The 121,896-nt window shown below is 42.4% G+C and overlaps 3 protein-coding genes and 1 long non-coding RNA gene across 4 annotated transcripts; 2 read left to right on the top strand and 2 right to left on the bottom strand.

The window, feature by feature from the left end:
- Window positions 1–278: 278 nt before the first annotated feature.
- Window positions 279–31,635, bottom strand: VTA1 (vesicle trafficking 1). The gene is made up of 8 exons (XM_083608740.1): window positions 30,479–31,635; window positions 22,879–22,973; window positions 20,403–20,530; window positions 19,665–19,740; window positions 10,399–10,504; window positions 8,842–9,009; window positions 7,239–7,319; window positions 279–1,389 (listed from the first exon to the last, which is right to left on the bottom strand). The coding sequence occupies exons 1-8, from the start codon at window positions 30,585–30,587 to the stop codon at window positions 1,244–1,246; spliced, it is 909 nt and encodes a 302-aa protein (XP_083464866.1). The 5' UTR covers window positions 30,588–31,635; the 3' UTR covers window positions 279–1,243.
- Window positions 31,636–37,174: 5,539 nt separating this feature from the next.
- GJE1 (gap junction protein epsilon 1) lies at window positions 37,175–42,408 on the bottom strand. Its single transcript, XM_083605761.1, has 3 exons — window positions 42,318–42,408; window positions 39,625–39,807; window positions 37,175–37,718 (listed from the first exon to the last, which is right to left on the bottom strand). The coding sequence occupies exons 1-3, from the start codon at window positions 42,354–42,356 to the stop codon at window positions 37,323–37,325; spliced, it is 618 nt and encodes a 205-aa protein (XP_083461887.1). The 5' UTR covers window positions 42,357–42,408; the 3' UTR covers window positions 37,175–37,322.
- A 4,506-nt stretch (window positions 42,409–46,914) lies between these two features.
- On the top strand, window positions 46,915–62,931 carry NMBR (neuromedin B receptor). The gene is made up of 3 exons (XM_083604143.1): window positions 46,915–47,792; window positions 57,905–58,253; window positions 60,065–62,931. The coding sequence occupies exons 1-3, from the start codon at window positions 47,344–47,346 to the stop codon at window positions 60,455–60,457; spliced, it is 1,191 nt and encodes a 396-aa protein (XP_083460269.1). The 5' UTR covers window positions 46,915–47,343; the 3' UTR covers window positions 60,458–62,931.
- A 2,827-nt stretch (window positions 62,932–65,758) lies between these two features.
- LOC310758220 lies at window positions 65,759–71,293 on the top strand. The gene is made up of 2 exons (XR_014545650.1): window positions 65,759–65,879; window positions 71,088–71,293. It is a non-coding gene; the product is annotated as an uncharacterized lncRNA (long non-coding RNA).
- The last annotated feature ends 50,603 nt before the right edge of the window (window positions 71,294–121,896 follow it).

The raw sequence follows: 121,896 nt of genomic DNA, 5'->3' as shown, positions 1-121,896 counted from the left end.
CAGTGGTGACAGGCCTACTGTCTCTTGGGAAGATGCAGCCACTGATCAAGTAGGTCGCCTTTTGTGTGATTTCCCAACTTGCCTGCCCAATGTCCCACCTGGCAACTAAAGAAAGCTTTGGGCCATCCAATCCTATTCACGCTGATCTGTGGCTATGTGTACCTGATTCATCCAAGGCCCTCCGAGTACACCTGATCTGAATCGGGCCTCAGCTGAATCCGATGCACCCCCTATCCCATTATGTAGAAAATACGCAGAACTAAAACTAAGACTAGCAATTTAGTGCATTTGATACTAAAAGGCTTTTATTCCTTATTAAACAAGCATAGACCTGTTAACATTATATGAGTAATTCAACACCACATGTAAAGGGTGCAAGATGCTTTAATGGAGTCTACAATCTACTATTAGTTGAAAACTTAAATTTATGTAGCAATTTCCCCATCTGGCTACAGATGCAAATAAAAATACCCCCAAACCCAAATAACAGCAAATCCAGATACTTCGTTATAGCAATGGCCTCTTTCTAAGATTCAGAACACAAATAGTCTCAAAGTTCAGGATGCAGCCGGCTTTTGGACTTCAGACACATCTTTCCTTTGATTCCTTTTATCTTCATACATGAAATAAACTGTACAAAGGGGAAAGAAACCAGAAACAAAGTATAGCATAGAGCTTTGATGAGTGCTGGAATCACACAGCATTAAGATGCTTTTGCCTCAAGTATCTTTAAAGCTCCCTACACCTTTCTAGTCCTCAAAAAAGCCTCCTTCTGCCTCTTTTTGGCATATCACAATCTTATGGTATAATGCTCCAAAATCATCACCTGAACTTTAAAACCCTTCTGCATTTCCAAATTATTTTATTTTATACTTCAGACAAATTCCAAACGCACTAACTCCCCCTTTTCATTTTAAAATAAATAAAAATTAAATGTTTTTTTTTTTAGTAGCTCAAATGTTGGGGCATTCTGCAACATTGGACAAGAAATGCCTAGAATTTGGCATCTCGTGCTCAAACCACTGTCCCCAGATGGTTCTTGTTTCTCTGCCAATAAATGAAGACAGGCTGTAGTTCCAGACTAGACTACAGAAAGATCTGATAACAGAGACACAGATTTTGTTTTCTTGTCACAGAAATCAAAAGCTTTTGTGCAACCGTGTTTCCCCGACAGGCTGAAGGTAGGAGTAATGGACTGTTCAAGTTTTCGAAGCGCAAGTCATGAATCCGGCGGACAAAGGCATCATTCTCTGCCTGTAGTCAGTAACTTGAGGGCTTTCTGTAGATTTTGCACAGCAGTGCTCACATCTTCATATTGCAAAGCACTGCCAGCATATTTGCAATATTTCTGGGCCTTGGCAAAGTCTTCGGGACTCAAACGAATTTCCCCTGTGAAAATCAAGAGAGAGGATTAAGAATCAAGGCCACTACATTATGCACATATTTACTTAACCACTTGAAATGCTTTGGAAATATCAATGGTGAATGCTAAAGTTGTCTGATACCCTTTATGAGTAAGCCAATACTTTGAGAGAGATTTGCCCTTTATCTGAAGCCACTAAGGAAAGCTTTTAAAAACACCACTCAGTTAAGGGTAATCATGTTACAATGTGCACAAAAACAAGGACAATGTCTCATGCGTTAACCTTACATTTCCTTCCCTCCCGCTCCAGCCTGGAACACAACTAAGGCCATTCATGCCGCCTTGGTGTAATTTGTCTAGGTACAGGAACATCCCCTGTTACAAGATACACCCATTCCTTGATGCAAGATATGCACACCATCACATTTCTGTCCTCTGGTTAAACAGTGTCAAATATGTACTTAATGCAGCAGCAATTTAATATAGAATGATATACTTCTGCCTATTTGTATTAAAAGAAAATGTCAGGAGGTGCTCACATGTAATAAAATGATACAAGTTCTCCAGACTTAGAGCAAACTTGTGAAAGTTTGTTACTGTTAATGTCTCAACAAAGTACGATACAAAGCAGAAGGTAAGAGGAAGGGTGGAATAAATCCTCTGGCCTGTTTTGTCAGAGTGGTATTTAGCCATTTTTAAAAAAATCTGCTTCATTTTGTTTGCGTCATTGTTAAGTAAGTGGCCTTGGGCTGATGCTTGCCTGAATAAAGATGGCAATATTAAGTGGTGAGTGGCAAAGAAACAAGCCTACATAAATAAGCTAAAGTAAGAAACAGCAGATTCCTGACTTTGGATCACAAATCCCCTATTAGCTGAGCTACTACAACAACACAAAATGTTCACAAATCTGCCAACAGAATGCCAACAAATGCTGCCATGTCTGAGGCTGCATTAACAGGAACAAAGGCAAACAAACCAAAGGAGTTTGAGTAGGCGGAGGGAAAAATCTGTTTATCTTTTATGATGTTCTGCGGTCAGGGAGACCAAGAGGGTATGGTGAAGTATATTCTGCATACTGATTTACAGAACAATCTTAAGGTGGTGGTAGATTTGAAGGTAGAGAAATTGCCACTTCTGAAGCTCGGCCAACTCATGCCAAAAGACGTGTGTGGATTTTCTGTCGTTTGTTTTCCCCATTCAGCCTTTTAAAATTCCTCCCTTCAATGTTAATGGGAGGGAAAATAACTATGTGTGTCCCAGGACTACAGTACTTTTGGGGAACAAGGAAGCTTTGGACTGGTGGACCAAGGCCTCCCAAGATGCAGCCCAGGAGAAATGCTCCATTTTGGGCCCTCTGTCTATGCAGCACCACCACAGACAGAGACAACACTTCCCGCTAAACCGGGGAGGCCACCATCAATGGACCTCCCCCTCTCCACTGGAAAACAGCTTCCAGCAGCCCCTTCAGCTGTTGCTCCTGGAAGTTTAAGATTTATTCCTTACACTAACCCACTAGAGTTTTATTTGATTTGTAGCTTGCCCCATTCCAAAGGCTTAAGATGAGTAATAGCATGTTAAAACACCTTTACAAATCCTGAATTTCAGCAGTTATATTGCCCTAGTCGTAGCCACCAGCTGAAAGAGTATCTCACACAGCTTTTGGAAGATCCTCATATTTGAGCTTTGGTAAGTCTCCAAGGGAAAGAATATTCTACTCATATTGAAGAACGCCCCCTGAGAGGATGACTCAGCACCTCTCTGTATGCCCTTAGTTCAAAACTGGCACATATTTTGAAAATTTAAGGCAGCAATCCCAGTCAATCTTAATAGGTAATGACAGAACATAAAGAACCAGAAGCAGTATGTTCTAGCTGCAAGTCTCCAGTATTATGTACACATGTGTTTTTATTGTATTGTGTTTAATTTATGATTGCTATTTGCCTTGGAGGATCTGTGTTGCGCTCAAAGGCAGGTCAAAATGTTTTATAAAAAATAAATAGTATTTTGTATGTACACACTTCACCCAGGAATCTGCTTCAAATGTGGTAGAATATTTTATACATACAGTTTACAATTTAAAGCTATGCCCACCACCAAACTAATCATGCCAACAAACTGACCGGTTAAATATATGTCAATTCACCATCTTTTGTTTGACCACAAACAAATATTGGTAAATATTTCAAAAATCCACGATGCATATGGTGCTCGAAGAATTGGCCTGTTGTCTACTTAGGCCAGCCGCCTTTAAAAACTGGTGTTTCTTATTTCAATAATTGCTGAATTGTGCTAAACATCACAATCTTAGGCATGTTTACTCAGATACAAGTCCAATGAGTCCACCTGAGGTTTAGGGGGCATTCCTAATCCTGAATACTGCCTGGTGGGACCGAACAGAGTGGTGGAACAATGGCTGAGGTGGGGAAGAGTAGGCATGCCAGCCTGGAGTTGGTGCAGTGATTAGGCCCAATGCTGATGACAGCAGGAAACGCTCAGGATCCAATGGATCCCTGGCTGGCTCCCTATGCTTGGTGTACTCTGTTTCGGGGCTTGTTGCTGGTTGCTGCCAGCAGGGATCCCACAGGTGGCACTTTTTTTCTGCCCCAGCGTTCTGCTGGCAGAAGGGAAAGATGTGTGCCAATGAAGTGACACTGGTGTCACCCTGTAGATGGTGGCTGGTAGATGCCAGCAGGGCTGGGAGGAGATATACCTCTGTTTAATTCAAACTCACTCATCACTCCCTTGACTGGGTGGGTGGGTGGGTTGGGTTGCTCTGGTACTCAGTAGTTAAGTGTGTTTGGGATTGCAGACTTGCTCGTGAAGTTTGTTCAGAGCAGCCTTTCTCAACCTTGGGTCCCTAGATGTTGTTGGACTACAACTCTCATCATTGCTAGCCAGCATGGTCGGTGGTCAGGGATGATGGGAGTTGTAGTTCAAGAACATCTGGGGACCCAAGGTTGAGAAAAGCTTGTTTGAAGTGTTGTCTAGGATTCAATTTTAGAACAGCTGTTCAGCGGAGGCATCAACCCTGCCTGGTCAAACGTGTTGCTTTGAGAAAGAGCACCCCATTAAACTGACACATGCATGTTGAATTAGGGTTTTTGAAAACCCTAAACAAACATTAGCCCCACCCTTGAACTAATTTGGGACAGGATCCAGGGTGGAACAGGATTTCCCCAGGTCATTCTAGGGTGGGTTAGCCAAATTCAGAATCCACACATTAAGGCCATAGGGCAAATGCATGGACTATAAACTAGCCATTCTACCAGAGCATTAAATGTTACACTAATTATTGTGTAAAATACTCAATCACTGTCAAATAGACCAAGTTCAATGCTGAATACACAGGACTTATATTACTTTCCTAATTTAAAATACTAACACAGTTCCAACCGTGACGTGCACAAACTGATGACTGTTCAAGTTCACATTTAACATTTAGTCAATAGTGACCTCTCCTCCTTTTGAAAAACACAGCAAGAACAAATTACCCCAAAGACCATCTTGAGGACATTTTGTTTTTTCATATTATGATGCCAAAAGCAACTTGAAAATCATTCTTTTAGAAAACAGCCAAGGCATCAGTCCAGTATTCAACTGATTTTCTGGAACAAAGCCTAAATTAACCAATCTAATCTTATTTTTACAGTACCTACTCTATTACATGTTCTGTTGGCAACAGGCCTTATTTATTATTATTGAGGCCCACTTCAGATACCATTATAGCAACATTTCAGGAAAGGGTTTATAATATTTGTAAATGAAAGGGAGAGAAAACTGGAGTTATTAAAAAAACCCCAAACATTTAGAAAGTTAGCTTACATGCTAGCTGCTTTTAAATCTGCATCATTTGAAAGGACTAAATTCTGAAATACCAAAAATATTGACACATGGGTGAAGCTGTGCTTTATGCAGCCTGAAAGAAGCCAGACTCTCTTCAAATCCAAGGATAATATTGGTATAGTAGTTATATTCATTACATGAAATGTGACAGTGCAGAGTTAACTTCCACCAAATATGAATCTTTCAGCTAGGCAGTTAAGGACCTGATATGGAAACTGAAAATGCATTTAGATCAGGGATAAAGAAATTAGGCTAACAAGGAAGGAAAGCTTTTTAAAATGAAAACTGGTGTCTGACAAAACTTGTATCTGTTTAAAAACTGGCTTCACACTTGCTCCTCTGAGATTACAGAATTTGCTTGAAAAGCATACTTTTATTCCAAAACAGTAGTTACGTTTATCTGTGGCTGCAAACAGAGTCATGTGGTACCTTAATTATTTTTTAAAAAATTGCTGGGACATAAGCTTTTGAAGCTACAACCCACGTCATCTGATCCATTAAGAGAATTCCGTGCATCGTCTCAAGTGCTAGATGCACAAATCCAGATCAATACCTGCTATCCAATGCCCTTTTGCAAATCCAGTTCCTGATTTTCCAGGTACACATGTTTGTATAGTCCATATACATCCATGCCTGTGACCTTCACTCCAGCTCCATCACCCTCAAATGACCCCGCCCTTCCTTTGCTGCCTCTTCTGCTTGGAACTCCATCCCAGGACACTTTTGAGTGTTCTTTCAAATCCCATCTGTTCAGCGATGCCGTTAGCACAACCCCCTAAATACTCTACTGTAACCAAGCCTAAGTACATGTAACTGAAATAAAGCATTCTTTTCCTGCTTTCCCCTGTCTTTACTTTCCTCCCTTTCTGTTCCTCTGTATCAAATTATAGCCTGTAAACTTTATGGGCAGGGACATGCCTTTTGTGCTGTGTAAAGGCACTGTGAGCATTGATGGTACAATAGCAAGAATTACTGCATTATCACATTGAATAAGAACACACAAGGGTATATTGCTGAAGGTGCTTTGCACAAGGAGAAATAAAAACTACTTCCTATTGGTGAATGGGAGATTATGGAGTGGGTTTCAGATTGTAGAACTCAGCACGTAACAGTATATGTATATGGAATTAAAGTGCAAGGGGTTGCATGCCAATTATAAAAATGAATGCAGCAGTTCTTGTATAGCTAGACAACCCTAGGCCCCCAAATCACATCTGTCTGCCAATGCATTATTTTATCAGCACATTATTGCTGGGCAGCTTTACGCCACACCCACAGAATGGCTGTTCTTGGAGAAAGGTTAGTAGAGAAACTCTGCGGCACAGAATTTCACCAGCCCTAGTTTCCTAGTCAAACAAAAATAATGACAACACAGTATCAACAGTCTGATTCTGGTTAATAACTTGGCAAATTAAACATTTAATATGATCTAGCAGGCAGACAATGCAAAGTTGATAGGCCGATTCTTATGCCTGTACAATAGGGCAGGCTTTAACCTATACTTAACAGTGGTTAAAGGAAGAATTTTAGCCTCAGCCAATTTTTCAGAGCTGGCGCCCTTCATCCTCTCCTCATTTTTATAGTTTACAGGACACAGAGGCTTGTTCTGAGAAAGTATTTGAAAACATACTCCTCAGTTAGCTGTAAAATTACCGAATATCCAAGGTCTACAGTGGTGGGGGTGGTTATATTTCTAAAAAAAATTGCTTTCACATATTATTATTCCTGCAAGGCCACTTTCACAACACATTACCTCTCAGGCACAAGCTGGAATGTCTAGTCCAAAGAGTATTTTCAGTTATGTGGGCAAGACTTTTGCTACTCTGCAAATGTAACTTGAATTCCCGATTCAAGATTATAATGATGGTCATAATCTTAAATACTCTTACTTGTGAGTAGATTTCACTGGACTCAGCAAGACTTGCTTTCAAGTAAATAGATGTGCTTCTAGCTTTAGGTATGAAACTCTGTTTTAATGCAGGCTGCACCCAATCCTTTTTGAATTATGCAGATCACGGGGGGTGGGGCTTACCTGTAGGTTGGACATTATAAAGCGAAGGATCTACTATGGGAATATTCTGAGGTGTGGGTTGAATTGTACTGCTTGTTACACCTGTGAGTAACAAAAAAGGGATTTGTATATTTATATCAACATTTGCAAATCATTCGTCTTCCTATTTGACTTCACAGATTCTCTGTGAGGATATTATGTTCCAGACCATTTTGGAATAATAGCCCCATGTAGATATCTTAATACCAGCCTTCTAGGATTCATAAAAATAACACATGGTAGGTGCACATGACATTCTGTGGTGAACAAGTTTATAGAACTAAGTACAAGCGACCATCTGAGCAGCCTTCCTTTGGCTCCATAAGGGTCAGAAATACCTGGTCTGAGACCACTTTACTGTGTTGAAAGAAAATTGGAAAGAAATTAAGAGATCCTCTTTGTTAAAACCTAAGTGAATGTTTTAAAAAGCCACAACAACCTTCTTACCTACTCACAATGCTAATAGTGTGAGCCCAAGCATATTTACTCAGAAGAAATCCCACTTCTCAGCTGTGCTTACTCCTAAGTAAGTGTGTGTTAGTGTTTATATATGGGCATTTCAAATTTTCCATCCCTAAATTTGTTTAAACATACAAAGTCAAGATGATGTTATTTTATTTTTTCAGACGTACCAGTGTTTAATTTAACCTTGCTTTTGGCTACTGCAAACCTTCCGATTACATTTCCCCCAAGAAAATCCACATCTCTGTTGCCAAACCTTTCCTTTCATATGTATAAAAGAAAAAGAAAAAATAGGACCTGTAGGCCAAGATGCAAAGAGTTACTTTCTTTAAGCATGGCTAAGGTCTTGGGTGTGGCCAGTAGGATTTGTGAGTTTTTCCTCTATGAACAGGAAAACCTCTTGTCCTATCACAATCCATTTCTTAAAAGTCTACTGAGTTGCAGCTTTCTGTGCAGCATGAGCAGCTGCTGTTCAAAAAATACAATGTGTGCAGAAATAGTTGTAGAGGTCTTTGGATCCAAACCATGCAATTTAAGTGTCAGTATACCACACACCAAATACATACAAACTTTTTGCCTCTGATTGTTCGTGTGGTTACCTTTGCTTAATTGATAACCTAATTTTATTTTATGGCAGAGGATTAATAGGCAAGCGAGAAAATTATTATAGCCCAGTAACATAAAGTTGAACTGGGAAAAAAATATTGTGAAAACATCTATAACTAATATGGTGTCATATATTATTTTATATAATATCATTGCTCTTTTAATTTTATACTGGTCAACTTCACTTAAGCTTTAAATTACAGCCGTACCTTGGAAGTCGAAAGGAATCCATTCCGGAAGTCCATTCAACTTCCAAAATGTTCAAAAACCAAAGCATGGCTTTTGATTGGCTGCAGGATGGTCCTGCAGCCAATTGGAAGCTGCGGAAGCCCCATTGGATGTTCGGCTTCCAAGGCAATGTTCGCAAACTGGAACAGTCACTTCCTGGTTTGTGACGTTCAGGAGCCAAAATGTTCGGGAACTAAGCTGTTCGACTTCCAAGGTACGACTGTATTACACATTTGACGAAATCTAACAAATGAGACTAATGGGTCTGAACATATGTAAAGAACATTACCTGTGCTATGAGGCACTTCAGCGGGAGTGTTAGCTGGAGCATGCGCACCGGGTGGGATTTGTATGCCCGTGTAGTTGCTTGTGGGCACATCACTTGATTCAAACGCAGAAGGTGAGTGAGATCCTGGGTTCAACGGAGCAGGGGATCCAACCTCTTCATTTTCATCATCTTGTAGGTAAAGAACAGAGGCATGTTGATTTTCCCCACCCCATTAAACAGCAGTGAAATTACTTGCAAATTTATACGTATTTCATACCACTGCCTGCAAATAAATGTATTCTAGCCTAACCTACTTTACAAGATCACTGGGAAGATAGACAAAAGAACCGCCCTGGAAGATTATATGCTCCATTACATGTAGAAGAGTGTGAAGGCAAGGTTTAGACTAACAGATGACTTGAGGTACAGAGGATCAACATTCATCATCTGCACCAAAAACTCTCTCTAACACTGCACTATGAAAGACTAATATCACTATGATTATTTTAATTGAACATATATCCCCAGGGAATAAGATGCTATGCTAGGGCATAGTGAAGTGCTTCAGTAAGCCCCAGAACAAAACCAGATATAGAATGCCATGTCACAGTGCAAATATTTACAATATGGTTTTCAAGAATTACAGGGAGAATAACACTTTTAGAAAACATGGAATTTTGTCAAGATACAGAAAGTTAGTTTCATTCTGTTTCAAGACTGACTTTTTCCACTTGCAGAAGAGAGAAAAAAGTGAGCAAGCAGAAAGGAATGGGGGAAGTCCTCCAGTACACTTAAACAATGCTGCTTTTCTTTCCCAAATGCACAAAGCAAGAATTATGAGACGTTCTTTGGGTATTTTGGAGTACAAATACATTTCCATACGAACTTTGGCACTAAAGAGACCCTAAACCTTCTGGGTTATGTGACACGTAAAATGGAACTACTGTATATCAATAGCCTTTAAGTATGATTTTACCAGTTGTTATCCTACAGATAAAGTAAAAATAGAACATTAAACACAACAGCAAAAAAAGAAAACAGGTAATCTAGAGTATTTTAAATATCAATGCTATTTTTTTTAAAAAGGAGTAAACATTCAGACACAGGTCTATGGTCAAAAATGTTTTCCAAGACAGCAAAGACAACCGTCTAATAATTCTAACAGAATATTTTTAATGCTATTAAAATTAAATGTGCAAAACACTCAGCAGTTTTCTCTCAAGCCAAGAAAATCAATGAAACCAGCCAAGATAATGTAGCTAGGGCCAACTAGAGTCTAAACAGATGCAATCATTAACAAGAGAGGAAAGGATGGCAACCGTCCTCTTCTGCATTGCCCAGCATATGCAATAAAAGAAAACGAAGTGGAAGATTAATACTTCTCAGTCATATTAGCACCTTTGCATCTACTGACCTAAACACTGGAAAGTGGGACTGACTGACATTACATTGAATAATTATGCAGAATTACTGCTTATACATCTTCCTGCATCATTTAAATGTAAATGATTTTACATTTGATTTTAAAGATAAATCAAAACTATAAGCAATATTCAATATCACAAAATAGTTACTCACATTCCCCTTCCATTCCAGTAGGTCCAGATTGTGGTGTTTCTCCATTCTTCAGACAGTTATGAATATATGCTGCCTTCCACCTGGCATATTTTCTGTGCTGAACATTCTACAAAATAAAGCAAGACATTTATTATTAAATTATTTGATTTCTTAGTATGGGGAAGCTTGGGGCTGCACAATAATACAAGGAAAAGAAAGTTTTAAACTAAATATTTAGAGTTATACTACTTTGTTAGAACCCACCGGTACAAATCCTTCTGATAGACCACCTTATTCATGCTTTCCACAGAAATGGATTTTTATTTCTTTAATTAATTTAAGGCATTTTATATTCCAACTTTCCGGCAAAAGTGTTAAAGGAAACATAAAAAGGAACAGTTGTTCTTACCATAAATGGTACTTGTTCAAAGATTACCAGGAGTCTCCAAGCGGGTAGTGCTTGGAGCTCGGAGACAGGAAACGCCCACATTCAACAGAAAACCTTCTACAGGTTCCTCATTTGAGAATAATAGTTCCTGTTTTCAGATGGAGACTGTGGCTACTGTGCCTGAAGCAAGGCCCTTGCACAGGAAGCAGATATTCTCATAGAGCTGGGCTACAATGGAGGGGTGGGGGCAGACTGGAGCAAGGGACCACAGCCATGTTGTCAGCAACAGGGCCACTGCTGTTTACCAAGAAAGCCCCTCCACAGGTGCCTTGGGAAGTTTCCTCCTCAGGGTCGTTTGCAGATAAAAATGGCGGCCACGGCAGAGGCAGAAGATTCCAGTGACTGGGAACTGACTGTGGCTACTGAGTATGGCCCACACCCTTGCTAGGCCTTTAGTTTAATAGGTGGTGCTTTGGATTGTGAAGCTGGCAAGGTGTTGCTCACTGTGAGGGCTGTAGGCATTAAAAAAGCCATTTTTGTCCGCCAGGAGTGGGGAGAGAAAAGACGGGGAGGGCAAAAATGGTTTGTTTGTTTGTTTGACAACTGTTAAACAATGAAAGAGAATATAACAGGGGAGGACAGAGAGAGCAAATAATCAGGAAAATATTCTCTTAGGATAAAGAGGTAACTAGCAGGAGGTGCTCCAAACTGATACAGGAAACATACTGAGCCTAAATAGGAGGGGAGGTGTTCCCTGTCTCTGAGCTGCAAGGGAACCAGCATTACTTGCCTGGACACCTCTGCCATCCATGAGATAACCAATTCTATGTAATATGAACATAACATCACAAAACAGCAAACACCCGAATGCAAAAATACAGAAATACAATACAGCAAGGAGCTTCAGAAAATCATTTCTCCCCTTCCTTCTTGTAAGACATTAAAAACTGATTGAGTGTTGAACACTGGACAGACTAACTGTCAGGGATGCTGTAGATGCCTCCTGCACTGCAGATTCTGTATTGAGCAGTTGGATCCCATTATCTCAATGTTTCCTATTTAGACTCACAGTCAAAGGCTCAATCCAGTATAACTTAGAAATGGCTGCCAATGGGATTTCTCTATACCTAGTGTTTCCTGGATAGTGTATTTTTCCTACATTTCAAAACAAATGTCAAAGCACATTTTATAAAACCAGAAACTTTATAACTTTGGTCTTTGTTGATTGCTTCTTGATGTTTCTAATCTGTTGTTGTTTAATCGTTTAGTCGTGTCCGACTCTTCGTGACCCCATGGACCAGAGCATGCCAGGCACTCCTGTCTGCCACTGTCTCCCGCAGTTTGGTCAGACTCATGTTTGTAGTTTCAAGAACACTGTCCAACCATCTCGTCCTCTGTCGTCCCCTTCTCCTTGTGCCCTCCATCTTTCCCAACATCAGGGTCTTTTCCAAGGAGTCTTCTCTTCTCATGAGGTGGCCAAAGTACTGGAGCCTCAGCTTCACGATATGTCCTTCCAGTGAGCACCCAGGGCTGACTTCCTTAAGAATGGATGCGTTGGATCTTCTTGCAGTCCACGGGACTCTCAAGAGTCTCCTCCAGCACCATAATTCAAAAGCATCAATTCTTCGGCGATCAGCCTTCTTTATGGTCCAGCTCTCACTTCCATACAACACTACTGGGAAAACCATGGCTTTAACTATACGGACCTTTGTTGGCAAGGTGATGTCTCTGCTTTTTAAGATGCTGTCTAGGTTTGCCATCGCCTTTCTCCCAAGGAGCAGGCGTCTTTTAATTTCATGACTGCTGTCACCATCTGCAGTGATCATGGAGCCCAAGAAAGTAAAATCTCTTACTGCCTCCATTTCTTCCCCTTCTATTTGCCAGGAGGTGATGGGCCCAGTGGCCATGATCTTCGTTTTTTTTATGTTGAGCTTCAGACCATATTTTGCGCTCTCCTCTTTCACCCTCATTAAAAGGTTCTTTAATTCCTCCTCACTTTCTGCCATCAAGGTTGTATCATCTGCATATCTGAGGTTGTTGATATTTCTTCCGGCAATCTTAATTCCGGCTTGGGATTCATCCAGCGCAGCCTTTCGCATGATGAATTCTGCATATAAGTTAAATAAGCAGGGAGACAATATACAGCCTTGCCGTACTCCTTTCCCAATTTTGAACCAATCAGTTGTTCCATATCCAGTTCTAACTGTAGCTTCTTGTCCCACATAGAGATTTCTCAGGAGACAGATGAGGTGATCAGGCACTCCCATTTCTTTAAGAACTTGCCATAGTTTGCTGTGGTCGACACAGTCAAAGGCTTTTGCATAGTCAATGAAGCAAAAGTAGATGTCTTTCTGGAACTCTCTAGCTTTCTCCATAATCCAGCACAAGTTTGCAATTTGGTCTCTGGTTCCTCTGCCTCTTCTAAATCCAGCTTGCACTTCTGGGAGTTCTCGGTCCATATACTGCTTGAGCCTTCCTTGTAGAATTTTAAGCATAACCTTGCTAGCGTGTGAGATGAGTGCAATTGTGCGGTAGTTGGAGCATTCTTTGGCACTGCCCTTCTTTGGGATTGGGGTGTAGACTGATCTTCTCCAATCCTCTGGCCACTGCTGAGTTTTCCAAACTTGCTGGCATATTGAGTGTAGCACCTTAACAGCACCATCTTTTAAAATTTTAAGTAGTTCAGCTGGAATACCATCACTTCCACTAGCCTTGTTATTTGCAGTGCTTTCTAAGGCCCATTTGACTTCACTCTCCAGGATGTCTGGCTCAAGGTCAGCAACCACACTACCTGGGGTGTACGAGCCATCCATATCTTTCTGTGTATTCTTGCCACCTCTTCTTGATGTCTTCTGCTTCTGTTAGGTCCTTACCACTTTTGTCCTTTATTATGGTAATCTTTGTACGAAATGTCCCTTTCATATCTCCAATTTTCTTGAACAGATCTCTGGTTCTTCCCATTCTGTTGTTTTCCTCTATTTCTTTGCATTGCTCGTTTAAGAAGGCCTTCTTGTCTCTCCTTGCTATTTTTTGGAAATCTGCATTCAATTTCCTGTATCTTTCACTATCTCCCTCGCATTTTGCTTGCCTTCTCTCCTCCGCTATTTGTAAGGCCTTGTTGGACAGCCACTTTGCTTTCTTGCATTTCCTTTTCATTGGGATGGTTTTCGTTGCTGCCTCCTGTATAATGTTGCGAGCCTCCATCCATAATTCTTCAGGCACTCTGTCCACCAAATCTAAATCCTTAAACCTGTTCCTCACTTCCACTGTGTATTCATAAGGGATTTGACTTAGATTGTATCTTACCGGCCCAGTGGTTTTTCCTACTTTCTTCAGTTTAAGTTTGAATTTTGCTATAAGAAGCTGATGATCTGAGCCACAGTCCGCTCCAGGTCTTGTTTTTGCTGACTGTATAGAGCTTCTCCATCTTTGGCTACAGAGAATATAATCAATCTGATTTCGATGCTGCCCATCTGGTGATGTCCATGTGTAGAGTCGTCTCTTGTGTTGTTGGAAAAGAGTGTTTGTGATGACCAGCTTGTTCTCTTGGCAGAACTCTATTAGCCTTTGCCCTGCTTCGTTTTGAACTCCAAGGCCAAACTTGCCAGTTGTTCCTTTTATCTCTTGACTCCCTACTTTAGCATTCCAATCCCCTATAATGAAAAGAACATCCTTCTTTGGTGTCACTTCTATAAGGTGTTGTAAGTCTTCATAGAATTGGTCAATTTCAGTTTCTTCAGCACCAGTGGTTGGTGCATAAACTTGGATTACTGTGATGTTAAAAGGTCTGCCTTGGATTCGTATTGAGATCATTCTATCATTTTTGAGATACAGCTTTTGCCACTCTTTTGTTGACTATGAGGGCCACTCCATTTCTTTTACGGGATTCTTGCCCACAGTAGTAGATATGATGGTCATCCGAACTGAATTCGCCCATTCCCGTCCATTTTAGTTCACTGATGCCCAGGATGTCAATATTTATTCTTGCCATCTCATTTTTGACCACATCCAACTTACCAAGGTTCATGGTTCTTACATTCCAGGTTCCTATGCAATATTTTTCTTTACAGCATTGGACTTTCCTTTCGCTTCCAGGCATATCCACAACTGAGCGTCCTTTCGGCTTTGGCCCAGCCGCTTCATCAGCTCTGGATCTGCTTGTACTTGTCCTCCGCTCTTCCTCAGTAGCATGTTGGACGCCTTCCGACCTGAGGGGCTCATCTTCCAGCGTCATAACTTTTATATGCCTTTTGTCTTTGTCCATGAAGTTTTCTTGGCAGGGATACTGGAGTGGCTTGCCGGTTCCTGCTTCAGGTGGATCACGTTTGGTCAAAACTCTCCACTATGACCTGTCAATCTTGGGTGGCCCTGCACAGCATAGCTCATAGCTTCTCCGAGTTATTCAAGCCCCTTCGCCATGGCAAGGCAGTGATCCATGAAGGGGTGTAGCATGGGCCTATTCTATAGAGACATTTTCTGTGGCTAGAAGAGCAATTTACCGCATAAAATACTTCCTTATATAAAAATTATAAAACGAGTTTTAGTGTTAAAGTCCATGGAGGGTGCTTAATAACTTGTACAGGAGAGGGTTGCTAGAATTTAAGTGCTAGGATCTGGATGTGAAGAGACAATGTTTCTGGTATGTTTTCTGAAGAAATAACTTTGGTATTAATGCCTGCCAAAAGAGATTGCATGTTTTAGAAGAAACCTATAGACTCCTGAGCCTACAGATTTGTTCTAAAACATGCAATCTGCAAGTGACAGCATAATACAAGCCATGAAAAGACGAAATAGACTGGTCCATCTTGTATTTATATCCCATGATGCTTCAACAACTAGATAACTTACTGCTTGTCTGTCTATACTGATTTCACTAAAAATGATCGCAGCCTTGGTGATCAAAGACATCTGATTGTGGTGCTTGATGTACAATAGTTCTTTCATTTATGCTGCAGTCACCAAGTGTTGAGCACGTATGTACAAACAAAGTCCTTGGTGCCTTCCACATAAACATCTGGAACATCCTTCGGGTTTTTACTTGTCAGTGCAATTGTTGCTTTTAGCAATATTGTTGCACTTATTGGCTTGGAGCCAGAGAAGAACTGGCAGAAGGTGGCCGGGGGGGGGGGGAGATCTAAAGTGCTGGGAAAGAAACTAGCTAGAATTGTGAGTTGCTAAAAGTGTGACTGGGGGGAAAAATGCATAGACACCAATTTCAGGGCTTCATTCTTTATCAAGACAATATGTTCTTCAGCCTCCCAAATCTTCAGTCCAAATGAGAAACAGCCTACAGGACTTGTTTGAAAATCGTAACTTCACATGTTTTTATTTAAAGAGGCTCCCACTTAGGGAAGGTGCCTTTGCCCCATTTTCAATTATCGTCTCCTCCTTTTGCATCACAGCCCACCCCATTCAGGAACTGTTTCTTGACTCCTAAGAGAGGCTTTTTGGGGTGCAGGCTGCCAGCACGAGAAAAAACACCTTTTTCTATACCCCTTACACTGGTTCCTCTCTAGGTCTAAGTCTCTTAAATAACAGCATACTTGTGAAGTACTTTTTCTTAAATGACTGCCATAGGTTGGTTGGCTTGTTTCACACTCTGACTCAACACTTGGGAAGCTGAAATAGGTATTGCTTTGATAAAGCACGATAGAATGAGCTCCTGAGATGGGCTTTCCTGCATCCCCGCCCCCCATTAATACCTTCAGCAACTACTAATTTCTTCTGGCTATATAGTTGTTTTTTAGTTCAGCACTTTAGGGCTTGCAACATACTGCTAGCTATCCAATAATCAACAATGGACATAAGGAAAACATTTCTGAACCTTCCCTCTCTTTTCTCTTTGCTCTCACTGTTCTGTAGCACTTAATACCGAAGCTTATTAGTTTTCTCTAATTTCTACTCTCCATGAGCTGGTTCTTTCCAAAATACGTCTTAACAGGAAACAGTCACAATAACAGGAATGCAGTCTAGTTCTTACGGATGCTGGGTTATTTGCTCCTTGGAACATTTGTAGCTGCTGAGGAGGGAAGGTCATGACTTTGAATCTCAATGGGAATCATCCCTCTAACCTCAGGGAGGCACTGAATGAAGAGACTAGTTTACGGATACATATTTTCTGAATGTGCAAAATAACGTTACGATTTAGCTATTTTACAAGCATGTACTATAAATTATCTGCAATAGGCAGTATTCTACCACCAAAACATTTTCTAGCGGGAAATTATTACAATGTACTTATGCTAACCATTTTGATTTCTTACCTTGGTTTTTGTAAAGATATGTTAGGATTTTCATTAAAAAAAAGGCTCTTCAATCTCAGAGCTGCAGGCCTTTTTCATAAATTACAGCAAGTTCATGTATCCTGCTTCTGGGATGTGAATTACTTTAACATGGGTTTAACTAATTTTATAGTCATTCCAGAACCCCTTTGACAAGCTTTGAAATTCGCCTACTCCAACTTTATGAATTTTATACTTCTGTACAAGGCTTTCAACATTTCTGACATATTTTTCCATCCGGGCCTCTTAATTTTGACCATTTTGCACAATTCCTTCAAATTTATTTTCCGAAGGACATGCCAGAAAATGGAACATCTTGTTTAGAATTTATCTGTTCCAGCATGCCTCGGACTAAACCTCCTGGTGAACATGTGTAAGCAAGAGAAATTAACTAGGGAGCTGGCACACATTTTTATTTTAAAGTAGTCTTCATGATGGTTTCCATTTTCCCCTTTTATTAGGCATACTTAACTCTAATCCTGTTCAGCCAAAATAAAGAGTCTTTGTTTAAATAAGAAATCTGCCTTGAGAAGTTGCTCAAATTATATTTACCCCAGTTATTTAAAACCAGGGATGGGTCGCTTAATAGGCACAAGTTGCATGCAAGCCTCCAAACCCTCCTTTACAATCACTGAGATCTTCCAGCAAAAGTGTGGCTAAAAAAAATTATTTTGTTTTGTTTAAAAAAAACATGCCTAGAGCATGATCTGACACATCTGCCATTCTTAACATACAATCTACTTAGCTGCCATGTTTTTCCTGGATCTCTAGGCCCTTTCATCAACTAAATCTACCACTTTGCACAAGGCAGTAACAGCCTTTTACCTTAAGTACCCAAGGCTTATTGTACAATATATGATATCTGGATCTTCATCACCTTTTTAAGAGTTAGTGTCTCAAATGGGATCTTCTAGCGACTAGTCCTAATGGTGACCAATGGTTATGAAATGATCCTATTTCTGATATAAGTAAGAGGCTTACAGGCTTAACGGCAGTGAATGGCTATGGCATATTATTTTTAAAAACACTCATTACATTTCTCCTAAAATATTTAAAGCTTTACGGGTCTAATTCTTCTGAAGACAAGCAGTTTTTAATGGGGGAACAGAAGTAGATGGCAGTAAAAAGAAGTATCTTAGTTTCTCTTCCCAATACTCCCCCAACTATTCCCTGGGGCAACCAATAGTGGAGCCATACTGTTGAAGACACTACTGCACTTTGGCCCTTTCTTTTCTTATGCAAATTTCATTTCTTGTCAATAATGCTAGTCCAGGTTAGATATAAGGCCCTCTAGTCCCAGCGCAAGATCCCACTGTTTGTTCCCAGTTCCTGAATCACAAGTGTATTTTACGTCTGTATTGTTCCTTGCAGAGGACTAATGAGATATATTTCTCAGTGATCCAATAACTATTAAGAAGTGCATTCCACTCCATTACAATTCATTTTCACATATAAGTAGTGTAAGATCAACTACAGGACAATCAAAACGCCCGTACAATTTTAATGTTTATTTGGAAGGCCTTCCTCCTTGAGATACACGTCCTCCTTGCTTTGACTAGACATCAGCTGAAGTAATTTCTGTTTACCTAAGTTTTTACAAATGAAGTCAGATGGGTTAAACCAATCTGAAGCTGTTAGGTATTATGCGTGTTTTTACTGCTCTGATCATATGGATATATTCTAGTTCCATTTGGTTATTTATGTTTATTTATTAGATGTATCTTGCTGTTCTATTCTTTATACATTGCCCTGGGCTCTGCAAGATGGAAGGAAAATTCACAAATGCAATAGATAAACAAACAATACAGAATACAAGACCATTTCCTAAATACCCTGCCCCCGCCCCTGTTGTCTTGAGTCCTTCAGGGCTAAAACAACACCTAAATAAATATAAAATTATACCTGGTTAGAGAAATGAGGGTCTTTGCCTTAAAATCAAAGCTAGTATGAATTGAGATCTTGGTTTAGTTGATCATAGTTATATTTTTCAAAGATAACTGGATTCTCAGCCACCTACTTAAGATCTTTATATACCAAATGAGAAGTGTGTAGAATGCTGGTTTTCTTCTTTCCCTCACTTTAAACCATCTGAATGCCGCTAACTCTGAATGCTAAACTCTGCTGCTTTTCAGTTCTATTCAATGCTACTGTAAAAACTGCAATTAGCAGCTGCTATTCTGTGAAGAAAATAGTAAACTGGGATCCTAAGAACTGTGCAAGTTCTGTGCAGCCAAGTGGACTTCATGGCTTCTGTTTCTCAAATTGCTGCTCCCAAAGTCATATAGCAAACTTGTGTGTAACTCAGAAAACTTCCAAAGGCATTTTGTAATCCAAAGATCTGCTTTTCAAAGTCAAAAATCCTACTGGCATTCCTGAACCTGAGGAAAATAATTATGGATCCTGGACTATATTCTAACACAGAAAAGCAACAATACAGAAAAAACTACCTTGTGACTATGTGCAACAGAAGCAAATGGAACAAGTTAGTCACAGCTAACTGAAGTCCTATTGCTCTGAATGAGATTTAGTCATGACTAAGTTTAGCTGGACTAGAAACAAAAATCTGTTTCTCTATTTCACGCAATTAATGACATATACTGCTTAACCGTGTAACTTACCTCATCTGTTAGTTCTCCAAACACAGTCAGGACATCTATTAGAAGACTTGCGGTATAAAAAGACTTGATCATATTTCTGGGGGGGAAACAATTTGAGTTTCTCAGTAAGATTAAAAACAAAACAAAAATGAATCTTTTTTAGATATTTGCATGTGAAAGAAGGCATTACTTTACCACAGAGGACAACAGATGGCCACCCCACTCCCCAATGCTTACAACCTCTTTCTGCAACCTTGATCATTCAGACCAACAGATCTTCTGCATCTTATAAATAAATGAGCATACGCTGGTCAATTGTTTTATATTTAGCTGCAAGGTTACTTTGCTTGCCACTGTGGGTTAAACCACAGAGCCTAGGACTTGTCGATCAGAAGGTCGGCGGTCCAAATCCCCTGCGACGGGGTGAGCTCCCGTTGTTCGGTCCCTGCTCCTGCCAACCTAGCAGTTTGAAAGCACGTCAAAGTGCAAGTAGATAAATAGGTACTGCTCCGGCGGGAAGGTAAACGGCGTTTCCGTGCGCTGCTCTGGTTCGCCAGAAGCGGCTTAGTCATGCTGGCCACATGACCCGGAAGCTGTATGCCGGCTCCCTCGGCCAATAAAGCGAGATGAGCGCCACAACCCCAGAGTTGTCCACGACTGGACCTAATGGTCAGGGGTCACTTTTTACTACTTTACTTCAATTTTATATTTATTTCAATTAGGTGTTACCGTATACATTGCCTCTTTCCCCCCACTTACTTGTGAAATTGCCCAGCTCGGTCTTCATTATCTGCATAAAGAAACATTTTCAGTGCATAATTCTCCACATGGGCACAGCCAACTATTTCCTGAGTAATAGCTTCATTATCACCCAACTGCTTCTTTGTCTGAGAAAATTTAAAGACATATTTGGTTATTTACTAGGCCAGAGAAATGAAACTGCAAGGGCATATTCTAGATTCTTAATTCTCAAAGGTATAGCCTGAAGCCACCAACACAGCTGCAAGCACTCTCGGATTCAATCATGCTACTGTATGTCTTCAATGAGAAAATAAGACTAACTCTGTTCTCTAAACACCTTTCCTGTCAATACAAGTTAGCCATATGTTTGCATGTTCTCTCTGCTTCCCTGTGCTGTGGAGGGTGCCAATATAGAGATTTCCTATTAGTCCTTGATTTAGCATCCAGTAAATTGGTAAATTGGCTATGCCACCTCAGAGAGGTGCATATCTGGATGCTCTTCCATACAGGAAAATCCCTCCACAAAGAAAGGAAGGTGTTAAGAGAAGAGTTCTAGCCTAGATGATTCCTTGACATGCTAGTTTTCTGTTTATAGAAAACTATTCTTTTTTCCTTGGGAAAGCTTTCTACTATTTGATCCTTGACCTACATACAACACACACACGGGTCTCTTAGCTCAGTGAGAACCATTAAACTTGTTGCCCTTTTCTCACTTATTGTTATTATAGCTGAGCCCCATGCCATATCTATCTATCTATCTATCTATCTATCTATCTATCTATTTATTTAAATTCATATACCACCCTTCATCTGAAGATCTCAGGGCAGTTCACAAGATAAAAATACAAGATAAAAGCACAAAAAGTTACAATAACCCCTCATCCCCCATTTGATCTGGCTATATTTCTGCCACTATCTGAACAAATTACTCCTGACACGGGGAGGCCACCAAGAAGAGACTTCTGATACTTGCTGCAACTCTTTTAAGAGTTGCTAACCATGTAGAACAACATTATCAAGTGTTATTGGCAGAAACTTAGTGGTGACGTGTAACACACACTCATTCCAAATTTCTTATGTGGGAGAGCTCCTCACAGCATTAAGCAAATATTTTTATTTGTGCAATCTATTCGGTGGGGGGCATGTGGAGTGTTGGGGAATATATTTTTAGCAACTGAATATACATTGCAAACTAAGGAATGAAGCACATGCTACAAAGGAAGCAATGCTTGTAAAGGATAGGCACCATGCAGTCAGCAAGTACCAGTCATCACCATTCATCCCCACTCTGGGTTTTTTTTAATGCGTAATGTTTTTAAACTTTATCCATAACCATTAATACTAGGAACCTTAAAAAAAAAGGAAGCAAAACATATTCAGGATTTTCAAACAACAACATACTGTGCCACAGAGTCAGACTGTGGCTAAGCTGCCACAGTTCAGATTTCTAAAAGTTCTACGACACTTTTGCCTCCCTAACCCACACTTAATAAAACTTTGTATAAAGAGTCAACACTATATAACTCATAACCTGTGTCACAGGCAGGGAAGGTCAATAGGACTCAATAGTTGCCTCCTGTAATTCAGATTGCAACATTTAATATGAATAAAGAGCTAATGTAATGAGAGTCCCTGATTCAACCTAACCGCTCTAGTGACCTGAAGATTTACGGTAATGCTTAGTCAAGCAGTGCATTGCGATTCAAAGACCTCATTTCAAAGATGTTACAGAGTACAAGAAGCTTCAGGTTTCCTAATAAAATCAGCAAAGTAAATAACACTGTTACAGTTACAACAGGTGGATTTAGGGCTCCTGAATAGACTTACTGTTGGCATTTAAAGAAACCTTAGTTTCGTCTTACAAAACAAAAACCAAGGATATTAGACTACCCTTATATTTCCTGAGCTGCCAAGAGTGTACAGAAAACATTGGGAGGGCAGTCTATTTTGCAAGTAGTACAGAAACAAAATTTAGAGGCCAGACATCTATAAACTGGCAGCACACAGTGGGCAGTTTAGATCACATTCTGTTTCTTTGAATTAAGGATTGGGAACATGTCATGGCCTCATGTACTTCATATTCATCCCTTGCCTCTTCCCTTGTTTATCAAGGATGGAATGGAGGCAGCACACACTCCCACAGCCCTATACTAACCAGAGTTACTCTGAATCAAGTCTCACTGGTTTCAATGAGACTTTCTTGTAATATTGAAGCATCAATACTCTAAACGATGGTTTGTAGGATAATCGAAACTGAGCCAGAATGTAACAATACAGGAACTATGTGAGATATCTAGCAGTCAAATTTAAACCTTACTACAGTAAATAATACTATCAACATACAATGCTATATTAGGCCTTATTAGTTGTGCACTGCATTTGTTAAGTGTGTTCTTGTGCAACATTCACTAGCATTATGGTCAATTTATTCTCTGTGAAATCTTCTTTATATACAAGTGCCAAAAATTAACATTACAGCAACAAAACTACTTACAGCTTCAAGTTGATCCATGAGCTTGCATAAAAATTTGCGACACTCTGGGTTTTTACTATCAATCTTCATACCTGTCTGCATAGCATACAAACGGCCTGTAAAAAATAAAGCTTAATGAATGTCACTAATAAATACAGTGGTACCTCGGGTTACATACAATCCAGGTTACACACACTTTGGGTAACAGACTCCACTAACCCAGAAATATTACCTCTGGTTAAGAACTTTGCTTCAGGATGAGAACAGAAATCGCGTGGTGGCGGTGCGGCAGCAGTGGGAGGCCCCATTAGCTAAAGTGGTGCTTCAGGTTAAGAACAGTTTCAGGTTAAGAAGAGACCTCCAGAACGAATTAAGTTCTTAACCAGAGGTACCACTGTACTATCTCCTGTACCTCAGTGAGATTTAAAAGCAAAATAGGGACCTGAATCCAAACAACTGTGCAACTAGTTTTGCTTCCCCATGGGCTTTCAGCATATATTTCTCAACACAAAAGCTCTTCTCAACCCATCCGTTGTGTGTCATTTCGCATGACAAACTTCTGAAGCTAGAAGGAGCTTCCAAAACAGTTTGTGTGACAGCCTGCTGTTTGCTCAAGGGAACAAATAAAAACCCCAGTGGAAAAGCCCGAATCCTAGAGCATATCTAATGAAGCTATTTGTATCCCAGCCATGTTCTCAGTAGATGTTCCAAATTTATGGAATGCCCTACTTCTGGAAGGTTAGCTGAAACATCCTGAGTAGGACAAAGTGAAAAAAGAAATGGAGGGGGTGAGCAAGTGAAGCAGACAAAAAGAGGGCAGGCAGCACTGTGCAGTATATTGAGCTGCCTAGCTTTCTCAAAGAGTATTTCTCACCCTCTCTTCTCAATTCAGAGCACTCCAAAGTGGCCAAAGCAGGTGACTGAAGTATGATCCATACCTCACATGGTACTACTATCTGTAGTGCTACCACCACTCATCTTTGTTCCGCTGCTGCTGAAGAAACTCTTCAAGATAGTGGCAAATGACTGGAGTGAGACAGGTTCCGCTGGCATGATTTTGAACAAGAAATGAAATTATGCTCAGGGATGATGTAAAGAAATGAAATTATGCCCAGGGATGATGAATATACGCAGTGCCTCAGAAAATATAAGCTGAAACCACGGGTGTTTCAGCTTTAAAATACTTTACAAAACCTACTTTGTATTTACGAAGTAAAATCAGGAAGACTGATTTCAAACCAGCATGTTTTCTAAAAAATATGTTTTGGCAATTTAAAGACAAACTCTTGCATTCAGCCACGTTTCCTAGGAGCAATAATAATAATAAATAATAAAATACCATAGAAAAAGGAGCTGCTCTGGACTCCAACGTATAAAAATTAGCCTGAGTAGAACACAGTACTAATACAATGGATCTAAAACGTAACATTAAATTTTAAACCATTTTAAGAAATCAGTTTTTATTTCTAGCTAAGTTATCCGTTAACCACTCTTCAGCTGTAGTTCTCAAAGCAGTTTAGAGAAGTCACAAACTCATAAAAAGATATAATAAATCACAGAGAGAACAGTCATACCTCGGGTTACAGCTGCTTCAGGTTGCGGACCACCGAAACCCGGAAATACCGGAAGGGGTTACAGAAGCGCCGAATCGCAACCCGCGCGTGCACAGACGCGGGTTGTGAATGTGCATCCCGCACGGATCACATTTGCAACCCGAGGGTCTACTGTAGTTTAAAATTCCAGCATTAGACAATAAAGCCTTAGTAAATATGATTGTCACCTGGCACTCGAAAGAAAATAAAGATGGCACCAGGTAAGTGAATTCCTAAGGTATGCCATAAATTGAAAAGGCCTTGTCTCTCATCACTGCCTTATTTCAGCTGCTGGGGTGGGGTTTGGACTTAGAGCAGCATCTTTGATGTGATCTTGAAGTCAAGACGGGTTCATTTGAGAGCAGGCGAGGGTTACCCTTAAGGTACTTGTTCCCAAGCCATTCCTTTTAAACTTTCCAAAACAATAGCATTTTAAGTAATGGTTACAAAACATGATTTTATTTTTTGTTTTGGAAAAAAAAAACCCCCAACAATTAAGAAGTGCTTGCATACAAAACAAAGTATTGTACAAAATCGAAACACTGAAAATTGAAAAAAGCTTTAAAATACACATGCTTATTACTTAGGAAATAATAATAATAATAATCTTATAGTCAGCATATACTGTGCTTGCTTGCTCTCAGACCATTCTTGGCTTCATTTAATGTTAAAACAAAGGTTACAGAATGTTTGTCAATCTAGCCATTCCACTGTGTTTCACTTGACTGTGTTCCAATATTGCGAGAGACATGAACACTTGGCAGGCACATGTTCAAAAGCAAACAATATATATCTCAATTTGCTACTCAAGCACTGAAGTGGCAAGATTAAACATCTTAACTAGTATGCTCTGCATTAGTGACCAGCGGGTTAAAAAGAAATGTTATACAACAAACATTGTCAAACCCTTGTTTTGTCATGGCAATATTTTTTAATGAATTTATTAACATTAGTACGTGTTAGCCACAGATTCACTTTGACAACTATTTGCAGCTTCCAAAACATACCCTTCATTGAAATCCTCATATTGGGAGTGCTTTGGAACAAGTGGCATAGCAGTCATGATCCTAGCAAGCAATCTAGGTTTGGCCAATGTCATAAAATTTGATTTTTAAGAACTAAGATCTCAAGATCTATCTGCTGCTTTAGTAATGTGCTGATACTGCCTACGTGTGGAAAGCTGTTCCAACTGCTGCTAAAGAGTTTACACACACTGAACACTAGAAGAAAGTCTGAGAGAAATCACAACAATCTGGATAGATTTTATCTTTTAACAGTTGGCTGACAAGTTCTTAAAACAGTTTATTTCCCAAATGAGCAAACATTATTCTAGAGAATAAACATAAGTAATGAATAATGAAACAAATCTGATGCACACTTGTTCCTGGAGCATTTTCTGCCCTGCCGGGTTGGTGGTGCAGAGAAACATTTTCACAACTCACTGTAACTTAAAACCTGAAGTCATCAACTTATCAACTCCACACTGACTTTTAGGGTGAACTACATTGCACAAAAAAATTGCCAAAAATGACAGCGCCTCCTGATGATCTCCCTTCTGGATGTCCCTCTCCAAAACATCTAATACAAGTTATGCAGTAACTTCAGACCATTGCAATGCCTCTTTCTACATTCACGCTCTACATCACTGGAGTCAGTTCCAGAGGCTAGGAAACAAAACGTGATGCCTTCAAGACACAGGGTACACTGAAACTCACAGGGGGTTTCATTTGTTTCTCCCGGATCCGTCCCCCTACATTCTTGAGGGATGGAGATCCAAGTGACGCCCAAACAATGAGCACCCCCACCCAATATGTGAACACAAGCCCTTTCTGCACACAATGGGTTTTCTCTATATCCTGTTACTTTATCTAATTAAGCGCTAAACAACAGTTTTTTAATCTTCCTGGCAATTAATTCAAGGGCTGAAGTTCACCATCACTTATTCTGGGTGACCTGCACATCTCTATAAATATATACTGAAAGAATGTCAAGCAGATGTGGCACAAAGAGATCAAATTGTCCTTTCACAGGCAGTGCAAGAAAGGTGGCACAATGATCTCTGAGAGAAACTGGAATTCACTTCATGTCCCACCATTCTATGACTGTAGGTACCAGTCTGCCAATGTCTGCCTTGGCCCCAATTAATTATATTCCTTTGAGGGACAGGGTAGTGTTTGAAACTGCATCAAATAACTTGCATATGCAGTTTGCGAGCTATGAACTATGAACATGCTGTTCTCTGAATACAGCAGCCTGTTTTACAACACATTTGAAAAAAACAAGTTATATGTGCTACTATAAATGAAGTTTTGCAAGTCTTCTATTCTAATTGATAAGGCGGACAGAATTTAACTATACTTCAAAAAGCAACCATCTTCAGCTCTCCATCATACCTACAACTTCTATTCTCCATGCTGAACCCAAGAGAATGCACAAGGCAAACCACAACTACTGACAGTAATGACTCATGATCTGAAAAATGATACACAGTCACTTGAAAAATCAGGTCTGCTCTTGCAGCACTTACATTAAGCTACGGGTGTCCAAACTTTTTTCAAAGACAGCCAGATTTGATGAAGTGAGCACATGTAAGGGCCGACCAAGGTTGCTGACTTTTTTTAGGATTGAAGTTGTTGAGGGGCCAGATTAAACTGACTGACGGGCCAGATTAGGCCCCCGAGATGGACTCTGGACATGCCTGCATTAAGACAAGTGCTTTACTTTTCCACAGAAAAAAAACACCAGCTTAATAAGTTCATTAGCAACAATGAATGGATGCTAAATACAAATATAATGTAAGGCAAGCTTGGCAGTGTCAGGGAGTACAGCTATGTTTACTAAATAAAAGTAAAATAAGCATCCTAAGCTAGATCACTATCTAGGACATTATAACATTTCCAAAGCCAAAATGTACATTTTCCTGGGCAAATTGCTCTGACTGAAGATTTTCCAGAAAACACTTATCACAAAGCTACAATTTCCATAGTTCCCTGTGAAGAGGGACTGATCATTAAACCATTCTGAGAATTGCAACTCTGGGAGGAAATAGGGGTCTCCTAGCAACTCTCTGCACCCTTAACAAAACTACAGTGCTATCAAAATGCTTTAAGTGTACAGTGTGAATGTGGCCACAGAATAATGGAGTCTAAACTGGCAGTAGCTAAGCAGGAAAAAGATCTTTGGGTTGCTGCTCAATGAAAATGTTGATTCGGTGGGTGGCAGCTATGAAAAAGGCAAAGCTTGGCTATAATTGCCCCCTCCCAGCAACCACCACTCAGACTGCATGGTTCTCCAGTTCAGTCCCACTTGTCTAGCAGCAAAAACTTGCACAACTGGTTTCAGGGTAAAGGCACTCTTTTCTCTATTTGCTCATCTTCTGATAGCCACTTCACTAGTTCTGAACAGCAGTAATTAATCACATGAATTGTGACCTGAGTATAAAACAATGGAAATATATTGTTATCAATTCAGTAGCTCTAAAAATCAATCTGCACAGCACTTAATCAAGTCACAGGGATATAATGAATTACTATGAAAATTGTATTTTTACATTTCCACCTTCTGTGACCAGCTCATTTTTCTTCTATCATGTAGTGTTCTGAACAAAATTTGCTTTAGAAAAATTTCCTAGCACAGTGAACTCTCATATAATCTATTAAAAAGTGGAAAGTATATAACATTGAACACAATGAGTACCATAGCACAATACCACCTCCTTTCCCATACAGCCCTAACCATTATAGCTACTGCAACCCCATACCTACTTAAGTGAGTAATCCTTGTCAAATCCTTGTCAAAATCCTTCAAAGGAGACACATAAAGAATTCCACTATAAATATAATTTGAAGAACAGTGTAACTATAGTTAAGTATGCAATGGAACCAAGTTATACAGTTCTGGAGCAGCTACTCAAAACAAAGTATACGTCTATCAACATAACAAAGAAGTGGAAATATGAAGAATGTGCTGATCTTAGAAAATGTACTGAAATTATGGGCAGGGATAGAGATGTAGTTTCCAGAAAATTTGAAGTAATGAAAAGAAGAACTCATTTTTTTCCAGGCAAAGTCCCCCCTCCCTAGTAAAAGAAAATGCATATGCAATACTTGCTTTCTCCTTGAACCAAAGCTTACTTTACTATTTTAAGACCATGAAATGTATTATAACAATGTAAGATTGTACTGGTGCGTATACTCAATTTTGGGGAAAAATAACATATATGCTAACAGATACACCCTTTAGAGAAGGAGCTGCTAAACTCTAAGGCACTCAAACTTATTTTTCCAGTTGAGCAAATGGGGTGGGTGGGAGGGGATTGAAGTTGAAAATAGAATCAACCAACTATCAAAAAACAAAGGAAATTTTTAGTATCTTGGCTCTGAGATAGTATGCAGATTATGGTATTATCAAACAAAGCCTCAGAAACTCACATCTTCAAAGTAAAAGCCCAGAAAGTAAACTTTTGTGCAAAGGCTGAGATCTAAAGGACATCCCAGTGTCCTGGGTTCATCAAGTGTAGTTTGGGGGTGCCTCTGGCTCCAGTACTGTCACTGGAGGTATAGGTGGCTCCAGCTCCAGCTGTGGCTGTTCCTGGGCAAGGAAAGGCTGGCCACAGTTATTCACACCCTAGATAACTTCCTGGTTCTTGTACTCATATAGCCCATGCACTCCACATGGGGCTACCCATGAAGCCATGTCTGGAAACTGCTGCAGAATGCAGTGGCAAGGACACAAAAGAGGAACCACTGGCTAGATGCACATTAAAGCAGTTTTTAAAAGATCTAGAATGGTTGCCAGTTTGCTTCTGGCCCCAATTTGAGATGCTTGTTTTATTATTATTATTATTATTATTATTATTATTATTATTATTATTATTATTTATTACATTTGCTAGTTGCTTTATACAAAATCTCAAAGTGACTTAAGATAAAATATACACAAAAACAATTAAAACCCAGAAAATTTTAAAACAGTGTACCACTCAAAAAATCTACTATTCTTATCTAATGACACAATAAAAAGGAGAAGTCCTTTTTGAGCACTACCACAAAGGCACAGCTTAGTTACGAAAGGCCTGAGTGAATAAAGCTCCTGCAGCCAATCGGAAGCTGCACCTTGGTTTTCAAACAGCTGGACAACCAAGGTACGACTGTACTCACAATGAGAAGCACACAACCACTTTGCGTTTTAACACTTGTATGGCATTTTAACACTTGTATGGCGCTTTAAGAGTGTTCAAAGTGTGTGTGTCCCCAATGACATCTGCATCAGCCCTGAAAGGGAGGGGAGGAAGAAAGACAACTGTTGATTCCCACCCAGGACCGGATTTAGGTTTGATGAGGCCCTAAACTACTGAAGGTAAAGGGGCCCTTTATATGCCCAGCTATCCTTTGTCAACAACAAATTGTTGATGGCTTTTTTTTGAGTTGAATACATGTTATATGGTAATTTATGGACCTAACAGGTATTTAAAGCCATTTGCACATAACAAAATATGTATTTTATCAAAGTAATTGTTGAACTGAAATACAGAAGTATATTAATAGTAAAATAATTAAGCTCTAACTTAAAATGACTTTTGATTCAGAACAAACTTAATAATGCAAACACATTGGCATTTGGCAATAACAAAAGTTTCTTCAGAAACACAAATTACAAAGCCTCATCATCTTGTCTCTAGAAACTTGCTATAACATGAAATAATTTGGGGGGCCCCCCAAGAGAGTGGGGCCCTAAGCTATAGCTTGTTTAGCTTATACTGTATGTAAATACGGCACTGCATCTGGGACACTGGAGGCTTGTCTGGATCTGTGAATTGTGGGTGGACCTTGAACCCCCCCCCCGCCACCCACCCTGTGGCAGCAGGTCGCCCATGAGCACGCGCTTTTGGACGGCAGGATGGGCGGGGTGGCTGCCACGTGACAAGGCGGAGGCGAGGGGTGTGACTCCCCTCAAGGCCCCTCCCGCAGAGGCTGCGAGGTTCGAAGTGGGCGGGGCCCCACAGGGCCGTTCGAGGCCCCTCCACTTACAATAATAGGCCACCACAGGCTCCCGCTTGTCGAGCTCCTGCGCGGTTCTCAGGAAGTGCTGGATGGGCTTGAACTGCGGGGGGAGCGGCGGGAGGCCCGAGGCCGCCATAGCGCTGTGGACTCAACCCAAAGCAGGTAGCTCGATAGCGAAAACCACCAGCGCCGCCGCCGCCGTTACTACTAATCAACCTTTGTAAAGCCCAGTCAGTTCCGCTTCCGGCGCGGCGACACAAGCAGCGGGCCCGGCCCCGCTTCGCGCATGCGGACTGGGGCGGAACAACGCGAGATCCGCGGCGTGGCTGCAGCGACATCTCGCGAGCGGGCGAGTTGGAGCAAAGCAAAGCGGCTGCAGGAGGAGCTTCTGCAGAAACTTCCGGTTCCCCTTTGGCGCTTGACGGGAGTCACCATTTGCGGGGTCGAGAGACGGAAGAAGGAGCGTGAAAGTCTAAAGAGGCACTTGCGCTGCTTTTTTGTTGCAGCGCTTTGAATGATTACGTTCAATGCCATCAGAAGAGAAAGTGCGGCGGAAGAGGGACGGCTTAAATTCTCTCGCTGACATATTTTTTATACCTGATTGTTTTAATGACACGATATAGGGGTAACTGCCAGGTTCTCCTTCGCGTTCTCGTCTTGGGAAACACCCTATCCTGAAATGTTATGGGAGAGGCTCCAGGGCACGTTAAAGTTCGTGACAGGCTGACAGAAAGTAACAGGCGCAGCATTTTCCCTATCCTTGAGATATAGCAGTGGGGAAAACTGTAACTATGAAAGTAATATATCTCTTAATGCCCAGATGTCTTCTCAGCAGTTTACTTGCTGAAATACTGCCTGAAATTTCTGCTAAAGGCACGACTGAATCCCAACACTGCGACTGTAAATGGCTAAGCCCATCCCAACAAGCACATTTGCTTGATGTGCACGCACACACTATGCCTTTAAAGCACATTTGAAAAAAACATTATTTCCCTCAAAGATGTGCACATGAAGCACCAGGGTGTGGGTGTGTTACTGCCCCCCTCTCAGGATCATCTGCCTTCAAGATGTCTTTCTTTGCCTGCATTTATGCTTTATGTATTTTGTACATAAATGTTTCCAAAATACCATAAGTCTCTGAATATGCGCTCATCTAAAGGAAACTTTATCCAATAAACGCTCCCCTTTAACTATTTGCATAAGTGGGGAACTTGGTGGGTCAGATCTGGTGAAGGGCCATAACCCAGTGGCAGAGTGTCTGCCTTGCAAGCAAAATTTTGGTCCCAGGTTCAATCTTCAGGTAGGGTTGGGAGAGACCCCTGCCTGAAATCCCGGAGAGCCACTGCCAGTCGGTGTGTAGACAATACTGATCTAGATGAACCAAGAGTTTGACCCTGTATAAGACAGCTTCTGTTGTTCCTAATTTTGCTGGCCTTTTAAAGCCATGTGAGCTAATGGGCACCCCTCCATCCTACCCATCAGTTGTTTGGGTTGCTAACTGATGCACATGGGAGAAATAGTGCTAATGCTCACTCTGGGCTCTGCCATGAGCCAGGACACCAGGGGCCTTTACAAGGCTGCACTGCCTGCCTCCCAGGAAGAACATCAAGGCATGGGATAGACCATGGGTAGGCAAACTAAGGCCCGGGGGCCGGATCCAGCCCAATCGCCTTCTGAATCCGGCCTGTGGACAATCCGGGAATCAGCATGTTTTTACATGAATAGAATGTGTCCTTTTATTTAAAGCACATCTCTGGGTTATTTGTGGAGCATAGGAATTTGTTCTCCCCCCCCCTTCAAAATATAGTCTGGCCCCCCACAAGGTCTGAGGGACAGTGAACTGGCCCCCTCCTGAAAAGTTTGCAGACTCCTGGGATAGACCAAGTTGGCTAGTAAAGAAGCAGCTGCTGCAATGCCTGTTTTCCTCTTTCTTCTTCCCTTCTTCTTTTTCCTTTTGTACCATATTAGAGTGGGAGCCTGGGGGTGGGGACTGTCTTATCTTTTTAAAGATGTACAGCACTCAGCAAATGTTGGACACTTTATTACAAATGTTAGATAATAATAAGTGTAAAGGGGTGAAGGTGACAGGTGGGAGGGTAACCATGAGAAATGCCACCCAAGAGTGGAGCACGTTGTCAGAGGTGACCATCTTTTTCTGATGGACTGGCAGAAATTCAGCTGGTGTAGTTATTCTATGCAGGAATGATAAACTTTTTACCTACTGAAAACCTGTCCATCATACACCTTTTTCTGGCAGAAGCTCTGCCAGGAGAAAAATTGCAGCAGTACAAAGCAAAAAAGAAAAAAGAAAGAAAAGCTGCTTTTAAGCACTTCTTACATTTTCTTTTCACACCATTAAACTCCTGTGGCTTTTGGTTGTTTGGTTTTGCAAGATAGGGGCAGGGCTACTGTGCCTCTGTGAAAGCACACATGCTGCTCTTCATGCAACTTGTTCAACCATTGTGCAGAAATTAGGATGGATTTTGACATTCTCATACTTCACATTCTTATTTTCACTGGAATATGCAGTACAGGAATAGATTTCATTTAATATATTCACTCACATCATACTGTTATGCATAAAAAGTTTTATTGTACCTGAGATCATACATTAAATTGAAATAAAGTAGCTTTTGTGTATACGTACAAACATGGATGGATAGATGATACAATAATACACACATAGCAATTGAACAAAATACATCAAACCTTTTAAAGTAGGATTGTCAGATAATCCAGAAACAACAGCTGTCCAGTTCCTGTCACTTTAATAAGAGTGCAATCTGGAGAAATTCATACCCCTGTTCATGTCTTCAGATCAAGCTGGTTTTAAAAGAGTTGACAAACCATCCCTGTGGTGCAGCAATAAAACTGCTGCCACATTTGCAAACCTAAGCAGAGCCCAGTATGCTTTCAAATTGGGTGGGGGAACCACATGTTGAGACTCCTGCATCGATGGGGGTTGGACTAGAGGATCCACAGGATTTCTTCCAGCTCTACATTTTTATTATTCTAAGCCTAATTTTCTTAACATGGTACTTGCATAAAATGTGACTCCTATCCATGTAGAAACACAAAATATTCAACTATAGTAGAAACTGAATTAGAACATAGGATCACAAATGCTATGTTTTTATCTATACAGGAAAGATCACTAGATATCAATCTTGCACTCCTTTGGTACCAACTAAAAACAGTGGAGCTGATTTTGTAATTGTGGATTAAAGGGTTACCCTTACAGATTATTCAGATGTCAGATAGGAGCCAGTACGGGGCAGCAGCTTGAAGCTCGTGTTCAAATCCCCACTTGTCTCTGAAGTTCATTGCATGACTTTGGGCATATCATAATCTTTCTCATAATCTAACCTATAGAGTTTCAGAAAAGTGCCACTCTGAGCCCTTTGTATAAATAATGTTTCAGCTACTGATAATAACTTCTGGGAATTTCCCCTGAGTTTTGCAAAATAAGCTAACTTTCAAATCCCTTTCTTTTAAAGTCCCTTTCTTATCTTTTATTTTAAATTCTAAGTTATGTACATAGATTGTAAAGAGGACATGGACCCCATACGCCAGTGATAGCCAAACTTGGCCCTCCAGCTGTTTTGAGACTACAACTTCCATCATCCCTAGCTAACAGGACCAGTGGTCAGCGATGATGGGAATTGTAGTCCCAAAACAGCTGGCGGGCCAAGTTTGACCAACACTGCCCTACACCATGTGTGTGGGATTTGGAGATGCTACCAAGTCCAGCTTTCTCTGTTACCTTCCTTCCAACCACTGCCTATCTTGCTTGCTTATGCAAACCAATGACTACCTTTAATACTCCCTTTTTAAATTGTTTGTCTGTTGGCTTATAGAAAGACAACATGGTAGTGCAGATACTGGGAAGATGACTGCATATTGTTCATAGCTCCTGTGTGCATGCAGTTTATTCTATGAACACTGCATTAAAAAAACCTGAAATCAGAAGCAGAGCTGCACATGGAGAAGCTTAGAATTGATAACTGAACAAGCAGAAGATACAACAGGGGCTGGAAGACAGAAAGAAGGCGTGAGAGTTACATCTCATGCTGAAGATGCACTTAGAGCAAGCATGCAAGTGCCTCATTCAAGGAAGGTTGTGCATTTGGCTTAAAGCTATGGATGTATTCTTAAGTTGAACACTGACTGCCAGATGATGCACAACTGACCTGGTTGTATCCAGGTTGTGCATGGGTACAACTGAGCGTGGCAATTTTTTGGTTTGTCCTCAGATTTCTTCCATGCTTTGCTGTCTATTTGTAGGAAAGGGGGGTGGGGCGGGGGCGGAACAAATTACATTGTATATCATGGTTATTTTTTTATTCTGCAATGTAACATATTTCAGCCATGGTCCCTCTTTAATTCAAGGTGACTTGAAGGCTGAACTTCACTTATTCTGTAAATTCCATATTAGATGGCAAATCTTACAAGTGCTGTCTGTGATGCGCCCTCCAGTTTGTGGCAATAATTGCACTTAGTATAAATGTATTGGAATACCATACACAGGACACAATGAGTTTCGGAGATGCTTTTTCTGACCACACAGAAAGGCCCTAAATTTAACATTTGGCCCATAAAAGAATCATTTTGAGATTATTTACTTTGCAGGTTATTAAAAAAATTCCTTCATTACTGCTGAACTGTATTCAGGTAAGGCTCAAAGGCTTTTGCTTGAGAATTCTGTGGCTCTCAGTATTGTAAGTAGCAAACCCTCTCTGCGAACACTTCAAAAACTCTTGATGACAGTAATAAATCAAGAAACAGAATGGAAAGTTAGCATGTCCAGTGAATTGCCCAAGGTCACATGTCAGGAAAATGGCAGAGGTGCTTAACCTTATTTGAAACTAGAACAATTGGCATGACAGTATTACATTGCTCTGTCCATCAGGCTGATAACCTATGCTGATATAAAACACAAACGGGTACTATGTCATTATTTCTGCTTATCTAAAACTACAGGAAATACTGCATAAGGTCTCTTTCTCCCCACCATAGATAATATTCTGTGCATAAAATATCTCTGGCAAGTTACTATACAAGCAAGGAATATAAAACATTTGGAGTGGACAACATTTATCAGAGTCTTATATTAAAGTTAAGCAAGTGTTAAGGCATGGAAAATTGAATAAGGTTAGTGATCTGTCTCAGAATTGTGGTTTTAAAGGCACATTACAAGTGGTAAATAGCGCAGATAAGTTTACTTTGTACAGAAACAACACATAATTAAAACTATTATTATACAGTGAAGTCTCAATATTCATCACTGATGGTTAGAGAACACAAAATGCTTCTGGTTTGTTTATTGTTCTGTCTTTATGAGTATTAATTGTTAGTTCGTTTGACTTGGGGGTTAACAAAAAAAGTTTTTGACTGCTCCCCTCGGTTACCATGATGCCAAAAATTTTCATGACCCCCTCCCTGGCCTGTACTAATTAGTTTTCTTTTTACTGACTGTTCGCCTATCCTCTGGGATACTGTGTTAAAGTTTTAGGGCTCCCAAAGCCTCACAATTTCCCACTAAAAATATTTTAATTTAGTTTTTTGCTGACCAATTCCACAGGTGCTCTGCTTTGATACTTTATTGTCAGAAGCCTTTTGTGACCCTTTCCCCAGACCCCCAAAATATCTCCTAAAAAATTGGCCACATCCACTTTTGCACTTTGGTCACTCTCTTTTTTGCATGCAGTCCCCAGAAGACTGACCATGGGTCACTGTGGCCACCCCAGCTTAAATGATTACATACAAAATATGGGATTTCCCCTTAATTGTAGAAAACACAGGATGGTAGCGAATATAGATTTCATATATTTTAAATAGATTTCCCCCCTCACTAATTTGCCTTAATCCATATAAAAGAATGTGTTCTACTTTGCCTTTCCAGAATCAGTCAAGTTAGAGACGTCTCATTTTCACTGTGTGATCCAAAGCCACAGACTGCCAACCCTTTCAGGGCACATTTAGATTTTTGAGTGAGTGTCAATCACACCCCTCCCTCTGGCCACTTCCAGTCAAATGAATCTAAACCTTTAAAAGCACTTAGAGCTGAAAGGGGAAGTGGGAAAGAGTGTCACTCTTCCAACTTCCTCCTTCAGCTCTATGATTTTTCAAGGGGGGGAAAGGGTAACCCTCCTCACCACCGCATGACCAAGAGGGCATATGGAGGGGGTGCAGTTCAGAGGCTTCATGGTCGCCAGGGGGAGACCTCAAGGGTACCATTACATCCACATGCATCCATGTCCGAAACATCCACACTCACAATATTATACCTGTTTACTTAGGAGCAAATCCTACTGAGTTCCATGACACTTAGTTCCAGATAAGCATTCTTAGGATTGCAGACTTAGACAAGGGAGTAAGCTCAGCAGGGTTTATTTCTGGGTTAAGGTGCTGTATACTCTTGCATGCTCTCTCTCTCTCTCTCTCTCTCTCTGTGTGTGTGTGTGTGTGTGTGTGTGATATATACACCATATTTTCCGTGTTTAAGACTAGGTTTCCCCCCTGAAAAATAATGTCCAAAATTTGGGGGCATCTTATACACGGGAGCCATCTCCCCCCATTTTCTTAAATCGGAGTCCCCAAAAATAGTCCCCTATGTCTTATACATAAGGGCATCTTATACATGGGGGCGTCTTATAGATGGAAAAATACGGTATATAAAATTTATGAGTAAAAAAAAGTCATAACGAAGAATTCCCTGTAGAAGTTTGCTGATACTTAAATACATATTTTTAAAATGCAACTTGACTTTGTTATTTAAAGAAAGTTAATTTTGCTTCAGATGGATAACTCTGCTCTTTGTACAAAAAATGTTATGATAAACAAATAGAAATAATTCATTATAACACTGAAGTTACTGACTATTCAAGAAGCCCAACCTTCTACACAAGATCTCAAAAATCTCTGCAATACACAACATAATAGTAATCACAGTAAATGTGTACATAGCAATAAGGAAGATAGTCTTTTCAAAGTGTTCTGGTACCATGCATCTGGTAATATTAAACTTTTTATCAAGGGCTCCTGCATCACATCTGTAGAGTGGATTCACTTGGAAACCAAAGAGCTGACTCTGAAGCCAAAAGGCCACAACTTCAAGGATGATCCTTAACAGAACAGAAAGAATATAAAAAACGGTGTAGGCAGGTCTTTGGAGGATATCTTCCTGAGCGATGCTTTTACATGCAGCATAAAGGTGGAAAATGGCTCCAGGTACCAGTACGGTCACTAGCTGTAAAGCCCAGAATACCTAAAGTGTAGCAGAAACTTGGCTGTCAAATCATTTATCACTATATTGTGCTACCTGATAACAGACATCAACCAGAATGTCTTGTGAATGCTTTTGTTTATCAGAGGACATAAATAATCTTAAAATACTACTTTAAAAATAGTATTCATATGAAAAATCACTGTTATCCTTTGCTCCAAAGCTTAGCTTCACAGTTCATTAACTTTTTCCTTTCAGCTGGTTCATTAGTATCTGCTGTTTATCAATTTAATGATAAAACCAAAAGGAAATTGTTAGTTTTCTGACTTTCTACCTTTGGAAACTCCCTTCCACGTGTTGCAGAAGATTCTGTGTCATGTTCCGGGACAGATATTTAATTCAGGCATGGACAGCTGGCAATACTTTTTGAATCATATCTTTGCCTATGGAATGAAGCGTGTACCAGATAACACACCCTATGGTCTCCAAGGACCTCACGTTGCTGGGAACATTGGTAGTGGTTGATAGGTCACCACCACACCTTCTCATTAAAGAGTCACTGTTAAGCTTCCTAAAAACTAAGGGCACAACCCTATATTCATGATAAAGCAACTGAGAGGCTACAGAATATGGCAGATGTTCTGGCATAGTGGTGGATTGCTCTGTGAGTCAGTTTTAATGCAGTATATTTTAGCACTTGCATGATTGATTTTGTTCATATAAATACTTCATTGTTGCTTTCATATACCAGTTTATTCAATTAATTTACTTTTCCATGCTTGGCTTTGCCTCCATTTCAGTGACCTTCATTTGAGGCAGAGTGAATGCCTCAAAACAGGCATAGGCAAACTCGGCCCTCCAGATGTACCACTGGTCCTGTTAGCTAGGGATGATGGGAGTTGTAGTCCCAAAACATCTGGAGGGCTGAGTTTGCCTATGCCTGCCTCAAAGTTTCAATTCCTGGCATGTCCAGGAAGGGCTGGGGAAGATTCGCTGCCTGAAACACTGGAAGGTCTCTGCCAGTCAATGTCAACAATACTGAGCTAGGTAGACCAATTTTCTGATTTAGTATAAGGCAGCTCCTATGTCCCTTAGCTTCTTTTGTGTTGTTTTCTTGATTGTAAGCTCTTTGGAGCATGGATTTGTCTTCCGATTTTGGAAAGTGGAGAGCACATAGATGGTATTGTACTAACAACAAGTGCTTGTCCAGCTTTGGGAAGGAGGCAGGAGGACTCTAGGACCCCGTCAGAGCCTGCAGTTCTCCTTCCTGGAGCCAGGGAAGTGCTGATCAGCCTCCTTGAGAAGGCGTCCTTTTCGGCTGTGTGTCCAGTGCTCCTGCACTTGTACTGCCCTAAATCTGCCTCTAACAGAGCATATGTAAACATCTGAGCTAAGATGCAGAGAACAGTGCAAGGAAAGGGTCAGTTTCAGCAGACATAACAGGTGTGTACCCCCGCTCATTCCCATTCTTCCTACTCAGGAGCATTCAGAAAATGCAATGAAAGTTGAGAATTTCAGGACGGACAAACAATGGAATTTGCTACTCCCAGATGCACTGATGGCCACAAAGTTGGACAGATTTAAAAGAGATGTAAGACAAATGTGTAGGTGGTAAGGCCATCAGTGGCTCCAATGCTGAAGGCAATATGCCTCTGAATACCAGTTGCTGGTGATCACAAATGGGAAACTGCTCTTGCATTCATGTTCTGCTTGTGGGCATTCTGATTGGCCATTCTGAGAACAGGAAGTTGGACTGCATAGGCCTTTATGCTGGTCTAGCATGTCACCACTTAAGCTCTCAATTGCCTGCCTGCAGTCTGAAGTAGCACTGCTCAAAATGCTACTATCTCGGCCTACAACTTCATTCGGTGCCCTTAAATCTTTCAGGGACATTTTGACTACTGTCATAGGCTACACCCTACCTTTTACAAGAGAAAAGAAGACTTACCGGTGGGGTTATAGGTCTGAATTGGTTGTAACAGAATAGATTAATGTCCCTCTTGTCTGGCTCACAGCTGAAGTGTAAGGCTTCATTGCCGTAGACAGCAAAACCCAAAACACCAAGGAAAAACATTCGGACTGAGCCAAAGAAGAGTGTGTGGAATTGACCGACCACTGTTGGAGGCCTAAGCTGTAAAGAATCACATGGAGGTTAAGTAGGAAAGAACGGGGAGCAGGAGGAATCAAAAGCATTAGCAGTATTCAAGATGTATCTTAATAATGTATATCTATATAATATATTTTGTTCAGAATTGCAGACACTTTCTGCACACCCTTCACCAAACATTAATCTGAAAGCTGTGTTGTACTGGATAACTGAGTCAGTGAGTAAACACACTGTCAGTTTCATTGACTCAAGTCAATCTAAGGCCAGCATTGATTTGAAGGGGGCATTTCCACATAAGAGGTGAGGTCTGAAGAGCCCCTCTTACAGTAAATGTCAACTGATTTTCTCTTCCAATCACAGTCCCTCTCTGACTGCATCAGCTGCCTATTGGGAGGCATTTTTTGGACCCTGGCCAACACATGTACCGCCATGCTATAGAAGGCTCCTTTCACAGAGATTTCATCTAAGGGATTATTTTATAAAGCTTCCCCTCCCCCTCCAGTAACCTGTGACTCATCACTCCGGGGACAACACCTATGTACTCCAGATCCATCAATTTCTAATTCCAGTATGCAACTTCAGAAACTGGCAACCTTCATACATCTAGCTGTTCCACACATACAGACCAGCCATACAGGTTCCCATACAGTGTTTCACATACAGTTCTGATCACAAATACAATGGTATCATTAAAATCAACTCTTATTTAGTCTTAAAAGTAATGTCAGCTTATATGCAGCATTTGTAAGACGTGCTGCAGAGCAAGAGGAAAATGCTAGTAATAAAACATGCTTTCTCTGAAGAAAAATGCCATTTTGTATGCTGGGGATGTTGCTTTGAACCACTGTAGTTCATAAATTGTTTGCGACCAACCCTGAAAACCTGTCCTCGTAATGAGATTATTATTCTTTCTCTAGCACTTCTTATCTCATCCATACTTACACATCCTTCATAGAAGTTCTTGATGTAATTTAAAGACATGTCTTGTAAGATGTTCTCCTAGTGCAATTGTGGTATAATCCCTACGCCTCATTGCCAATTTGCTGTCCTCAGGCTCATTCTGATGCTATTACTCTCTCCTGACCTTTCCTATGAAAAACTCTTGTCACTGCACAATTATAATTTTTTTTTATCTCTGGGGCCCCAATTAACCTTACACTTTCAGGGAGGGAGAAGAAAAGGCCCAAACAAAGGCTGTGTACATGTGGCCTGCCCAATAATCCCCACTGAACGTTGTCAGCAAAAACCTTCACCCAAACCCCATAAACTAGCAGCCGGCGACACAATAGGATGGAGAGCGTGCAACTGGCCACGGAATCCCCTTGTTGTGCTAGAAACACATGACCCTCCTGGCTTGGCTCCTAGGGCCTGTCCAGATGCCTGCTTTGCCCACCGTTAATGTAACATAGCAGAAACAGCAGGAGCTGGTGCAGTGCCCTGAGAAAGAGATAGCCCGGGAGAGTCATTATTTAATTTTCAAGCAGACTTTATTTTGGGCTGGTGCCACCCGCACTGTTCCTGAAAGCACCCCATGTGCACTGGCAAATGCTGGCTGAGCAGACAGACTCATTTGGAAGAGCTCCAGAAGACAGAAGAAAAAAGCCTCCAGAAACTACATTTGCCTTGCAACACATTCTGGGCAAAATTAAGTTTGAGGATGAAAACGTCTCAGCTAGTATTGGTGGTAGTAGTAGTAGTATTGAATTGTTATTATTAATATTAAATGTATTAGCTTCCTCCCCTCCCACCCCATTACAGGCAACTTACCATATGAAAGATTAGTAATGTGGGAGGCCATGAGGATTGTAGTTTGAAACGAATTTCAAGCAACAGGGAAAGCAATTCCCCCAGCCCTCTGTGACTTGCCAGGATTCCTTTTCAAACATCTCCACCTCCCAGGTGGCATCATGTTCTGTAAACCTCAACATGGTTCTTGAGATCTATGACCATCTCCCCTCATTACCAAACCGAATACACCACTGTAGATAACTTGTATGCTGCTTTGATAGGACAGCTTTCCTGAAAGCTGGTGGGAAGGCCAAACAGGCAGAGGGCCTTCTTGGTGGAACGCCCTCCCATCAGATGTCAAGGAAATAAACCACTATCTGACTTTTAGAAGACATCTGAAGGCAGGCCTGTTTAGGGAAGTTTTTAAAGTTTGATGTTGTGTTGCTTTATTATTATTATTATTATTATTATTATTATTATTATTATGTTGGGAGCTGCCAGGAGTGGCTGGGGAAACCCAGCCAGATGGGCAGGGTATAAACAAACAAACAAACAAATAAATAATAAACGTCGCCTTAGCTCCCTTACCTACATTGACCCTGCTCGGATCTTGGTCTTCCCTCCCTCCATCGAGGCCTCAGCTCACACAGGACCTCACAGCAAACTCTCCTGAGCCCTCTTTGCTCTCTGTCGGGCGGAGGCCGCCCAGTCCAGCTTCCCTGCCCGGGCTACTTCCCTTTCCCCTTCCGCCCCTGGAAGCGAAACCTCGGAAGCAGGTTGGACAAGAGGAGACGCGAGATACGCACCAGCCGCAGCCCCGGCGTGGCATTGTTGGGGGGCCCCATCCAGGCGCCTGCCTGCTGCTCCGCGGCGACCGTCCGGGGAGGCGCGTCGCGATCATCCTGGAGGGGAAATGCGCTCCTGCCCGAGCAGAGAGCTCCAGGGGCGGCTATCCCCCGCCCAGAGGACGCTCGCCCAAAGGGAGCGAGCCGGAGAGGGAGGAGGGAGATCCAGCCTGGCAGCAGTCCAGGCCGGAGGATCCCGTCGCCCAGCGCGTGGCTTCGGCTCTCCCGGGACGCTCATAGTTGCGCAGCCGGACTCAGACGAGTCAAGAAGGAAGCGCGCGTCTCTCACGACACTTTTATCAACAGCCAGGACCATGTAGTTTCTCTTAAAAAGCAGCTCCCCAATTCCAGATGGGCACGAAAGGGGGGAGGGTCAAAGCGCCCAAAGGGATCTGTTGGGACAGCCTTCGCCAGCCGGGCTCCCTCCAGATATAGACGAACTAGAAATCCCAGCAAGCCTGTGAGCCATGCAGGCTGAGGAGGGGGTTCTAGTTCAGCAACGTCTGGAAGGAAGGCAGCGGGTGTGCGAGCGCCGAGGGAAGAACAAAGGAGGGCTTCCTACGACCCAGGGCTCCTTGGGGACCCATTAAGTTAGGTGTTAAAATCCAGCAACGATTATAGGTTCGAAATGGATAGGCGCAGGTTCGAAGTCTTTTAACTCTTCCAGTCACTCTGATTATGATAAGTCAATGATCACGGGATGGAATGAAGACGCGTTAGTTGAGGGTGGGTGTGTAGCTTTTCTCTAAGGAGAGCAGCATCCCTGGGCAAGGGGAGTTTGCTCAAAGGAGGAGGAAGGATGGGGGACCCTGCGGGACCCTGGCGAGAGGCATCCTGAGGCCTGAGGCAAGCTCCCGCCTCTCGGTTCCCCAACAGTAAAGGAAGAATTTGCGTGAGCTGCGTCGCAGGCAGCAGCGCTCTTCGAAGAGAGTGCCAGCCGATTAATGCACCACTTCAATTCAATAATTTATTGGCTTAAAACCAAAGGTCAGCGCAAAACCAGGGAAAGGCCAACAAGTAGCAATAAAAAAAAGCAGCAAAGGAGAAAACAGAAGTATCTGCCTATCTAGCTATCTATCTATATCTATATCTATATCTATCTATCTATCTATCATCATCATCTATCTATCTACCATCTATCTATCTGTAGCTATCACCTATCTATCTATCTGTCTATCTTTCGCCATGGGGTTCCAGGATGGCTTTCTTATTGTATAATAATATACAAGATGCAGACGCTTCCATAGTTGGTAAGGTGTGATTTTGTGCGTGACGCTCGGCCCCCCCCCCCGTTCAGTGTAGGATTAACCCCCTACGACATCTTCCTTTTCACTGCAATACGACATTGCCCCCACCCGACTGGATTGGCTTCCTTGTGGCCTCATATCCCCAGTGGCCTCAGTAACCTCAGGTGTGGTGCTTGGCTCACTTACCTCACTCTCCTGAGTTCCTATAGTGAGATATCGAGATACCTCCGCTGCAGCTTCATCTCTGCCTCCCTCGCCCCCCGTCCCGTTGCCAGGGATCCTGCTCCTTCGACAGTAAAAAAGTAGAAGAGGAAGGGAGGGAGGGAGGGAGGGAGGAAGGAAAAGAAAGAAAGAAAGAAAGAAAGAAAGAAAGAAAGAAAGAAAGAAAGAAAGAAAGACGGCCTCGGAGCATGCACAGTCTCCTCTCCACACAATCCAAATTCTGGGAGAAGAAGTCCCGAAGTCCTGGTGATTTAAACCCTGGAAACAACACACTGTGATGGAAAAGGTGGGGACTTCGCGGCCCTCCAGGTGTTCGGACTCTGACTCGCATCTCCCCTGCCCATTGGCCAGGCAGGCTGTAGCCTAACAACATCTGGAGGGCCACGGGGCCCGGCGTTTGCTTTAACCTTAACTACACGAGAGGTGGGGCAAGTCGTGTGCTGCACTGCAGCGAGAGCGAGGCCCGCGTCTCTCAGGGAATCGGCGTCTCTCAATCTCCTTTGCCTCGCGCGACTGTGTGGTGTTCAAATGGCTCCTTGCGGCTCCTTGGAGGTGGAAAAGTATCGGGTGCCCATACACGCAATGCAGCAATAATGGCGACGGCAACGAGAGACCCCTCCAAATCGTGCTTAGGAGGATGTGGGTTGAGGTTGGACTGAAACCTCCGTCCTCCTGACCAGGGATGCCCTTTGGAAGGGAATTTTCCTTTGGCCTTTCTTTGGCTTAAAAATAACACTGCACGGGGATGTGGCATCGCTGGGATGGGTGAATATTATAAAACGAACGAAAAGTGCGATTTTTGGCAGCCGCCTGGGTACACCTAGTAAGCAGAAGTGAGTAATCAAAACGGGGGTGTAATTAAAGTCATTTCCTTGGCTTGGGGGTTCTGTCCGCTCTTCTTCCCTCCCTGTTATTCTGCTCTCTCGCCATTTCGACAACTCCGGCGCCAGAACGGGACAAAACGGCAAGTCCTTTGCTGGAGCTTTTGGACAGCGCTACGACCTGACCAAGCAACCCTAAGGGATGTTAACTCAGAAGTAAGTCCCATTGAGTCCAATGTGTCTAACTCCCAGGTAAGACACACCACTTCAGCGGCCCAGTTCTTTATGTTGGAAACAATGTCTTATCTCCATCACCCGAAACACACAAAAACACACAGGGTGACAGTTATTGATCGTTTGAATGTGTGGAAATCAAATCCGTGTGTATTTCATAATGACAAATCTGTTCCTGTCTGCAGAGAACGAGGGGGGGGGGGAGAGAGAAGACGCTTTAACACATGCGGCGCAATCCTAAAACCATTCATTCATCTGGGAGCAAGGCCCCATTGAACTTAATGGGATATACTTCGGGACAGGAATGTATAGGATTGCGCAGATGTACAGTATGTTTACGAAACGTGATGAAACGTGATGAACTGTGTCCAGAGTGCCTACACGTTGGTCAGCAGGCCCAGTTGGGGGGACCTCGGGGGGACCCTCCAGCAGCTGAGCTCCCCAAGGAGCGCTGCCGAGCCCCTGCCTGCGACCACTATGGCAATAACTCAGAATGTTAACTCAGAAGTAAGTCCCATTGAGTCCAATGTGTCTAACTCCCAGGTAAGACACACCACTTCAGCGGCCCAGTTCTTTATGTTGGAAACAATGTCTTATCTCCATCACCCGAAACACACAAAAACACACAGGGTGACAGTTATTGATCGTTTGAATGTGTGGAAATCAAATCCGTGTGTATTTCATAATGACAAATCTGTTCCTGTCTGCAGAGAACGAGGGGGGGGGGGGAGAGAGAAGACGCTTTAACACATGCGGCGCAATCCTAAAGCCATTCATTCATCTGGGAGCAAGGCCCCATTGAACTTAATGGGATATACTTCGGGACAGGAATGTATAGGATTGCGCAGATGTACAGTATGTTTACGAAACGTGATGACCTCCCCCTTGTGCTGCTTGTGGTCGCACAGCATTAGTCCTGCAGCTGGCAAGACCAAAAACTTTGCTCACACACACCGCGCAAAGACTGGAAAGAATCCTGTCCAGGAACGCTAAGGAAAACCGCAAGATCTCGGTTTGTAGTGTCATGCAGATGGCTCGCAGCTTGAACCTAGCCATGGCCATGTTTTCTCCAAATTGGGGGGGGGGGGCTTTACTTCTAAAAGCATATTCAGGAGTGCAGCCGAGATGGCCCCCGGGGTTCCCTTCCAATTCTATGGTTCTATGATGTCCCTGTACAGTGGTACCTCAGGTTAAGTACCTAATTCGTTCCGGAGGTCCGTACTTAACCTGAAACTGTTCTTAACCTGAAGCACCAATTTAGCTAATGGGACCTCCTGCTGCTGCCGCGCCGCTGGAGCACGATTTCTGTTCTCATCCTGAAGCCAAGTTCTTAACCTGAAGCACTATTTCTGGGTTAGCGGAGTATGTAACCTGAAGCGTATGTAACTTGAGGTACCACTGTAGTTTAAAGCTAAGACGGGGAGAGGCTCCGGAGTAATTTTCAGCACCAAGAGACGGACAGCTCCATTTCCTTGGCCGCCCCCGGACATTTGAACCTTCAGGCTGAAAAGCGCCTCCCTCCGCCCGGCGCTCTCTGTCACCCCGGCACTCTTGTGTCTGCCAGTTTGGGGTCTCAAGGAACATTCCTACAGAGCTTTGCAGCCCAGTCCTATGCAGGCTGACTCAGAAGTCAATTCCAAGGCAGTATGCATAGGATCGGAGCCTGGAAGCGCCATGCTGTCCACGTCTGCTGAGTTCACTAGGGCTTACTCCCAGGAAAGTGAGCCTAGAAGGGCTGTAGCCTTAGACGTGCCGTTACACCCGAGCCCATAAACTCGACCAGGCAAGTCCAGCAGCTTGGAAAACCTTTTGGGGCCGCAGCCTCCTGTGGTCACTTCCCCCGCCCCTGTCGCGGGGAAAGCCTCTGTCCTTAACTTGGGTGCTACGCAAAGGAGGAGAGCCGCCCCCTCCATTCAGCGCCAAGAGACCAAGTTGGTAGCTTTTCTCTAACTGTTCGCTCCTCCTTGCGGAGGCGGACCCTCGCGCGTATAAAGGGCTGGTGTTGCGCGGAAAGCAGGGAAAATAGACCCCGGCTTCTGCCGGGCAGGAGCTGTCCAACCTCAGCTGCTCCACGCTCTGGAGAGAGGAGCAGAGCCGTCCAGGCTTTCCTAGAAAGAGGAGCCGCCAGCATCGCCCAGCAGAATCGCGCGACTCTTTTCGCCTGCTTCACCTCGCAAAAGACCCAACAGGCTGGATACCGATTTCTTGACTCAGATCCTACCTAAACAGCACTTACTTGAACAGAAAGCCTTTGGGACTCCGGAGGGACTTCCTTCTGCAGAAGCATCCCAGGAAAGCTTGCCCCGACGGTCGTCTGGGTTGTCCAAAACCTGGGCTCTCCTTTGGAAGAAGAGACAGGTTTGCCTTTGAGCGCATCGTCCTGTGCCTGTCCGTCTGGGGGTGCGGGAAGGCGCAGAAGTCTGGGCACCCGGAGAGAGCCCCGTTCCTTCGACGGGCGAGGCTATGTCGTTCAGCTGGACGGGGCTGGGCAGCAGCGCGTCCGCCTGGGGCAACCTGACAGCGGAGGGCAACGGCAGCGGCGAGGCGGACCCGGCTCTGGGCCAGGCGCCAGAGCTGCTGCCCTCGTCGCATCAAGCCCGGGCGCTCTTCACCATCCGCTGCGTGGTGCCCTCGCTGTACCTGCTGATCATGGCGGTGGGCTTGCTGGGCAACGCCACCCTGCTGAAGATCTTCGTGGGCAGGAGCGCCGTGCGCAGCGTGCCCAACATCTTCATCTCCAGCTTGGCCGCCGGCGACCTGCTGCTGCTGCTCACCTGCGTGCCCGTCGACGCCTCGCGCTTCTTCCTCGAGGACTGGCTCTTCGGCGAGGTGGGCTGCAAGCTGCTGCCAGCCATCCAGCTCACCTCGGTGGGCGTCTCCGTCTTCACGCTCACTGCCCTCAGCGCCGACAGGTAAGACGAGGCGAGGGGCAGGCGGGAGAGGAGACTCCCGGGGAGAGAGAGAGAGAGCGAGAGGGAGAGAGAGAGAGAGAGGCAGACAGACTGTCCGTCATAGAACTGGAGAGTTGGAAGGGACCACGAAAGACATCGAGTCCAACTCCCTGCAATGCTGGAATTTATTTTGACAGAACCGTACAGAGAGACACTGAGAGGAAGAAAGTCACTGCCAGCCACAAAAGACTGAAGGGGGGAAAAGGAAGAGAGAGATTCTTTCAAATTTACCTGGGCTACTCCTGCAGAGGGCTGGACTAGAAGATCCTTTGGGTCCCTTCCAACTCCACAGTTCTATGAATCTCCCTTTGTCCTGTTGGGCGTATCGTGTCTTTCATAGTTCCACGAGAGCCAGTCCAATGGGTGAATAATTTTCCTGTCTCTGGTAAAGGAAAACGCTTTCTTAGGGGAATTTCTGTCCCTTGTTAAAGGCACGGATGCTCTGCTGAGATGGCCATCGGAGCAGGACTTCAGACTTAGTCTGTTGGCTCAGATGTAAGGTTACCCACCAAGAAGGGCTGGATTAGAGTTCTGCCTCCCTAAAAACTCAGCGCACTGGATCATGTCTTGACTGCAAGGGGAATGGGTCCCATCACATGTGTAGGAGGTGAACCTGGCCCTGTGCAGCAGGTGTGCTCTCCAGAATTCCCATCCATCACTGGTCCCACTGCCTGAGGCTGATGGGCATTCAAAACCCACAGCATCAGAAAGGCACCCTGCTGGCTGTCCATGGTCTGCAGTGTCCTTCTCTGGACCACTAATCAACCACAGACGATGGAAATGAACCACTGCTCCTGTGTGGCTGTGCTTATGTTGTAGCAATCCCGTTCTTAATTTTTTCTTTGGAGATGAAGCATCACTTAACACACACACACACACACACACACACACACGTTTCCATATCACACATAAATAATACGTGGAAATTGCTGAGACAAAGGATGGGGCTTGCTCACTCACCTGGCATTAAAGAGGGCTTATTATATTTCATTCTTCATTTATATGCCACCTTTTCCTCCAATGTTCTCAAGGTGGTGTACATGGTTCTTCCTTCCCCCTTTTCTCCTTACAACAACCCTGCAAGGTAGGTTAGGCTTAGAGATAGTGACTAGCTTGAGGTCACCCAGTGAGCTTCATGGCTGAGTGGGGATTCGAATCCCGATCTTCCAGGTCACAGTCCAACACCCTAAACATTGCACCACACTGACTCTTGACAACTGCATGGAGAAACATGGCCATCAGTCACAATATCTAAATGGAGCTTCCCTTGTTAGAGGAAGTGTACTTTTGAATCTCAGGTGTTACAGGGGAGAAACAGGAGCCAATGGTTGCCTTCGTGCCCTGCTTGTGAGCATCCCAGAGGCATCTGACTGGACGCAGGTGTAAACAGACTGCAGGACACAAAGAACTTAGGGAGGATCTTACCCTTCTTTCAAATCTGGAGTGCTGCGTTCAATTATGGGTGCCACCTTTTAAGAAGGACATTGACAAATTGGAGTGCATCCAAAGGACTGTGAGAGGTCCAGAACCAAGTCCTTTGAGGAGCACTTTAAAGAGCTGGGAATGTTTATCCTGAAGGGGAGCTGTCTTCAAATAGTTTGAAGGCTGTCATGCATGAGATGGAACAGATTTATCCTGTCATTCAAAAGGGCAGAACTGAAATCCATCGTTAGAAATCACAGGAAATAAGATATAGGCTCAGCACCGAGGAGAAATGTCCTAATGGTACAAGCTGTTTGGGAGGGGAACAGGCTGCCTTGGGAGGTGGTGGGCTTACCTGCACTGGAGGCATTTAAGCAAAGGCTGGGTGGCCACCTGTCAGGGATGCTGCAGGTGCATCTTGCTCTGTCAATCCATCACTAAATATTGGGCTAGCTGACCCCCAGGCTCCCTCCCAATGTTATGATTCTATTAAATATTTGGCTCTTCAATGTACTGGGAATGGAATCTTCCACTCTTGATCTGAACTAGACACAGTGTGAGCCGAAATTAATGACCAGAAATGAGTTCTGTGCGGTACTCAAAGGACTGGGATATAAACCATCCTTCCCCATTTATATAAAAAGCGAACCAGGTTGTTAATAATGATTAGTGTTCAGGACTTTATGCAACTGCTTAAATGCAAAGAAGAATCTCACTCCCTATGAGGTTGGCAGAATTAAGAATATACATAGACTCAAGGGAGAGTGGCGAAGATCAGCAGTGACCAAGCAAGCATTTTGCTACATGTACATCAAGTAGGGTTCATCAACAATGCTGGCACCAACTTGCTTTCTTATTGAAGCCGAACAAACTGTAGCTTAGGTAGCAAAAGAGGTTGCAGCATATATTTGAAGTCAGTGTGGGGCCACTTCCTTTGAAAGAAAAAAGTATTTTCCAAAGTAGCAAACCATAGAACTGAACTTTGAAAGGCAAAATAAAATAACATCATGCACAATATATGCCACATACACCACATTGTGAGTTAGTGGTTCTCCTTCAAAAAAGAGAGAGATGTCTTTTATAAATTGCCATTATCACAGAAACCAAGTGTTACTATACCAAAATGACTCCTGCCTTGTAGGAGGCCGAATGCCCTGCACACCCATGTTTACAAAAGCTATGAATGGAAACCAAGAAGAGTCAAATCTTCTTGTTCCCCTGGATGCTCTATTTTTGACAGCCACATGCTCTCTTCTGGGTAAGTGAAGTATCACCATATTCATAGTATATGCCAACATGGAAAAAGGAACCAGCCCTTTTATTTTGGGGGAGCTGTCTCCCGCCCTTGGTTTTCTGTCACCCTTAAACTGATCCTAAGGGTAAGCTGAGCTGGCAGTTTTCAAGAGGATGGAGATGCAGCCTTCAATTCCTTTATCATAGTCATTTATAAAGACATTTAACAGCAACAGGTCCAGGACAGAAATGTGCTGCACTCTACTTGTCAGGTTTTTTTCCAGGATGATGAGGAACTATACACAAGCACTCTTTGGGCTTGGTCAGCCAGCCAGCTACAAATCCACCTAACAATTGCCTTATCCAGTCCACATTTTACCAGCTTCTCTGCAATAATATCATGGGGGACTTTGTCAAAAGCCTAACTGAAATCAAGATACCCTATGTCTACAGCATTCCCCTGATCCACTCTTAAAAAAAAGAAAGAAATGAGATTCATCTGACATGACTTGTTTTTGAGAAACCCATGCTAAGTCATAGTAATCACAGCATCCTTTTCTAAGTGCTCACAGACCTCAAGGACCTTTCCTGGTATTGACGTCAAGCTGATGATACCTAAAACCTCTGGATCAGAGTTTCCCAACTGGGGGCCATATGGCTCCCTGCCCCCCCCAGATATTTCAAGGGGGGCACAGGTGAAAAATGCATAAATGGGGGCCACAGCATGAAGCTAGGGGGTCACAGAGGGAAGTGAGAAGCGAAGAGGGGAAATCATACATATATATTTAAATTCTGATTGGCTGGCTATCTGCTTGGCCAATCACAAGTGAGTAAGGGAGCGGCCCACCAGGGCCTAGAGCTCCTTTTTGCCACGTGGGTTTTCTTGGAGCAGTCCTGGCAGGAGAAGGCAATTGTTGAGGCTCCCATTTTGACCAATGTGATCCAGCCTGTGATCCAGAACCCCCAGGTCAAGTAAGTGCGGTGGTGGAGTGGCAATCGGTAGGGCTGGGTGAGCCGGAGCTGCTTGTTGCTGCCACCAGTGCTGGGCCCGGTGGGCCTGACTCTGCAAGGCACAGGGTGCAATCCACCCCAGCATCTAGTGGATCAGGGCCTTTGGATGTTGCTGAGGGGTGCAGGGCCCATTGGCAGCATCAGCCCAGCTCTGCAGGGTGCAGGGTGATATCCACCCCAGCGCCTAGCCAAGCGGGGTCGTCTGGTGCTGCTGACTTGGATCTTGTAAATAACTAAGTGTCTACTCAGAAGAATGTTGCACTGAGTTCAGTGGGTCTTACTCCCAGGTAAGGGTGCGGAGGGCTATAGTATTTTATCTAGGCAGCCAAGACTCCTCTAGATGACAAGATCTTTTTGCACCAGGGCAGTGAGGACCACTTGCTTTTTAAAATTCTCCCATATATACAGAACTCCCTTTTAGACTGTATCTGTCTAGACATTTTAGACTGTAGTCTGTCTAGACTGTATCTGTGCGCCTTTTAGACTGTATCTGTAGATTTCCCCCTCTGGGTCAAATAACTGAGGTGAAATAAGCATTGTTTACTTTTTATGATACATGAAAGATGGATTTCACTCAGGAAGTTCTGGACTCTCCTTCCCTGGAGGTTTCTAAGCAGCCTACCTTTCTACCAGTGGGGGGCATGGACATAGCCAGGATTTTTGTTAGGGTGGCAGGCTTTTGTTAGGGGGGGGGGCAGAACCTCAGATTTGTATTGATCTGTATTGATTTTTTTTTCTTATTTGGGGGACATCTGCCCTCCTGCCCCCTCTTGGCTATGCCCATGGGGGGCCATAAGAAGGAGACAAGGTCGGAAGGAGGGAAAGATTGGGAAACACTGCTTTGGATGGGCTCTCAAAAGTTTTGTGTATTATCCTTATCACAATTCTTCTTACTAAGATTTCTTACCTGTTCTTCACTCTAAGGATCCAATGTAGGTCAGAACAAAAAAATAATATGAAGATATGGAACTGTGGTGCCCTTAACATCAATGGTGTTGAAGTGGAACAGTAGTTCCCCACTACTACTTTCTGGGCTTTTACCTCCAGAAAGGACTGAAGCCTCCACAACACACTGCACCTCCTAGTTGTAGTACTGCCAGGCAGCCCAGAAGGCTCTCATGGTTGATGATCCTGCAAGATGCCAAGCGGTCCAGCTTCTCTGTATACAGCATAATGCTGTGGTCCTCCCAGAGGTATTTTGTTGCTGTGCAATACCCAGCAAGGTTGAAGAACGTAAGATGAATCCTGCTGGATCAAGCCAATAGCACACCTAGTCCACCTTCTTCTCATACTGGCCAGCTTTATGCCTATATAAGTACACAAGCACAACCTGATTAAAGAGCACTCTCCCCTCTCCCTGCTCCCAGAAACTGCTTTTCATATTTAACTAGCCATCTGCCATGGATGCTTTAGCTGAGTTTCCGGCATTGCAGGGGGTTGGACTAGATGATCTTTGGGATTCCTTCCAACTCTACAGTTCTTTGATTCTATGAACTGTCACATGGGGAGTGGAATAAAGTCAGGGGTATTTTTTTATTTCCATACTAGGCCCAGTTTCTCCTTTCTCCTTAGTTCACAGTGCTCAATACAGTATCTCATACTTTCCTTTCTTGGACACTTTTTTTTTTTTTGTAAAATGGAGAACCAATGTCAATCCAAACAAGGTTTTAACAGGTGGCAAGATTCTAGGATTTTGTCTAACTCTACAGAATCATTTTGTCAATAGGTGTTTGAAATTGTCAGTCAGCTGGACAGGCATTTTTGCTGAGTGGCATTCACATTATGTTCCAAACAAAATGAGATCCAAAATACATTTTGTTTTGTTTTGTTAACTTTCATTTATATATAGACCTAATTATTCTTTACATGGTCCTTTCCCACTTCCTTATTAATTAATTAGTCCTGGACTTTTTCTGTGTTGCAAGCCTTTTGGGAAAACATTCTTACACTCTTGTTTCCATGCTATTTAGAATTCATAGCCATGACTCATCAAAAATGTGCCTCCATCTGAATGCCAATTTCACTGAGAAATGGAAAGGCACGAAGTTCCACACAAAAAATGAATACTGATTGAACCTAACCACTTCTCTAGCCATTTCACATGAAGCCTTTCAGATTATCTATGAACATATAAATCGTTTATTTGTGCTGGTAGCAGGGTTGCATTACTTCCCTGCAATTTCCCTGTTCTTCAAAAGTGTCCTGTCGGAAAATGTATTTGTTTGTAAAAATGGGTATACTTAGAAATTAACCTCCAGAGTTTATAGAACTACTCTAAGTAAAGTATCCTGAAAACTGACCATCCGTTTTCCCTTCTGGAGATCATTAGTAAGGGATTTGTTTAATGGAGCCACACACTTACCTATCAAAACTCCCCCATATAACTAAAACGGCAACACTCACAAACAAGAGGGAGGTCTATCAGCAGGCTTGGGGGAATCCTGAGGTCTGCAGAAGTACAAAAACAAAAACATGTTGGGGAAAAGTTGGAGGAAGCCCCCAAACAGGTTACTAAAGACTGAGCATGCTCAGTGGGTATGGAATGTTCACTGCCTGCTGCGGGTAGGACAGAAACATTGGGTGTGGGAGGGACTTGAATGGAACCTCTTGCATGGCCTGCTGGAATCTCAAATGCAATTCTGTTGCAGTTTCCACTTGTTAAGATACTCGACATACTAAACATATTATGTGGCATTATCTCTTTCTCTGTGAATGAGTATTGCACTTTCTGAGTGAGCAGAAAGAAGAAAAGGAAATGAAAAGGAGACAGCAAGCATCTTTCAATAAGGATAGGTAATAGTTCATCTCCACTGAAGAACAGAGATATTTTGCACATTTCATTTATTCTGGCACTCTATGTATCCAGGCTACGGCTCTGAAATCTCCCCACAAATTTGCTTTGGCAAGCCTGTTTACTATTGCAGCCCTAGCCGTCAGCATTCTGCAATATCACAGGGAGACTTTATCTCATTCCTCCTTTTAAATTCTTGTACCTGCCACAGACCCTTTCAATGCCCAGAGAGGAAACATGTCGCATAGTCCCATGGCATCAATAATATTACAAGGTTAGAAAACCAGCCTTTCCACCATGACTGGCCTCACCTTTCAGCTATTTGTGCTTGCAAGCAACTGATATGCGGAGCTGACCTTCTTTGCTAGTAATTATGTCTCTAGGAGATAGGCATTGATCTTGCTTATCTGAGCATGTCTGCTTCAAGACGCTTGATTCGTCTCTATGCAATTGGAAGAGCCCGTGCACACAGCCAACTATATCAAACTTTTTAATGGCATTCGGAGATGCATCCACAGTGGGGAACACTGATATGCTGAAATATTTTCACTTCCTGGTCTGCAATGTACCGTGTCTGCTTCAGGGCACTGTAAGGAACTTGTTTAGCTTCCTGGCTTTGAAGTAGCCATGCCAGTCATGCGAAGGGACAGTAACATATTGTGGCTGCTATGCAGGGGGTGCTTCCAGGGGCTGTGTGGGGTGGCTGATGAGCCCTTCGTCTTTTGCCACTCACCCTGCAGATTACATGGTCATCTCCAGAACACAGCAGACCTTTTCTGTGACCTGTTTGCAGCAGTGCAAAGAAAACTGCCTGATTGGGCTTCCTAGAGCAAGCACAGGCTTTTCTGTAGGGGCTTCCTTTCAGTTTTCAATCTGCGTGGGGGATTCCTTTCTTTGGTGACAAGATTCTCTGCAGGACTGAAAGGCTCATGGTTATGTCATTTATATTTTTAGCTGGTGCGGGAGCCCTTACAAGTTAAAGACACCCTCCCCTTTCCCACAGACTTGACCCAGCTTGCTACACCCCCCACCTATTTGGGCGAGGGCAGAAAGCATACATTCCAGGGCTAAAACTGAATAACTACCTGTTTAATTTGGCCTTTAGATATAATGAATAGGGCTGTGCACAGACCCCTGATGCACCCTGTGGCCCCCATCTGTGGCCCCTGGATCAGGCCATTTTGCCTTTCACCGCACTGGGAGCCACCCATCCCAGATCTGTCCCTGAAGCAATTAGGGGGCAAGGTTAATGGAGTTTAAAGGGTTTTTATAAATGCTATTTTAGTATACAATTAAAATAGGATATGGAAAAGGTCTGGAGGGGTTACACCAGCATTCTGAGGGATCAGATACTCTATAGAGAGGGTGGGAAGGAGAGGTCTGGCAGGAAAGGCACCCACCCCCCATTTCTGCACAAAGATGCATCCATCCAGTAGGCTTCTCTTTCTTCTGGTTTCTCTGTATTCTTTTCGTTTATGCCTGCTTCTCCTCCCTGCTTGATGCCCTGCCACATGACAGCACTGGATGGCTATGGGCTTGTTGGTTTGTAGTGGGGGAGGGAGAGAAATAAGGAAGAATGGGACTGAACAAAGCCGGCAACCGTGGACCCTTGAATTCTACTCCAAGCCCTGAAAGAGCATGCACATTTTATGGGGAGCGAAACACTGCCTCAACCAGCCTTGAACATGGCACAGTTCCCTCCAAATAAGCCCAATTTGTCTCAGGTTTAAGGCCTTGGTTGAATTAGGGCTGAACACAGCCCTAATAACTGAAGACGTAAGAGTAATAACTGAAGACATAAGAGCATCTTATGTACAGATTCCGCAGTGCTCAAACATTCACCACAGATCAAACACTCCAGTCCCTTTGTGTAATAAAATGGCATTTGTGCCTGTGGCATGCATATTGTCACCCTGCCTTAGAACCAGCACGATAGCCAGAAATTTAAGTCTCCCCTGCTATTCCTAAGTGGTGCTCTTGGATAAGCAGGAGCATTTTGTACATCCCTCAGTGTTTAGGACGATTATTTGCATTTGATAGTTTCCTCGCTAGCCCGTAATATACTCCAAGGAAGGGTTTCAGCACCAAACAAGTTAACCCCCATGGTCTTCTGTTCATGAACATTAAATAGGAACACTGCTAACATAAGCTTTGGTCTGTAAGCTGTACATGCATACAACTCTTGACAGAGTTCTTATTTGCCCTTGTATGGCACCAGAGCATCTCTCTTGTGAGCATGTGAGATTTTGGAGCCTGCGTTTTTTCCTCTCTCCCACAGCGCTCTGCAAAGGGCTGTCTAGATTTACATGGGGATTTAGACTTACTAAGGGGATTTCCTAATCTAATCAACATGCTTATCGGTTAACACAATGGTTAATAAAAGGAACAAATCTCCAGCTCCAAATTCCTGGACATCATTAATCATATCTGTTAACACTGGGCTGGGAAAGTGTTTAAAAGTGTATTTGTTTTTGTTTAAAAAGAAATAAAAAATGTGAGGAAGAAAAAGAAAAGAAATTTTGAAGGCATTTGCTGCTTGAGGGCTGAAGACAAATAGTTTTCATTACACTTGCCAGACTGGGGTAGAAATAATTGCAGAGGGCGGGGGAGCTTGTCTCTGTTATGTGAAGCTGAAATGCATGTCCTTAGGGACCAATTTACGGATCAACTGGGGTTAGTCCTCCACGTAATGAATTTTCATGAAGGGTTGTGATGGCATTATTTCAACATCCTGAAGTGAGTCAAATGCCAACTGTACTATTGGCGTTAGCTGTGCTAAAGGGAAATTAGTTTTAATGTTTGTATTTAATTTAAAAAGGATTAATTTATAAAATAAAATGGATAAGCAGGCGATCAGGGCTACTTGAACGTTGTGTTCCATGATGTCGACGTCTTCTCCCCCACTCCCAAATGTGGTAAGGCTGTCAGAAGATACTCAGTGGTGAAGAGGTAGCACTCTGCACATGTTCATAGTTTCCAGGGGAAGGGTTGTAGCTCAGTGGTAGAGCCCCTGCTTTGCATGCAGAAGGTCCCTCGTTCAGTCCTTGGCCTCTCCAGGTTCTACTGGGAGAGATCCCCACCTGAGAACTGCTGCCAGTTAGTGCAGACAATGCTGAACTGGTGGACCAATGGTCTGAGTGTAAGGCGGCTTCCATTGTCCTACTATATTATTACTTCACAAAGGCATAGACATTGGTAATTTTGGTAGCTTGACACCCTGTCTGAGGCTGAAATTTGGAACCCCCAAATGAGTTTTCTTAATGATGGATCTTCTCAATCTTGTGCCCCTTTGACTTGGTACCCTGTGTGGGGGAACCACCCGCATCCCCCTTACATCCAGTCAATTAGACCCTTCTATACATTGTTAAATGTGGTGACTACATGTCTTTTCTGTAGCCAGTCACTTGTTCATTTGTTGCATTCTTCCCTGTGTCTTTCTCTGCTTCCAATTCCGCCCGCTTCCTGCAATACAGAAGCAGATGGGTAATGTCTCGTCAGGTCTCTTGAATGGACATACGAGGCTCCTATTTGTTAACTGCAGGAAGCCATCTCCTTTCAATAAAAGCTGCATTCTTTGAAAAAGAATTGACTCTAATTTTCCCTCATATGCTTTTAGGTACAAAGCAATTGTCAATCCAATGGATATTCAAGCACCCAACGCAGTCCTGTGGACCTGTATCAAAGCTATTGCCATCTGGATAATATCCATTCTGCTAGCAGTTCCTGAAGCAGTATTCTCTGAAGTAGCAAACATCAATGACGCGGATAACGTCAGTTTCAAAGAATGCATACGGTATCCCTTGAAGGATGATTTGCACCCAAGGATCCATTCAGTGATGATACTTTTGGTATACCTCCTTATCCCACTCACCATCATTAGTGTTTACTATTACCATATTGCAAGGACTTTAATTAAGAGTGCACATAATCTACCTGGAGAAAACAGTGCACAATCTAAAAGACAGGTAAGTGGCCCATATGTAAGCTAGAATCCCTTATGGTCATGCAAGCCAGGCCACTTATTATTTCAAAGTACTAAGTGGTTACTAAGGTATTCCTACTTATATTGTTGCTCATATATTACCCCTGAGAGCCAACTCCCTCTCCACCACCAACTTGGCTTGAGAAATACTGTACCACATTGACTGTCTGCTGAATGCCAATGAAAGAAGGATGAAAATATTTGCTCAAGGCAGAATTCCTGCCGGACTTTGTAATTTAGACTAGTCTGAACCTGTAGTGGATTTTCACAGGTTCCTGCAGCTTCCATTGCAGGATTTGCCTGGGTATAACATGATTCCCCTAGTGCCTAGGCCCTGCACAGCAATGAAATAATATTCTGTGTCAACATCAAGAGGCCTCTGCAAAGGTCTAGGGGGGCTCCTAGATGTCAGGGGCCCCCTGGATTCCAGTTATATTCTGGTTTGGAGCCCATTACTGATTCTGTTTCAGATTTCTCTGCTGTACTTTTCCCTACCCCAGCTAATAAGATACACAATAGTTGTTGCTTTTTACAAGTCTGAATTACATGTTTTATGAGAGGAGTAGATATTGGTTTAGTAATGGTGATTGGTTTCATGAAAATGAAAATGAAAACAGATGGAGTAGGCAATTTATACAGCCCTAAGGGAAGCATTGGAAATAGATCACAAACCAGTGGACTGTAGATAATTTGCACACAGCTATTATAGGCTACTGCTTTGAGCACTCTTCATTAGAAGTAAAGTCCACCCAAATCAATGTGTCTTGTACCAAGAGGAACTGCTGTGGAATAATGTATTTGGACAAATACAATTTGCATGAAATTTTTATAAAATTCTCATATTTGTGAACAAAGTTAATATAAGACTATATTTATTAGTAGAATGTGCTGCACTATTCCACAATAAAAAAATTGCAGGACTTCACTTTTTTGGACCCATTTAGGCCAATGGAAAACTATCCTGTAAATGGCAAGAAACCCTCAGAAAAGGGCTATTTCTTTACCTTTGTCCTTCTACTGAGTTCTCATCAGTCTATAAACAATTGTTGGATGGTCCAGTGCTGCATACACAGCGATTCTTGTCTAATTATGCCTCCGTGTGTGTCCTCTAGTGCAGACTTCTTCATTTTTGGGTTCCAAGGTGTTGTACTCTCGACTTGCATCATCCATGACCATTCTTGTGGGTGATGGGAGTTGTGGTCCAGCAATATCTGGGGACCCAATGTTGAAAATGTCTGCTCTAACAGAAGTTTGGCAGAAGTTGTGCTTTGACCTTTTTGGGATGGGTGGAAGAACTGCATCAAAGGATGCCCCATGCTCCCTTTTAACAGGCAGTTGGTGAAATTAAAGATACAGTGCTTGAACGCCTTGGTACTCGTCTGTTTTGGCTCCCAAACGCCGCAAACCTGGAAGTAAGTGTTCCTGTTTGAGAACATTTTTTTGGAAGCTGAACGTCTGACACGGCCTCTGTGGCTTCCAACTGAGTGCCGGAAGCTCCTGCAGCCAATCAGAAGCCACGCCTTAGTTTTTGAACTTTTCAGAAGTCAAACGGACTTCTGGAATGGATTCTGTTCGAGAACCAAGGTACGACTGTACAGTAGAATGATATGAAGTAGAATATGCAGCTTAATGGATCTGTACTTGAAAACATCTTAGAACTTATTAATGCAAACGGGTTTCATTGCCTTCTGATGCTACTCACTTTACTAATTGTATACGAATGCATTGTGAAAGCTCATGTGGAGCATAACATTGTACTGTGACTGATTATTTCTGCTCACTTCATCTTTTTAGATGGAAACACGAAAGCGCCTGGCCAAAATTGTGCTGGTCTTCGTTGGGCTTTTTGCAGTATGCTGGTTGCCTACCCATGTCCTATACATGTACCGGTCCTTTAACTACATGAAGATCGACCCATCACTTGGCCATATGGTTGTTACGTTGGTAGCCCGAGTGCTCAGCTTCTGCAATTCTTGCGTAAACCCATTTGCCCTCTACTTCCTCAGCGAGAGCTTCAGGCGGCATTTCAACAGTCAGCTTTGCTGTCGCATGATGCCTCGTCCACAGAGATCTGCCAGCTACCTGCACAGTTCCTCGGCCATTCGAATGACTTCAATGGAGAATGCCAGGAACACTGTTACCATGACAACACTACTGAATGGACACAAACAAGATATAGCATTGTGATTTAACCAGTGCATTGAATGAGCTTGGATTGAGCTGGGTTTAAGCTATATATTTTTGTTGCCAATCAAAATTCCTTAAAACAGAAAATTGATGAGCAGTCCCTGATCTAGGGATGATTGTTTTAAAATTTATCTTCATGTTGGTTTTGTAGGAATTAGGAATATTATTCCTCACTTAAAAGGGTATTTGGTTGGTTGGAATTGCTGAACATAAAGAAAAACGCACACTATAAAAAGAAACATGCATGATAGGTTGTTTTTTAAGAAAGGAAAAAGTATTGACGTACTTAAATGATAACTTGAAGGTGGGGACGCTTTGGAAACTGTGGCTGGGTTTAATATCTTCTCACAAAAGATTATCCTCTCAATCCAGAAAATAAGATATGTATACTCTGTTAATGTGCATGTATATCAATTTGTAGCTTCACATAGCTATGCTTCTCCAGTCACCATTGAAGATACACATATCTAATGAGGATGGGAAAATACATTCTGATTCAGGTCACAAGCCATGTAGAACAAAGCAGGATTAGAGATGGATCAGTGCCTATATATGCAAACTGGACAGCTACATATTATGCACGGTAAGGTTAGGTAGCACTGATAAATTAGGAACATGCACTAGGATTATTGGCTCTTGATTCTGCCTATGGGGCACAGTGTTAACCAACTGCAAACTGTCATCATAAAGGCTAATTCTTCTCACCCACTGCACATGCTAAGATTTTAGGTGTATCCAACAGGTGAAGCAGTTTGATCATTTTGCCAGAAGGATAGATTGCCTGATGGCTACAATGAGCTGTGCAAGCTTTTTATAACACCTCAGCTTACAAAAAATCCACACCACTCATTATTTCACTTTGCTTCATTTCTCTGGCTTGCCAGCTCCTCGTCCTTCCAACCTCATCTGATACCATCACACGTTTTATTTGTTTTACCGCATTATGTTTTGCACCAGAGAGCAGTGAACATCTGTGGTCATTTAACAATGAACGAATGAATAAATGGATGGTTATAAATAATTCATTGAGAACAACGCTGTTAAGTGTACCTAACTCTGACAGACAGGCTCCTCTGTTGCGACGCAGGTAATTTCACACGTGCGTCATTTTTCGGAAAGTCTACGGCTCTTTTTAAGGCCTTAAAAATTTAAATGCCTCTTTCTCTGTGTTCCATTTTAAGCAATGTCAAATCCCGCCTTGGTGTTCCTCCCCATCTCTTAGATGAATAGTCCCATACACTGTTGGTCAGAAAGGATTGTGGCATGCAACCATTCTTAGCGTGCTGAAACTATCAGGTACCCTCAGAACACTAGAAAGTCTCTTCTTCTAAAAGACACTTGGTGGACTCAGCACACCGATTGAAATTAGAGCTCTTCTCACCACAGGATCCCATCTATAGCAATGTTTTGCAATATCTCCAGTGGACAATATTGCACAATGTCCTGGCCAAAAGCACCTTTCATGCTAAGGCAATTTATCTCACCTCTCAGCCCTAAATCCATCCATCTCACTTTTTAGGGCTTGCTAAGTCCTCCTGGCCCTCTGAATCTGCCCCACTACCTTTCTCTCTTCACTATCTTGTCAGATTCCTCTGCATTTATGCCACCTCTTCTGGTAGCCTTTGTCTCACTAGCAACTCCATTGATCTCGACTCCTTTCCCTCTAACCTCCACTCAGCACAAGGGGCTGGAGTCAGTAGGGGGATGCAGTGTTGGGGTGGGACTGCTGAAGGGACATGGCATCAATGGAGGGATGGGGCTGGTGGAGGAGCATGGCATCAGTGTGGGCCTAGCAACACCCCAGTTCATTTTCTACTCACAAAGCCCCTATATGTGTATAAAACATACAGAGGACAGCAGCATTTTTGAGGTCAATAACACGTGTCATTTCAGCGTTGGGATGTTGCCAAACATTTCTGGCCAGAGTGTTCCTTGGTGAAAGCAGCATCTTTAATAGGAAGGAATGGCCAGCTTTAATGATTGCCATTTATTAACAGCCCCTCTCTTCTTTCATTTTCTGTGGCCTGAGCAGCTTGAGCAAAGTTATTCCCATGGATGGATGGAGCATGAGCTAAATGGGTGCAAAGTATGATGAGGGTAGAAGAGACTGAAAAGGTGTGACCCTCAGATCTTGGCAGAAGACAAAAACACAACAGCAACCAACATTGTCACAGCTGTGCATTTATAGCTCCTCGTGGACAGGAAATGAGCACATCTTGACTGCATTGAACTGCAAACATCTTGTCCCAAGTTCAATGTGAGCAAAATAAATGGGTTTTCCATGCTGTGTGACATCTGTGAATTGTCATCGCCCTGAAGTTCTATGGAAAGTTTTTAATTGTTGTGTTGGTATAAAATGGTGTCTTGTCTTTCCCCATCACTGTAGCTTGTGGTTCAGTAAAGTTTGTCAATGTTCAGATTTATATGTGAGCTGACTCTATATACTAATAATAATAAATTAAGCATGGACGGACTGTTCTCTATTAGCAAGTTTGCTACAAAGCACACACACACACACACACACACACACACACACACTTAATAAATCCCAATCTGGAAATATTTAGTTGCACTTAAGGCTGAAATCCTATGCCCTGTCTTGAACAAAGTGGGACTTACTTCTGAGTAAATGAGTAAACATGTATAGGGTTGAGCTGCATGTCCCATTGAAGACTGTGATAAACCTGCTGCAGCTAGAGATGCTGGATGCTTGGGTCCAGTTATAAGTTTCCAGGTCTCCTCTCAGAGGAGAAATGATCATAAATGGAGCCCCTCAGACCACACAAACTCCTCTCCCTTATCCAACAATGGCAGCAACAGCAATGTTCATGGAAAGACAGGGAGAGCTGATCTCTTTTTGCTTAGCCTCTAATGCACCAATGCGGGAGGTGGGGAACACTGGATCTAGACACATCAAAGAATCATTTCAGTTAAATGCGTTGTAAACAAGGGTTGCCATATTTCAAAAACCAGGACACCTCGAAAGTTGTTATTTTAGGAAGTCCTATGTAAACTTTGTATGAGGTTGGCAAAAACAGAACTCCACAGCGCCATCTGCGTCACAGTGTGTGGTGTTCGTATGGAGGCCCCAGTCGTCTCACAGACTATTGACCCGTACACCACTAATCCACTGCCAGCAACCAGGTCCTCCCCGATAAAATCACTTAGTCTTAGTCAGGTTCTCAAGGTAACAAAGAAGAGTGTAGTTTGCTGTAGACACAAACAAACTTTAACTGCATTCCAAACGTTGTTACTCTTTACCTTCTTGGTCTTATTTTATCCTGTCTCTATATCTTCTACCTCTCCTCACACAAGAACCCACTGCACTAACTGTCTCTCTATTTCCAACTGCCTGCCAACTGCTTTTCCAACTGCCTTTCCCAACCAACCAACCCACTAAAACCAACCAACTACCCACCATCAACTAACTCAAACCTCGGGCTAAGCCCTTTTATAAACGGGTAGGCTCCGCCTCCACTTCCCTATTGGTCTACATTTTTAACCTTTGCTCTCCCCGCTGCACAGACAGTTTCTAAATGAATGGGCAAATGCCACACAGTGTTATAGTGCATAAACAACGTATATAAAGAACTTTTTCCTGGCCAATGTAGCTGAGTCCACAGATTTTGGGAGCTTGCCTCAAATGATTAAAATCTAGGCCTAACAACAACTAAAATCTGCACACCTTAAGACATCACTAGTACTAGTGCCAGGGCTGGCCCAATACATTTTGCTGCCTGAAACATCACCTCCTGTTCCATGTGCAGAAGTTGACCAGACTGGCAGCTGAATCTGCCAATTGGTCAGTGTGTGGGGTTCACCTAATGAGCCCCGTCAGTAGAAGCCCTGAGCAAGGACTTCTGCTTGTACAATGGGGCTTCCCTTCTCTCCTCTCCCTGAGTGCCCCAAAATTGGCTGAAGGGGAGTGTTAGCAGAACTCTCAGAGCAGCAAATGGGGTAAAGAGATGGGAGGGGGAATCAATCTATATTGTATAGTTGGGAAAGGTTCAGAAATGGACAACCAAAACGATCAAGGGAATGGAGCTTTCTTCCGCTATGAAGAAAGGTTGCAGCATTTAGGACTTTTTAGTTCAGAGGAAAGGCAAGAGGCGAGAAGTTTATAAAATTATGCATGGCATGGAGTAAGTGACTAGAGAAAAGTTTTCCCCTTTCATAACACTAGGATTCATGGACATCCAATGAAGCAGAGTGTTGGAAGATCCAGGGCAGATAAAAGAAAGGACTTCACCACGCAGGGTACTGGTTCCTTCAAGCAGCAGTGATGGCCACCAGCCTGGGAGGGAGCAAATCCTATCAACTCTGAATGATAGGATTCTCAGGGTCACAGTTCATTTATCAGCCATTTGACAATACAGTAGTTTTCTACTTTTTCTCCATATTTCTTTTTCTCCTATATTTTTGTAAGAAAAATGGTCGTCATGCTGTAATATCAACTTCATGCATGGTGACAGAACAGCAGGCAAGCGAGCAAGTAAGGGAGGTGATAAGTGAGTCCAGGCAGGCTGCTGAGGAAGGAGTGACATTTAAAGGAGAGCAGAAGGAACTTCACAGAGTGATTTTCCATTAAATGGTGCTGGAGTGGCGTTTAAAGGAAGGTGGGAAGCAATTTGGCCAAGTGCTCTATGAAGTGATGCTTAAGGAGGGTGGGAGAACATTCATAGGGGAATCATAGCTATGTTATAACATTACACTATATACAAAGTCAGAACAGTTTCTTTCAAGCTCCTTTGGATGCTTGCTGTTCAGTTTCATCAAAATTAGCTTGAATGTTTGATACAAATTGCAATAGCTGTAAATATTTGCACATATGCTCCATGAAACTTGCAAACCTTGGAATGCCTTGATAACTTTGCGAAATAGGTCTAGCAGATATGTTCAAAGGTGAAGCATGAAAATAAGCTCAAATTCTTGTGGGAAGGTTTACTTTAGCAGAGTAAAACAATCCCCTTTATAAGTTTATGCAGGGATTAGCTTGTTGTTGACTCGTCTGAGTTCTACTAATAAAGATGCCTTCTTGGTTAAAAATCCTCTTAAAGAATACACACACAAATCTGATTCATGTTACTATAAAACTATTTTACTCTCAGATTCATTCAGGTTTACAGAACTGTACCTGAAGTCAGGCTTAGGTTACCTAACAAGCAAATAAACTATACCAGAGGGAAGTTGGTCCTGAGGTGACTGCAACTGAGCAGTTATTTTCAAAACTACCAGCAACCGACAAACTGGTTGTTACAGCAACTGGTTAGAACATGGAGGCTGTTAGTCCTCTGTTGGAATGTTGCACTTGACTGCACCTTTACATCCCACAATTCTTTCATTTTCTGCAGAAGATTTTCAGCCTATCATCTAGTATCTCCTTTTTCCATTTCATTGCAGTATGGCTGAGGGTTTCAACAACGTAAGCATAACTTCTGCTAATAGCTGCATTAGCTTTGGTTTGAGCCTCCCATCTTGTGTCTGATACGTGTTTAGGAACTTTTGACTCAAGAGACAAGAATTTTTTTAGCACTGCCCAACTTTTTATAAAAGCTGAGGAAAATCAATAAAGCTCATTTATTGTATGTGTGTGTGGGGGGTGGGGGTGGGGGTGGGGAATCACTGCATCTAGGGCACGAGTCAACTGTGTTACGTCCAACTAGATTTAGGGAATGTCCAGCCATGGAAGAAACTTTGCTAACTTGTTCCTTTCCAGAATGTTTTTGTTGACCGCTGTCATACTTTCCAGCCATATTTGCTCCATTGCCATATGGTTTTCCTCTACATTTACTGACATCTGTTTCAAGGTCACTGAAGCAGCTCAGTCATACTTTCACCAGTGTGATCTTTCAGTTAAAAGAAAACCTCAGAGAAATATATCTAACAAGTCAGTTGATCAACACAGGAAACATCAGGAGTTGAATCGACTGATAAACTAAAATAACTTGCCTGTTTGATGTTGCTCAGTATTGCTTCTCAAATTGTATCAGCCATCAACTAGATAACGTTTTCACATATGGTTTTGGATAAGTTGACCAGAACCTTTACTTCCATACTGATTTTTGTGAGCACACAGGAAGGGATCAAATGTTTCATCATTTCCCTTGGAGAGAGAAGCTTGGCATCTTAACACTACAATTGCATGGGCCAATCGTAGACTGCTTGACATATTCAACTGTGTCATTACCCTCTTATATCTTGCATAAACTTCCTCTTCTCTGGGAATCACTTTATTGAAATGCTAAGCACAATTATTTCAAGTGTTTAAGACTAACAACAACTTCCAAAGTTTTGTAATTAAAGGAATGGGTACCACTTCATTTGCTATTCCTCTGTGTTAATTTTGAGAGCAGCATAGAATTTATTAGCAAATATATTAAAATAATACAGCACAGATTACAATCTGGAAAAAGAGGGGAACTAATTTTTCTGAGACCTTTTGTCTGTGATTTTTGTCTAATCAGTAAGGATTATATGTATTTATGATTAAATCAATAGCTCTAAAATTGAAAAGTGCTCAACAACTGAGAATAGCAATGTAAATCACAGCAGAGGCTATTTCATTTCATGGTGAAAAACAGTAAAAATCTATGTCAAAGTTTAATACAGAATAGATTGTGACATATTTATGTGGAATGAAAAGCAAAGAAATCATTTGAAATATTTGTCTTATTGAGAGTATAATTAGGAAAGAAAATTGGATCACTGGAAGATCTTTAGAAAAGGTAAGTGCAAAATGCATTTTTAAAAAATGAACAAATGAATGAGTCTGAGATAAAGGGCAGAATTTAGGATTTATGATTAGCTTAGATTTGGAGCAGAATCCTATTCTTTCCTAATACCACCATAGGAAAGGACACTGTAAGATTCAGGAAAATTGAGATCAAGTGATCTAAGCGTGATCTGTCAGCATGAGCATGAGTCAGTATGTTGTCCTGAGGCAGCTAATTGGAAGCTGTGTTGCATCAACACCAGACAATTATAATTATGCAGCCATGCCAGCCTATTAACATAGCTACTTAGAACCAAGTTTTAAAAATGAGCAGGGAAAGAGGCAAATTATTCATTATCCTCAGATGGAGATGACAACTTGTGCTTACAAAAAGCATGGATCAGAAGTAAAAGCACACCATATCCATTGCTTAGTTCCACAGAGCCCCCGTTTTTACCATTCACTTACTGGCTATAAGATAGGAGTGCAGCTAGCCCAGAAATCAAGCACAGTACAACGGAGGGCAGACATAAGCTGCAACAAAGCATTACAGCCCATTCCCCACGACTTTGGACTCCCATGCCTGAGGAGCAATAATTATTCATGAGCAGAGGAAGAAAGCCATGACTGGAAACAAATGAAAGAGCACAAAGTGCTTGGCAGAAGCAGAATGCTTGCAAAAACAATAACATCTGACCAAGGACAACAGAACACCACAGAATATTTGAAGTGAGCCATACCCACCAATGGAGCACATGAAACTCAGAGTGGTGGGGGAGGGGACTGTGAGCTTTCTCCTTTAGAAATTAAGTCAACAGGATGAAAACAAGCAGTGCAAGACAGAAACGGGCATGTTAAGTGCCCTGATATGAAATAGCTCAGTCAGTAGAGCATGAGACTCTTACTCTCAGGACTGTGGGTTCGTCCCCACATTGCAGGGGCTTGGACTAGATGACCCTTCTGGTCCCTTCCAACTCTACAATCCTATGATTCTACGAAAGTGAGGACTACAATATCGTAATCATAGCATATTAAGCTAGCCAATATATTCAACCCTCCCCATTTATATATCACTTACTATTCACAGATCTTGGATTTACATTGAAAATTCAAAAACATTATCAAAATATACAGACATATAAGAATCACAATTTCAAATGATTTGCCTTAAGAAAAATCAAAACACATAAACACACAACAACCCCAACAACTATATTAAAAAGCATCATGTTTGAATGAGGCATATACTTCTTTCAAAAGCAGCTTTATACATCCATTTTCGACTAACATGCAAAGCTTTTGAATCCATAGGTGCCCTGTTCTGTTCAATGGCATTAATAGATAATGTTTTGTAAAAATGAAGAATTTTCTCTTACACAAAATACAATGTGAAGTTCCTCTGTGTGCAAGACCACAAATTACATGGTGTATCTTATCATAACCTGTCCTACAATATTACGGTGATGATGTACTTGTGAAGATCAACTGTGTTTGGACAAGGCAAGCAGATAAATACCGTATTTTTCGCCCTATAGGACGCACTTTCCCCCCTCCAAAAATGAAGGGGAAATGTGTGTGCGTCCTATGGGGCGAATGCAAGCTTTCGCTGAAGCCTGGAGAGCGAGGGGGGTTGGTGCGCACTGACACCTCTCGCTCTCCAGGCTTCAGGAAGCTCTCCGCTAGCTGTGGGAGAGCTGCGCGAAGTCGCGCAGCTCTCCCATGGCTAGCGGAGAGCTTGCCTGCACCCAGAACCTTGGGGCGTGCTGAGCTCAGCACGCCCCAGGCTTCCGGCTTCACACAGCTCTCCCACGGCTAGCGGAGAGCTTGCCTGCACCCAGAAGCTTGGGGCGCGCTGAGTTCAGCATGCCTCAGGCTTCGGGCTTCGCGCAGCTCTCCGCTAGCCGTGGGAGAGCTGCGCAACGTCGCGCAGCTCTCCCACGGCTTGTGGATAGCAGCCTGTTCTGGGGGCTGGGGTCGGGGGAAGCTTGGGCTTCCCCTGCCCCAGCCCCGCACCTGGGGGGGGGAAATATTTTTTTTTCTTTATTTCCCCCCCAAAAAACTAGGTGCGTCCTATGGGCTGGTGTGCCCTATGGGGTGAAAAATACAGTAGGTACCGCTGTGGTGGGAAGGTAAGTGGCATTTCCGTGTGCTCTGGTTTCCATCACGGTGTTCCGTTGCGCCAGAAGCGGTTTAGTCCTGCTGGCCACAAGACCCAGAAAGCTGTCTGTGGACAAACGCCAGCTCCCTCAGCCTGCAGTGAGATGAGCACCACACCCCATAATTGCCTTTGACTGGACTTAACCGTCCAGGGGTCCTTTACATTTACCTTTAACTAGATGCCATCACTCCCACTGCGCTGTTCATTTCAGTAATGAAATATGTTGGGTCTGATAACAACATTCTATCTGTATGGTTTTGCAAATAAGTGCTGCCAGGATAGAAGCACATAGAACTCCCATGTACTATGATTCTATACTCTCTCTTGAAAGACCTTATTTTCATTTCTATGTCTGTGGCCGTACATTTCCTCTTGACATGTCATCTCACCTTGTTCTATTTTCTTATTATCTATTTCCTCTGATTAGATAAATGGAAGATATTTCTCTCTTTTCCCCCCAAGTCATTTAGGCTGCACTTCTGTTGGCCTTGAGAAGATGTCCTAGGAGCCATAAGACAGAGGTTGACTTTCAGAGAGTGTGAACTGACCTCATGGGGCCCCTCCCTATCACTGCAGGGACCTTTTCGGGGACCCTTGCCCTCCTGATGTCAAAGCTTCAGTGGTGTCAGAGGCAAAAAGGAACTGAGCAGGCCAGGGATGGGTCAGGGGAAGAAGTGGACCAAAAGAATCAATAGCCTTCCCATGCTCCAGTGACAAAGCTTAGTGTGTGCAACCCCCGCTCTCTCTGCTTGTGTGTCAGTCCCACAAGGGAACAGAACACCCAAATGGGGCTCATGAAAGTCTAAGACAACAGTAGACAGACTGGACCATCACAGTCACCTTTTCCACAGTGTGAGCAATGGAAAACAATGGAACACAATGGGAAAAAGAAGAAATAACCAAATGATTACAGAATCTGTTGTGTTCCCCCTTATTCTTTCAGTTGTGAACATGAGGGATGAAAGATTAAGGGTAATGTTTCTGTCACAATGTACAGCTGCAGATGTTGCTGGTAAATACAGAATGCCTTGGCTTAATTTGCCTTTGGCTTTTGTTCATTTGTGTCTCAACCTTAGTATCATTTTTCAATACAATGCTCAATTATATTTGCCCAAAGAACAGCTTTATGGATTTTTTTCCATTGTCTTCACATGAAAAGCCACAATCGTTTGTGACATCAAGACAATAACTCAGCAAGAAACCAAAATACTACAATGGTTTGTTAGCTACCAATGAGCGGGAGGGAGGGAGGGAGGGAGGAGAGTTTCTCGTTTAACAACAGAGAGCAATAATCTTTTACTGAATTTTGATAAACATAACAATATAAAGGAAGAAAATACAAGGCTGGTATGCTGCTCCACATATGATGGGATGTAGGACATTGTGATGTGGCACCTACACAAGTATATTTCTGTATGCAAGAAATGTTGAGTGCAACTTGGGGTGTACACAGAACTCAGGTGAAATGATGGAATTCTCATCAAAGCTTTCCCACTACTTGAAAAGGGAATTTTGGGGCACTATACACAGGGAGAAAAGCATTAATCCATTCAGGGTGAGGACAATGTTTCATGCTCTCACTCTGAAGTGCCTTTGTGGTATCATTCAGAGGGGACCCATTGAAATTAATGGACCCAAGTTAGTCATGTCCATTAACTTCAGAGATGGATTTACTCTGATGAGCATTGGATACAACTTTATGTAGCCGGACAGATTTGAATAGCATCATGATATCACACTTGTTCTATGATTCCTGACAGGTTGAGATCAAACAGCAAAGGAGAAGAAACCCTGAAAAACTGTGTCAAACCAGCAGCAGAGAAGGGAAAACACTGGTTGCAACTCAGAAAAGGCTTTTGAGGCACATTTTGTATTCCTGAAAATGTTATTTCCATGCCAATAATATTCACAAGTTAAAACACAGAATAGGGTGGACAAATAAATTCAGGGTTTTGTATGTGCAGGAGAGACTCTTCATGCATACTATACATGTTGGTTCTTTTCGTTGTGATGTGGAGGCTTGATGAATTCATTTTTTTCCTTATTTTGGTGTGAACCAACCACCCAGACTAATATATGGATCATCACATAGGTTACCTTTTCAGCTTTTGCACTTCTCCAAATTCTGCAATGTTATCAGCTGAAAAACACACTGAGTACATTTTAAATGTATGTTTTAAGATTGAAAAAAATATATAGAAATGTGTATTTTGTGAAAATATAAATGCAGGCTCTCCCCCACCAAAAAAATGCAGATTAAGGTGGGAACAGAACATGACAGAAAGATGATGAATGAACACATGTGAAAGTGGCTAGAGAAAGACAGACCCATCCATCCCATCGAAAGGGGCTTCAGATTTTAATCTTGGAATCAGCTCTAGATACAACATTGCCCTGAGGCAATGTGTGCGGTTATATATGAGGCTTCATCTGCACTGTACAGATTCAGCCCATCACCTCAGTTTCCATCTGGTCTCAATGCATAGATAAGTAAGAATGGCTCTCCCTCTTCTCTTCCCCTTGCCCATTGCCCTGATTTCAGATTCATGTCCAAAGCATAGGCTGCTGCCTTCTAGAAAACCCCTTGCACTAGCCATGTCCATTTCTATAGCACCTATATAGCCGCTAGCTGCATCATCGTTAGTGAGAATGGCAGAAAATTCTTCAAGACTGCATGGAAATCAGGCTGTGTGAAAGCCCAGTAACATTTTTAATTAATCCCGCCAAGCTCTCTGGTGTACGGTATTAGCAAGTCTAAATGGAAGGAGATCAACCTACTAATTACTGAAGCCTGTTAACTGTGCCTGGTCTTGTAAACCAACCTCATGCAGCCAGATGCATCTTCTGGGCAAAGGGGACATTAATTCTTTTCTTTTGGCAAGTCATGTGCAGTGGTAAAAGAAACCCAGATTGAAGTGGGAGTTTCTCTTACCCTCACTGTTTTTTTTAATTTTTTTGGAAACGACACTCTGAGAGTAGATTACCCGATTTGCTTGCTTGCCTCCAATAACAAATTCAACATTAACTAATGAGCATGTACACACTTATACCAAGGACATGCCTATGGGTTTGTTCATTCGGGGCTTGATTAGATTTATGCAGTGCATTGGATCCTTGCAGTCCATATGCGCAAGAGGATTCAGATCATGCTCTCGCTCCCCACTGCCCAGCAGCCCAATACACACAATGCACAGAGATGATTGCAGGCTGTCAGAATTAACTTTCCCAGCTCTGTGAGTCTTGGCAAAATAGATCTCATTGACATTTTGCCTCTGGGAAATTTGCTAGATGACAGGTGGGCTGAGCTTTGGCTTGTCTGGAGCCTGGAGCCAAGGTTGTAACCGTTAAGGAGTATTCAACATTGTACCAGCAAGGCTGCCAAGAACTGAACTTTTTAGAACAGGGAAAGGTATGATCAGCCCTCCATGATGATAGGCCTCACTGTGCATGCATCAATTTCACAGTGAAGAGTGTTTATGGTGTCTAGAATCCTATGTGACGTTGCAGATAATTCACATTCCCTGCTGCAGTTCGGAGTCCTGACTGCAATCCCTGCACAAGCAGCTCTTACACATTGGGAGCTCATGCTGATGATTCCAACAGACACAGGTGCCTCTTTCTGTGCTGTCATTTTACTGCTTCCCATTGAAATGGAAAGGGCAGTCCCTCCCAGATGGGAGAGTTCCATTTGTGCATTAGAGGATCTGACCCCATAAGCATTTATTAGATTGTGGTTCATGTCCTTAAAACCAAAATCCATTCTCATTCTGCAAACATAGTATTCAGCTATGCAGGGCGCATTCAGTAGATTGTTTCCCACAAAAATGAAAGGCGTTTGTTTGCCACAGGCCTCTGGGATTTGTACCTCTGTGATGACTGTGAGATGAATGTGTAATACAGGAGATGGAGTCCACTGCTGTAATGCGGTTCTACTCGATTCCTTATTATTCAGTCTAAAGAGTACAATAACACATCCCTTTGGAGTGTGTGTGTGTGTGTGGGGTGCAATTAGGCAGGTGCTGTAGCATCTGCGGAGCAAGAGGTATAAGTGTAAATATGTCATGGTAATCATTTGGCACAAGAAAAATGGGGATGTGTTTGTAATTGCATTTGTTGATGATCAAGGAGTTTCTCCTGGAGGAGTAATTTTAGCCTTTCATGATGGAACTGAGAAAGGCAGTTTCACACAGCAAGCTCACACAGATGCTGGGAGGAAATGCACATTAAAGATCTGGTTGCAAATTCAAGACATCAGAGGGTGACTGAGCATTTCATTTCCTCATGACATGTAATTTAGAGCATCTCCTAAATAGGTCTTATTTTTCCCTTAATGTGGTTGCCAAAACGACAACTGATCAGGTCTAGCAATCAATATGCCATTGATCTTTTTGTTTGTTTCTAGGGTGATGACCATGCTGAATTCCCTACCCCTCAAAAACCATTTAAAGCACCAGATTTTCTCCAATTAGTAGGTAGCCCAGTCCCTGACTGACAAACATTTTGCACTCACAAGCTCCCAGAGGTTTTGTAGACTGGCTGCTGCCTTAGCGTAAGATACCAGGCTGCTAATGTTTCCCCCTGAGCCTTGCTGATAAGATTTAAAAACACTGAGTTTTTGCTAATCTCTTGAATTTGTAAACCATATACAATGCTTTGCTCACACTATTTGTCTTTCATCCACATCTTTGTTCTTGTATGCATACCATGCTGTTATGTTCATCATTTAAGACCTATTTTATCACCACTGAATGCATTCAAAATGGTTAGCCATCACTGTGTAGGCAAACCAAATAGCCATCAGGAGCTATCAGTCTGAAGATCTCACCTGCTTCCTCTTCCTAGAAAGAGAGGAGGATACTCAGAGACTTTTGCCCAAGGAAGTGCTCAGATTTGATATTAAGCTTGGTGGAGGACAGCAGAAGAAACACAGAGTGAGAGAGAGTGTGGGGGAGATGCTCCCCATACAGACATGCCACATCAACAGATATGAAACCTCTGCATTCCACACCTTGACCGCCATTTTTTTTCCTAATCAGAGCAAAAAGTAAATGGATACAATTTTTATTAAAATTGTACATTAGTTGTTTTTCATGGAGTGGAGCCATCAGAAGGGCTGAGGAAGTTTTTTCAGCCTGAAAGCCACATTTTCTAGTGAGTCACATGCCAGGAAACACATATCACTGCTTGAAAAAACAATAGGCAAACACAGGCAGAACAATAGACGTGACTCTTAGCTTTGTCCAGTAGGCTACATTCCCATCGGGCAAAAATAAGACATTTCAATGCTCTCTCTCTTTCTCCATTACCCTCTTTTGTCATTCATACAGACAAGCTCAAAGACACATTCCCACATTCAATGAGGATGCAGAGGGTGTGGTCTGAGGAAAGGCCTGAGAGTCAGATTTGAAAGTCCACATTTGACACAGGCCAGAGGTTCCCTAGCCCACTGTGGAACAACATTGGGAAGTGTTCAAACACCACAGGCTATTTTTTTTTAAAAAAGCACAGAATACTACTTCTCTGATAACATCCTTTCAATGAAACAGTAGGAGGTAGCCTGCCTGCACGAAGATCAAATGCAGATCCAATTCTTATCACTGAGGCACAAAAACTACATGTTATATAATGCAAGATCCCATAAAATATGAAAGAGTAGAAACGACCTTCACATTTATGCCAACAGAATTGATTTTGGGTGAGTTGAAAAATTGTTTGAAAGATCAAAGGGTCAGTGTGATTGCTGTTAGAGCTTTAGACAAAAGTGCTGGGATGTCAGCGGGAGGTTTTGGCTCAGTATGTGCAGCACAACATGTCTAAATAGGATTCAGAGTACATCTTTTCAGAATAATTCCACCAGAACAGGCAGGTTGCATAGAAAGTGATTAGACTGACAAGGGTGCATAGCTTTGCTTACTGTATCCATGCCTCTTAATGGGCCATCAAATGACAGGAAATTATGACAGGAAGGCCAAGAGGGAAATTTAATTAGAAGGCCAAATAACTGTAATCTTTACACATTACTGTATTTTTATTTGCATGATGCATTTGCAGCCTCTCTTCATTGTATAATTATGCTAACAGAATCATTAGCAGCTAAATGATTCACAAGAGCAGCCCAAGCTGATGCAGCTAGTTCTCCTGTTCCATTATACACACAATTTCTGAGATCACAACAGTTTCAAGCATTTTCTAAATCATATAATGCACAAAAAACTTATTTTTTAAAAATGAAATCAAATGAAATAATCCTCTGCTAGCAGGTTATACACATGAGTAGCTTATATTTTACATCTTAGTCTAGGATGTCTTCTCAAGAAACCCTAATTGTTATGAAAAATTCCATTTGAGCAAAGCAATCAACTCACGGAATCAAGCAAGTGCTAGTGAAATGGAGCCGGATTCATAATTGAATCTATGCTATAAATCATATTTCCCTTATCTTTCTGTTGTTTTTTAGACAATGGCTGAATAAAGGAATATAGAGTTTTATGAGTTCTGGCAACTCATAAACAAAATTCAGTCACTGATGATTTAACTAAGAACAAAATACTCAGCCTAGCAGAATGCGATTGAGATAAATTAATTTTCTGTCAAAACAGGTTTTGGTCATGCTTTGAGTTGTTCCAGGTTCTTTGGATTATCCTTTCGGAGAAGGCAAGGGATATAAAAGGCTTGTGACTGCAATTTGCTTATCATTATTTCTAATGCTACAGTAAATAATAAGCTACAGTTATTTTAATTTAATGGGTTACTGAAAGTAGGTTGGGGAGCTGAATGAAAATGCTCAGAGGGTATGAATAATGGGTACTGATGTGGGGTCAGTTTCAGTGTTGCGGTCTGAGGACATGGGCACGATGCTTGCTGTGGTGAGGTCAACTGAGTGCCTTCCAGATCCTGGCCTATAGTAGGAAAGGATTGACTGGACTGGCCCAGAGAGTGCCCAAGGCCTTGAAAAAAGTCCTTCCTGGATCCAGATGTTTTAGAAAACTATTACCCAGCTTTTATCATTCTCTTTCTGGACGAGGTGATGGAGACGATGGTGGTCAGCCAGGTGCAGGTACTCCTGGAGATTAGACCCATTGCAATTTGGCTTCTATGCTTCCCAACCAAATAAAACACAGACAAAAAAAGAGGAGGCCATCACCACCCTCCCCTCAAACAGGAATTTCCTCCAACCAAGAAGTAGCCAAAAATTCCCCTTAAAAATAAAAAAATAGAACATTTGAGGAGCAGGAGACCTTGACAAGTCCAAATGGGTGTGTCCAAGGGTGCCATAGGGCCCTTGGGTGCCATATTGGGGACCACAGCTGTAGAGCATTCATATCAGGAAAGATACAGATCTTTTGCTTTAATTCTTATTTATTCTGTGTATTGGAACTGCTGTTATATATACACACCACCCTGGCAATGGCCTTATACCAGTTCTCTCTGATTGCTATATTTATAAAGAACTTGTCATTTTTATTCCAAAGACTTATCATATTCCTTCTAGAAATATTTCTTCCTCTTTTTGTGCCCATTTTACTAATGTGCTCTGGCTTCATCCTTCAACAATAATAGTTTATAAAAGGTTGCTAATGATTTGTATTTTATTTTTCGTTTTCCAAATTTGGTCATCTCACATATTTGTTGACTTGCTCTTCTGCTCCAAAAGGGCTTCTTCTGTTCAGAGAAATTAATACGACTCAGTGGAGGCTCCTGATGAGAAAGACAGTTTTCGGACTTCCGGGTTAGCGCCTCCGGTAATGGCTGAATTCCTCTGATCGGGAGGAATTTGCCTCGTGGAAATTCGGGTCTGGCCGCCACGGCGAAGGCGGAGACCCACTAAAAATCACAGGCGGGTGAAGCCTGTGAACGTGGGATTCGACTGGCATCTTTTGCGCCTCCCCTACTCACGGGGAAACCCGGTTTCGGGGATCCGGAGCGACGTGGGTTGAGCAGCGCGGTGCTTCGAATTGACTGCTTCTTCCACGGAGCGAAGCCGCATAGCTGTTGCCGGAGAGCGCTGACTTTTTCCTGTGGACAATTTGATCTTAAAGCAACTACCCGTGAGTAGAGCGGAGAATTGGATTTTTAAACGTCTTAATTTGGTGTCGAACGGGGCAGGTCCAAAACAGGAAGTCCACCTTCCCCTTCTGTAAATAGGCATGGTCGGCCAATTGGTGCCAAAGAAGGATAGAATTTTCTTTATGTATGCTACAACAGCAGCAAGAATACTTATCGCAAAGCATTGGAAGACACAAGATCTACCCACCCGGGATGAATGGCAGATGAAGTTGATGGACTACATGGAACTGGCGGAAATGACTGGCAGAATCCGAGACCAGGGAGAAGAGTCGGTGGAAGAAGATTGGGAAAAATTTAAAGTTTACTTACAGAAATACTGTAAAATTAATGAATGTTAGAAGGATGCTGGAATGAAGCTATATGGCTTTAGCAGAAATGTTATAAAGAATTAAGTAAAAATAGATTGTTAATGGGCCAAAGTGGAAAAATTAAGGTTAGATTGTGTTAAGATAAATTATAGAACAAAAATTGAGAAAGATGGAAAGGATTTGCTGAAATAGCTAATTGAATTAGAACAGTGTTCCCCAACCTTGGGCCTCCAGCTGTTTTTGGACTACAATTCCCATAATCCTTGACCACTGGTCTTGCTAGTGAGGGATGATGGGAGTTGTAGTCCAAAAACAGCTGGAGGCCCAAGGTTGGGGAACACTGAATTAGAATACAAAAAAGGGAGGTGTGAGGAGGTCGATGAAACAAAGACAAAGATATGGAAATATTGGATGTGCTTTTAATTGTTTTTGTTTTTCTTTTTGTTTTGCTGTGTTGTTTTTTGTTTTTTTTCTCTATGTATTGTAAGGTATTGATTTGTTTTGTTTAACTTTTCATTTTTTCTTTCTTCTTTTTTCTGTAATCTTTAAACTTTTAATAAATATTATTTTTTTAAAAAGAAGAAGCTGTTGCCGGAGAGCGCTGACTTTTTCCTGTGGACAATTTGATCTTAAAGCAACTACCCGTGAGTAGAGCGGAGAATTGGATTTTTAAACGTCTTAATTTGGTGTCGAACGGGGGAGGTCCAAAACAGGAAGTCCACCTTCCCCTTCTGTAAATAGACTGAAGCAATGAGGATGCAACCTGAAGTCGCGGAAAGCCCATTGTAAAGGACTAAATTTCCATCGGTAAAAAATACTAAACCCCCCTTGGTGGCAGGAGAAGAGGGGGGAAAGTTTTGGACTGAATATACCTGCAGGAGAGAGCGAACAGAATTTAAATATCACCGCTCTGATCCTGGAAACGGGCTGCCAGCAGGACGGACGTGTTTTAGAATGCTCATCGACTGTGATTAGAACGTTCACTGACAGCTAGTTAAACAAGAGAAATATATTGTTTCCATTGTCTCCTTCTGCGCTTAAAAAGGAGTTAAAGTAACTGAAAATTGAAACTAAATTTATTGTTTGAACTGTGTTTAAAAGGATTGATACAAATAGAAACTGTTTCCCTCTAGAGGAAGCCTTTGAAACTGTTACAAGAATTTCCAGCTGCAAGATAAAAAGCTGTGAGAATCTGGGACTGATCTTGAATCGGTTAAGAATGTCGACAGAAGAAGCCTTAGTGGCTGCATTATGTAAGATAAATGACTCACTGGAACAGCTCCACAAGAAGATGGACGTGACAACTACCAAAATTGATAATTTGGGACAAAGAGTGAACAATTTGGGACAAAAAGTGAACATCAATACAGAAACTATTCAGGAACTGATACAGGAATCTACTTTGACATGGCAAACTGTGGAGAAGGCTAGGGAGAAAGTCGTTGCCGTTGAACCTAAAGTAACACAAGTGGAGAGGGAGAGAGCCCCGGCCTTACAGATGCAATTTGATGACAATAAGTTGATGCCTTCCATGATTGAATTTAGTGAAAGTCAGATTTTGAGGATTGGAGCCCTGCCTGGAATGGAGAAGGAAAGTTTGATAGATCCCCCCACGCAGGGATTTGCTGATTTTTGGGACCTGGACTTGGATCGGGAGGAGATTGGAGTCGTGGGGGCCTTCAGATTTGGAGGAATCCTGAAACACGTCCTGAAATATCTTTTGGATCTTAGTTTTAACTATGGAGATTTGGTTGCTCTGTCGAGAAGGAATAAAAACATCGCTAGGTGGGAGTTTCCCCGAGATCTACTCTTCAGCATCAAAGGAAGGAAAATAAGAATAAGATCAACAGAAGACAAAGTAAAGTGCATGCATAAATATGAAGAAGACTTGCAGAAGGGACTTGGAAAAGAGTTAAGAGCCTTGGACAGAAGATTACCAGGTTGATGGACTATATGGAATTGGCGGAAACGATTGGCAGAATCCGAGACCAGGGAGAAGAGATGGTGGAAGAAGATTGGAAAAAGTTTAAAGACTATTTATAGAAATATTGTAAAAGTAATGAGTGTTAGAAAAATGTTGGAATGAAGTTGCACGGCTTTAGTAGAAATGTTAGAAGGAATTAAGTACAGATAGATCATTGGAGTATTAAAGGGAAAATAAGGTTAAAATATGTTAAGATAAATATTATGACAGAAAATAAAGGAAGATGGAAAGGAATTGCTGAAACATCTAATAGAAGTGGAATACAAAAAGGGAGGTGAGAGGAAGTTGTTGAAACAAGGGAATGTAAGATACGATATTGAAATGGTATAATGTGTGTTTTAAATTGTTTTTGCTTTGTTTTGTTTAGATTATTGTATTAATGTTGTGTTGTGTATTGTTTATATATTGTATTGTATTGTTTTTCTTTTTTCTTTTCTCTTTTCCCCCCTTTTTTCTTTTTTGTAAGGTCTAAAAGTAATAAATATTATTTAAAAAAAAAGAAAGAAAGACAGTTTTCATTCTCCGTTCCCTTGTCCCCCAACCTTCCATAACAAATTGTCAGGGAACATATGAGGAAGGGGAAGGAGGAATAGGAAAAAAAATAGCTGTCCCTCTTTCCCATGAATAGAGTTCTGCTAATTGAAAGTCTGGACTGAACCCAGTAAAAACTGCTCTGAAACCTAAAAGGGGGTGATCTTGAAGACAATTAAAAGTAAAGCATGAATGAAAAAGATGGATTTTAATAGAAGCCTAAAATATATCAATGATGACACGAAATGAACATGTTGGTCTCTGCTTGTACCAAGGCTGAGAGGAAATGGCTATCTTTTATTCCCTTGAATTTAATGAGAGAATAAGGAGGAGAATGCTACTGTACTCCATCTGTCAGGAAAACAGAAGCAGTTACTATCTGCACTTTTTCAAGTACAAAGGAAAAAAGAAACAAACTACTGGTAAATGGTCCTGCACTGGGCTACTGCAGTTTCCTGAGTGAAAACTCTCCAGGGTTAGAGCTACATTTAGCAGTAGCTTCAGCAGAATATAGGGATGGGGAAGAAATGCAATTCAGTTCACAATTTGAGGTGAACCTCCCTAAGTTGAAAGAATACCCAGCCATCCTTTGAAACTCACTTCTTCATTGAATTTTGCAAATCATTTCTTCAACCAAGTACTGTGTACATGAATGCATATAACTAGGACAAAGTGTGCATATAAATTCATATATTAGTGAATATAATAGAGAAAATGCATTAGAGAAAATTGATTTACCAAAATGTGTCTATTAGGAGAAGTTCACACTAAAATGCTTTTGAATTTTCATGAGGACTTTAAAAAAAATATTCACAAACTGAAATGGAAAAGTGGAGAACTGAATTTAAGATTGAATAAATGATAAACCAATGGAAGCTGAAATTGTCAATTTGCCCATCCTGAGCTGAAAATACATTGAATAAATTGACGGCACAATGTACCAAGTGTTGCCTGTGTGGTTGGAGTGGAGATACTTTATGACCAAGACCCCATGTACAACCTTCTGTTGCCTATGAGGATTTATGGATTGGGACCCTAGTCTCACAGCAGCAACCAAACAAATCTTCCTACATAGCGTGGTTAATCACTTCACATTACATTAGATTCATGAGGTTTTCTACATTTGGTAATATAAGCTCGCTTTAGTTTAACATATTTTAAAATAGCTTTTACAACGATGCTCTTTTAATTAACAAGGCAACAGCTGATGCTCTTCTGTTTGTCATTCATTTTGTGGCAGAAGCCAAACCAAGTGATGAGAATCACACAGATTAGCAAAGTAATTTGATTACATACTTTCCTTTTAACTTGTTTGCTATCGCTAATGTCTGTAAGTCTTAAAAAAGAAGAAGGAGGAAATTTGCTCAAATTAACTGTGAAATAATAAAACAAAAGAAGTCCCCAAAACCGGGTAAATCACTAGTAGGATCCAGTTTTGCTCCTATATGGATGACTAAGTGTGGAACAAACAAATATTACTAAAAATGCAATGTTTATCACAGCAGCGTTCAAAATGGCTGCAGTGCTGCCATTCTCTGTGGTGTTTTAGATCCCACCCTCAGCTTCATGTACTCACTAATGGAACAGTTTTGCTCTTATTATCCCCACAGGAACCGTGTGGGTAGAACAGTCTCAACTACCACTTGCAGCACTAAACCTAGGGTTGCCATATTTCCAAAACTGAAAATCCAGACAGAGTTGTTGAGCATTTTTTGGGGGGTGTGGTGGTGATGGACCCTGCCACCTTCCCAAAGCCTGCCTGACTTTGAATAAATTTTTATTAAAGTTTTACAGAAAAGAAAAGTAGAGATTCTCAAAATAAAAAAAACCATAGGTTACAGAAAAAAAAACACACAGAGATACAAGAAAAAAATCACAACTAATTAAGAAAAATTAAATTTAAACAAAGAACAAAAAATAAAAACAAATCCATTATTCCCAATGACCTCAAATTCATATGCTTATGTTCTTGACCTCCTCACGCCTCCCCCCTTTTGTATTCCCGTTTAGATATTTAGTTCAGCAAATTCTTACCCTTTTTCAAATATTTAAACTTTATACCATAACACATTCTATATCAATATTTTCAGCCAATCATCAATGCCTTTTTTTGCATAATCTTATTAACTTTTATCACTAATTACCACTTATGACCAATCCAAGCACAGTTTTAGCATTCATTAATTTTATAGTATTTCTGAAGATAGTCTTTAAATTTCTTCCAGTCTTCTTCCACCAACTCTTCTCCCAGGTCTCGGATTCTGCCAGTCATTTCTGCCAATTCCATATAGTCCATCACCTTCATCTGCCACTCTTCCAGGGTGGGTAGCTCTTGTGTCTTCCAATACTTTGCGATGAGAATTCTTGCTGCTGTTGTTGCATACATAAAGAAAGTTCTGTCCTTCTTTGGCACCAATTGGCCGACCATGCCCAAGAGAAAGGCCTCTGGCTTCTTAAGGAATGTATATTTAAATATTTTTTTCATTTCGTTATAAATCATCTCCCAGAAAGCCTTAATCTTTGGGCATGTCCACCAAAGGTGAAAGAATGTTCCTTCATTTTCTTTACACTTCCAACATTTATTGTCGGGCAAATGATAGATTTTTGCGAGCTTGACTGGTGTCATGTACCACCTGTATATCATTTTCATAATATTCTCTCTTAGGGCAAAGCCTGCCTGACTTTGAGAAGGTAGCATAAGGGCTCTTGGATGCTCCCATGGCACTGCTTTTCTAAGGAGAGACCTCCCTGCATCTCCCTTCCCCTCGCTCCAAACTGCGCTGCCTGAAGGTGCCAAGGAAGCCCTCAGAGGGAGAGGGAGTCTGGGAAGCAGGCAAAGGGAGAGAATGGGAGAGGGATCCCAGCAGCAGGGAGAGGGGAGGAAAGGAAGAGGGTCTGGAGGAGGAGGAGGAGGAGGCAGAGAGGGTGCTGGGGGGAGGGGAGTCCCTAGCTAGCAGGACCCATGGTCAGGGATGATGAGAGTTGTAGTCCAAAAACAACTGAAGACCCAAGTTTGGGAAACCCTGATTTAGATCAAAAACATTGTTTAAAATGTAATTCCAATAAAATGAGATAACTAGCTTCTGGGCTATTTAAATATGCTCCAGCTGATCTTATTGAATCTCAAAACAACTTTCCATTAATATTTTGACTTCCTACAAGCCTCAGTAGAATAAAAGTCCTGTATTGGGAGGATTACTGAAGACACAGGTAAGGGGGCTCATTAAGATTCAAGATGAAATCTCGGCACAGCCCTAATGTATTTGAAATAATTTCAATTGTGAAAAAGCAATTTGAATTTGAACATCCTACTAGAAAGTAAATCTGTTATGATTAGGGGAGAAACGTGGGAGAGCGCTGAGCAGATATTACTTGGATATTTGAAGCAGAAATATTGCTCAAGACGGCACTAGAACAAGATTGTGGAGAAGAGACCTAATTCCAAGGCAGAGCACATGTTTTTCATGTCAAGGTTCTCAAGTTCAACCCCTGACTTCTCCAGATAGAGATGGGGACAAAAATCCTGGAGGGATGCTGCTTGTCTGTGGTAGACAACAGTGAACTAGATGGATCATTGGGCGGGCTTGATATAAAGCAACTCCTTCTGTTCCTATCCCTCTACAAAATGCACAGGCAATTTGTCCTGTGTAAACCCACAGATTCTCAACATGTGAGATGATGTACACTGGCCTTGTTGCTGACCTCAAGCTATACTGCACCAAGGCCAAGCATAAGCAAACCTGAATGCATGTCACATGTACAAAGCTTGTATGTAGCTCAGGCAGATGGACCAATCAACAGGGTCAAACAACAGTTCCCAGCATTCTGTGGGGGAAGGCACAGCAGTAATGATATGCTTTAAATGTATACTGTATATGAGGTCTAAGTTATAGAAGGGATATTCAATGTGTCACAAGCCTAGTTTGTAAAGAAGGAGGAGGAGGAGGAGGAGGAGGGGGAGGAGGAGGAGTAGTAGTTTGGATTTGATATCCCGCTTTATCACTACCCGAAGGAGTCTCAATGCGGCTAACATTCTCCTTTCCCTTCCTCCCCCACAGCAAACACTCTGTGAGGTGAGTGGGGCTGAGAGACTTCAGAGAAGTGTGACTAGCCCAAGGTCACCCAGCAGCTGCATGTGGAGGAGCGGAGACGCGAACCAGGTTCCCCAGATTATAAGTCTACCGCTCTTAACCACTACACCACACTGGCTCTCATATTCCTGACTTTAATAATAATTTCACAGTAGGAGGTTTGCAATAAAGTATTAGTTTGTGTTGTTGTTTAGTTGTGTCTGATTCTTCGTGACCCCATGGACCAGAGCACGCCAGGCACTCCTGTCTTCCACAGTTTGGTCAAACTCAAGTTCCGTAGTTTGGTCAAACTCAAGTTAGTAGCTTTGAGAACACTGTCCAACATCTCATCCTCTGTCATCCCCTTCTCCTTGTGCCCTCAATCTTTCCCAACATCAGGATCTTTTCCAGGGAGTCTTCTCTTCTCATTTTTTTAAAGACATTCATAACATTTGTCAGCATTTACCAAGTTTTATGCATGCCCCTGCATTTCCTGCAGCATAATGCAATTTTCTTCATTTTACCAAATTATGTTCCCTGGAAAGAGGGACTGATAGTTAAACCACCCTGGGAATGGGAGCAATGTGAAAGATCTGCAGCTCTCAGCACCTTTAATAAATTACAGTTCCCAGGATTCTTTGTGGGAAGCCACAACTTTTGAAAGTGGTATAATACTGCTTTAAATATATAGTGCGGATGGGGCTTGCTGCGCAGGAATATCTGTATATGCCTAGCTCCCCAGCTGTAACTAAGGATTGTCTGCACAGGAGGGGACAGATGGTCAGTCCTTGGAGGTCTGGATGGGAGCAAAAGGTTCTGCTGTAAACATCAGGCAAGATGTGTGGAGCCAACAAAACTTTGTGCACATTATGATGGAGATCAAAAAATGGGTGCGGTAGGATTAGTTTCACTGTCTTTCCTCTGCCCTCATGTGCATTCAGTATAACTTCTAAAAGAACCCACTGGTGGAGGAAGAGGAGTGTGGGGGGAGTGCACCACCCCTGGCAGCGTGATCCCTGTGGGGTGCCATTGCAGCTGTCCCCCTGCCCGCGCTGGGCACCATGCCCCTGCTGGCAATGTGCCACGCCCCCGGGATACATGCCAGCCACGCCCCCTCCTGCTCTCCGCCTCCTGGTGCCGGAGCATGAAGCTCTGCCACTGAAACAAGCTTTCTGTGAACAAATGCTGGTCTATCTCAGTGTGGGATCATGGCCCTTGTCCCCCCCCCCCCCGCCCCGTCTTGCACAGACAGAGACTGCAATCATACAGACTGTATAGGACCAGGTTCTTTCAGAATTTATGCCGAACACACATAAACAGTGGCAGCAGAGTGTAATCGTACTCCCCTATTCTATGTGCTCTTGTTACATGTAAACAGGGCTTCCTGGTCTGATGGCTCCATTTTGTAACTTTAGACCTTCCTTAAACATGTTGTAACAGGAAGGGGCATGAGTCACTGCAGGGTGGCTATTTTCCATGGCCTCTTCATGGGAAACTAATGTGTCCTCCAGCTTTAAAAGGATGGCCGCTGAGTGTTTGGCTAAGCAGTTAGGATGCCAGGTTCTCATTCATGGGCAAAATGCCTCTCTAGCTAACAACAGCCATCCACATAATTGAGTAACAGAGAACAACATGTCAATCCTTTCTGTGCCTCAGTCAGTTGACATTTATTGAGACTAGAAAGGAAGTCACAGTATGGAACTAATAAGCTTGTTGGGAAAGAAAGACTGCAGCGACTCTTGATGAGGATCTGTAAAACTCCTTGATTTATTCTCCATGGCTCATCAAAGGCTCTAATTCTTCTGTACTGTTCCCCCACAAAATCCAATTACAGCTTTTTCACCTTTCCCAGGACAAGGGAAGCCTAACTGTTTCTGATTTCAGAACAATATTGTATAAGAGCTAGCCAGCCATCTATCAATAAAAACACAAATTAAAGGAAGAAATGGCACAATGGCTCCTAGGGAAGCTGGGGCTACAGCTTCATATCTCACGGAGTCCTCGGGAGCACATTTTTCCGGTGCTATACCAGCTGCACTGGCTCCCAGTAGAGTACAGGATCAGGTTTAAGGTGCTGGTTTTAACGTTTAAAGCCCTAGGACCCTCGTACCTACAGGACTGCCTCTCCTGGTATGCCCCACAGAGGACCTTAAGGTCTGCAAATAATAACACCCTGAAGATCCCAGGCCCCAGGGAGATTAGACTGGCCTTGACCAGAGCCAGGGCCTTTTCGGCCGTGGCCCTGACCTGGTGGAATGCTCTCTCACAAGAGACTAGGGTCCTGCGGGATTTGACATCTTTCCACAGGACCTGCAAGACAGAGCTGTTCCGCCAGGCCTTTGGTTGGGATTCAGTCTGATTCTCCTGGCCTGGATGTTGAGGGATCTTATTGAGGGGAGGGGGAAAGAAAGTGCTTCAGGGAGGAGCTGCTCTTTGTCAAAACAAGCACAGCCAGAATAATCACGAACACTGGCAACTTCTGTTTGAGCCTGCATTCCATTCTCCCTGCCCATTCCCTTTCCTACATTTAGATTTTGAGCCTCATAGCAGGTACCACCTTAGAACTAATTTTTGTAACCCTTTCTAAAAGCCTCCCCCCCCGAAAAGGTTGGGTATAAATACCATAAATAAATAATAACAGAATACAGCAGTAAAATTCTCCATTGTTTTGGGATCAAGGTTGCTGCTTACCCTACTTAACCTTATGCGGTGCCTAAGGTTTTTCCATTTTTTCTTGGCTTTGACTTTTTTTTTTAAGCCCTGCTCCACTCACAGTGGTACAATGCACTCTCTTTAGCTTCCAGCTGGCTATACGTCTTTGAGTGCCTTGGGACTGTTGCCACATCACCCATTTTTTAAAACAGTTCCTTCATTGATTAAGGCTGCTGTCCTGTTAGACACTTACCTGGGATTAAGCCCCACTCAGTGGCGTAGCGTGGGGGGTGCAGGGGGGACGGGCCGCACCGGGCGCAACATCTGGGGTTAGGGCAAATCCATGGGTTAGGGGGCGCAAATCCACGGGTTAGGGGGCGCAAATCCACGGGTTAGGGGGCGCAAATTACTTGCCTTGCCCCAGGTGCTGACAACCGACGCTACGCCACTGGCCCCACTGAAGTTAATGGGGTATACTTCTGAGATGCATGATTGCTCTGGAAAAGCAAAAGATGCAGAATTATATTTCTAGCAATGGTGTTTATTTTCAAGCTGGGGTGGAAAGTGCCCTCAGTAAACAGGGGAATGTCTTCCTATATATTGTAGGGAATGCATATTTAACAACATTGCCTGTATTAAAATTAAAATACTGAAAAGGGCACATTAATTTTCACAATCCAAATCCTCTCACTTGATTTTTCCATGGAAGAGGGAAACAATGGAAGCTCCAATCTTTGAGGAAAACTGAATTATTCTGAGTCTCCCAAAGCCTCCAGCAGAAATGATTCATGCAATCAATCTTACTAGATACATTATTCTTTCTGAAATTCTTTTAGAACCTCTCTTGGTCATAAATCTAACAGGCCTATTTGGGCAGTTGCTAACATCTTAAAGAGATAATGTTGATTTCCTCAAATGATCAGCTCTTAAGAGCAACCATGCAACATTTATTATAATAAATGACTTAATAGTTCCCCTTTCTAAATTTGCAGATAATTTAATCTGTATTTTAGCTTCGTGATTCCATGGTTGATAGCTCAGTCCAAGTTTTAAAAGTTTTCTGGCAAATAAAATAAAACTTTAAATGACACATGGCATTGTGGAGTTTGGTTTGATCTGAAAACTTGCATGTGATTAGAACCCAAAGTGCTATATTCAGCTGTTAAGAATACTTTATGAAGTTAATTTTGCAGGTAGCTCCTCTATCTTGGTAGGTCAGGACATCCTGCATGTGCAGTCAGTCCCTTTAGCATGTGTTTTCTTGATGGATTTGGTCTGCATTCACCAATATAACATGCTGCATGGTGGGAAAAAGTCATTTAAGACCCAGTGCTCACATTGGTGCAAGGCTCCCATGGCTGAATCCCCATTGCATATATCCCAACAGATGAATGTGCATGTTAACTTTGACAGCACCTATCTTTTTTTCTTGTTCTTTTTTGGAGGATGGAGAAGTTGAATCCATCTCTTTATTTCTCAAGAGGGAATCAGTGTCATCAGAGCTGACAGCACCTGCAAGCTGCCACATGTGCAGATCCTTAGGTGCATTCGTAAAATAGGTTTTGTGATACTGATAGTCCAATCTTGTGCATGGTTACTTGGAAGTAAGTTTTACGGTATTCAACAAGACTTAACTCCCAGGAAAACGAGCACCGTGTTGCAGCTGAAATCATTTTTTGTTTGGAGCAATAATATCTAAACTTAAATTCAGAACTACTATCTACATACTGAATTAACCACCATAAACCATCACTCTGTTTTTGGTTGCATGTACACTATACATTTAAGCTCATCCCTCCCCTGAAAAAGAATATTGGGAACTGTAGTTCACCCTCAACAGAGCTACAATTCCCAGCACTCTTAACAAGCTACAGTTTCCATTATTCTTTTTTTTGGGGGGAGTGGGGAGTGGGTTTAAATGCACAATGTGTATGCATCATTATTTATAATTTTTTGCTTATCATGCACTGAGATAAGCATAGCAAGTTCCTTCGGTTTATAGTTATTCCTTATACTCAAAGAATACAAACACTTCTCTTTTGAAGGACCTTCTACAATAATCTCATAAAATGGTATTGTTTGCTACAAGATAAGAAACAGATGTCATAATAGTGTTTGCCCCACAGCTGAATATACTTCCAGATCTTGGCTCGTTTTGTGAAAAAGGGGAAAGATGAATTTTTGGCTGCCAGCTCCTAGAAATCTTTGGAACACATACAATAGGCATATTACACACACTTGAGCACATTCCTAATGACAGGGCCTTAAGCCCCAAATTATGCTACTATCAGTTATTAATTTTCACTCAGCAGCTAATACAATACAATAAAAGATGTACAGATGGTAGCAATGTCATAATATTCCCTTTGAGGAATCAAGCTATGTTGATCTTAAAAATATATTCACAGATTAGAACTCTCTCTTTCCAAAGAACATGCAAGGGTCAAACAGGGTAGAGGTCATGGGTATGATTCTGCTGCCACCAGAGACACCAAGCATGCGACCGCAGGCATGCTGCTAATAAGAGGAAATTTCCAGACAACAATATCTGGAGAGCCAGTGTGGCGTAGTGGTTAAGAGTGGTGGGCTGGTGAACTGGGTTTGCGTCCCCACTCCTCCACATGCAGCTGCTGGGTGACCTTGGGCTAGTCACACTTCTTTGAAGTCTCTCAGCCCCACTCACCTCACAGAGTGTTTGTTGTGGGGGAGGAAGGGAAAGGAGATTGTTAGCCGCTTAGACTCCTTAGGGTAGTGATAAATCGGGATATCAAATCCAAACTCTTCTTCTCTTCTATCTTGTTCTGCAGCTATTATTGCTTTTGCCTGAAAATTGGGTGTGGGGAGTTTCTTCTTATGGGAAGAAAGCTAGAACTGCCATGCCCAATATTATTGAGATGGACAGCCAACAGGTTGTTGTGTTGTTCATATCACAGTGCAGGAGGAAGCTATATAAATTCTGGTTGTGCTGACATTTAGGCAAAACACCCTTATCACAACATCAGCTACTGGGCCAGTTCTGGTCTACTAGGCCTCCTCATATAGCTTGTTTAGAATATAAAACTAGAGTACAACTCAACAGTTCAAAGTCCAGATATTTCTCTCTCTTTACTCCTCAGTTGTTTAAAAGCCCTCTCCTTGCTCCTAAAGGACCATAAGCCCAGTTTTCCCGAGTCTGAACATAATGAGTAACCACGGTTCGTTGGAAATTGAAGCGAAAACCTCCCAATCTCATTTTTGCAGCAGTGCTTTAGGAGGAAACAGCCTGAGGCTGCTTGTGCAAGTAGCTCCATTCTATGGTTCAGCATTAAATGTGACTGCAGGCAATTTATCTCTAGGCAATATACCTAGAATACAAATGGTTTTACGTTTGGATATTATTATTTCCGAGTGGGTGCTTTTATGTATCAATATCCTTGTACGCGAAGACAATTAGCTATCCAGATGCTTGATGGAGAGGATGGATTATAATTAAATCTACTAAAAATATATATCCCTTGAGTAAAACTGCTATTGCTCAGCTTGGTGTGCCCACAATTGACTCAAAATATATAAATCCTCTTTCCTGTATAAAAATGTGCTCCCAGTACGTTTCCGAGCACAATTCAAAGTGTTGGTGCTGACCTTTAAAGCCCCAAACGGCCTGGGACCTGTATACCTGAAGGAGTGTCTCCACCCCCATTGTTCAGCCCGGACACTGAGGTCCAGCACCAAAGGCCTTCTGGCGGTTCCCTCATTGAAGTAAGCCTTGAAGTAAGTAAGGTTACAGGGAACCAGGTAGAGGGCCTTCTCGGTAGTGGCGCCTGCCCTGTGGAACGCCCTCCCAGCAGATGTCAAGGCAATAAACAACTATTTTACTTTTAAAAGACAACTGATGGTGGCCCTGTTTAGGGGAGTTTTTAGTGTTTAACGCTGTATTGTGTTTTTAATATTTGATTGGGAGCTGCCCAGAGTGGCTGGGGAAATTCAGCAGATGGGTGATGTATAAATAATAAATTATTTATTATTATTATTATTATTATTATTATTATTATTATTATTATTATTACTAAACTGTATACAAGCCAAAAAGAGTTGTACCTTATGTTCCCTTTGCTCTGAGCTTTTCCCTCAAGGAGTCTAGTTCATATGATTCTTGCCCCTCTCCCCCAGTGTGCAACCAGTGTGGGGTGGGAGCACTTTAGAGACTAGCGAGCTTATCTTAAGCTATGTGGGTAGAGCTCAGTGAAAATGTAGAATTATTTCCCTCTAAAAGTTTCAGGAGGATGAGGGAACAGATTTTTTAAAAACCTGTAATAAACGTCTGAGATATCTTAAAAATGTGTAAAGTAAAATAAGAAAAAATGGGTTAAAATCAGAGCTGGCTAACCTTTTCTGGCCTGACTTCAACACACCAAGGGCTGTGTGTTAGTGGTGATGAACAGGGCTGATGAAGACATAAATGCTCTTGGGTGCACCTGCTGTGTGCATGGACACAAAAATAGGCATGTACACATCCGCCATAGTTCTGAGTATGGTGGAGGTGTTTAAACCTTTCTCAGTCCAACACTATGATGGAATAATTTACTGATCTAAAAGCACACCCACCCCGCCACTGCTGCCCAAAGGTTGGCTCTAGAATAGAATCATAGAGTTGGAAGAGACCACAAGGGCCATCGAGTCCAACCCCCTGCCAAGCAGGAAACAATGATGAATGATATGATCTTTCTTGTGTCCTGTTGTTGTTTAGTCATTTAGTCGTGTCTGACTCTTCGTGACCCCATGGACCAGAGCACGCCAGGCACTCCTGTCTTCCATTGTCTCTCGCAGTTTGGTCTTGTGTCTTTCCAAGTTACAAAAAGCTTGCTTACCAAAGGTTTCCAGGCACTCAGAAGCCCTCTTGAACAAGGCAGGCAACCTTTCAGAATTTATTGCTCATGGGGGCATTTTGAGTGCTAAGGGTCCCCCTCCCCAAAGCCTGTGGAACTACTTGGTATGCCATCAGGGAACAGGGAATATTAAAAAAGAAGTCACAACACATTTGAATGAGTTTGTTGAGGGCACAGGAAACCACTTTGGGGACAGGTATGGCCTGTGAGCTGGCCACCCCTTCTTACCATCATTAGGATAAAGGTAAAGGGACCCCTGACCATTAGGTCCAGTTGTGGCCGACTCTGGGGATGCGGTGTTCATCTCGCTTTATTGGCCGAGGGACCCAGCATACAGCTTCTGGGTCATGTGGCCAGCATGACTAAGCTGCTCCTGGCGAACCAGAGCAGTGCACAGAAATGCCGTTTACCTTCCCACTGGAGCGGTACCTATTTATCTACTTGCACTCTGAGGTGCTTTCGAACTGCTAGGTTGGCAGGAACAGGGACTGAGCAACAGGAGCTCACCCCTTGTTGCAGGGATTCGAACCGCAGACCTTCTGATTGGCAAGCCCTAGGCTCTGTGGTTTAACCCACAGCTCCACCTGCGTCCCATCATTACAGACATACAAAAGAAGCTGGTGCTTGCAATCCTTAAGCATGGCCAAAAGAGAACCCCTCACAGAAGCCTGGAAGAAAATTGTTTTGGTTTTGTCTTGCACAGTTCTTCATCTTTGGACACTTCCCCAAGTTTACCTCTGACTCTCTTCCCCTTTCACACAGACCCCTTAAAAATAAATCTACACTTACAGACTTAAAGCCTATTCACTCTGCAATCCTCAGAGCAGCCTTTCCCAACTCCGAAACCTCCTGATGTTGTTGGACTACAACTTCCATCATTCCTGACCATAGGCCATGTTGGCTTGGCCTTATGGGAGCTGGGAGCACAGCGACGTCCGGAAAGCACCAGGTTGGAGGAGGCTGGCTTAGAGTAATAGAACAAGGCAGTGGCTGCAGCTTTTACTGAACAAGCTGCTCAGATTTATGCTGGTAGGACTCCCTTATTGTAGTTGGTGTTGAAGTAAAGTCAAGTGAAACATTTTTATTCCTGAGCTACAAAGCTCTACTCGCTTGATAAATTGAGGACACAGTCTCTGTATTAACAGCTACAGCATTGCCAGGCTCAAACCTTTGAAGATTCCCAGAGATGGTTGAAAATGGATGCAAGATGACAGAAGGTCACTGAGAGGGGAAAGGAAAGGAGATGGGAGGAAAATGGAGTGGCCTAAATAAGAAAGCAACGTTCAAAAACCAATTACAAGCTACTTTTGGATTCCAAACAAGTTCTCATCACAGAGGAATACCAAATGTTTCACTTTCCTTCCTGTCAAGATTAAATTTTATATAAACTTAAAAAATAATAATCTTCCTGCCTTTCATTTAGTAGTATCTGCTTGGGAGTATGCTAGATAACAGCAATGCCTTGAGAACACAACACTTTTCCTGTCACTGAGAGCTTTTAATAATAATCCTCCGATGCAGCTGAGGACGCAAGTTCCAGTGAATGATGGGGCCACACATGTTCTCTCCAGCATCGGGAGAGGCTGCAGTCCTTACTATGCTCTTGCTTGGGACTAAGCCTTTGAGGGTCAATAGGATGCCTGCTATCCTGCCTGGCTCAGCCCTTGGTCGCCTTTGAGCTGAAGAAAGTTTTGCACAAAGGTAACCCCAGTTCTGCAGCAAGTATGGCAGAATTTCTGAAATCAAAATCAGAAAGAATGCAAACATTTCTCTGCCTGAAATCTGCAGTGATGTTATATGTTTTATGGAAGAACTGTACCGTAGGATTTTGCAGAATTTTGTGTGGATAATTATTATAGTTTTGGCTATTAAAATGTGTTCGTCCTGTCTCTTGCATCAAAATTGTTTCCAAGGAGGCTCACCAATTTAAATCCCCAAACAGCAACTACGACAGCTATTGCTTTCATTATAATTCTTAATGTCTTAAACTGGCTGAGTGAGACCACTGGTCTACTTAACTCATTATTGTTTGCCCTGACTTGCAGCACGTCTCCAGGATTTCAGACACAGGGCTCTCTCCCAACCTTACCTGGACATGCCATCAGAGACTGAACCTGAGGGCTTCTGCATGCAAAGCAGATGCTCCACCATTGACCTATGGTGCTTCCCCAATGCCAAATTCCTGCAAGCAAATTCAGATTAGGAGAGACTGCTGGAGAATTTCTCCCTCCTGGAAATTTGTGAGTCTTGGAATAGAGCAATGTTCTTAGCCAGGTTTAGATGAGAAGGAGGTCATTTCTGGAGAAGGGTGGTGGGCAAAATGGCAAAGCAAATAGAGGTTAATATCTCATTTGGAAGGTTCAGAGAAGACGGTTCAGATGGCTTACTAAAGTCTTTGCTGCCTTAAGCACCAACAGAGGAGTGGTGGATGAGCAACCTTCTCCAGCAATGTCTGGAGGGCATCAGGTTGGGAAAGTTGACATGCAAGGACAGCAGCAAACTAAACATCCATCCACTGACCAGGGCAAGTGGCAGCTTTCCAGGATTTCAGAAAGAGGCTTTCTCAGACAGAGAAGGATATTGACAAGCTGGAACATGTGCAGAGGAGGTCAAGACCAAGATGATCAAGGGCTGGAAACCAAGCCTTATGAGGAATGGTTAAGGGAGTGGGTATGTTAAGCCTGGAAAAGAGGAGACTGAGATGAGATATAATAGCAATCTTCAAATATCTAAAGGTCTGTCACATGGAATATGGAGACAGCTTGCTTTCTCCTGCTCCAGTGGGTAGGACCTGAACCAATGGATTCAAGTTACAAGAAAGGAGTTTCTGACTAAACATCAGAAAGAACTTTCTGACAGTAAGAGCTGTTTGACAGTGGAACAGACTCCTATGAGAGGTGGTGGAATCTCCTTCCTTGGAGGTTTTTAAGCAGAGGTTAGATGATCATCTGTCATGTATGTTCTAGCTATTATTCCTGCATTGCAGCGGGTTGGACTAGATGACTCGTAGGGCCCCTTCGAACTCTACCATTCTGTGATTCTGAGTGGACACATATAAGTGTGGCATTTCAGGACCACCCCAAAAGTCCATGGAGGACACCAGGTTGGTCACCCATCTGTTCCACTGAGCCCAGATTTCCATGAACAATGCTCAATAATCTGCTACCAGCACCTACCAAGTTCCAGAGAGCATAGGACTTTCTCTCTTTATGCTCAAATGTGTATATCAACACAAGGGGTCATGGGTTCATTTCAAGAATTGATCTAGAACACCTTCATTCATTTAATAACATTAAACCTTTTTTAAAATTTATAGAAAACAACATCAGAACAAAGAGCCAATTGACAAAGAGTAAGAAATAGCTTTACCAACCTCTCTTGGTGTACCATACCCAACTCCTCTTTTTATAGTTATTTTATTTTTAAAATCCTTGTCTTCCTCTCTCCCTGCACTGCCCACCTCTCTCTTTTAAATGAAATTCTCAACAGACACTCTACACCTGTCCCTCCCTCTGACTCCACCCGGCATTTCATCACTCTCCTCAGTTGTCAGTGCAGGATTGCACTGCTGTAAGTTGCTCACCTGGAGATAGCCAAAAGAACCTCTCTAGGGAGAAAGAGAGAGAGAGAGTCCCACAACCTAAGTGCAATAAGAAAAGCACAATTCAGGTCATTGTACTCCCATCCATCCCATCCTACCCTATCCCCAAGCAATTCAGTCACAGAAGGTCACATGATGTGTCTCAGATTTTCAGGGAAATACACATAATTATTTCTGTGTTTTACAATATTTTTTTTCTAACCTAAAAAGAAAACCAATCCTTTTCACTATAAGCAAACTGAGGTCAGTTTGAATATTTTGAGTTGTGATAGAAAATGATGCGGCCTGACATTCAGTGGGAGTTGTTTGGAACCATCTCTAATGCAATTAATTTGTTCCTAAATAAACCATTCAGCAAATTGATGGAGTATTGAATGAACAGCATAGGAACATTCACCAAGCAGAGTCATAATTGCAAAGGAGATAGACATGTCAGTATATCCCCTGCCTCCTGAGATGGTGGGAAGCTAGTTTGCTTATATTTTACAGCAATTGCTGTTCCCAAGTGTATTTTTCTTTCTTTATCTACAACACATTCTATGACACATCTCATCCAATTCAAGATGTGCAGGCTATTCAAGCTGGGATATATCACCACAGCCCTGCATTCTCTTGGTTTATGGATCAGAAAGCCAGTTTCCAGAATTGCCTCACAGATGCAGAAAGGACAGCTGATTGGTTGGGATTGGTTGGGATAACCATCCAGTCTCCTTGCCAGGCAATGGCTAACTAACCCGCTACTCTTCTGTCCAAAGCTCCATGAGGCTTCACTTCACACATGCCACTCTATGTCAGTAGACACTTGCCCATTCATTTCAGTGTCTGGCGAGACACTGGGCAAATGGAATACTCCCTGAGAAAGAGGTGAATGGGGAAGCCCCAGTCAGAACTGATACACACCACTTCATCAGGACTCCTCAGCTCTCATGTCTCTTCTTCTGAATATTGGTACTATCAGCCAATAAGCCAGTGTTTTGAGATGGTGTTCCCTGATAAATATACCAGTATCTTTGCTGAATGTCTATAGATAGGACATTTTCATTCCAACGAAACACCACAAAGGTTTTATCAGAAAATCAGCTGTCGCAGTTCAGTGTTTGAGCCCTTGTTTTTATTAATACTAGAATAAAAGAAGAATTGTATGGTAGATTATTTCATGTTTACCCCAAACAAAATGTAGATCTAATTTCATAACAATGCAGTATCTGTGAACAGCATCGGTTATATGGGCTTTTCATTTTGAGTTCAGAGCCGTAGGGTCTCTGCTGTTCTAGAGATGAAGTTGTTATCCAAAGAACTGTAAAGGAAATGCCTTTTTCAGGAATGCCAATTAACATCCTCTTTCGTATTCAGTGAGAAAAGAAATTGTAAAAAAATTGAGAATGGCCACCACGTTTGCCTCCTCCAACCTCTGATTGGTTGGGTTTATATAAAATATGCACAACTCATTCTTTGCCTCCTAGCGCTTGGTCAGGATACAGAATCAAGGTGGGGTAGTGATGTTAGGAGTTCCATGGAGCTGTCATAGAAGGGATCATTGGATTCTTAGGACGAATGCGAAGAGCTCAGGGAGTCGGAGCTGGAAAACTGTGAGGAGGGTCCTACCTAGATGGGGGAGCTGTCTGAACCCAGAAAAGAGACCAGTAGTCTTGGGAATGAAGACCTGGATCCAGAGGCGGGTCTAAGCAGGAATGGTCCACCTCTGTGACATCGGACATCTCTAGTCAGATACCTCTTGCTGTAGAGTGGCTCTTGATGCCAGCTTCTGTCAGGGCAGAGCCTGAGAGTAAATTGGATTCTGAGTCTCCTCCTCTGTCCAGAGATGCCATGAACAACCCATGTACATGCAACATTTGACTATTCTGAAGAACTAGGTAAAGGTAAAGGACCCTTGGACAGTTAAGTCCAGACAAAGGCGACTATGGGGTTGTGACACTCATCTCGCTTTCAGGCCAAGGGAGCCGGCGTTTGTCCGCAGACAGCTTTTCAGGTCATGTAGCCAGCATGACTAAACTGCTTCTGGCACAACGGGACACCGTGACGGAAACCAGAGCGCACAGAAATGCCTTCTACCTTCCTGCCACAGCAGTACCTATTTATCTACTTGCACTGGTGTGATTTTGAACTGCTAGGTTGGCAGGAGCTGGGACAGAGCAACAGGAGCTCACCGTGTAGCAGGGATTCGAACCGCTGACCTTCTGATAGGCGAGCCCAAGAGGCTCAGTGGTTTGATGTATATATCATTGACAGATGGATAGTTGGAAGTCCTTTTTACCTTTTTCTTTTCTGTTCTTCCCTCCTTTATTCTCTTTTTTCTTCAATACTTTCTATTTCTCTTTCTTTATTCTTTCCTTCTCTTTAGATTACTTTGACTTCTATTGTATTTTATGTTGAAAACTTTTAATAAAAAATTGATGAAAGAAAGAAAGGATGGAAGGAAGGAAGGACACTCAGTAGGACTCTGAAACAAATAAGACTTGGACAGGACTTGGAGCCAGAGAGGTTCTGGTGGAAGGGAGCTGTCAGAAGGTCCCTCCCCAGTGCTCTTTGCTCCTCTCTCCTCACAGTCCCAGAGTCTTGCTCATTGAAAGTCTGCCCATTTTTTCCAGTAGCCCTCAACCCCCTGTGTCACAGTCTACCCTATCTAGAAAGGTCTCCTGACCATCAGGTGAGGCTTTTCAGGGGGCTTAGGGCGCTTTCTGCCAGCCACCTTCCACTGACATCCGAATAATAATCTCTCATACCTGGGCAGCCCTCTGTAAACTATTTTATCCAGGAACTACTGTAGCATTCCTATTTCATTCCTCAGAGAGCTTGCTTTTTATCTCAACATCTCTTACCTTTTCCCTGCTTTTCTTTGGCATATTACATCTTTGCCCTTCAGAAATCAGTTCACTTTGATGCCTGGAAGCAACAGATATTTAGTTTCACAGCTTTATTTTACAGCACAGATACCTCAGGGGACATAATAGGTTCTGGGTGGAATATTGGGTGGAAAAGCATTACCTCTGTGCTTCAGAGGTTTTGCGCTATATGAAAACATATCAGAGTTAATGCACATTTATTTATTACGCAGTATTACATACATGCTGGTGCTCAGTTGTCCCCTATCAGCCTAGGCAGGGATGGGGAACATTTTTTGGTCTGCTGAGGGCCACATCTCCTTCTGGGCAACATTTTAGGGGGTCACATGACAGTGGTGGGTGGGATCAAAGGCAAAAGGGAGCAGAGCAATGAAGCTGGATTTTATCTTTGTATAGTGGTTATTTTCTATGCACACTCACAGAGCCCTCTCTATCCTTCATTTTGGCAAGCAAGAATGAATGAATGAATGAATGATAGCAATAAAAAAGAGTCATTATCAGAGTTAAAGACACATTCCAGTCAGGAAAAAGCACTCAAAGAGAGCCAAAGTGGCCGGGGAGAGGGGATGCTTTTATTCCCTGGCCCTGAGGTTCCCTGGGGTAGGGACACTTTGTGAGTTAATCAAGCAGTCTTCTCTTAAAGGCACACTGCCAATTATTATCATGCTTTACCGTGAATCCAAAACTCATGCTAGTTTTTAAATAAATATGGGTCAGTTAATTCATGTATCAACTGGCAACCCTCTATACGGGGCAGGACACCAATACTGTTATCTGTTTGTTTCTGCCACCACCAACGTAACTACAGCGGCCACCACCTTTAGGCTCTATCTTCTCCCAGGCGAGCTCTATAAATTGCTATTGTATAGAATGCCACAGCGCTACCCTTACTAAGCAGAGGTAGCCTAGGCTTCCCCAGGGCCTACATCTCTCCTTAATGTTCCCTATTTTGAGTCGTTTCTTTAAAAAATGTTAGCTGCCATGGATTTTTTTCCTGGAATGCATGTTAGAAAACTTCTAAATAATTCATAGAGCAATCCAATGTTGGTCGATTCAGAAATAAGTTACTCTGAGTTCAATGGGACTTACTCTCAGGTAAGTACAGGCAGTGACAATTTTTCACGTTTGATTGATGTGCACCCACTGACAGTCAGCCCCTGGTGAAGCTCCCCAGCTGGCAAAGCCCTCTGAGGTCCAGGGCAAGTGTACCTGGCTATCCCCCTCACCCCCCGTCAACTCTGCCTGGGCCTGAATGGTGGTAATGCATATTCCATTTGATCTAATAGTACATTTGAACTAATAACACATTTCCAAGCTGGAAATTATGTGTTGTATTCCACTTGGTTCTCCTCAAGAAAAGGCTTATTAAAGTTTTCCTCATTAATTTCAGTGGATCTTCTCTGAGTAAGGCTAGCATTGGATACCACCCTGGACTGACTGGGGTCACATTGATGTATATTTATACTACAACATATGTATGTGGAGTTATGTGCTCAGAAATATGTCAGGAATAATTTTGGCAGCACTTGGAATAGCTTATTTCCTGAATCGCAGCAGATGTAAATTTCATATTAGCTAAACTTCTCCCACTATTCCCAGCTATAGATTTCTGCTCTGTTGCATTTCTACCCTGGGTGTTGTATACGAAAGGGGAACGAACACATGTAACAAAAATATAATTTCAGAGTTTTATGCTGCTTCAATTTGTATTCTTGTTACTTCCTCTGGCAGTGTGAATTATTTGACCTTAAATGTGTTTTCCCAGCCACATTGATATGTTTGTCTCTGATATCACAAAATGGAATAAGAAACAAAGGAAGTCTCTGGTCTAGTTCATTCTTGACATAACACAAAGATACGTATTGCCATCGGCACAAATCACTTTTTAGAGTGCAAGAAGAACTTTTGCAATGGCTTTCCTACTTTCAAGACAGATCAAATGTGTCTCTGTCTTATTTTGTAAAACCAAATTGAAATTCTGCTTGGGTTTCATTCATGCTCGGTTAATGTAGATGTTATGCAGCAGAGTCAGAAACAAATAACTGAGAAACTTATATTCATCACTAGCTTCTGTTGTTCCACGGATCTTTGTACTCTGGTATGCATAGACTCTTGCTTACTTGAATGCATGTCCAAGTTCTTCTTAGGTGAAAGATGAATTTGTGCAGCTTTTATTTTAAGAACTGCTCGCTATAAGGTGGCATTTTAAAAAATCCATCAGCTGTATTGTTTTAGGGTAAATGTTGTTGCCCTGAGAGCTTCAGCAGGAAGAAGAAACCAGTGAAAATCACACTCCCCTCCTTTCAGCCTCTGTACGCATCTCATGAGCAAAGTTTTCTTCCCAGGAATTTAGGATCCAATCCTACCTTCCAGCCAGGAGCAGCAGGGCTGAATCCATGAATGCTCTTGCCATAATAAATTAGTCTTTAAGGAAATTTATAAATATATGCATATAAATTAATATATCCCCTCTGCACTATGCATTTAAAGCATTATTATGCTACTTTAAACAATTATGGCTTCCCCCAAAGAATCCTGGGAAGTTTGTTAAGGGTGCCGAGGGTTATTAGCAGAGAGCCCTATTCCCCTCACAGAGCTACAATTCCCAGAGCCATTTAACAATCCCTCTTCTCTGAGAACTCTGGGAATTGTAGTTCTGTGAGCGGAATAGGGCTGTCTCCTAATACCCTCAGCACCCTTCAGTTCCTAGGCCTGAGTTAAATGTGCAGATGGGGCCAGAGAGAGCGGTCTTCATACCACTTACACTCCATTTTATATGGAGGAACTATTCTCACACATAGGATAGGAGGGGTATATCAGTCTTAATCTAACAAATGTTGGCTGCTATGCAAGTGGCTGGGCTTCCCTGCAGGCTTGCAATATAACAAATCACAAATGAAAAAGAATTAAAAAAACAAAACAAAAAATAAAATTCAAATGAGATGGAATTCATGACTCATTTCAATTTCACTTCAAGGCAGCCTGGCACTCTTGTAACAGACCTGTTAGCACTGATAACATGATCAAACTCTTTCAGACAGAAATGTCTACCAAATCATCTGCATGCCTCCCCGAACTGTCAAGTGAACATGTGTTCCTCTTCCTTTCTATCTTCATTATGTCATTCTTAAAATTACTCGCTTTTCAATAGTGGGCAAATAGCAAGGAAATACATTTCCTATCTCATCATCATCCATTTCGTTTCTAGCTGAGTGGCATTTTTCTCCATGTGACAATCTTGTTTAAGCCAAACTTGCAGCATTTTAGAATGATTTAACTAGCAAATATAGTTGAACTTTCAGTACATCTTCAGACTGCACGAAAAGGACAAAGCAGTGATGTGATAGTGGCAAAATGAAACCTGTTCCTTAAAATCTGAAAGCTTTGTTTCAGATTCTTATTTCTAACCTGCTGTTGTCTCATTACAATGCATAGGCTCAGAACTCTGGTACTTCACTTGTAAATAACACAGCTTAGTGGCAGAGTCATGATTTTTGCCTGCTAAAGATCTCCAGGCGGGGCTGGGAACCATCACTATCCGAAAACTTGGAAAGATGTTGAAAGCCAAGGCAGACAATATTGACTCAGCTAAACCCAGACTTGGTACAAACCCGCTTTCTATGTACCAAATATTAAAGGAATCCATTTTTGTAGTAGGAAGAAAGTGAGGAATTTTGTCTGTAGTTGAAGAGCAAAAACCACTACTGTTTAAGCTGCCCTTGTATCATGTGATAAGTTTGCTTGCTTGAACAATTTGGCTATATACATATTATCAAAGCAAATATGTGCCCTGAACGTGCCACAGGTATGGGTTATTTTTGTTTCATCCATTTTCTGTGCCTGACACACTACAATGTAGATAAATTGTCTTCCAGCTTTTTCTGACCCAGCACCCTTCTTTAATCTGCAAAATAAGGAGCAATTCTATTTTTTAAAAAATGCCCCCCTTTTAACCTCCCCACCTCTCAGATGACCTAATCCAAAGGAGGACAGGGATCCTACAAATTTGAATGGCTCTCCATGAGACAAAGCCTATGGTGTTGGAATATGTAACCTTCAGTTTCTACCTTGCCCTGTAACATTATGATTCTTCTAATTAAAGGGCAGTAATGGGCAAGAACACAAGTTTCCTAGCTATATTATGCTGGGAAGACTGGCAATAACAGAATTATTGCTATTGTGCATGGACATTGAGCTATGTCCGAATGTCAACAGATTGTACCTTTTGCATTTCATGGCTTTTGGGGCCCACTATCTGTAACAGTTTATTTCCTCCCCACCGTGTGTGTGTGTGTGTGTGGCCAATTGAGAATAATATTTCATGCATCTCATAGACTTGATGAAGTCTATGAAATCTTATGCCACAGTAAATTGGGTTAGTATCACAGTAAATTGCCTAAGGACTTCAGAGTAGGTTGCTCACTCAAGCCAAGTACATCACAGTAGAAATAGAGCCTTAGGCATCTTAAAATCTTGCAGTAAAGGTGTATCGATTCTGGTCAGAGATGTCATGATGGAATGGAGCAGTCACAAAAAAATGAGTTGCCCTTTTCAATTTCCAATAATTATGTGCAGTCTGAGCAGAGCCTTCCATGACCGATTGTGGTGTGTATAGCATTACTTTCCCACCAGGGCTGCTGAGATTTGTAGTTCCAGCCCCTTCTGGAATGTTAATCTTTTAAAATCGAGGATCAGCCATTCTGTTTGCGTGTTCAGACCTTTAAACCTCCCCCTTAAATAAATTCAGACAAGACTCAAATTTTGGTTTGTTTTTTCGCAGAATTTAGGCCACAGCTTTATTGATTACAGCAAGTGAGTGGTTGCATAGGCTCTGGTTCAACTAGCTCCCTGCACCCTTGCAGGTAGCGCTGACCCAGGGCACCAGCATAGGTCAGCCAAGGCTGAACACCTGGATAAGTGGAAAACTGGGAACAGGTAATCTCTGCCCCCCAAATGCCCCCCTGGACTCAGGCATGGGCACAACCCCCTCACAGGGGTTGACCAAACCATTGAGTCCCTGGATTCCTTTAACGGAATACCCTTCACATAGGGATGGCGAGAGCGTTCTCCCATCCCTATCACCTCAACCAGAGCCTATCCGCAACCTTACAAGTTGTGACGTTTTGCTACGCGGCAGGCGAAACCCAGATGGCACCAGCCAATCAGCCAAGTGGGGAAAATTCCTGCCATGCCCCTGTCTCAACGACAGATGAAACATGACAGCATAGCAAGGTCAAGCGCACAGCCCTAAATATAGGCAGAGGTGGGTGAGTGTTCCGATGCACGCACCGAAAGAGGAAGCTCTGGGTCACGTGCATGGGTATATATAGGTCCCTTGATCCATTTAACTTGCATCCCATTGGCCTGATTAAACCCAGCATCAAGGGACCTATCAATTGGGTGTTGTGGGTATTCATTCAAACCCACCCACAACACAGGGTTTGGTTGCCAGGTCTCACCGCAACACGTGCCCTCTTTAAGGGACGACCCTCAAGGGACCCTTTAAGGGAGGATTTCTCAATCAAGCAAATGCGGATGTAACCTGCATAACTCCTAGAAGAGGCTAATTCAAAGTCTGCAGTCCCTTCATACATCCCAAATAGTATGAATCATGTAATCACACATCTTCAAAAATGCTTGATTTGCCCTGTATGGCATGAGCTACTCTGCTGAGATAAGGATTCAAGTGAGACAATAATTCAAATCCTGGATATCTTGTATTTTTCACATGCATTTTCTTGTAATATATTTGTATACAGGAACCTCTGGCTGAAGGGCAGTTTTAAAATATAACTACAATAATAATCCCTATGCACTTGACGTGAAATGAAATAATAGGTAAGTTTACTTAGAATAAATTTCAGTGGAGTTCATTAGGATTTTCTTTCCAGTCGATGTGTCTAGGGATGCAGCCTGATAATCGGAACCTTTTGTTACAATCACAGATTGCACATAAGGATGCATTCTTCTGAAAGTTTTAGGCAACCTGTGCTTATGAAAAGAATTAAACGTTTTGCATTATCTGATTGTTAGTCACCTTGAAACTTGTGAAAAAGTAGTCCTTTGTATAAAGTAGCTGATATTATACAGAGCAAATGAAACATTTTTGAAAATCTGATCTTTCAGACTAGGATAACTGCTTAGGTTTTTTAAAAATCAGTTTTATTTCTCTTTCCTAGCCATTGAGAACAGGGCAGCTACAGAAGAGGTGGAAGTTGCCGGGCAGACTCAGTATAGGAAGCAAGTAGAAATAGTTTATGCAGGAAACCCATGCAAATGGAGGGGGAAAATAGGAGAGTTGCTAGTTATCCACAAGATAATGTTTAAATCCAAACCATGAAAGCAAAATTCATTTAGTATGCCTCTCAAATGTGGTATTTAACTCATGAGCTCAGTATGTTCCTGTCTCCAGCAGTGTCTCTCTTAGAATCATCATCATCATAAGAAAGTCTTGTTGTCCCAAGACTTGCAACAAAATAATATTGTTGGACCCAAATAAGTTATTGGGAAAATTTAAGTAGTTTGTCCAAGGACAGGTGGCACATAGAAAACACTGCAACCATTTCACTTATCTCTATGCAGAGCTGAATTTGGTTAGAACAGAGGGAAGAAAACTGAAAATGTAATGAAACTAGAAATTTATTTTAAAATGCCATGATCCATGTCTAGGAAAATAATGCCCAGAACTGCCCCCTTTGTCCTCATTTTACTAGTACGTTAATAGTTATAGCAAGTGCTGACTTCATATGTTTTAGAAAAGTCATGGGTGAAATTGAAACGTGGTCCAATAAAATTATCTGGGGATACAAGCAGACATCCAAAACATTGAGAATGGGAGTTAATTCAATGAGAAAGAAGTTATTACACTTATTGGCTCAAATATATTGTGGACTTTGTGAGGTATCTATTGGAAAAATGTTTGGCACTGCTACCAAAAAACAAGCAAGGGAAAAAAAAGAGGGGGGATATTGTGTGTTTAAGGCAGGGTAGGAAACCTGTAGACCTCCAAATGCTTATGGATTGCAACTCTCATCAACCCAGACAATTGGAAATGCTGGCTGGGACTCCATAGATTTCCAACCTGCGGTCTAATATGGTGTCCATCCAGCCAAACTTCCATGGGAGTGAACATGCTGAACATCAGAAGACATTCTTCTGAATAAGCAGGGGTTGAGCTGCATTGTAAAAGTACAATTGGGTGCGGCCATTATGAATTTAGGGGCAAGGTGTCTCCAGTATGTTGATGACACACAGCTCTACTTCTCCATAACACGTGAATTGCAAAAGGCTGTGAAGGCTCTGGAACAGTGTTTGAATGCAGTGAAGGACTGGATGAGAGTCAATAAGTCCTGTGCTTGAGTCCTGGGAAGACAGGCTCTTTGGGTGGGTGGGTCCCATGTTTGGGAGATACATATCTGTTCTGGATGGGGTTGCACTTCTTCTGAAGGAATAGCTAACTTTTCAATATGGTTTTCATTGTATATGTTTTATGTAAAGCAGTGGCGGAGCTTCAAGCTCCCAGGGCCGTGGCATGCCACCCACAGGGGCATGGCACGCATCCTGGGGGCGTGGTGCGCCTCCCACAGGGGCGTGGTGTGTGTCCTGGGCAGCGTAGCACCCAGCACAGGGAGGGCAGCCGCGATAGCACCCCACCGGGATCATGCCGCCGGGGGCGGTGCGCTCCTCCTGCACCCCTGTTCCTCCGCCAGTGATGTAAAGTTGTTGTGAACCACTTTGATATTTTCTTTATGAATGAGTGGCATATAGATATATTTATAATAAATTGATCCTCCAGTTGCAAAGCTGGTAAGAAGTCTAGGGTAGTCAAGAAGGTGTCCTTCAGATTTTGTGTACTACAACTTCCTGCAGCTTCAGTTAGCATGATCAATGGTCTCTGATGATGGATGCTGAAGTGCACAATATCTGTGGGGTATCATGCTGACTATCACTGGGGAAGGATCTCACCTAAGTGGTCTTGATTCAGCTAGGTGACTGAAATCCTTGCAGCATTGCAAGTAATTGGCCTGCCACTTTCACCATTTTTATTGCTCAAACTACCATCATGCATCTATAAATAAAACATTTGTAAACTTGCACCTAGAAAAAAAATTAAGAACTCCATAAATGGCTTTTGTTATTGTTCTACTTCTACTTTTACTGCAAAGTAAACTGTTTCTGCAGGTGGAGTACAGTCGTTTTAGAAATTTCTTTGAGGAAATCAGCAAAGTACTCATTTCAATCAGATATTGGAAGATATTTGCAGGAGTCCAAAACACCATTCTGAGAACAGAAGATCTAACAGAAAATAGTCTTTATACCTTTGTAAATACTGGAGGCTGCTGCTGAATCTGAAGTTTGCTTGTATGTAGTCAAGGCAGAGCATGTAAGTTTTAAATTCGAAGGCTGTAATTCTGTGCAAAGTCACCTGAGAGTGTGTCCTGTTGAATACAGAGTGGCTTACTTCTGAGTAAAGATAAATAGCGCTGCACTGCTGCAATCCCGTGCAAACACAATCCAGTGCTTCCCATTGTACTCAGTGGGATTTATTTCTGAGTCAATAAAACTTGGAAGCAACATGGTCAGATAGGGGACACCTGCCCTGGATAAGAGAATATTATCATCTTGCAGCTATCTGCCTAGTTTCTCAAGTCTGCAGGAGGATTGGGGGAGAGACAGTCTTCTGGCTCTTTGGTTCCTGTGAAATTTGATCCTTTCACCCTTGATTGACAGTGCTAAGCAGGTAGACAACATTGGTAGGCTTTATCTCCATGGCTGCTGTCCCTTCAACACCTGACCAAAGGCAATGTCTTCCAGGCAGCAGCTTCTCTTTAAGGCAGGGATGGGGAGTCTGTGGCCACGCAGACTATAACTTCTTTCATCCCTGGTTATTAACTATGTTGGCTGGGGCTAATGGAAATTGTGGTCCAACAACATCTGGATAGCCATAGTATCTCCATCCATTTGTTTGAATGGCCCCCTAAGGCTGTGTGTGTGTGTGTGTGTGTAAGCAGATGGGAAAATTTCTGCTCTTGATCTGCCAGGAATCTTCACAGGAAGCAATACCTTCCGATTAAATTAAATGCCTCTATTTTTTATATATCAATGGACTTTATTTGAAACCAAGAAGATAAAAAATCCATGGATTTCTATCCTATCTCATTAAAACACATAGGCTGTACATTTACTTAAAATACTTACCTGGGAGTAAGTGTAATTGAATTCTATAGGACTTCTGTATCATCTTAAGTATGGCAGTGATATACCTCATACCTTTTTTATATGAGACAAATTTCCAGGCTGAGGAAATTTTGAGTGAATTACTACTAGACCTTTAGTGGTTTGGCCATTATTATTTTATATTCTTATTTCAATAAGTAAATGAGGAGTCAGATTAATCCTGCTGTTCTGTTAGTTTTCCCCTATCTGTGTTGGATGATCCAAATGATTTAGTTGATTAAAATTAACTACAGCTGCTTTCATTACAATGAAGCGATTTATTTCAGTCACTGACCAGAGCACAAAATATACAACAACAGAGAGCATACAAACATAAATAGATTAAAATTAAGCTCTAGGAGCTAATACACAATAAATAATTCAGATATGTGGCTTTCATTACATATTTAACAGTTGGCCATGAGTGTGCAAATTCTGGACCTTCTCTCTCCCTGCCCTGATGTATTCATTAGATCTGAACTCTCAGACCAAGGTATTTGGCATTTGATAATATTCACTCTTTGCTGAGATGTGAATTATAGGGTGCTCACAGGTTGTCATCTATTGAACGGTGTAAACATCACACAAACTAATCTAAAGCGAATTCTATAGGACAAATAAAAAACACCAGATGCAAAACAGCTCTTTCTACCACTCCTTCCACAGAGAGAAGGAAAGAGAGAGAGAATGGGTGTGAGAGAGGCACAATGCCAATCTTTCCTATCCAATCTAGGTGCAAGCCTAGATTTGGGACTGAAATGGCTGTGGCCACATTGATGGATGACCTATGCTAGGAACTAGTCAGGGAAAGTGGAACGCTATTTGTTCTGCTTGACATACTTAACTATTCTCTTGGAATAGATGAGACTTTGAACTGCTTATCTTTGGCTGCACTCATAATAGTTCATTTCCATGTAGAGCTTACGAATGGTCACTGCATGATAAGCTTCTGTTCTTGGCTGAGAGCCAGTTTAAAGCTTTGTGATTCAAATGGACACCTTAAAGCAGGGTGAGGAATGCTGGGCCCCCAGATGTTGGTGGACTCAAACTCCCATCAGTAGGGTTGCCATTGTTAGGATATAGTTCTGTTCCACCTTAAAAGGAACAGGCATGTCCTACATGTACAACACAACCACTGTCTGTTTGACTGGTTGTGTAAAAAGCAGACGACAGTAAGCCTAAGTTCCTGTGAAGCAGAACTCAATGCCCTGTCATTTTCACTCATGGATTGTGAATGGTTGATGCAACTGTTTCAGGACATCAAGGTTCCTGTGAAATGTCCTATACAGGTGTATCAAGACAATAGATTCTGTTTGGCTTTGCTGAACTCAGAGAGTTGCAAGCAAAGAACCAAATACTTGCAGATAAAGCTACATCGTGCAAGAGAGTGTATTCAGAAAGGACTCATTCGGGTGTCCTACATGCCAGGAAATGAAATTCCTGTGGATCTGTTGTCTAAGGTTGTTAACAGAGAACAACTTAAGGGTTATGTACAGAGGTTGCAATTGGGTTGAACCACAGGTACTACAGGTTACACGGAAAGGGGGAGGATGTTAGGATATAGTTCCATTCCACCTTAAAAGGAACAGGCATGACTGTTGTGTGTCACATGCCTGTTTACATTCCAGCACAGGCTTGATGGGAACTTCCGTTTGTATATTGCTTTTGGAGTGCTGCTGCTGCTGTATGCTTGGACACGAAGGGAAGCAGACATGTTTTTCCCTTTGTTCCTGAACTATGCTGAATAAATGCCTGTAAATAATGCTTACACATGCCTCTTTCCGCCTCTTCCGTTGTGAGAAGTTATTCACTCTGCTGATAAGAGTGTGCTCAGCTTCTGAACGTTTCGGAGGTTCGAGTTGCTGATTGATGCTGTTCTGGGTACTGGAGTTTGCCCGGCTGCCGGCCGGTGGCTGGAGCTAGCTGGGGGCCTGCCAAATGCCCCCGTCTCCCTGGATGCATCCCAACAGCCATATGTCCTCTTTCCCAAGGACATGTCTTCTTTTTTATGATGAGAATCTCCATAGAGATCCAAAGTTAAAAGTTGAAGTCAGCAAATGTGTCCTCTTTTTTGCTCTTCAAAATATGGCAACTTTACCCATCGGTCCCAGACATGTATGGTTAATGGACAAGGATGATGGTGGACTCAAAGTCCAACTGCTGTATATTCATTAACCTGCCCCTTTCATCACATAAATTGTATTGTCCTTTTTGGAATTCAGTTGTATGCAGCAGTGAAAACAGCTGACAAGTCCTATTTTTATAAAGCTATTTGTTTGGTATTTATAATGAGCTTTCTGTTGGCATGTTTGTGTTTTCTGGTTTATGATGCCCTGCCTTCTACATAGCTATAAATCAAGTACATTATTAACTTATCTTTAGCTTTCACAGTATGATCACAAACCTTATTATCTGATTTATAACACCCACTTATACAATTATATTGTTACAGTCATCAGATAAAAGTGTAAGGGTTAGCTTTCTACTTCCAGTTATATTTTCCAAAGGCTAAAAAGAAGCCACCATCTGGCTGAAGCTAAGTAGACCTGGTTCTGACTAGCTCTTGGATGGGTGACCACTGGACTCTATGACAGAAAAAAATCAGGATAAACATGTATGTATTTTAAAATTAAAAATTACATTTTCCTCGGTATGTTTATATAGCTTGTATTCTGTTCACTTGCTATACTGGAGTACAGCTTATGTTGGTTAGAGCAACAGGTGGAGTTTCTTATGAATTTCACGCGGCAAACTTAATTATTTTCTAAGTCATTTGACCCTGGCACCAAACATTTTGAAACTTAGAATCATAGAATCATAGAATCATAGAGTTGGAAGAGACCACAAGGGCCATCGAGTCCAACCCCCTGCCAAGCAGGAAACACCATCAGAGCACTCCTGACATATGGTTGTCAAGCCTCTGCTTAAAGACCTCCAAAGAAGGAGACTCCACCACACTCCTTGGCAGCAAATTCCACTGTCGAACAGCTCTTACTGTCAGGAAGTTCTTCCTAATGTTTAGGTGGAATCTTCTTTCTTGTAGTTTGGATCCATTGCTCCGTGTTCGCTTCTCTGGAGCAGCAGAAAACAACCTTTCTCCCTCCTCTATGTGACATCCTTTTATATATTTGAACATGGCTATCATATCACCCCTTAACCTCCTCTTCTCCAGGCTAAACATGCCCAGCTCCCTTAGCCGTTCCTCATAAGGCATCGTTTCCAGGCCTTTGACCATTTTGGTTGTCCTCCTCTGGACACGTTCCAGTTTGTCAGTGTCCTTCTTGAACTGTGGTGCCCAGAACTGGACACAGTACTCCAGGTGAGGTCTGACCAGAGCAGAATACAGTGGCACTATTACTTCCCTTGATCTAGATGCTATACTCCTATTGATGCAGCCCAGAATTGCATTGGCTTTTTTAGCTGTCGCGTCACACTGTTGGCTCATGTCAAGTTTGTGGTCAACCAAGACTCCTAGATCCTTTTCACATGTAGTGCTCTCAAGCCAGGTGTCACCCATCTTGTATTTGTGCCTCTCATTTTTTTTGCCCAATGCAATACTTTACATTTCTTCCTGTTAAAATTCATCTTGTTTGTTTTGGCCCAGTTCTCTAATCTGTCAAGGTCGTTTTGAAGTGTGATCCTGTCCTCTGAGGTGTTAGCCACCCCTCCCAGTTTGGTGTCATCTACAAATTTGATCAGGATGCCCTTGAGTCCATCATCCAAGTCATTGATAAAGATGTTGAATAAGACCGGGCCCAAGACAGAACTTAGGATGGTATCCATTTAATATGTCTTGTCAACACAGGGATTTCCACCTGCACAATGGAAATTCCCCTCTCTTTCCTCCCTATGCCCTCCTCAAAACTTATCCAAAGGTTGGGGGGACCCTTGGAACAGATTTAGGGACCATGTGAAGAAAGAGGGGGACAGTTCTCTTGGGTAAGTGGGAATTCTTGTGCTAATGGGGCGCATTATATGGATACCACTAAAAACCAAGGGTGCTTAATTTTGTGTGTGAAATATGCTAAGGGAGCAATAACTGGTCTCAAAGTTTATCTGTGTTGAGCTATTTTCAGCTGGAACTTGCTGGAACTCAGTTCCGGCACCTCTAGGTAGGCACCATTGCCATTTTAAGAGAACGGGGGGAGATGTGCATGATGAGTTCTGGCCCCTCTTTTTCTAGAAAAATAGCACTGTCTAAGAGTGTTCCAAAGCCTTTTTAAAAGTATAAGCTGCCTTGAAAATTCAAAGAACTGACAGTTGGGGCAGAAAATGCTAAAAGAAAAAAGAAAATAAGAGAGTTGGATCACCTTGTGAATATTTAAGGAATTTTCTACGAGCTCTGATAATATATGGCCAGGGATGTACCTGTGAAGGACACACACTTCTGTATTACTTGTTGAACATTTAGCCCTGTTTGGTACAGAGGAGCGCATCAGCATGCTGCAGGATAGACTACAGGAACTTCATTTCCTTCCTGGCTTTATAGTTCAGTAATCCTCTGCTTTTGATACTTTCCTCATAAAGCAGCGCAAGAGATGGGTAAGTCAGTTTCCCCCTTGATAATTTAAGAGTCTCACAAATTCTGAGAACAGTCTTGTTTAAAGTCTTAAGTGTTTTCAAGGAAGCTGTAAAGTTCAGCTGAATGTGTGTTTTATATTCAGCAAGGGAACTGGCCTGGGATGGAAAAAAACATTTCTCTAGCAGATTTTACCACTGTGTCAGTGAGACACAAAATCAATCTAGGTAGTGACCTGCACAGGGAATAGCTGACATAGTTCAGAAAGGATTTTAAATAGGCTCATGAAACCTATAATCCCCTTTTTTTATTAAAAGAAATCCTGAGTGTTGTTCGTTTGACTGGAATGGAATTTAGATTTTGGGCAAGAAATAAAATTAAGTATTCATCTTTATCTATCACACATATACCCTATATTTATCTCAATTATTTGCAATAATACAAATTTAACAGCACTAACAGAGCTGGCTCTGCTATTAGACAAACTGAGGCAACCGCCTCGGGTGGCAGTGATAGCAGCTCCCTGGCTGTTCCTCCTAAGCCTGTCATAGCCATTTTTCCCTTTTAGAGGACAGAGGTGTGTATGCTACATGGCATATCCTGGGATCCCTAAACTAGCTTACAGCTTCAGGTGTGATAGAGGATGTGATCTCTTCAGCAGTGCTGAATTAAGATAAAAACTGCCAGTCCAGTCAGCTTTCTTTTCCTCCTGCTATATGTTTGCTTGTGTGCTGGTCAGTAACAAGCAACAGTTAGGTTGTACGTATATCCTGACTTGCTTTGAAGATTACGGCAACAAGAATCTGTTGGCTCTGTTATACAGCAAGGCACTCTCCTAAGTCACTACAAATTAAGCAGAAGTAATTACAAGGATTTGGAAGCATAGGCAGAGAGCATATAGGAACTATTGATCCAATAGGGGAAATCCTTAATTTTACTTAACAGAAGTATTGATGGGTGTGGAGAAGGAGCAATTACTTTAAAACCAGAGGGCTTACTTCTTTTTTTTTTTAAGGTAAGAGACTCACTGTTAATATAACTCTGCTTTATATTTCAGAGAACTTCTTAGGTTCTTGAGAATAAGGATTCCATCCTGCAAATATTTTGTCAGCCTTCCAGAGCTTTGTGATCTGCCAAAAGAACTCTTGTTATCAGGCAGCTATAATAGTTTTTTGAGTGTGGATATGAGCAGGAGGTTCAGGGAGAAATTCCCTGCCCCCCCCAATGCCTTCAAGGTTGTGGTGGGGCTGAACTGAGTGAGTTTTAATTTCTCCCCTTCCCATTTGCCATATATAAACTGTGATTTATCATAGATTTTGCCACCCTGATTAAAAAGCATTATTAACTTAATTATACCCCCCCTCAGGATTTATCTGTAGATGACCACAGTAGAGCATAGCTGCCAATGTTACCCTTTTTTTAAGGGAGATTCCCTTATTCCAAATAGGATTCCTCGCAAGAAAAGGGAAAAGTTGACAGCTATGCAGTAAAGGAGAAAAAAGTGATATTCGTGTCTTATTTATCAGCCCATGCTAAGATGTTTTTTGGCAGTCACTTCAGCAAGAAATTCTGAGGTAGATTGATTTCAGAGGCAGAACTTTTGAGCTGAAGTGCCTGTGTACATTTCCAATTGAATCAGCAACTAGATCCAATCAAAGCTCCTCTCCTGTAATGCGCAGGCCCACTCATTTACGCAGATAAACAGACCCAGAAAGAAGCACTGACAACTTTTTCAGTTTGATAATTGTGTTATCTCACGGAACAGTACGGCTAGAAGAACCATGTCATTCACTGGAAACCAATATATGATGCCTTTGAGCAAGCAACAAAGCAAAATAACAAAGCCATCCAGACCAGCAGCATTTCAATTTCCCATACAGGCAAGCACAATGTGTGCAAATATTTTGGCTCTATCTGAGGTTTTTGCTGAGGTTATCTGCTGTCTCCCGTTTTGGAAAGCTGAGTCATTCACAACCATTTGTCATTCTGAAATTTTTCCCACTTGCTCTCTATATGCTGAATGAACATCCTGATTTATCAGTAAAACTATTGACTGTAGGTGAGACACATGCAGTTGTGTATGAAGAGCAGTAGACATATTTAAGCATTTTATTTCAGGGAAGGGAAATCACAGGAGAACTACCAATGGGTCAACTGTCCCTGCTCACCACAGACAGAACCTGATCTCTGCTACCCAACCTGCTAAAGCATTGCCCCTATTTTTGCATTTGGGGCAGTTTATGGGATCTCTTTTTTAAACTTTATTGGTATGCATGCAGTGGAATTCTTCAGATTTCAGCCAGTTTCTTGGCTCTCTGTAGCAATGCAAAAGTATTGGGAGAGAAGCACGCAGGCCTAGCCCAGGACATTTTAGTACAAGAGACAAACTACCAAATGGTGCTCCCCACCTGCAGGGATGAAGGGGCGAGTGAAGATCTACATCAGGGACAAGGGAGGAATAAAGATCTACACTGGGAGCTGCTGCCGCTGTGGATCCTGCCACTTGAGGTGGTCACCACACCAGGCCTCACAGATGGGCCTGTGAAGAGCTAATGTTTTGATAAAGAATGCAGACTATTGAGAAGTAAAATTGAGAAGATCGATAATGGAAAGTCCAAGTTTCAGCGCACCCTGAGAGCCAGACTACAAAACAGACTCTACAGTGAAATTATAAGCAGCTAATTGCAGCCAAAAAAGTCAACATTAATTCTGGATTGATTTTGAATCGGCAGCCACAATGACAAAGTCAGCTGATTGGTGGTAACTTCATCCCCTCTTTGGCTCCGCTTAGGTTTCCCTTTCTAGTATGGCTTGCTGCACTACAAAGAAAAAAATGGGTGTTATAGTGATGTTAAGAGATTAACAGGTAGGTGGGCCCAATCCACTTATCAGGAACAGGTTGACTGGATCTAGTTCTCCACTGCTACATTACAGGATCCAACTCTGGATTTTACCATGGCTATGATACCTCTGGCCAGACTTTCTCTGTCTAGGAAAGGCACAGCAGCCTAAGCTGATAAAGAGGTTTCCCTTCCATCATACTGCTTTGAGCACTCTAATTCCCAGCAGGATTGAAAGCTATTTAGACCTTTCATCATGGGTTTAGACAAACATAGTGCTTAATTTGGCTCTATCTGATCAGACACATCCCATAGTTCCTTGGTCTGCCGTGATGAATTTTAAGTGGCTCTGCCTTGCCTGCTGCTTAAGAAATTTAGTTGGTTCATTACCTTAGGGAGATAGGCCGTGCTATAATTTCTACAAGTGTTATTTATTTGTTTATGTTTACCTCACCTTAAAAAGTCCGGCAAATTATAGGTAAAATCAACAAGTCCTCCAGATAATTCTTCTTCTTCCATCTTGGAAAACAATTGGTGGAGCTTATGACTGATGTGGCAGGCCACTGTCTTTTAGACTCCTAGAGGAGATCTGTCAGTTCCCTTCCCTGAGCATGTACAGACTGAACTTTCAGGCGCTTTTATTTGTTCAGGCATTTGGAAGGAGATAGGAACATCCAGACACTGCAGATTTTAAAGCTGTCATTCTGTCTCTCCCCCCTTCTCAAAATGGTTTTAGTAAGATTTTGTTAGTTGGTCTGAGTGACCTTCCGAGAGGAGTCCCTTCATGCATGCGATGAAACATCAAGTTTGGGATTGTATGCCATGGTGCCATGCCACACATTTCAACCCATTCAGCTGTAGAATGACCCTGCAGTGCAGTGGGCCTTATTGAAGCAGTGGCTGCAAAGCTTGGGAGCTGCACAGAAATTGTGCAAGCTTTGGAACTGCACAGGCTGACAATGGGAAAATGAGAGGGCTCTTGTAAGAGCACTTGGTCTGGGGTGAAGTCGCAGAAGCTGCATTGTGCAAGTGCTTGCTGGCTAGAGGGGAGGGAACAAGCAAGTATATAATATATAATTCTACTTGTATTGCGTATAGTTAAAGCCAGTAGTAATGTATGGAAGCGAGAGCTGGACCATAAAGAAGGCTGATCGCCGAAGAATTGATGCTTTTGAATTATGGTGCTGGAGAAGACTCTTGAGAGTCCCATGGACTGCAAGAAGATCAAACCTCTCCATTCTTAAGGAAATCAGCCCTGAGTGCTCACTGGAAGGACAGATCGTGAAGCTGAGGCTCCAATACTTTGGCCACCTCATGAGAAGAGAAGACTCCCTGGAAAAGACCCTGATGTAGGGAAAGATGGAGGGCACAAGGAGAAGGGGACGCCAGAGGACGAGATGGTTGGATGGTGTTCTTGAAGCTATCAGCATGAGTTTGATCAAACTGTGGGAGGCAGTGGAGGACAGAAGTGCCTGGCGTGCTCTGGTCTGTAGGGTCACGAAGAGTCAGACACGACTAAACGACTAAACAACAACAACAACTTGTATTGACCCAGAGTGGAACTCCAACGTATAGTTAGCAGAGTAAAAACTTAAATACGTTGCAGGATTCCCAAAAACTAAACCTGAGACCATTGTATTTTATCCAGCAGAGTTTACTGCTGCTACTGAAGGTAAATGAGCATAATGGTCACAAATCCATACATTCAGGACTGGCACTGTGCATAAGAAATCCAGTTGCAGCAAACTTAAGCTAAACTTACAATAACTTGGAACAAGACTAAAACCTAGCACTTAAGCATATGATATACAGAACACCACACCAGAAGGAAAGAAAGACAGAAAATTGAAACTCAGGCTCCTTCTGGCCTATTATTATAAGCATGACCTTGAGTGAAAGAGGTAACAGAACCAGTCCAAACCAGCTGCTCAGCTTCTCTGAAAGAATAACCCAAACATCAGGAACCTTCTGCCTGTTTTCTAGGCAGAATAGAAACTTGCTTGGCAGCTAGAAGCTTTCAGTTTGCACTAGCTTGTATCACATAGAGAAGCTTCCAGAACCCTCTTGAATCAATTAGAATAGGAAAGATCTCTGCACATCAGATCAATGCTCCCTACACCAAATAATGCAAACTGACAAATACTCCTGGTCTAGGGGGCTGCACATAGGTGGGCCCAGAAGTAGCAGTGGCAGTGGCTCTCTGCCTCCCTCTCTCTGCATACTGGGTGGCAGCAGCAACTTTTCAGTCAGGGGACTCCCCTGCATGCTGGGCTGAAAATGATTGGTTGGCTGGCAGTCGCTTTGAGCTGCCAGGCTTGGCATTGCACAGCTCCAGAAATGAACTTGGGAGAACTTGGGAAGGGAGACCCAAGGGAGAGCAGTCACAGCCTCCTTTCTCCTCCTCTCCTTCATCCACACGTGCAAAGCCCTGGCCCTCCCCCCGTAGAGGTCACTGCTGGGCAGTGTGGCTGTGTGGGCAGTAAAGCACTGCAGACCAGGCAGCTCTAAGAAAATTCAAATGAAGAGGAGAGCAGAGGGCAGAGGAAGGCCATCTGTGGAGATGGTGTTGCAAAATTTCTTGCTGCCCATGATGGGGGAACGGGTCTTGTTCCTAGTGCTTGAGACAGAGGAGGCAACAACTGCTCTGGTGTTGGTCAAATAACATACATTTGGGATTGCTGTTGCAATTTTCACCTCCGGTAAAGCAACATGGAGTTGGATTTGCTCGTTTTGCCAGATGAAAACAGCCACACACACACAAGTCAGGAGGGGTGGGAGAGGGGGGTTGGTGCGAGAATGTGCAAAATGAGGCAAAATATTTTTATAGGGCACGAGTAAACGTCACTGCAGTTGCATTTAGACTTATTTTGCAGGAAGTCATCTACAAAGGGATTTTAGAAGCTACAAAGAAAAGCAGACCCCACAAGACCCTCCATTAGCTTCAAGTATTCTTTCTTCCCAGAGAGAGAGTCAATTACCACACCTACTTTCTTTCAGTGGTTTCAAAGTTAATGGTAGTGAATATTCAAAGCAGAAGGGAGCCCACACAAGGCAATAAAGTGGACCCTCTTTTTAAAAGGAGTGAGAGGGAAAATTCATGGACAATAGGCTGCTCTTATGAACTATCTGCAGCATTTTAGGCTGAGTGGGATGGCTTGGGGCGGAAAGAAGGAACTCGCTCAGAAGTTTCAAAGCAAAACTTTATAAAGTTCCTATTATGTTTCCCTGTTAGAATTGGAAAAATCGAGAAGAGTTCCAATCAATTTGCTAGATTTCCTGAAGGATCTAGGCAAAGCTCCCCTCCCCATCTACCACATACAATCGCAAGCAATAAGCATTTTGTCCAACACAGTATTTTAAAATATTCAGGCATGAGAGTGGTGTGATGGCTGGGTCATTTCCCCTCATGTGAAGAAAGCAGCAAGAGGAAGGGCTTGTACAGCTTTGGGCAGGAGACTTGAAGGCTCTGACAAGGTCCTAGAGTCCACCCAAGTTCTTCCTAAAGCCTTGTAAGCACTAACTAGGCTTTCGGAAGGAGCTCTCAAACCTTCTTCCCAATGCTGCTGCCACGCCAGGAACTGCTTTCATGGTCCCTGTCCACTGGCTGGAGGAAATTGGGGCTCCCCGGGATAAACTCAGAAGCTGTGATGGCTTTAGATGTTCTGGGGCTGGGCTGGCCAAATCAGGACAGTTGAGGGCTATGTGGTGCCACATCTTTCCCATTCATGGAAAGTTATTTTAGCCAGTGGAGGCCTCTGCTAACCAAAGCCAGGTGTGGGGTAGGGAGATGATTTTTGTATATTTCCCTAGTCCCCTGTGCAACTTGAAAATATGCTCTGGAGAGCTGTGGGATGTTCCATAGCAGCATGGAAGGTAGTTTGGGGCTCTTTAGGGGGAAATCAGTGAAACTGCAACCTCCATTCCATTAATGGAGGGACCTGCTAGATCAAAGAGCCTTCCAGAAATGGAAGGACTCCTCTTCACAGAGGGGCACCATCAGATATACCCCTAGTGGGTTCTAGCAATTTAATAAATAAAAGGTCCTTTCTGCATCTCCTTTACCTGCAATTGATGAGCTTAGAATAAACCTCCATTTGTAAAGCAAACAAAATAAGAAAGCAGAAACAACCCTCTTATCACAGCTTTTAAACCCTCAAAAATCAACACATCTTTATGATAATCTGAACAACTCCTTCTAGAAGTCATCGTTAGGAGTGGCAACATCACAACATACTCATCTCCCATCCATCATATGTTCTTGTTAATACCATCATTTAGACTGGAGTATTAGTGAGAAAGAGAGAGAGAGAGAGAGAGAGAGTATTCAGATGTTGGTTATTTTATTCGTTCACAGAACCTTTCATACTACTGTGTTCCCCAGCCACCTACAGTCTGTGAATTCAGGGACAGTTCTGGATAAAGCATGCATAATTAAGGAAACCGAAATAAGCCTGTTAAATGTCAGATTATTCAAACTACGTGTATCGACTGCTTCAACAAGATTTCCACCTGAAGTAAAAAAGACACAGGTCAACTCCCTCAAGGGAAAAAGGAGACTACTGTTGACTGACTGCCCCGCTCCTTTAGAAGTTAAAAGTGGTGGTGATGGGAACATGATGCTCATTCAAGCAGAACTGGGCTTTTCCTCTTTAATATAACATGGCCCCCTTTCCTTCTTCCACACTCTACCTACTGGAGTCATGCCTCCACTTGCTCCGGTGTGGCCATTCAAGCACAGTATGCCCTTTGTGTCAGCACCCAAGTAGACTAATTTGGGGGCCAAGCGCAGCATGTCTTACTGGTAGCAATAGCTGGTATAGTATCCATACCACCTGGAATGAAGTGATGAGAAGGAGAGCACAATTTCAGCTTGTTTCCACTAGGACCTTTTAGCTGTCCACCCTGTTCGGGCATCAGCTTCTCCTTCTGACTGCTTCTTATGTCCTCAACTCCAGAGTCGTCCTTACAGTGCAGTGTCTGCCTTTTTATTTTCTTCAGTCAGAACCCTTTAACCAATCAAAAGCCATTGTCAAATAATCCGACATCTCATTGGTTTTTAAACAGGGACCAATGAGTTCAAATAGGATGTCCCCTGTAGGACTTAGCCATTTTTTGACTGCACTAACCTGTATGAAAGCAACGGTCTCCAATGCCAACTGACCTAATGGAAAAACTCAGAAGATACATAACCACTTCTTTAGCATTTGTATCAGTGTGGCTGTTTCTTGGCAGACTGCCACTAAGACCACTTACACTGTATTTCCCACTCCCCCCACACTGCCTTAGTTAGATGCAAGCTGCAAGCTTGTTCCTCAGAATTCATTGATGGAAGATCCTATTGTTACAGGATGCCTCTAGAAAACGGGCTGTTTTCATAGAAGATCTGAATGCAAATTAAAATGTAATGAGTTGTGGTTTTGGTCCTTCCTTGCTGATGTCTGCAATCCTTGTTTCCTTTTCTATTTCTTAGCTAGATTGAGTTATGGTTTTGGTCCTTCCTTGCTGATGTCTGCAATCCTTGTTTCCTTTTCTATTTCTTAGCTAGATTGTGCCTCAAACCCAAAGTGTAGTCCAGCTGTACTGTGGAAACAAACAGCATGTATAAAATTGCTCTAATTTGCCAGCACAAAGTGTGCAATGTGGGTAGCCAACATGGTTTCCTCCAGATGTTGTTGGACTCACCTCTCATCATCCCTGACCATTAACCATCCTGGTTAGGACTGATGGGAGTCCAACTGGAAGGCACTATGTTTGCTGCACCTGACATATATATCGGAGGCTGGAAGTTCCAGAGATTGAAGCTTTGCCTCATCTTGTTATTTCACTCTCCTCTCTGTATTTCTTCCTCATTTATCCTGTTGGACACTTCTGTTGTCCAGAGCATCTTAGGGGAATGATCTCCCATTAATTTATCTTGTTTATCTTGAGCCTAGTTCCATGGTTGGCCCAGAAATCAGTGGTGCAGGAGACAAGCCGTTCTCCCCTGTTTATTCTAAACATACTGTTTTCAAAATTTGCCTTTATCTTAAACACTTGGAATTCAACTACCGGTAATCAAGTCCGTGTTACAGTAACTTAGCTCTGAGGTCTAGTGAGATTTAATTAAAACAACATATGTATTCAAAGGGCTTTCGAAATCTTCAATGGAATAATTAGGTCCTGGAGAGACAAATATTCACTACTGGAGAATAAGATATCTGCTAATCCATTGCAGTGGGATTTATTTATTTATTTAGAAATAAATTTTATAAACTTCTTAATCAAAGAGCTCTCTTAGTGGTGTACATTCTACAGTTGTAGCTGAAATACAACTAAAATCCACAAAACACCTTTCAAAAACAACAACCCAAATGCACTTTGACTAATGATAATTAAAATACACATAAAATCAGCAAAACTTTAAAAACAAATACAGGTAACTAAATTATATTTCTTGGCAGTCTTGCTGAACTAAAAAGGGGTTTCAGCAGGAATCTAATACAATGTAGTGGGGATACCTGCCCAATGTCAATGTCAGTTATGTAATTAGATTATGTATAATATTTCAATATGTTTTATTAGATTCTGTTGGAAACAAAAAGAATAAAAATGGCATAATGTCTCCAGTGTGATGCATATGCTGATGAATAAGTGTTAGCTAGGCAATGGTAGGTCCCTAGGACATGTCTGGCAATATAGGCTGGCAAAAATCTCTGCCCAACACTCCAGATTACTCCAAAGCCCGATGTCCCCCCAGGGATCCTGGTCTGCACCAAATGCCTCGTCAGACACTGCATTTTAAAGTATACAAAATATTAAGTGAGAATGTGATGAAGTCAAGTGAGCCAGGAGCCAGGATGAAATATAAGCCCTTTGAAGCACAAGGACTTAGAATTCTGGTCTCACTTGTGAGCAGTTCCATTGAATGCAGCAAAACTTACTTCTAAAGAACATGCATAATTCCAGGCTGTAGAAGCTGGAGAAAGAAACTGCCCCAACCACCTGTGGTGAGCTTACTGAGCTGAGCTGATGGTTGCTTTGTTTCTTGCCCTAGAACTTGAGATTTCTGGGAC

This window comes from Podarcis filfolensis (genome assembly GCF_964270895.1).
Source record: "Podarcis filfolensis genome assembly, chromosome: 3".
NCBI lineage: Eukaryota > Metazoa > Chordata > Lepidosauria > Squamata > Lacertidae > Podarcis > Podarcis filfolensis.
Note: the sequence above shows the minus strand (reverse complement) of the source record. Positions and strands in the feature narration are given on the sequence as shown.

Bases quoted from the DNA above. Each gene is read 5' to 3' on its own strand.
- VTA1 (XM_083608740.1), bottom strand. From the start codon at position 30,587: ATGGCGGCCTCGGGCCTCCCGCCGCTCCCCCCGCAGTTCAAGCCCATC. The intron at 10,505-19,664 runs GTAAGTTACACG...TTTATTTTGTAG, and splicing joins TTGGAGAACTAACAGATGAG to AATGTTCAGCACAGAAAATA. The intron at 7,320-8,841 runs GTAATGTTCTTT...TGTTACTCACAG, and splicing joins TGAAGTGCCTCATAGCACAG to GTGTAACAAGCAGTACAATT.
- GJE1 (XM_083605761.1), bottom strand. From the start codon at position 42,356: ATGGGGCCCCCCAACAATGCCACGCCGGGGCTGCGGCTG. The intron at 39,808-42,317 runs GTGCGTATCTCG...GATTCTTTACAG, and splicing joins CCACGCCGGGGCTGCGGCTG to CTTAGGCCTCCAACAGTGGT. The intron at 37,719-39,624 runs GTAAGTCTTCTT...GCTACACTTTAG, and splicing joins TCAGACCTATAACCCCACCG to GTATTCTGGGCTTTACAGCT.
- NMBR (XM_083604143.1), top strand. From the start codon at position 47,344: ATGTCGTTCAGCTGGACGGGGCTGGGCAGCAGCGCGTCCGCCTGGGGC. The intron at 47,793-57,904 runs GTAAGACGAGGC...ATATGCTTTTAG, and splicing joins ACTGCCCTCAGCGCCGACAG to GTACAAAGCAATTGTCAATC. The intron at 58,254-60,064 runs GTAAGTGGCCCA...TCATCTTTTTAG, and splicing joins GTGCACAATCTAAAAGACAG to ATGGAAACACGAAAGCGCCT.